The sequence below is a fragment of the Daphnia pulicaria genome, chromosome 4 (assembly GCF_021234035.1).
Source record: "Daphnia pulicaria isolate SC F1-1A chromosome 4, SC_F0-13Bv2, whole genome shotgun sequence".
Lineage (NCBI taxonomy): Eukaryota > Metazoa > Arthropoda > Branchiopoda > Diplostraca > Daphniidae > Daphnia > Daphnia pulicaria.
Genome location: NC_060916.1, coordinates 5,951,621 through 6,087,765, shown reverse-complemented (window position 1 = coordinate 6,087,765; position 136,145 = coordinate 5,951,621). Strand labels below are relative to the sequence as shown.

Sequence of the window (136,145 nt, the reverse complement as noted above, 5' to 3'; positions counted from 1 at the left end):
AGTACTCTTTACTCTTAACAGCAAGCATTGGAAAAATCAATCCATGTCGTAGCGTATTCCTATATTCAGGGGACGAAATAATATTTTCATGTTATTTTATTTCATAATTGGGAAAATTGAACTCATTTGTCATTAATATTTAATTGTTTATAAAACGTAAAAAAGTAAATGGGAATCGTAATGTACGTTTATGTGAAATGGAAACTAAAAATTTTAATGAGAAAATCAGAAAAAAAAACATTCTTCATCAAATTGGTTACATGGTTACTACAGAAACATTCACAAGTGTCATTTGAAAAAGTAAACGGCAGAATTTTCGTCATCTAAAAGAACTAAAAAATGGGATGTCAGAAACAACAATATGATACTATGCAATTGGAAACCAAAATGTCTTAGATGAAATGTTTGAGTTCCAGCGTCGTCAAATATTCATTGAATAATTTTCTTGACCGTAAACCTCTTTATTATACAATGCAAGTAATACAAATAACATTGGACAAGTAGTTGGCATTTGCAACACGTAAAACGTTTTTCGATCTCATTGGGGCTCCATAGTCGACGCAAGCTTCACAAAATTCCTTTTCCATGCTAACGTTTGCAGAAAATCTGAGATGTGCAGAATTTTGGCAAATAGCACCGTGCGGTTCACGAAAAATTACGATTTTGTCAACGACTCCGTTAACTGTGTTGTGATACCCACATTTTTACGGGCAAGGGACAGGTGATTTGGATAGTTAAAAATGAACACTACCAATAAAAAATTGCTTGTTATTGAAATTATAATTAATTTAAAATTAGTCTTACTCAAATTTTCAAAAATGACCAGCATTAACTTGAGGTCTGCAGTTAGTTTTTTAGTGCACATTGTAAAAAATCTGAAAATTTCCATGACAACAGATACGTTTCTTTCGAGCTTTTCGCATTAAAACTACCAACAGAGATTGCTTACGATCCGCTCCATTTTTATGTACATTCTTGAACTTTCAGACTTATACTGAAGGATACGATCGATCTGTCGTCAATAAGTCTAAATTTTCCCTAACCCCTTTTAGAACCCTTTTCAAATAAATTCGCATTTTTTCAAAGACGCTTCAATCCCTTACCCCACTACGGAGAAACAAAATTGTGTTACCCTATCCTAAACTTATTGGGTATTCTACGGGGTCTCTATTCTACGGCCAGGGAACATAATGTTATCATGACTACGTTTCCACCGAAATTTGAGACATTGACATTTCAGTATAGATTGTGTATGGCTAGGGATTTGACCCCTCCCCAACCCCCAAAAAACCATTCCACCTTGTAACCCAACATGTAATTTTCCATGTAATGCTATGTAATTACATATATTTAGTGTGTTTGTTTTTTACATATAAACAAAGTGTGTTTGTTTACTTGCGCCGTTACACTTGCAGTGCATCTTGAACTTGTTACCGATTTATCCACCCGCTCGTTTTTACTGGCATTCAGAAGATTTGCCGCGAGAAGAGGGCCAGTGTCGGCCATGTACTCAGATAATGCACAAACATTCCACTGTGTCGAGCGCCACTTAAACATCCTTTTGATTTATTCCGCAAGCTTAGCGCCATGGTGGGGAGGATTTTGGGAGCGGATGGTACGGAGTGTCAAATATTTACTACGACGCTCCAACGGCAGAGCCTGTTTAGCTTACGACGAACTCGAAGCAAGCCTTATCGAAATCGAAAGCGTAATTATCGCACGGCCTCTTAATTACATCAGTGACGGACCAGATGAACCACTCCCTATCACTCCCAACCAATTTCTCAACAATCGCTGATCGACTTGCGCTAACCCGAAGCCAGCAGTCAACTTGATGGCTGCAACCTCAACTAGTGCAACACTCATCGCGATGAGCCAGGAGAGAAGAGAGTATGTTAGCAACATCTGCGCCCGATTCATCGAGGACTATGTAATGCAGCTGGATAACTTCAAAACAAAGGGAAAATCCGGCCGGAAAATTCACCTTGGTGAAGTCGTACTCATTCACGACGAATACACCAAACGCCTTATGTGGTCAACCAATTGGTCACTGAGCTCACACCGAGTCGTGATGGACTCATTCGTTCAGTCGTTCTCCAGACTCCTAACGGTAATCTAATTAATCAAGCAATTCAATGTTTATACCCTTTAGAAGTGTACCAAGACCACGAAGACATATTTGCCAAAGATGCAGCAGGAACGGAGCTGGTCGATGATCCAGCTCCCCCTGACCCAGCACCGATGACACCCGATCCAGTTCCAAACGATCCAGATCTAGCAATTGGAGAAGTCGAGCCGGATGATACGGGCTCTGGTGGGGAGTATGTTGGGAATGTATTGACACCTCAACAGCCTATTTCAAGATCTGGCCGTCGGAGTCGCTTGCCGCGTCATCTTAACGATTATTAATTGAGATCGTAAACAGAAAATAGAAGACCTGAAGATTGAGTTTACTTTCACTCGGTATTAACGAAAAAAATTTAATTATCCAGGGAAGAGAGAAAATTGATTTTTAATTTCAGGGCTTCCAAAGAATTGCTAGACAAAGTAAAATCCAACTACGTAAAAAATCTACCTGAGGATGTGTCAGAAGAAATGTTGAGGGAGGTTTTTGAACAGTTTGGCCCTTTTTTCTACCTGAACAAATTCAAATCTAATGCTCTGGTTAAATTTTAAGATGCCGTGTGCGCTACTCACGGACGTTTAAGTCTTTGCGATAAATTTGAAATTTGTTCGGCTGCTGCAGTTGGTGATCGTTCAGAGGGAGGTGAAACTCATTAAGAAATTGTAAGTGTTAAGTAAAATAAACAGTTAAATTCGCTTTGACTTCCTCATTGTTACTATTTTTCCGATAGCCCACCCCCCCTCCTTCTGTTTCTAAGTATTTCCATGGCAGCCTAGCATTTTGTCAATAAAAGGGTCGTCTTCTGACACGAAAACCTATATTGACCCTATAATGTCTTTTCTAAACATTACCAGCCTTCTACGTAAAAAAATAATGAAGTAGAGTTGCTTTGTTGTAACCAAGTGAAATATTATTTTTAAAAAGGGCAATAGAGGTCCATTTCTATAGGTGATCTGATTCGTTGAAATATCTAGGTCAACTACAGTTAACACAATTCAGTCGAGCAAAACGCACGAAAATAGTTAACATTGGTAGCTATTAAAAAAAACTAGAGGAGGGGAAATGGAGACGGCCACCAACACAACCTCCCGTCATGGAGCGGCGAAAATGAAATGACTGGAGTTTTAACTGGTTGTCGTCTGCTTTGAATTGGGACTCATTGTTGCCAAGTGTACCAAAAATTCAATACAATTTGAATGTTTTGATTCTCAAGTGTGCTCTTTTCTCAAATACCTTGTTCCTTGCATAGAATTATAAAAAAATAATGAAAATAAATAGTAATCGAATAATCAAGAGCATAGTATGCTCTTGTCCTGGCCTAAAATCAATTCAAATTTTCTCGTCTGTTGAAATTTCTTAATTTCTTTAGTAAACCTGCTCGTTTTAAACCTTTTATATTTAAGTCTAATTGCATAATCCGGTATAATGTAATCTAATAAGCTTGATGAAAACCTCAACCCCCTCAAAAAAATAAATTCTCACTTGGCAACGTTGCCTATGCAGCGCGGGCTCCGCTCTTTAGCCGCGAGGATCTCCAGCACTAGCAGCACCAGGATCTCCGAGGCCCTCACCCCCGCGGGCTCAAGTCACGCTGGAGATATCCTCGCTGCATCCGCTACGCGGCCGCTTGCATCGGCAAGTTAGCGATGAAATAGTAAAATAATTCTGAGAATTTTACCAAGATATCGTTAACCACTTCACCAATAGCGCTTAACAACATGTAGCAAATAGCAATAGTGATTTGAGGTAACAACGGGGACGACACTCCCAGAAGGCCAGAATGTGTGACGTCATTTCCCTACACAGACACTTAATTATTCAATTAACAAGATTTTTTGTTTTTATTGCTTGATAATACAACACCGGATAAATGATTCACACAAAAACAAATTTTAGAATTTAAACGTGAAATACTTTTTAAATTGGTGATACTCGACAACAATGTGTAAAATTAAAATTCCATCAGACGAAAAGAAATTTCTCATCTCACTCAGATGCAGTGATGGTATCGTTCTTATGAAAATTTTACGTGTAAGAAATTTTGTTAGCCAAGTCTTACTGAACTTATTTCTAAAATCTGCATCTGTTTTAGGTCTTGAGATTTTTGGATCTTCACCCACTGGAATTCTGATTTTCTAATGAAAGTGTTAGCAAGATCATGCAAAGTTGTGTCGAAACCTGCTTTGAGATACATCCAAGTGGTTCGTAATCAGCTTCTTTAGCTGTTGTTTAGACTTTTGATTCATTTGTCTCTTATTTTAGAACTCGTGAGAAAATCTACTGAAAATTTTCTGAGTGAAATGGGCATGTCACTGAACTCACTTGGCCTGCAGTCTTACATTCCTCTCTTATGAACTGATTGGTGACATTTTAGTGCCTGCATCTTTTGAAATCACATAAGTTTTCCAGATCTTCGATCTTTCTGACCCAGGTCAGGAATCAGCTGTCATTGATTTTAAAGGTTTAGCTGATGCTGGAACACATGCAAGATCTGTTGGGGGCAGTCTAATGAAGTTGTTCGAATGAAAATTCTATTATTTTAGATCTCTTGAGAAAATCTGCTGAACATTCTCTGAGTGAATTTGTGCATCTGCTTTACGAACAAAGGCCGCAGTTTCCTCTACAAGAAACGAAAGGATCGTTAAATTGCAAGGTAATCATAGTTCCATTTTCCTCTCAGCTCTTTAATTTATCTAATTGCATCTTATTTTAGAAGTTCAAAATGAGAACGGCTGACTATGATCCTTCAAGGCTTATAAGAAGTCTAAATCTCCCAAGCCGAGACCGAAAACATTAGCTGTTAATTCCAATATTTTTGTCGAAGAGCGGAATAACGGTCGAGACGCCGTCTAGTCCTACGTCGATACGCCCACTATCTACGAGAGCACTGAATCAATACCCATACCGGATCCGGCGGATAAAATGCAACAGCCGGCACGGATTGCAATGCCGAAACGATTTGAACGACTTGCCAATCGATTGATCGTTTCTCCTGAGTGGAGGCGGAAGCGCCCGTCGTGACTATTTCAGCTGGACTAAAAAAACATCTTCTCCTCAAAGCATTGGCGCTGCTCCCCAAGACTACGTCAATTAACCGGATGTTGCCTTTATCTCAGCCAAATCAACTGACCAAGAGTTTTGGCCGCGCCCCTGTGCCCTACGAATTACCCTGCGTCGAGAGTTGCTGCGCTTTCTGTTGAGCCTCATCAATCTGTTGGAGCGAATGAATAACAAAGCAATGATTCATGTTGGTCTTAGACTGCCCGCCATAGCGGTGGAAACAGGAGCGGACGTGATTGACGCCGTACCATCGCTTCAAACCCCGATCCAATACGAAACGTGTCGGTCACTCTTTTTGCTTCTGAATTTCAAGTGACTATCCGTGGTAGCCGCCGCTTGTCGCGTATGTTTCTTGCTTTTTGAATCGGCACGGACGCAACTTAAATTCCAGCTGAAACTTATCTGCTGAAGCTTATGGAGATTGTGGCTCACGAGTCACCAAAGGTAGCCTACGAGCGGCTGTAAGTCGCTTCTCTGCCGAAGATCGCAATATTCTTTATGAGCATGCAGATCTTGAGCAAGAGTTGCAAGACACATTTTTTTCTTTGAGCAAAGCGACAATGGAGGCTGTCAACAACAAGTCAGGGTACTCTTTGCCTTCATCTCTCAGGTCTAAATCTGTAACATAACTTCTTCAATTGGCGATAAAAGATGGTAAAAAAGAAATGGGAGAAAGTTAATTTTTGCTTATTTTCATAGCTGTTGTATTAACGATATTTGTTTCCTTTTATAGAAAAATCTGGCACAGACTATCGATCACGCTAGTAAAATAGTCAACTCAGTAAGAAAAAGTGTCCTCGATACTAACATGAGTTTGAACTTAGCAAAACTCCTACTTCCGGCGAGGAATGCTACTAGGTGGAATTCCTAATTCTACTTGTAAGAGATCATAATTTGAGTCTTCGAAATGGCCCCTGAACTTAATGGAAAACTGAATGTCACTAAAAAACACGGAAAAATTGGAGCCATTCGAAATGAAAATAATAAAGGAATTGATTTTCATGCTTTGAATGTTCGAAGAGGCTAGTGACGACTTCCAAGACGACTTTGAAACTGTGGGGAAAGTGATCCCTGCCTATACTTAGACTTGGTAAATAAACTTTCCATAACTATGGAAAGAAACGGTTTGGAGGTGTTCAATCCTGAAAGTCCCTTGACTGGTAAAACCACAAATTGCAAGTCTGTTGCGAAAGGATTGCTCGCCTCTTTAACGTCAAGGTGCAATTCTTGACCCGCGTTTTAAAAAAACCCTGGATAAAATCATCTGTATTATCAGAATCTCAGGTGTTAGAAGCTGTCAGGGAGGAACTAGAAAGAAACTTAAGAGCCCTGCGTCAGAAAATTTTTGAATTTAAAAATAACACCAATTCTCATGTTCTTTTTCACAGGTGCTCGCAATCATTATAGTGCTACAAATAACTCTGAAGAATCTAATCAAGCAGAAAACAAATGTCTTCCCCCACCACCGAAGAAAAACCGAAAGATTCTGTACAGTACTGTTTTCAGCGAGCTCATCCATAAAAATTCTTCTTCCCCATCTATGGTTATGGATGAGTTTGAAGCGGTGGGTGGGAGTTTGGCTTTCGTCCAATTGATCAGGATTTGAGGGTGGTGTAGAAGGAGTTGAGAGTAGTCTCAGTAGTGCACAAAGTGTCAGGCATCCGCTTACCTCCAATAGGGTGGTGAAATTTGACTCGTCAAAATACACTCTCTGTTATAGTAATACAAGTACACGGCAGCACCAAGATGAATACAGGCAGTAAAAGGTCTCTCCTTTTTACAGTCTACCAACAATGACTGACTTAAATCAAATTGCTTAACTAAAGTGTTAAGTTTCATTAGGACCCCCAATTGCAGTGTACTTAATGCAATGCCTTGTATTTATTCCCACAGTACATACACGAATACAGTACACTAAAAGAGCAGTATAAAGAGGTCTTATTCTGGAGCTGGAGCTTGAAAGAGAGCTGAAAGAACTCTTAGCACTTTACGTGCCAAATCCACGAGTATTTATTCTCAAAAGAACACGTTCAGGCCCAATTAAAGTGGGCCTGAAAGACGCGGGCCTGAATGACTGGGCCTGAATGTCGTACACCCCACTGGGGTACGTACACAAACACCTAATTAAATAAGAGTGTGGACGCATCCAGATCATGCGTATGATGGAAGAGGAAAAGAGGACAGGTGAAAGAGCCCGAAACTTGTTGTTACTCTTACAGTCTATTTTGACTTATATCCGTCGAGGGTTAGTTGAGCTAACTGGCTCAATACATTCCTTCTCCCTTATTGAGGAAAAGAATTAATCCTCTTATTGTAAAATAATTGTTTGTATTGAGAAGGAATAAAATTGGTAATTGGAAGGATATAAGAACTCAAATGGGTATACATATTTCCATCACCGGGGTATAAATGAAACAATATAAGAACCATAAAATGTGCATGTTAGGAATGCGCATATTTTCTATCACCGGATAAGGAAACATGTAAATATCCTGATATACCTTAAGGCTAAATTGCCATCACCATGTGGAGTGTGTTTCCTTTCCCTTTACTGAGAAAAGAATTGGACCTTGAATAATGTAAAAATCAATCAAAATGGGTGGGTAAACATAGACATTCAAAAGATACAACAGTGAAAACAAAATAAGGCAACGAAACTAGAAAGGCAATAAAAAAAATGTAACTGGTGCTAACAGGTTCATATGGCTGATTCTTTTTTCGTAATCTGAAGAAAAGGGTGTTTTTTCAGTTCCTGTTCACCATTCTAGACCAATCTTCTGGTAGTTATGATCAAGCCATTGCAAAGTCCGGTTGTGTGGTAAATCTTTATTCTTAAAGTTTGATTCTAAGTAAGTGAGTAAGTAAGTCGAGTAAATTGCACGTTGTGAGATTCATTGAGGTTTTTAAGATCAAATTTATTTTTTTCCAGCTGGGCGTAGCAATGATGTGTCTGAAATTTGAAAATTTTTGAAGGGTTCTAGGTTGAGGTAGTCTTTTTCTGTTATTGGTGCATCGTCGATTGTAGGCAAAGTGTTTTCTACGTCAGCTTTGTTAATTGTGACAATTGTTTTTTTCTGGTTTCTCCACTGGTATAGGGCATAAAGATAACTTCTGCTATTGATATATCAAGAACAGAAGTACCGGATCTCTCATTTCTAAGGAGATGAGAACCCAGACTCTGATAAAATAAACAAAAAAGATAATGGGGTGATTGAAGTAACTCGCATGTTGGAAAAATAGAATCTCCCTTTAAAAAAAATTAAAAAACAGAGAAGAAATATACTGAAGAGGAGGAAATATTGGAAATATTTATCTATCTCTCAATGAAACAAAATAAGATTACCGGAAAAGAGTCTTACTTATTATTTCATTTGTAGGATGTAACGTATGTTATTCAGCAGTGTAAAGCCTCCACAACCCGACAAAAATAGGAAGGTAACAACGAGCGACTTTAGCAACGGAAATTGCGAAAGCCAGCACACTTAAAGATTTAGTGGGCGCTCAGCAAGATAGGTCTTTAGTTTTTCGTCGGCAGCAGTAGAACACCTTTCTCCAAATGCTTCCAAAAAGTAAACAACCATTCGTTGGTGAAAAAAATGTTTATATTCCTCTCATTTGAATATTCTAACAAATAAACATTTGTTAAAGGTGCAAATGGTTTTCGCGTTTCCTCTTGTTTTAAAAAACATTTATAATCGATCAAATTGACAACGATATTCTGTCTCGTTTTACTTCACCATTGAATAGCTCGTTGTGGTCTAAATCTTCCTCTTTTTGCTCTTCTTCTTCTATCTTGTATTTATCATCTTGATCAATGCCATCAACTTCAAGTATAAAATTATGTAAACAACATGAAGAAAAAATAACACTTGGAAAAAGATCCAGTCGAATCATGCATAAGAACTTCAGTCAACGAAAAGATTTTCCAATCGGACCAATACCCGTTTTATACTCGAAGGATCATCATTTAGAGTACCTTAAAAAGTCTACGGGACTGTGACTGAGTGGGTAGGTCTGTCTCCCATGATGTGAAAATTCATGTGTAACCATAAAAAATGACAATTTTTTCTGTAAATAACAATTTGTACGTATATAGTCCAAGAACAATTCACGATATTGGTCCATTTCTCTACTGACGTTGAGAGACTTGAAATCGACCTCAAATTTCATTAGCGTCAGGAATATTTTTAATTACCTGCTAGTATTTGGTGTTTTTGTCGACCGAAAATCACACTGTTTTCAAAAACTCGAGCATCATAGTTTGACCATGGCCATCCTGTTCTCACACTTCAAGCTTTTGTTGCAAGTAAATTGCAGAATCATATCACAATAACTGTTTCGGCATGTGTAAACCCTGAAATGCTCAAAGGATTGGCCAATTTGTTAATAGGTGCTGTCTACGATGCCTGAAAAGAAAGAATTTATTATTCATATTTTTTTACCTTCAAAATAAAACACAACAAGAAAAAGATATTGTAACAAATGATTAGCTTCCAAACTTATGGTCGTAACTAACGACTCTTTATTTATTTTATGTTCCGTCGAACACTGGCACTATTCATGATATTCCGCAGCTTTTTCCTCATCTTCAGTTAAAAGTTCTAATTCTAAACGTGTCCAATTTGCTGTTGTAGAAAAAAGACTGAGTAGAAACTGTGATCTTAAAAAATGACTATAGATTTGCAGCCTACTTCCTCCAACCATCCCGTCGTGTAAAAACATTGCATATTCTGAAAATATTGTGCATGATGCTTATCTTTTTTGTCTTGGATTAAATAAAATTGGAAGCTACTTTTCTGAAACAAATTTTGAAAATTTTGAAAATTGGGAAAATTTTGGAAAATTGGGATAATCGTCGGCAAAGTGATGCACATTCTTTTCTGTTACAGTAACAGCAAAACTTTTTAAAACCTGTAAGGAAAAAGGATTTTCGACGGTTAAGATGATGGATTCCGTCATGGTCTACATTGAGAAGAAATTTTTGTCTTTTGTGGCAGCTTCTCAGAAAGATTTTTTTATAACTGCTTTTTCATGACAAGCACCCACGAAAATGCCATCTGGAGTCGCAGCAAGATCAGTGCGTTAAAGAAACTTGCAATCCAGCATCACAAACCTCAACATGTTGTGAAGATTAGACTTTTTCATTAGTTTTTTAATTGAGAAGTTCTATTACTACCATGTTTTATTCCCTTACTGAAAATAGATGAGGGTAGAATATATATACAATTTCTTTATAACATGATATAAATATCATACTCAGTAGCTTCAGATCGGAACGTACAGCAATCAGTTGGGTAAACCTTGTTGGAACAAAGACTTTGAAGGATTGTCTAACGTGTTCTCGTTACTTCGAATACTAGCTGCTGTAAATCTAACCTTCTTGACTTTGTGCCACTGCTTACTATTTGATTATTTTGAATAAGCTATTGTATGAGTTTTTGTAGTTCATGGGTCCCTGAATAATATAAAAGAAGATTTTCGCATGTCGTCTGTATTTCATAAATTGGTATATGTGCAACACTTTTGTCATAAAGTGCAGTTCATTTTGCTGGGAGTTAAGTTTGTACTAGAAGAGGAACACACTTTTCTTTAAATGGTTCTATTAACCAATGCAAGCCAATGTTGTTTTATCCGTTTTTAAGTTTCTTTAACATAAGTGAATCATTGGATACAAGATCGAATTTTTAGTTTACAATTTTTCCTGCATATGAATGCAATTAGTCAAAAAATCTAAATCTAAATGTCGAGAAATAGCGACGCTGGTTTTTAATTTCAATCCGAATGTATAAAGTACAAGTTCAGTTTACAACACTTCGTTGTGAGAAGAGATAAGGGAAAATTGACGAGAGAAAGAACCCTGTGTTAGCGAGGTTCTGTGTTAAAGGGAGAAAGAGAGACCTATGGTAGCGAGGTCGAAATGTGTTCTGTGTGAGCAAGAAAAGAAATGCAACCTGCCGTGAAGCAGGTGAGACGACTTCTGTAAATGCGGGCAAAAGAGAGACAAAGATTGCGTTTTCTAGAAAAAAGTGGATGAAAGAGACTCTTCTGATAGGTTCCTGGTTCATTCCGGATGGCTCTGGATGTGAAGACTGGTTTGGTGTGTGGTTGATGACATCGTTGACATTAATAGCGGGACGGACATTCTTTCGGATTGTTGTGGTAAAAAAAAAGACAATTAAAACAGAGCTTTTTTATCTTGACGACTTTTACTCGATCTTCCGATCCTTTAAATTTGGTACATTGAGTTTGGGAATGGTCAAGCGTCACCTAAGCAAAATGGACATCTTCTTCCAGAGAATGGTGAAGAAGGTTGGGATGGCGTGAATTGGACTTGTTTTAAGGCAGGGCAAGAAGGTGTGACTTGATCGTAGTCATCACCCATGATTTCAATTTCACGTTCAATGGTAGTTGTTCGTAATTCGTTGAGAGTCCAATCAGTGGTGCATTGATGGCATGTGAGATTTCTGCGCACGTCGATGGCAAGCTTGTCGATAAGAAAACAAACTAGAAGATAGCCGTAGAAAGCGGGGGCAGTTCCAAGAGCTTCGCGTCCTCGAATATGAGATTCAAGTTGATCTGTAAACGAGCGTAAACTGGAACGAGTATAGCGTTTGTGACGAGTAGATTGATGAGTGCCTAGCTTGAAGTGAGCGATTACGACTTTCTTGGGTTGACTGTATTGTTCACGAAAAATATTTTTAGCTTTGATGTAGTTTTAGTTAGAAGATGTGTGACCTAGTAGAGCGGTTTTAGCTTTTCCCTTGAGCTAAAGATCAGAAAGTTGAATTTAGTAGCGCCACCGAACCTTTTAGCTTCCACTTCTGATTCGAAAACGTGCCAAAAACTGGACCAAAGAAGGATATTTCCTTTAAAGACTGGATTCGAACAATGAACCAGGATTCAAACACTCTTTGAATTTTTTCTCCACTGCTCGCTTATCACAACAATTTTTGTCCCACCCTCTCAAATTGCTCACATCAACGAAGTTTTTTCTCTCGATCTCGTCTCGTTATTGTACTGCTCTCATCGAAGCGGTTTTGTCTCAGTCGATTATCTCAGATTGCTCTCGTCGTAGCAATCTAACAGAATATTATTTTTATAATGTATTATTTATCAACATGAGTAGGCGTAAAGCTAGAGCTGACATACGGTTAGTAGTTAGTTGTTATTAAATGTTATTTGGTTTTGCCCAATAGTAGTTTTATGTTTAGTTTAGTAACGTCTATTTGGTATCTTGTACTAAAGTTAATAATGGCTAATCGTCTTTGTGGCTAGAAAACATTAACAGGGTGATTAACTTGACTATATTGCAGCTGCTCAAATTCAACTAGGCAGCTGGTAAATACCTGCACTATAATGTGTTGCATATTGCTATGCGTAAGTGTCCACAAAGACAGCAAATAAAACCTTTCCATTGCACTTGTATCAGTAATGTTCATGAGTTTATAAACAGATCAATTTCAGTTTAAAAGGTTCTTCGTCATCGTAGCTCATTTGGATGATCTTATTTGGTACTTCTACTCTTCCCAGGTAATTTTGGATAAGCATTTTTTTAATTCCATTTGTTCTGATATATCCGTGTTGCATAAAAAAAGAAGTAATTTTACACTTTCTGTACCATAACATAAATAAAAAAAGAGTTTTTATGAGCATTTCCTTATAGTTTTTTTCCATGTAGCAAGTATATTTCAACAATAAATTATTTATTTAAATCTTTTCTGGATAATATATTCGACATGACTAAACAATCTTTTTTTGTTCTAACTTCTAGTGAGCAACAGCTAGTTAATTGTGACTCTAACAATAGTGTTTGTCATGGTGGATGGTATTGCAAGGGCTTGGGAATATAAAAAAAAATTATTCAGAAAAACAATCGCTCTACCCTTACAATGCCACTGTAATTACAAATTCATTTTATTCGCGCGTTTAGTCTTCTTTTTCTTGGAAAATGTTTGAGTCAATTATAAGATTAAACTTTTTTCCAATTCAGAATAGCACCCATAAATTCACTACATCAATGATCGGATCGACGGTTGCTACATACATCAACATTGCATCTAATTCAACCTAGTACTAAAGAATACATTCCACCTAGTACTAACCAATACATTCCACCAAGTGCTAACCAATACAGTACACCTGTTGCTATCCAATAGATATCCTCTGCTACAAGCCAATCGATTCCCCCTGCTACTAACCAATCCATTTCACCTGATTCTAGCCAATTCATTTGAGATTTTACCTGATGCTACCCAACACATTCCAAATCCAGGTAGAAAAAATGTGCATCAAGCTTCACTGTTTTCTGGTTCTTCAGTTTCAACAATTGTGCCTAATAACATGTTATAATGAGCTGTTTATAATTTCAGATGTTTCTAATTCACCCCATGATCTTGGAGTCTCTTTCTACAGAGAAGCTGTCGACATATGTTGGGATTTGATGCAGCTCTTATATTCTCGAGAGTTTTTAAAGACGCACAAAATGACAAATCAAGTGGGAGGGCAGAATGGAAACACTGGAAAACTTGTCATTAACAAGCTGGAATTGGCCCAAATTATCAGTAAGATATTTTCATCTAATCATTTATAACGTGATCGTAAAAGTAATTGAAACTTGTTGTTTAGAAGCTGTTTAAGATAATTTCATACCAATGCCTAAGAAGTCCGACATCACTAGTCATCACGGTGAAATTCAACAGTACATCAAGGAAGAATAAATAAGAAAATTGAATTGTTGTCTTTGAATTGGTTTTTCATTAAGTTTTCCAAATAACTGTGTTAATTATGTCAAAAAATTCACAAAATAATTGTTTTCCAAATAACTGTGTTAATTATGTCAAAAATGTAACCAAGAATAAAGGCCTAGGTTCCAAACAAAATCATCATCTTACTTTATTTATTGAATAAATTTATTGAGAATATATTACACTAAAGTAAAGCATGGTATTTTATGAAAATATGACGTACTTGTGAGCACAGACCATCTTAAAGAAATGACCATAGTTAAGCATAGTTCGGCTGTAAGGAACTATACTCACAACTAAAGTAAACTGTCCGAATTCACTGTAGTTGATGATTAACTATGTTCATTTTAGCATTGTAAACTCTGTGTTAAACTAATTTTTTTTGTTTCTAAATCCTCCTACTGTTACAAGTAAGTATTCTTAATAACAATAATTAAATTCAAATTATGTGCTTATCTCATTTCGTAATTTTATAACATTACACTATGATCGAAATTTAGAAGAGGCGTTTACACTGCCGTAGCATGTGATAATTTGGGTGTGAATAACGTATGGTTGCTGTGGGATAGACTCTCCTTGGAGAAGATTACTGGATCGTTCGTAATTCATGGGGAACCTCATGGGAAATCTAAGGTTACGTTTAAATCCAGATTAACGTCAATCAGTGTTAGATAACGAAAGTTAATCTGTCGTTGTTACAATACATTTGTTGTCTGAAGAAGCGTTTTGATCCAATGTTAAAAAAAAATTATTTTGACATTCACTTATATGACTATAATTTTCGTAATACAATATCAGAAAAGTTTTATTATGCTTTATTGTGTATTTTTTAGTGAACTGATACTTGAATCTGATAAATTGTAATGGTGTCTCTCCAAAATCGAAAATTTTTATCGAGTAGTAACATTAGATTCAGAGAAGATGAGATCCCACCAAATCCACCCAAAATAGATTTTGAGCTAGTAAAAAAAAGTCAGGCCAAAGGAGTTACAGGTGCACGACATTAATCCTAAGAAACCAGGTCGCGATTTATTACTTTTCACTGAGCAGCAAATGGAGTTTTTTAAAAGAGCTAAACGGTGGTTTCTTGGCGGCACTTTTTGAATCATTAAAGCCCCCTTTATGCAGCCATGGTCCATACACGCCATGATTCGTGTATCGAATGAAATGGAGCAAGTCCCTTTAGTATTTGTTTTATATCCCGAAGAAAAAGGTGGGATTATGAGAAAGTTTTAAAATTATTCTACGAGGTTATTTAAAAAAAAAAACAAGCCAGAGTCGTTGAAGTAGTGTGTGATTTTGAAAAGCTGTGTGGCAAGCAGTGCGCCTAGTTCTTCCTTTTAACCAAGTAAAAGGTTATGGACTCCACTGGACTCAGTGTCTTTCCAGACAGTTAAAAAAGATTGTTTTCGTTTCAGCATACCGCAGTCATAAAAATGTGAAGGTTCTTTGCAAACAAGTCTTGTGCTTCCATCTACTCCCAGTTACTAAGATTGAAAATGCCTTTTACCACCTTCTGAACTCAGTGCCTTCAGTAACCAACGATCTTGGAAAACAAAAACCTTGGAATTACTCTTGATTCTGGCCTATCGTTCGAAAGGCATGTGAATGAAGTCTGCAGAAAGGCCTACTTTCAGATCAAAAATATTGCCAGAATCAGGAGATACCTGGACATCAACGCAACACGGACGCTGGTACATGCGCTGGTGATATCGACTATCGATTACTGCAATGCTCTACTAGTCGGCCTGCCAGAGAGTGTGATTCGAAAGCTGCAGAGAGTACAAAATTCAGCGGCTAGGCTAATTCTGCGCCTTGGAAGGCGAGAGCACATCACTCGTCATCTGAGAGACCTGCACTGGCTGCCGGTTAAGAGGAGAATTGAATTCAAGGTCCTGGTACTAGTCTACCGCTGTCTGCACGGATTGGCGCCGCAGTACCTTGCCGACTTGGTGAAGCTGCGCGACTCGACGGTACTGACCAGGTGCAAAACATCTGTTGGTGCCGAAAACAAGAACAGCGCACTATGGGGATCGTGCTTTCTGCAGAGTTGGGCCGGTCCTTTGGAACAGCCTGCCACCGAATATTAGAACCAAGGAGTCACTCTCAACTTTTAAATCCGCCCTAAAAACCCATCTGTTTAACTGTCCCCGCTGATGCAAAACTGTACTGTTTCCCTAGCCATGAAAATGTTAGCGCCTTTGATCAAGTCTTGTTAAAGGGCGCTATATAAATGTTAAATATAATAATAATAATAATAATAATCTTGATACCCCAAATCTAAAGAAAATGGTTTGGGTATGTGCAACAAACATGGATAACTAATACAAATTGGCCCATTTCTTCTTGGTGTCAACACTATAGAAAGATGCGAACAAACAATGACGTAGAAGCTTGGCATACGCGACTTAACGTGCACTGTGGTCCCTGACAACATGGTAAAGGGGTGCCTTTATACATGCTCATTGATGTATTAGCTAAGGAAGCTCAACTTGCGGAGCTATATGAAGAAATGTTACTCCAACATCACAGGTTAAGAGTAAAAATAATACTTACGCGCCCTTAAATTCTAAGTTGTTTTTGTTGTGGGATGACAAAATAATAGCTTGAACACCATTCTAATTTAAATTCTTTCAAATTTACTAAAAATGCTGATGATCACCGTGAAGTTGAATTGGAAGAGTAAATGTTAAGTATTTGTAATTGCTTTTTTTCTGAAAATAAAATGCATTTTTCATATCATACTGACTAATGCCGAATTTGTAATAATTCAGTGCCGAAACGGCAGTAGGCAGTGCCGAATGTGACTAACCTATTAGTCGGTGCCGAAACGTCTGTAATCATTGTAATTAGTAACCATAATCATAGTCTGCCTTCCTATATAAAGATAGTGACAGTCACATTTTAGCTGAACATTTTCTTTGCTACGGAAAAGCAAATAGACCAAATAAATCTAGATCCGTATTTGGTTCTCGCGCTGAATTTTTTTTTAGTGATGAGAATGCAAATGATTGTGGTGAAGTTTGACGCACGTTTCCTATATTTTTAAAAAGATAGTATCTTTCTTAAACGCCAAATTTCTTTAAAAGAGACGTTTTTTTAAAGAAAGATACTATCTTTCAAAAAAGATAGGAAACACTTCACGCACTGTGTGCAACCCTTAGTCTCCAGAACTGAATAACGCTCATGACCTGTGTTGCCAAATTTTTATCTATCTACGAATTTTTTCACCTTTGCCCAAACATCCCTAGTTTAATTTCGAACAAAAAACTAAATTGGGAACTTGAAAATTGGCCAAAATTTCAGATGCAGTAGAGAATGATAACTCTCGGGTGCACTAAAAGATTCTCTTTCAAACGAAACTGGAAAAAACTCAGAGGATTACAGTAAATTATTACAAGAGATCAAAACAGAATTTCTTTCGCCGACGAGCTTCACCGAAAGAAACTGATTACTTAGCCTCCGCTTCCTGGTCTAGATCAAGAGTAGCCGAAGAATTTCAATGTTCCTAGTTATTTTGCTGCACCAGTTCTTTTTCTGTAGTAGTAGTTGGTGAAGCTTATCGACTAGACGATATCCATTTCTATGCTTAAGTTTCTATTATTTTTTTCATTGAAGAAGAAACTGATCTTTTGATTTTTCGTGTCTATACCCCAACTGGAAGTGACCTAGTTAAGTTACCTCGTCGTAGAAGAGAAGCCGATGAGATGGCTTTGAGCGTTTCTGAAGTTATTTGTACGATTCCTCCACCTTCTCGACTTGTGAGAGGAAGCAAGTTTTATGAACTCCCGATCGAATGTTTCATGAAAATACTAGAAACCATCGAGAAATTAAATGAATTGTCAAATAATTCAATTTGAGACCATCTATAAATTCTTCTCGCAATATCTCACTAACCGATGTGAGTAATTCCACGAAAACTCATTCCCAAAGGCGTCTGTATCCTTTAGACAACCTGTGTGAATTTCATAATTTTACGAAAATTTATGTAAGCAAAAAGTTGCTTGTCCCCAGTAACCCGTGTCCCAGGTAGCCTTGTTTTCCCCATGCGACTCAATTACTTGGCACTTTCGAATGCTTTGAAGGTTATCTCCCTGTTTCCAACAGGTGATTTACGAAGTATTCCGTAAAGCTCCATCGACACTATTATTCAGTGTCAAGAATATATGTGTGTTTTAGGTATGAAGTGCATGAATGTATGAAGTGATATAGGGCGAGGAAACGGGAGAGCAATTAAATCTGTGCATTCGCTCGACCACGAGATAAGCTGAAGTGACGTCTCTCACATAACGGAAAGAAGGGTGCGATGTTGAGAAGTATAAACAGGGGAAGAGTGACGTTGCCAAGTCACATCAGATCATGTTCTCCCCGGGAAGCACCGCAGCCATGTAAAGGGAGAAACCCATAGGAACGGGGAATCGACGAAAGTGGACTGAGTTGGAAAAAACAAAGTAGAAAACATACATAGACACACAAACAAACAAAAAATAATAATTTTTCGTTGGCAGGCGTTAAGAGCGACGGAGAGGCGCCGAGGCCACATCCAGTGGAGAGGCAGCCGTTAGAACCGGCAAGCCGATGGGGTCAGAGGGGGTTCTCGACAGACGGCAGAGCCAAATTCTAAGTCACAACATCAGGAGAGCGGAGGTGTAGAAAACGGCAATTATTGCGGAATAGACGACCGGCCAGCTTCACCAGATAATCTCGGAACGCCCCAATTTCCACGAACTTACGGCCGACAACTCGGCACAATTTTTGTTTTGCAGTGAGACGAACTTCCTTGAAACAGCGAAGCCAATTCCTGATATTAACAGTAACCTGGTGGTGATAAAATAGCCCCTAAAAAGTAAAATTGTACTTTAACATTTCTGATTTTGATTTTTAAATTTACTGGCAAGTGGGAACTGTAAAAAAATGTATTAATTAAAAAATTGTGTCATTCCCTCCGTGCTTCTGTCGTAAGTCATTTTTTTCCAACTTCAACTCCGTTCGAAATGTTGACGGACGTTCTCTATTACCACCATGATCATCGTCGCCAGCATGATCGCCTTCGTCACCGCCAGCTTCAGTGTTTCCTAGCTCACTCTGGTTCCTGCTTTAACACCTTTGTAGTCTAATGCTCTAGTTTTGCATCAGTGCTGTTTTTAAATATTCTTATAATTCTTATTCCACCTAAATATGAAGATAAATGTGAATTAAGATTCGACTAAATATGTTAATTAATAGAGAGAAAGTAGACATACTTAACACAAGAAGTAAGCAGAGATAATGTGTTTGCAATTTCGCATGGGGGAAGATAGGTACGAAAGCCAGAATCAGTAGACGAAATAACAGAAGAAGTTAGGTGCAAAACTAACATTTCCAAAACCAGAATCAACGGCAACAGCCGGCTCAGATGATGAATTAACCATAGGTAATGAAGAATGAATTTTCTAACATCAGAATCAACAGACAGGAAAGCATTGGATTGTGGCAGCGATATAATGGCCTATTCAAAACCAAAATGCTTTGTGTTATTTGCACTGTAAAAAAATATTTCAATATAAAAAAAAATATGAGTCTCTATAAGCCAAATCACTTACTTTTGGAAGAAGCTGTCTACTAAGGTTGAAAAAACAACAGGAGTTTGTATTTTATTACTTGAACCTTGTTGACAGAAGTCTCCCTCTTTACTGCTTCCAATGATGTCAGGGCTGGGTGAATAAGTGTTCTTTGACGTTTGTGCCTTCTACCTTTTTCTAATTGTTCTTGCTCTGATTCACTGTTAAAATCGCCGTGTTCCTGAGCATGAATGATCCTTATCTTGTCATCCTAGTAAGATTCTAACAAAAAAATTTTCAAATTAGATTTTACCCATTACAATGCGAATATAAATAAGGACCAACCAAATTTAGCTCGTTTGAAGAAAGAGTAATGAAACCATTTCTCTTCACTCCGTGGCTTCCTTCCCTGTACGCTGTATCTCCCCTGGACTTTGGGTACACACAAAATGTACCAGTGCTAGTGTTAAGATTCACGATACAATTAATTCGTCCTTCTTGTAAAAAACAATTGTTCCAAACACGTGGTTAAAAATATGGTTATGGTTATAAATAATTTAATAGTTGAAAAACTTACAGGTGAAAAAAGCATTTTCTGGTTCAATTTTGAAAGAGTAATGAAGGTGAATTGTCTGAATTACAAAATACGTAAAAATACTTGAGATTGAAGAAAATAAGTAGTAAAATTGCTCGAGGAAAATTATAAATGACTGAAAAATTGACAACGACGCCAGACATACCAAACATTCCCCTATCCTAATCTGAAATCTTAGAACATCAACGGGGTATACCGACACCATCAAGCTAGTATTAAAGTTCTTTCTGCAATGAAGACTTTGATCGAAAACATTATAGATGTCAAAACTAAAAACGCTGTTCCACATTATTCTTCATTTTTTTCTCACTCATTTTCAAGCTAAAGTTTACATTAAACATTTCTGAGGTGACTGGTGAAACCAAAGATGTTTTGAACGACGCCTCCACAGTATTTGAAATTCAAATATATATCACAACAGTTTAAAACAGGAAAAACATTTTTTGATACGGAACGGTAAGAAATAAATATTTTAGCTTGAAATGAACCAAAAAGCCAATCTAATTTTTCTAGTAATGTATATTGTCAGCCAAATTATAATTCTTTTGTATAATCCTATTATTCTTCATAAAGATCTAATGAAAAAGAACTATTCCAAACTATGTGATAAATCACAAATATCGTTTGATGTCGACATGTGATATTTGGGTTACCAGTTTGGTACGCCAAGTGAGTCAGACAGCAAGTTAATTGTTAAATGTAGAAATATGGTCACCAAGCGTAAACAGTATATTGTTAAGATATCAGCAACTGGTTCTGATGTAGAAGTTTCAAACAAGAAACCATTTATTATCAGGATTTGGAACTTATTATACAGTCATGCGTGAAAGTTTCTTGAACAGGCAAATGGCTCTCTATGTTTTCAGTTTAATTTGACGGAAGGGATACTACGGTGCCTACCGTACCCCCAGTATTTTACGCCTTTTTCTCTTTTTCCTTCCATTCTTCTCTTCCTTTATCTAAGAAAGAAAAAGAGAAAAAGGCGCAAAATACTGGGGGTACGGTAGGCACCGTAGTATCCCTTCCGTCAAATTAAACTGAAAACATAGAGAGCCATTTGCCTGTTCAAGAAACTTTCACGCATGACTGTATGTGAGTATGTGTGATTTAATGTACACAATTTATTGTAATGTACAATTGTTCTTAAATTATAGGAAAGTCACGTACTATTCACCCAGCATATGTTGCAGGTGATAGTATTTACAAGATTCTCAAAAACTGTACAAAGAGGAAGCTAAAAAAGTTGAGGAAAGTGAAGACATGAATAAAAATTATGATAACGAGGATAGCTCAAGCCATTCAGACTCTGGCTAGGTTATACTTCGCTTCTCCAAAAACGAAAAAGAACGAGAAATAGATTTTCGAAAGTAGAAATTTTGTTTGATGTGACGAAAGCGACAGCTGAAAGGAGAAAGAAGGAAAAGTCAGAAAAAGAGATTCTGCAACAAAAACGGCATGAAGATCAAATGGCTCTTAAAAATCACCAAAATCGATGAAAAACTCAAAACCAAACAACTGGAAACGAATTCGGAGTGTTTCTCTTTTAGCATTACCAGCTCTATTATTATCAGCTTTGTAACGCAAAGAGGGGTTTACATTACGGTTGATTGGGGCATTTGCATGTAACTTGTGGTTCAGATTACCATTGTGAATACATAAATTGTGTATGGCGGCTCCAGTATAACTACAATATCATCTGCATTTCCTATAGTAGCGTCCACATCCAGGCACCTTCTAGTTATGTTTTTGACATTACCAAAAACATTTCTAGTAGTTCACCCCAAATGATTTTCACTATGATTTTGATGTAGCGCTGTTCGCTACTTCCGGCGATGATGGTTCCACGGCTGTCACGATCCATGGCGTAATTCCTGTAATCCAAACATGTTGGGTCCATTAAAAAAATTTTGAAATCCAATCAAGATCAGACGAAAAAATACTTGTGAAAACTGTTGTGATAAATGTTGTGTTACTGTGCCCTTCCTTCCGTGACCGCCAGATGGCGCGCGGTTCACAAGGCCATTGGAAGCAGCGGGCCGAAATAAGGGCAGTCTCGTTTCGGCTTAGCTGGCAGTTTGGCGAGCGGCAGGTTTTCATACATTAACAAATTGTAAACATTTGCTTGTAGAGACATGAAATATGTACACATACACATACACTGAAAATTGAATATACATTTTTAGAAATATCCAAACACACATACACTCAAATGGAATGTACAATAGGGCATATGATATTTTTTTTTTCGAAATAAGTAATCCAGTCCAATTACTTCATTTCCTGACATTGTGTAACACAGATTCTTTTGGGTCCGTTTTTAATTTTTAGCACTTCCAGTGCATCTATTGTTGGCATGAATTACAATGGACTAATGGTTCATTGTTAGAAGCGTCGTCAATTATCTTGTCACATTTTTGGCATTTATAATCCAGCTGGTTCTTGGTCTATCAAAAAGATAGCTTTAATAAGGAAGTTAAAGTGAATTTAACTTAGCATTTTATACTGAACACTTACAATTTCTTAATCTTTTTCATCATCTTCTAACTGATTGTCAACTTCAGCAGCAGGACAAATTTCCAATTTTTCGCAAAGACTGTAATTCTCTTGGGAAGAGCTGGCGGCATCTCGCACTTCGTCTTCCAATACTTTTTTTTCCTCAAGAGACCTGGAAAATCAATGTTCACACTTGACTGGATTTTTTTTTTCATTTATTGTTCTTACCGAGCCAACACAGCCTCAGATTTTATATTCCTTGTTCAAGTTTCTCTTTTTTTTCTTTATGGTTTTTAAGAGCTAGAGCAAGAATTTAAATTAAAAGTCATCTACGACATGGTCATTTAAAAAACAATGTTTCCGTTGCAACACATTTCTTCTTATTCTTTCGAGTATCGCCAGTTGACTTGACTTTAACACATTCAAGATGCTTAATGAGTTTATGACGCAATTCTTTCAGTCGGTTCATGCTTTTGAGCGGAAATATTTTGAGCGATAAAAAAATGAAATAGATCAATCAATTAGCAATAGTTTAAAAATAGGAAAACAATAAATGGCTTACAAGGGCTTGTTCGGCGAATTCATTTTCTTTTTCCAGCAAAATATTGTTGTCTTCTCTAAGGTTAGACTCACTTTCTACGCATTTCACCAATTCAGCATTCACCATCTCGATGAAATGATCCATTAAATTTTCTATAGTAGATTTATTCTCAGCCATCTTAAAATTGAAACGCGCGAGAAAAAATCGGGATTAAATATAGAATATATTTAGAATAGTTAGGCAACTCTCCTTCTACTTTGTCAACCACGAAGAGCAGATGCGAACAGAGAAGTCTGTAGGATGAGGTAAACCAACATGTACAACTTGAGAAGTTAGATGGAATTGTGTACTCTCCCGAAATCGAAGACACCACATATGACGTAGGGCCCTGCGTCTAAGAAATAGTTAACCTTTAGCAACATATTATTTATCTTTACATATTGTGAAATATTTAATACTGTTATGGCGTAGGTTATTGTGAGTTTTTTCTGATTGTTTCTGTACTAGGTTCCATCCATAAATTGTTAAATGTTCTCTTAGCGCGGTCAATCTCAGTGGTAAAATAGAAATTGGGAACCTAATGTCAGATTCCAGAGACTTGACATCGCGATCAAGGAATCTAGTTGCGGCAATGTCCAGCAACGCTTCTATGACAGAATTCAGCTAGCGGCCTGAAGGTGCAATAGCGCAAAACCTTATCCGAGCAACGTCAGGCCGATGGTACGAATAGACCTGACGGAAGCATTCAATAGTTGCGATGGATGGATTCACCAAATGGTAGCAGTATTTTGTTCGATCAAATTTGGGAGAAAGTTCTTGCTTACAGGGCAAGAGAATCAATTGGAAACTTAAAATGAGATTTTTTTTTGTTGATGGGCAAACTTCCACTCCACCCTTTTCCATGCATCCATCAATTCTTTTTTACTCTTTCCTTTCGGTCTCTGGTTCCCTTGGGTGAAAGTCAGTGTTGTTGTCCCACTCCTGGAAAAATCGTCTTCCCACTGCCAAATGTTTTTTTTTTCTTTCTTTTCATTTCCTTACCCTTTTATTTGTTTAAATTCTCTTTTTTCCTCTTCTTTCTCCTTCCGAAGAAAATGGTGCTCAAGCGGTTGTTGAATTCCCAATAGGAATCGAACAAAGTAAAATGCCATCATAAATGCTACAGATCAAATCGAAGAAGAAGATCTGCCCATCAAATCTACCCATAAAGTATATTATTCTCGTAAAAAAAACGCTATGAAATGTGTTATTCAACGCCATTTGTTTACTAGTTTGAAAGAAAGCGGAGAAACTGCTTTTACAATAAAAGTCATTCGATTGATTCAGATCGAATTTTGGGGAAAGTAGAGTATCACAAGACATTGGCGGGACTTGGAATACGTTGGAATGAACCCGGAAAAGGCCAAGGTCTTTGGTAGTGGAAATAGGATTCAACAAAGACCCGTTTTGCCCTCACATTTGGTTCAATATAATTTGAATTTCATCTGCCCAGCAGGTAATTAATGAAACAATTTGTTGTGTCCATACTGATTATAAAGGATAACGTAGACTTTATTGATTCGGTTGTTGAATTATTTCACCGTCACTTCCGCGAAGGCATTATAAGCTCCAAACATTCTAGGTTCACTAGGTTGGTTTTCAGTACAATTTGGAAGGATGCCAAATAAAATATTTTAATAACTCTACCTTCCGAGTCAATCACGAAACAATCCAATGCTAACTGTGTAAACACAGATGTACCAAAATGGTACCAACATTGGAAGGATACGTAGCTAGACGACTAGCCAAGATTTTCCCGGATTTTCTGAACAATTTAAACAGTTCATCTTTGTAGACATTGTGGGGAATATTGCAACACAAGATCTAAAAAAAGAAAATGTTATAAAATTTTTATCATTTCAATTATGTTGGGCAAATTTACATCACAACGGTTGCGACTGTTGTTTGTCAAGTTAAGTTGTGGTCCTTCTGCAGAGGAGTCAAGTTTAACCATGCTGACCAATTTCATTGTCTGGATGTTGCTCGTGTCTTGTGATTGAACATTAATTGAGGTGAATGAATCGACTTCGACTTTTACGTTTTCCGACCCAATTTCAGTGATGTCAGTTCCGGTCGTATACTCAGCCAATACTTCACTGGCTTCTTGGTATTCCTCGAAGGTGGTAGAAATGGCCGATTTCTGTTCGGGTTGAAGAATTCAGTATTCGTTACATAAGTGAAAACACCCAATTCTTATTTCTTAAAATGGTAATGGTGACAAATCTGATCCATTTTGTGATACAGACTTAAAGAGAATGGTGATGCCTTCTTGAGTGGATATTTGGGTAAATATGATGGTGGGTTGTTAGAAGAGGAAGAATCTAAAAATTACTGGACTTTTCCTCGAATCTTCCCTCAACATGCAAGATGCATAGAGGGGTTAGGAGATAACCGGGTATACAGATTTAACCAGAGACATAGGGGAGACTGGGGTTAAATGTGTAAGGTGGGTTATATGGTTCGGCGATACATTCACAAACTTCCTTTTTTAAAATATTATTCTGAAATTGGAACTTTGAAGACGAACACTTCATCTTTAAAATTTGGAACTAAGAATCGTGTTTTAAACAAGGAAAGCTAAACAAATTCATGATGCCGTTTTGACGTGTGAATTGTAGGGGGTCAGCCAACTGCGTTTCATATCCAACCATCATTTCCCACAGGCAGCACATATCCCAACAGTAACAACCCCACAAAGAAATTGTGGGTGACTTGGAACAAATCGGATATTCATCGGATGAATCTTGCTTTCTTTAGACTCTTTTACATATCTTTCCAGAGGGAAATGGCGTCTTTTTATGTCTTTAACATTTTCTCCCCGTTATAACTTTTTCCGGGTTTTTTTTAAATTCCCAACTCGATTGGCCTTTGGGGTAGAGCAAAATATATACCGGAAGTGGGAGAATCACCTGTCGGAAAGTAAAGAGACAAGTGAAAGGCGCGATGATGTTTCTCTTTGATATATTTTTTCACTTTCAATTCCATTATGAAAAGTCTTTTTGTATTGGATTCAAACTTTGATCACGATTTTTCCCGTTCTCAAACGTAGCCATCCTTCAAAAGTTGTCGGCGTCGAGCTAGACTTGAAAATTTTTCTTGACGACAATCTATCCAGTAGACCTGTTCCCTTTTTTTCAAAATTAATCAACCAAACAACGATGAGTCACAAGTTCTTTTACTGATTATCTGACTTTTCCAAAGAAACAAAACTCTACTGGGCACAATTGAAGGAGAAAAGGTGGATGCACCCGAAAAATTTGTTCGGCTTGCAAGGATAATTTCAAGTACGTTAAAGCGCCGCGACTCGATCCGATTGCCACAGACGTTTTTATGGACGCCGGTCTGGTGTTATTTTATTTCTTGGGTATTTGCCAAAATGAAAAGAGCTAGAAGCAACAACACACCACACACTCCCATCGCTCATGGTGATTTTTTCTTAAATAAAAAAGAGGAGAGTGCATTCCCTTGTATATATTTGTGTATGTATATAGAGGCCACGGACGGGCTAAAGAGACCAGCTGTTCAATTGCCATCGTAAAATTATTTGGGCATATAGAAAAGGGAAGAAGTAGAAAAAGAGCCCTCGAGTTTTTTTTCTTCTTTTGGGATCACTTTCTTTTCTTCGTGTGTGTTTGTGTACACCTCGTGATTTATTATTCAAATAACTAAGATTCACTGGGTCCAACCACACCCGGACTTTCTGATTGTGCCTCATCTTGTATGAAAACATGCATCCAGAAGCACTCGTTGAAACTGGTGCAATATATTAAAGGAGAGAGAGATTTTTGTTGTACGTCTCGTTTGACACTGCTAGCCGGGCTTTCTCGTTCGTAGCCAATCCCCGATTTTCGTCCCTTTGGGTAAAACAATATGTTGGTGATTGATACTGGGAGGGGGGGGGGGTCAACTCGAGGAAAAACAAGACGGTCGCAACTGTTGCGGAAACCTCGTGAAAACTGGGCAAGTAGAGTGAGCCTCACACACTCACACACACGCTCAACCTCACACACTAAAACACAACCAAACGAAAGTGAAACGCATGAGCTGGAATGAAGGAGATGGGCAAAGCAGAAGACTCTTTCTGACTTTGCCTTCTTTCACCTTTCAGCTGTCGCTTTCATCACATCAAACAAAATTTCTGCTTTCGAGAATCTACTTCCCATTCTTTTTCTTTTTTTGAGAGGTGAAGTAACCTTGCCTGAGACTGAATCGCTTTACCTATCCTCGATGGGGTTTTTGTTGTTGTTTTAGTCTTTAGAATTCTGTCTCATGTTTTCACTTTCCTCAACTTTTTTAGCTGCCTCTTTGTCCAGTTTTTGAGAATCTTGTCAATGCTATCACCAAAATGTGCTGGGTGAATAATACGTGGCTTTCCTATAATAAAAACTATTGTACATTACAATAAATTGTGTACATTGAATCACACACACTCACCGATATAAGTTCCAATTCCATTTGAAACTTCTACATCGAACCAGTTGCTGATATCTTAACAGCATACCGATTACACTTGGTGACCATTTTTCTCCATTTAACAAGTAACTTGCTGGCTGACTCACTTGGCGTACGCATCTACTAGTGACAAATCTTCCATGTCTTTAGCAATGTTTGCGAAGACATTAAACGATCTTTTTGTTTCATCACATAATTTTTAATAGTTCTTTTTCACTAGTACTTTATGAAGAATAATAAAATTATACAAGTGAATTATCATTTGTCCGAAAATATATATTACATAGAAAAATTAGATTGGCATTGTTATCCAGTTAAGCTGCAATGTATCTTTCTTACCATTCGAAAAAAAATTTGCTTGTTTTTTTTATCGGTTGGGATATCTATTTCAATTTCAAATACTGTGGAGGCTTCGTTCAAAACACCACTAGTTCCACCAGTCACCTCAGACATGTTTAATGTTGACTCGTAAAAAATACTTAGATAAAAATAAACTAAATTGAATTGGGGCTAAAAAAAGTAAAGTAATAGCGAAATGAACTAAGCATCTAATGTTAAGAAGGAAAAGGGTAAACTAATCTTTTAGATAAGAAAACACATAAATAATTTGCAGAAGTTGGTTTCTCCATAAGACACTGTCACGTTTGTCCGACAAGGCTAAAAATGAGTCATGTGTGACAATCATACCGCAATCCGTTTGCTGCACAAACCTATCCATGATCTACGCATCAGACACGTCGACATTCTTTAGAATTTAATCCTATAGTAGAAGACATTGATGAAATTGGTATGTATACCACCGCTCACCAACTTTCCGATATTTTTACTATACTATTGCCAGATGATAAATACATTTTTCCAGGCCCACAAATTGGAATTTCTGATTCGCTGACCAAAGAGTAGAATCTTATATTATTTAAAATCTTATATTATCTTATCTTTTTTTTCGTTTGGCGGGGGAGGGGCGTCCATTTTTTGCAAACGAACGATCAAACTTCAACTCAGATACGAAGTCCAACTTAGTTTGTCTCTCTGTCAAGACTATTTTACTATATTGTTTTCTTAAAAGGAAACGTTCACTGTTCGAATTGCTTCTCTTTTCTTTGTCTTTTCTCACTTGCTGTCCTGCTTTGTGTTAAAGTTGATTCGCGTGTGTCACTCTACATCCCAATAAACGATGTATAATTAATAAACTAGGTTCTTTTCGTTACATGAACGAATCGAGCGTCACATACGACCACCTTCTTGATGAGTAAAGAGTGTTAGACATATTTGCCTAAAAAAGTTATAAAAAACGTGGAAAAAGCGATAATTTTTTTCTATTCACTATAGGTTGCCAGATTCATGATGGCCACAAAAGTTTATGCACTGAAAATCTTTAGCATCTAAATGATAAAAAATCAATAAAATTTTTTATCGAAAGACAATCCAATGATTAATTTAGACATAACTGTCAATGTAGTAGTAGCAGTTTTAGTGAAAATACTCTACACGGGAAAGACCGGACAGTCTTTAACGAGGTGATTTCTGACACAAGTTCAATAGGGCTGGAGAAGCGGCGAAAGCTAACAGCGCACAGGGGACTACTTGTTTGCGGTTAACTCTTATATTTTTTAAGTCGGTGTAACTAGATTTGTATCAATGGGTTGTATAAGACACATTTTTCAAGTCATTCATATTTTGTCAGCCACACTGTGAAGTTATTTCTAGTTAATTAGCCATGCCACGAAGTAACAAGAAAAACAAATAGATTCTCCTCTAGCAGAGGAAATTTTAAGTTCTGCTATTACTGAAGTTCTTGAAAAACAAATCTCGGTGTTCGGAACCACCTGTTGATGTATTAGCCACGGGCTCAGCACCACTCAGGTTCGAGAACTTGCTTATAAGTTTGCTGTCTTCAACCAAGTAAAGAAAATTCCAAAGACTTGGATCGAAAAAAAGAGCATTAAAAGATTGGGTCACCACGTTCCAAAAACGAAATCCAGCTCTTTCCATCCGTAGTAGAACCAACAAATTAGTGTCGTTCAAGTTGTTTCAATCTTGAAGTCGTCCAAACATTTTTTGACCTTCTGATGTTCTTGATGGTAAAATACAACTTCCTGCCATCCAGAATATGGAACACGGACAAAACAAGCATTCTTACAATGCTCGCGCCACCAAAAGTAGTTGCTGTTCGAGGACTGAAACAAGTGCAGAAAATTGTGCCACAAGAGAGAGGAGTTAACACTACGATAATAGCTTTTTTATCAGCAAGCGGAGCAAACATCCCCCTGGTTTCCTTGGGTTGTCCCATCCGTCTTGGTGGGTTAACAAAGACACTTCTTAAGATCGCTAAACATTTCGTTGAATGTAAAATGTGTTCTACGCCAAACCCCCATTTGCTTCTTATCGAAAATCACAGCAGTAACTTGGATCAGGAAGTGATCAGAAATGCAAAATAGAATGGCATTATAAAGCTATCGAACCCACCACATTCTTCGCATAAGTTGCAGCCACTAGACATCTCCGTGTATGGCCCATTCAAAGCTTCCTTGAAAACTGCTTTTGATGACTGCCTCAAGCTTCATTATGGATCCCAGATTTCGAACCACGAAATCACGAAGCTGAGCAGACAGCCTTAAAAAACAAAAATTTAATTTAGCCAACATTGTCGGAGGATTTTTAAAATCTGGCATCCATCCATTCAATCGGCTTGTTTTTAACGACAAAGATTTTTGGTCATCTACAGTCACGAAACACACATACGGTTCATGTTAAACTTGAAAAAACGTCATTGTAAATAAAATTTAACTCGAAACGTCGATTGCCTTATCAACGTCATCAGTGATTCCCGATTCTGCTGTAAAAACTGCATAAAATCCGCTTTCCAAGACCTGTAACCTTTCCAAGACCAAATGATCAGACGGAAAATTTGAGGATTCTTCCTAAAGATATACGACCGTTATCAAATGTCGGTCAGGAAACAAATTTTAACTTCAACACCAGAAAATAGTGGCCCCATAATAGAGAGAGAAGGTCCATTATCACCTTTAAATGCCAAAGATAAAGCTTGCAATGTAAGAAAAGGCGAACCAGAAAAATGAAAAAAAAATTCGCATCAAGAATTATTCCCAACATGGTGGCCAGCTGCTCGTCTTGCCAAAAAAACCGTCGTAAAATCCAGTATTGCCTCTTTTTACCACCCGCCTCTCGGTTCATCCTTTTCAGATGGTTTCTAACGACATTTCCAATTTGGTGTTGTTCATTACCTGCCCTTGGTGGATGAGTAGAGTAAGTGGCCATGTGTGGCGAGACTCCGTACGCTTACGCCAGCCTCCAATATTGAGGCTCTGGATGGATTTTTCGCCGATTTCTCGACCCCGGAGGAGATTTTGTCTGATAATGGAAAACAGTTTAACTGTGTTGAATTCAATCGTATTTGTGCATCCCATCAAGTTCGTCATACTACTTTAAGTTCTGAGTTTCCGCAGTCTAATGGCCTGGCGTAGTGGCACATACAGACGGTATTGATGTCTATGCTGCAAATAATCCAGTATGACAAGACATTGTTGGAAATTTTTGCAGCGATCCGTTCCACCACAGTGTCGAATCAGTTGCCGTCTTCGTCTGTCCTCCTGCAAGGCCGCCACCTTCGTAGTTCCCTTCCGTTCCTGTCATCTGCTCTTCCTCCAAAAGGTGATACTACCTTCGTCATTTTTTCGGCAGTAGTTGCCCCGACGCCAAAGAGAGGCTCACCTTCAGAATGTGCGCTACACCGATGTTCTTTCTTCTTCCCTGGTGGTAGGTCAGCTTATGAGGACTCGTGTAAATTCTTGGTGGCAAAAGGGAGTAGTCAAAAGGTTGTGTGTGGAGCCGATTTCATACTTGGACCGGTTATCGGATGGCCGAATATTTCGTCGAACGCGCTGGGCCATCTAAATCAATTAATCTTCGTCATCTTCTCTGGCCGCGTCTCATCAGCTTTTACCGTCGCATCTTCCGGATCGGGTAGCGTGGTAGATCAAGTAGCTTTTTTTCCTCGGATCGTCTCTTCCTCTTCGGAGTTCGTACAGTCTACCCCAGTGGCTGTGCAACTCCAGTAGCTTTCCTGGCTCCACCTGCTGTCTCTTTGGATTGCTGTCATACCTCTTTGAGAAGTGCTGCATATACCAAAGATTTCCAACCTGTCCTTTCTAGTCCAGTACCTGGTTTCAATCGTTCCGGCCGGCATTTTCACGTTCCGTTGATACCCCGTATAGGCCCCATTGATACCCCATATAGGCCGTTGATGGCTTGAGTGCTGCAGTGTTGGCTTACTGTTGTCGTTTGCATTATTTTCCTATCTATTTCTTTTTTTTCGCTCTCTTAGTCAATGTTTACTTTCATTTCCATTTAGTCATCGTTCGCAATCATCATTTTGTTCCTTGTGTTCGTCCTTTCATTTTTCGTATTTATTTCTTGTCGTTTTTGTCTATTTATTTTTCATAGTTCACAGTCATGTTTTCATTCATATTTCTTTCTTGCACTTTTCTTTTCCTCTCTTCTCATATGCTTTACATTGGTGTGTTCTTCTTTCTCTTGGTTTTGCGTTTGCGTGTCAGTCACTAGGATGCTTGGTGGTCGTCTCATCCCGCCCTCTACTTTCCGAAGTGCTAGTGTGAAGCCTCAATACATCAGTTGTAACCAGACACTAAAGACCACAACACATATTTACCACAATGCATGATGACTTTCAGGATTAATCTTCCAATGTTACGAAGTGGGAAATCAAGTCATTTTTTAACATGTCCTGTAGTGCAGTGTGAATCCTACCTGTGGTACTACGTTTCAATTTCTTGCGAAGAAATGATTCTCTCATATTGAATCGGTATGCAGTGGAATCAAACTCATATCGTTAGTGTGTCAGGTCAGCCCTATATCTTTTTTTTTATAGTATCGCACAAACATTAAAGTTACTTCACAGACTCAGGGTTACAAGAGTACAAACCAATTGTCCTTTAACCAATTTTGCCATACTGCAGTGACTAAATCTGCAACACATGATGGCAGTAGATCAGCCAAGTATTTCATGTATACTTGATTTTGGAGTTGCTGGCTTGTCCAATTTACATATCTTTGGTTTTCCACAACCCTTCTAGTGGATTAGAGAAAGTAACGATCATGGCTGCAAAACAATGTTTAGTATTAAAAGAGAAGCATATTCGGAAAACATAATTTGTAGAGAAAATGTTTGAAACTTTTGTTTTGATGTGGCTGCGATTACCATAAGGGAAGAATAATTTAGCAGTCTTAAGAAAATGCTGAAAACAGTAATCCAAACTTTTTGGTTGTAAAAGTTTCTAAACTAGGGGGAAGGGCATTTTATCTTTATCCACTCATGGTTGAAACCGTTCTTAAGGTTAAGACAAACATTTAAGAAAATTAAACAAACAGGCAGTTCTTAAGACAACACACGTGGGAGAAAAACATCCACACAATCAAAAGCATCGGGAACACGACCAAATCTTTTCTGGATGACAAGAATCTGGTCAATGTTTAAAAAAAAACATTTTCCTTTTTGCGAATTTCGTCATGGTGAAATCAGATTTTAGTTCGATGATTATAACCGCTTGGTCTACAAGTCGTATATAAGTTACCGGTAGGCGGTAACTTGCAACGCAGTTGTAAAACTGGCCAATTATCGCCAATTATCATTACTTCGGGAGGATTTTCATATTCCAGCGGCAGATTCGAGTCAATGATTGAAAGCCTTTTCCGGTTCTGGTGTTGTTGATCCTGTCACCGCACGAGGTTCGTGCAACGAAGGTGTGGGGGGTGGTATAAAATTTGTGGGTATTTCTCCAGTTTTGGTTGTGACTTCTTTGTTGGCTGTTATTCCAGTAATTCATTGTCACGTCATTCTAGTAACGTGGAAGTTAAGTTTCATTTTCACTTGTCTGCCAAAAGCTATCTACTGCTAACCGCACCAAAAAAGCAACAACGAAGCTCTTTAGGTAGCCACAAATAAATTCTTTGTCAAAATTAGAAAGGTTATCTGAAATTACAAAGTATTTAATTGCCATGGTGAAGTCTATACCAACTTCCAATTCGCCCAGTGCAAGAACTGTCAGCGCAACCTCCACCTTCCACTTCCAAAATTAGAGGTTGTGCGGCTGCTGGAGCGTCAGAGTCATCTGCATACGAGCCAAGACTTTGAAGCATGAAGAGTCAGAGAAGACTTTCTCTAACTCCTAAATGTCTTCGTCTTCTTCTTCTTCTTGTTCCCCCATATCTTTGCTGCCTTCTTTTTATTCTTCAGCATTCTTTAACTCTTTTTCTCTTTTCTTCTTCTATCCATTAGTTCAAGATTTAAATAACATCTTTAATCTCGTTTTTCTTCTTCTGATCTATTTTTTACTCAGTTTCATTTTCTGAATTGATCGAATTTTTTTCAGGAATTTTTGACATTTTTTTCAATTTTTTAGATTTGGAGTGAGCCATGACCTGGAATTTTAAAAATTATAATAAGTAATAGGTATCAACACAACCACGCCAAAGATTAAACTGTGAAGAAAAGGTAAAAGATGGTCAGATGAGGTTAGAAGTAATAAGAAAATTAGCTTACGTTTTAAACTTTAAGAATAAAACTGGGAGGCTGAGCTTCAGCACGGAGTATCAGAATCATCATCGTCTGAAGGATTGAAATCATTATCATGCAATCACTACTAAAACCACAACCACAACCACCACTACAACCACCTTCACAACCAATCTACGATTTCCTTTGGATTTTGTAGACTGCATTATGTTACCTTTGGTTGCGTGTAGTAGTCTAAAATAGTACCGCAATGTTTCTATAAAGATGCCTACCTTAGCTTCTCCCGTACACTGATCATGGGCTCCATCGGTCCTTACTTTGGATCCGCCTCCATATTTTTTTTTTAATCTTATTCATTGTTGAGAAGCATAGACGGTGATCTAGTCTTTACTAGTTACAGATTTTATAATGGCGAATTCAAAAGAAGAAGCTACGGATTTTTTTTCTCTATATAAGGACGACCTATGGGATTCATCGGTCAGAAAACGTCACAACAAGAGCAACAACAACAACAAATCAACGGATTGGGTCTAGACGGTTCTATGACGACACCTGTTCAAAAACAAATCTTAGCCTTCGAAGAAGCACTTGCCAACTTGTTACTAGATTTTATTTCTGGCAATTTTACTACGTGATATACATGGTGATTTTTCTCACGTGAGTGGTTACCCCCGAGGTAGCAGAAGTAGACATCCAAAAACGTTTGATGGCCACATGTAGTAAACCAGGTGCTAGTGTCAGCTTCGGTGTGGAGCCTGCTGGACCGCTTGAAGTTATAACCTCTTCAAAAAAATTTGGAATGAACCTTTTAACAGAAATCATGTATAAATATTATGACAAACAACAATTTGAAACAAATCCCCTCCACAAAAAAAATTGCTTACCATCATGAGTACGCTTCACAACACTATCCACTGCCTGTTCAAATTTTGATTGGCAAACAGGAAAGGTTTGATCCATTGTCACCCTTACTGGTATATATTTTCCCCTACCGGTAAATTAACTGATAAGTCGAGCAGTGGCAGATAAAAATAATGTATTCAATTACAACAGGAACCCCCACAGCTAGGGAAAACAATTTTAAAGGAAATTGATTCTCATAATCTCTTCAAATGATCCTTCCCCCCCCCCCAAAAAAGAGGAAAAACTATAGGAGAAAATATGTAACTTATGAGATATATAAATATATATATCCTATGCCTCTGAAAAAAAGAAAGGTAGTTCTTGGGAAGGGGTGAAAGAAAAGCAAAAAAGAAACTTACCCAAATTTTTGCCCTTAGCGGAAAACCGGAGGTGGGAACAAAACCTTTTTGAACGCGCACCCAAAGCTCCTCTACTTGTACCAGTGGCGAGCACTGTTTGTGAATAAATCAGGATAAGAAATTTGAGAATCAAACAATTAATTTACAATTTAACCCGTCTCAGAGAGGGCAACAACTAATTATGCACATTGTCTTCTTCTACGCCCCCCCCTAAACTTAGAGAAAAATTTAAAGAAATATAACTTATGAGATGGCGCACCTTAAGAGAGAGACAAACGACAAAGAATTAGGTAGAAAAAGAACATCTTTTGCAAAAAAATTACATTACCATTACTGGTCGAATAGAGGTTAGGACTCGTGACTTAAGCTGCTGCCAGTCCTAGCACACCTACAATGAACAAATCTTGGCATCCTCAGAAATATAGAAAGGGAGGGAGGCAACAGTCAATTACACGTTTGAAAAAAATTATCTTCTGATTACCGTTTGGAAAAACCAACGGGCTGGGGCCAGTTCGAGACAAAACACGTTTGACGCTCACGCAGCGAAATAATTTTTAAAGGGCACTAGATGCAACTCACGGGAAATATATAGATAAGCAACACACACATACAGCCCCACACTGACACAGACAGAGTGACACAAAAGAGATAAAAGAGAAGTTCTCAAATTACAAACGAAATGCATTAAGTTGAACAAGAACAATTATGTTGGTTTAGCCTATCAAGTTACAATTCAGAATAAAATAACAAAAGGGGTATGCTATCTCCCGAAAATAAATTTTGATTTATAATTTCTCTCTTTTAACAATATTTATCCAAAACTTCCTGAAAATCACCCCGCTTTCAAAATATATCACTCAATTAAGTGCCATCAATGCCATCCACTGACTGCGAAAAGTGGAAATTATGGAAAAATTCGTGGAAAATAGGAATTTGAATTCTTGTGTGATTTATTTCGGCCTATTTATGGAATTTATTGCAACTTGAAAGGAGTGAATTCGCTTCAAGGTTTCTTTTTCTGATGCTACACCAATCTAGCAATAAAAAAATAATAATTAAAGCTCAAACTGATTTCATACATCCATTCATACGTGCTTATTGATACGTTTCTTATTGATCGTGCGACTTAAAAATTTGATATACTAAGGGATTACACTTACAAAGCCATGGTGGAAGGAAACGGAAAAAGGTGGAAATTGTATACAATGAACGCATATTTTAACGAGAGCGACAGATGGTTGGTAATTAAGATAAAGTATACAGCGTGATGCGATACATCAGACTGATCTCGGATCCCGGTTTGGATGTTCTTTTATGTCCCATTTGACGGAAATATCTGACACTTCCTGTTCGGGTCTGTTCTGCATGCTTCCGTCACGTGCTATGTTATTCGACTAAAGGCTATTGATCTAGCCGTTACATCCCCCTTTTTTACTTTCTTAGCCTGCTAATCAGTCAAAATAATTTTACTATACTTGAGGCTACTTATTAAGCTACCTAATGGTGGTACTTTACAGCTCATTGTTTACAGTTATACATCATACAATACACATTACTGTTGAAGTCTCCTTTTTATGCTGTCTACTTTAGGTGATGGGGACAAAGTGCTCCACTTTCCAGCCTCGCTGAGAGCATCAACGATACATTTGCACTATAACAGGAATCACGTAAGTAATAAGTTTTTTTTCTTTTTTCTTTGTCCACTGTTCCACTCCTTCGGAAGGTCTGCGTTTTTTCTTCTTGTATCCTTCTTCTGTCTCGTCCTTTTTGTTTTTTTTTCTGCCTTCTTCGTCGGCATCTCTCTTCTACTCCTGCTTCCGCTTCTTTTTCCTCGTCTTATCGCGTACTGCCGAATCTTTTTTTGGCTTTATTCTCTGCTTTCTGCCTCGTCCTTTTTCTTTCTCTTCCATCTTCCTCGATTTTCTCAGTAGGTTTTTGTCTTCTCGTTCTTCTCATTAGCGGTTTTTTCCTCGTTTGCCTTAAGTTCTGGTCATCCAATAGATTTTCTGGTTCTTCTTTCACTCGTTTTTCTGCTCTTGCTTCCTCAGCTTTTTCTTCATCTTCTCGTTGTCTGCTGCTTTTCTCTTGACGCCTCCCTCGTCTTTTTTCTCGCTCTTGTCATTTCCGCGTCCTCGTATTCTTCTTTTTTCCTCCACTGTATCTTTTTTCAGTAGGTGTTCTTCGTCTTCTTCTTCTTCTTCTTCGCCTTCTTCTTCTGATTCTTCTTCCTCATGTTCTTTCACGCCCTCGTCCTGTTCGGGTACTTGTCTTCTTCTTCTTTCTTCCGCTTTACCTGTACTGTAACTGTACCTGTCTTCAGTAGGCGTTCTTCTTGGTCTTCTTTTTCTTTACTCTGCTGTCCCTGTATTCGGTATGCATTATTCTTATTCGTCTTTTACTTTTCTGCTCTTGCTTACACGGCTTCTTCCTGTTTCTTCCAGTACACCTGTCTTTCTTAGGCGTTTTTTTTTTTTGGCTTCTTCTGCTTTTCTCTCTTCTTCTCGTGTTTTGCTTTTGCTTCGTCGGCTTTTTCCACGTCTTCTCACGTTCTCCTGCTTCTTCCTTGGCATCTTCCGCGTCTTCTCTTTTGGCCTCACCCTTTTTGCTTCTTCGTCTTCTTCTTTTCTCCAAATATAGCAATCATTATGGCGTCTTCCTCGTGTTATATCTCGTCCTTGTCCCTTTCGGGTCATTGTCTTCTTCTTCTTTCTTCCACTTTACCTGTCTTCAGTAGACGTTTTTCTTCTTTGTCTTCTTCTTTTCTGATCCTGCTTTCTCGGCTTTTTCTCAGCTTCTTCGGCTTTTTTCTTCTTCTTCTCGTGATCTGCTCCTGCTTCGTCGGCTTTTTCCACGTCTTCTCACGTTCTCTTGCTTCCTTGGCGTTTTCCGCGTCTTCTCTCTTGTCCTTGTCCTTTTTGCGTTTTTGTCTTCTTCTTTTTTCCAATTATGGCAATGGTTATTGCGTCTTCCTTATGTTCTCTCTCGTCCTCGTCCTTGTCCTAATTATCCTGTTGTCAGTAGGCCTTCAACGTCTTCGTCTTCTCGGTGATGTACCATCTAGTAGCTCCGCCTTTTTCGTGAAACCAACAATATACGGTCGTCTTTTTTTGTCTTCACTATTCAGTGATCTCGCCCATGGTCCCTGGTTCGTTCTCCTTTCTTGTCATCCGACAAAATGGGGTCGTCTTTTTCGTCCTTGCCTTTCCGCAACCGGGACCTCTGTCCCTTCGCCCCGTTACCATGTAACGAATAGGTTCTCCTTTCTCGTCAACCGAAGATATAGGGTCGTATTTTTTCGTCCCCGCCTTTCGGCGATCTAGTCGTCTTTTCGTCCCGTGCTTTCTCTTAGTTAGCCGCGGATAGAACTTTCTTTCTCGTCCCACTGACGATGTAGGGTCGTCTTTTTGTCCACGCATTCCGGCAATCTGATCTGGTCTGATCCTCTTTTCATCCTCGTGTTTTCGGCAATCTGGCCGCTGGTAGGTCCTCCTCTTTCGTCACCGACGATCTAGGGTCGCATTTTTTTCCCTCGCCTTTCGGTGATCTGGTCTCTGGTCTGATCTGGTCATCGTTTCGTCCTAGTGTTTTTGGCAATCTGGCCGCTGGTAGACCCTCATTTCTCGTCAACCGACGATATAGGGTCGTCTTTTTTTTTTTGCCCCCGCCTTTCGGCGATCTGGTCGTCTTTTCGTCCCCGTGCTTTCGCTTAGTTAGCCCCGGGTAGGCCTTCCTTTCTGCTCCCAATGACAATGTAGGGTCGTCTTTTCGTCCTCGCCTTCCGGTAATCTGGTCTCTGGTCTGGTCTGGTTTGGTCCTCTTTTCATCCTCGTGTTTTCGGCAATCTGGCCGCTGTTAGGTCCTCTTCTTTCGTCAACCTGGCTGCTTGGCTGCTGTGGTTGAAAGGTTCAGCCATTTCTTCGTTTCAAAGATCGCTGCAATCAAGGCGACCCTTGATGCAGTCATCAGCAGCTGGACGCCGGAGGCCCCAAGACCTGTTGCTGCCATCTCATCTTTCTCAGCAGTAAACGTTCATGATATTTCGTCTCTTATTTTGTCCTTGCCCGTCCAAGTCCTCCCCTATTGATCCAATACCAACTTTTGTTCTAAAGAAATGTTTGCCTGTTTTGGCTCCTCCTGTAACGAACATTATTAATTTGTCTCTCTCTTCTGTAATTTTCCCTCATGAAATGAAACTCGCTCTTATCACTCCATTATTGAAAAAAACAAGGCCTTGACCCTAATGTGCTCTCAAATTATAGACCTGCGTCCATTCTCTCTTTTCCCTCCAAACTTCTTGAACGTGTCGTTGCTAAACAGCTAATCTCCTACCTAGAATCCCAGTCTCTGTTGCTCTCCGTCCAATCTGCTTACAGAGCTGCTCATTCCACTAAAACTGTCCTTCTAAAAGTCTTGAACGATCTCCTATCGTCTGTTGAAAATGGCAATGCCTTCATTCTCACTCTTCTGGATCAAAGCGCTGCTTTCGACACCATTGACCATGGCATTCTACTGGATCGCCTGTCTGCTCATTTTGGTGTCTTTGGCCTTGTTCTTGCATGGTTCACCTCGTATCTGGACGAAAGACGGCAGTCAGTCAGTGTTGGTGGCGTCAGTTCAACTCCAACCCCCTAATCTATGGTGTTCCCCAAGGTTCCAGGCTAGGTCCTATTTTTTACATTCCATACAATTCTCCCATGCACGAGATCTCAGAATCACCGGGCATCTCCGATCATTACTTCGCTGACGATTCTCAGGAATACGAGTCTTTCATCCTATCACCATCTGCAGCCGACCAGCAACGGGCTTACAGCAACCTAACGGCGTGCCTCGCCGACCAGGGAAAGTGGCTTGCTGCCATTAGCCTAAAAATGAACGAGGACAGGACTGATGTTCTCCTCGTATCTACCAAAGATAGCGTTAAGAAGCAACTGAGCATTCCGCTAGTGGTTGGTAGTGCCAACATTTTTCCCTCCCCAGTGGTTCGAAATCTCGTTGTGCTGCTCGACTCTCACCTTTCGATGGAAGCGCAGATCAAATCCTCCTGCAAAAAAGCCTACTACCATCTCAGGCGAATTGCTAGGAAGAAGAGGTTCCTTTCCCAATCCGCTGTTGTTCAGCTGGTCCGGGCCTTTGTGCTGTCGCAACTCTATGGCAATGCCTTACTCCTCGGTCTACCCGCCGTGCGCATTGCCAAACTTCAGCGAGTACAGAATTCTGCAACTCGACTAATTTGTAGCGTTCGTCGTTGTTAATCCATCACCCCGGTTCTTCTCTCCCTCCACTGGCTTCCTGTTATCAAGCGAATAGTGTTTAAGATAGCATGGCTTGTGTTCCGCTGCTTGGTCGGCATGGTTCCCCTGTATCTGTGTGACCTAATCAAACTACGTGAATCTGGTCGTGACACTCGCTCCTCATCCCAGCTTATTTTTTTCTCCCCCCGTAGCCGTACGAAGAGTTTTGGCGACCGTGCCTTTTCTGTTGCTGCTCATCGGATATGGAATTCCCTCCCTATTGAGCTGCGCCTGCTGGCTCTTTATCCCCACACTTCTCAATTTTCCCTTTCACAGTTCAGATCAAAACTTAAAACCTTCTTATTCAATGCGACCTATTTAAACTGATATATCCATGTTTTTCTTGTCAGAGCTAGTAGCGCCTTTAATCACTCATATGGAAAAGGCGCTACCAAATATAAAATGAAATACATTATTATTATTATTATTATTAACCGACGATATAGGGTCGTATATTTTTCAAAATCGCCTTTCGGCGATCTCGTTTCTCTGGTCTGATCTGGCCATCTTTTCTTCCTAGGGTTTTTGGAAATCTGGCCGGTGGTAGACCCTCCTTTCTCGTCAACAAACGGTGTAGGGTCGTCTTTTTCGTCTTCACCTTTCGGAAATCTAGCTTCTTCCGGTGATATGGCCTCTAGTATGCCCTCTTTTCTTGTCAAACAGACGATCCAGGGCTTTTTTCTTCCTCTCCCTCTCTCGATCTTTTCCTCGTCCGACAATCTTTCCAACCCACGATCTGGCCTCCACACAGACGTCTTCTCCTTTGTCGAACCGCCGAGCCAGCCTCTAATAGGCCTTCTTCTTTATCCGTCTCTTCACTCGATCTCTTCCTCCTCCTCGTCGAACCGACGATTCCGCCTCCTTTAGGTCTCTTTTTCCCTCGTCAAACGGTCTTCTTGACCGGCGATCCCATTCCACAAGGTCACCTTCTACCTCGTCGACCCGTCTTCCATTGGGCCTTCTGCTTCCTCCTCTTCCTCTCTCGATCTCTTCCTCGTCTGTCGATCTTTCCAACCGACGAACCGATTTTAGCGAGGTTGTCTTCCGCCTCGTCAAACCCACGAGCCAGCTTTAAAACGTCTTTCCGTCTTTGTCTGACAGCCAATCCGGCTTCCTGTAGACCTTTTCTTCTCTGATCTACTCATTCTTGCCCCTCTTTATTCGTCATATGTCTTTCTTTTTCTCCTCTGGTTAGGGACTGTTCTACTTTGTCGGAAAGTCGTGTCCGTGACCTTATGTCTCAGGAGTTAAAGGTGCTAGACCGGCTGAGTCTTTCGCAAAGGTCTCTAGACATGACGCGCCTTTTTCTGACTCAATAGACTAACACATAATACTTGACTTTACGTTTGTGTTTGGGCTTACCTTTAACATCCCCACCATGTTACGAGAGTGAAAGATGGTTGGACCGTTTATTAAGATGAAGTATACAGCGTGATACGATACAACAGAATTATCCCGGATGCCCGACTTGGATGTTCTTTTATGTCCTATCTGACAGAACTATCTGACACTTCCTGTTCGGGTCGGTTCTTCATGCTTCCTTCATGTGCTGTGTTATTCGACTAAAGGCTATTGATCTGGCCGTTACAATATAGACCATTCAGGGTACACCACCTACATGGAAGCGCCAACCATTAGTAGAAAGCAAACTCAGAATTTCTTATTTTCATAACTATGACGGATCAGCAGTAAAATCAGTAAGACGGGGTCTTATCGCCATTAGATGCAATGTTGAAAGGGTAAAAAAAAGTGAACAATTGTAGAATATTTCGAATTGGAACTGTAAAATTCGCCATCTCCCAGAAAATGAATTTTATTTATTTTAATTTTCAGATCCAAGAAGACAGACGAGCCATTTTGAGAATAGGTAAATAAAAACGGAGAATTAATTCAACAATAAAGAATCGTATCTAGAGAAAGAAGATAAACATAAAGCAAATAAGGCTAACAATTAGCTGTTTAGAAGAGAGGAGAAGAAAGAATTTGGGTTGTTGTGAGAAGAAAGAATATAGATGTTGAGGAGAAAGAAGAAAAAAGAGGTTTTGGTAAATAATTGAATAATGAACTTACTATTTCCAATCTTGGACGTGTCCCAAAATACCCCACCATACCCTGTCTTTACAGATATTTGGGTTTCGACCTCGGCCTGTGCGACAGATGAGATTCCTCTGGTTTCTGTTTATAGTTACTTATTTGCTTATTTCTGGTTCGTATCGCAGTGTCAGCAAGGACTGGGTAATCGACCGCACAATGTGTGACGGATGAGATTATTACCAGTTTTGGCTGTCGTGAGGCCAATTTAAAATATTTCATTTGTTACAGATGGTGTGATCTAGTAGTTAGGGAGAACTAGACTGCGGGAATAGTGTGGACGGAACTTTGGCCAGTAAATTCCTTTGATTTTTCGTGGTGTTTAAAAAAAATTCCATTCCGCAATAATCTAGGATAGCGGCTGGTTCAAAGAAGTAATCAGTTTCTGCTTAAAATTTTTCTGCTAGACATTGAACTTTGACCAATCCCATCAGTTTTCTTTTATTGGGAAACAATTGTGCCGTCTCCGATGAGGTGTAACAACTTCCGATTCTTGTTGGAGTTAACCAGTCCAACCGATGATTTTGGGAAAGAAGATTTGACCAAGATTTATGGTTCTGGAGAGCACCTCGCCTTTAAGTTGTTCACTTTTTTGTAAAAAGTGAACTGGCTGGATGCTTAATTTTTTTAGTTGACCAAATATTTGACCATTTGCCGAATCCCACAATGTTGAATCTATTTCCCTAATGGACGGCGAAAATTTTGATTTCTAGATGGAACAAGTTTGGTACAGATTCAAGCCGGGCAAGTTTCGAGCGACTTTTTCCTCCAGCTTCCCAAACCTAGAGCCTTTTTTCTGATTATCTTTGCCTTTGGCGAATAAATGAATTTTTTAAGTACCTTTCCTACATTGGGGATGTCAGTGTCTGATGATGCGAAAATGGTGAAATCACCAACAATGATTCTGACAGTAAAATCGATGCTCAATAAATTGAAACCACTAAGAGTGAAAGTCGAGTAAGCAAGTTTACTGTAGTGGAAGAGACGAGACGGTATTGAGGAAATTGTAAATTATGTGACCAAGAGCGTCTTACGTCACGATAGATGTTGTCATCTTTAAAATAGATGGCTACTGTTTACCACTGGGCCCAGGTTCCGACAAAAGTGAGAATCGTGCGTGGAAGACAGAGTGGTCTGAAACATAAGTATAATCGAGTTGGAAATCGGAGATATGACGGCTTATCAAGCTAGAACAATAGATTCTATCATTGTTCCTCGATATTTCCTGGTGTACAAGGTGTGACATAGTTTCCAGGGACGCAATCATAGCCTTCAAACACCGTCAAGTTTCAAGTTGGAATCAAGTTCCAAGCAGCTATATAGTTATTGGCTACCGTTATATAGGCTACCGCCTTTCCTTATATTTATTTCATATATATTATATTATATTGTTGTATTTTTCTAGATATTTTACTAATATATAAAAATGTGATGCCAAAAAACTGTAATTAAACGGGAATTTGGTGCAATATCCTTTGCCTTTGGTGGAAAGACAAAGAGAGTGCAAAAAGAGGGACCGGCCCCTTTCTTCCCCACTCTATTCTTCCCTTCCTTGACAGTCATTCCATTCGTATCCTTTTCTTATGGAAAATGTCAATGCTTTTGGGTTGGGGTTGCTCTAAATGTGGGACTTATAACTATCCAAGATGGCAACCTCAAACAACTCTATAAAATACAATCCTACAATGTGTTTGTGTGGTAAAATAATAAATAAAAATGAATAATATCTGTGATAATTTAGACAATTACTTTTTTATTGTAAATTGGCAATGACAAAAAAAATCAAAAAAACAATTTTCTCGGTGAAACTTAAAATAAAATAAACTTTACCTGCGTTTCTTGTCTTCGTGTGGTACTATCTGAAAATTAATTATAAGTCAATAAAGTTTTTATATTAATAACAGTTTTTTTGGTACGATTAGATGCAGTAGATAATAATCCATCAATTTTAGATTCTGGTGATTCTGGGATCCTGTATTCGTTTCAATTTGACATTCACTTCTCCTCTATCTAGCATTTTCTTACCGGAAAAAAATTGTAAAATTTTCTGGTATGCCAAAAAAGAAATCTTCAGTTTCAAGAGTAACTTCAATTCCCTACGGCATATAAGATCCGGAATCTGGATCAATTCCAGCGATTTCAAAATTCTTTGGATTTGAAACCTAAAGCAGAATTACATATGAAAAATATAACTAAAATATTTCGTTTAAAACATAAAATAAATAAAAAATTATTACGTAATTTGAGATTTTTCCATTGTAGTCACCACAAGGACAGTTCTTCATGTACCCCACTTTCCAACAAAAAGTTACTTGAAAAGTGGGGCAACATAACACAATTGCAAATGTAAATCTTCTTCATCAGCAACTGAACGATCATGATGTAGCAAGAATTCTTTTGTGCCAAGAATTGATCCATTAGCAGCCGATTCTTGAATAATATGATAAGTAATCAAGATTGCTATGGTGACACAGAAACTGTTTGATTTTCCAAAACATTGGGATAGGCCTAGAAGAGAAATCTCAGCCATATCCAGTGTTTCCTATGAGAATGAAGAACCTTACACAGGTACTCAAAATCTCTCTTTAAATAATAGAGCCGTTAGATTTGGAAATAATTCAACAGATAAGCGCAATCGATCTACTCATAAAACACCTCGACCAAGTGGACAAGTTTTGTCTTATACAAACAGAACTCCTAGTCCATGTACCAGAACTGTATCATTCAATGGACCTACTAGTCCTTTTCAAATTAATCGATCACCAAGTCCTTTCCAAAGAGAAAGATCAGTTAGTAGAGACCGTGCCTACAATAGAACGTGATCCATCAGTTACGATCGATCCTTTCAAAATAACTATAGACCAACAACCCCTATAAGAAATATTCCTCCCCCACAACATTTTTTAGAAACGTTCTGAGACCTTCATATAATACCTCAGCAAGATATATTCAACCAAATTATTTTAGAAGTAGAAACCTTTCACAGATTCCTCGTTGTCGTAATTGTAGACGTGTTAGTCACATTCAACCAAAATGCCAAATTTCATCCTCCTCAGGCAGGAACCGCATCAATTAAGAAATAATCAATCCATTATTTTCTTAGATGATAGTCACAATTTCTATTCGATTAAGCTTTACATTTTAATAGGAAACACTTGAATTATTAGATACAAGCGCTGAATTTAGTACCGTTAGTACTATGTCTGATGCAATTTGTGCCACTTGTTATTGTTTCCGCCATGGACTACTTAAGGTAGAGGACGGGATACTTCGACGATTCCTATGTCGGCTATCAATTTTTTTTTATTCCTTTCATCAACAGAACTTTAAAAATGAACTAAAGCCTAATAAATTGTTCCTATGTGGAAAATGTTTAATTTTGGAGATATTTTCTTCCAAAATTGGAGGGGTCGGGATAGGTGGTCGTTGGTTGTCTCCATATAGCGCTCAATATGGAAACTTAGTTTCCTTTCTTTCCAAAAAGAACCATATAGTTTTTCTTTCATCTTCATCAAAATAAAGCCATGGATCAAGAAGAAAATTAGTCGAGCTGTGAGGAAATAGCTAGAAACATTTATAGAAGGAAAAGGCAAAACACAATTGTTTGCCAGAAAAGTGAGAAAAAACAGGGTTTTGTTAGTCTGCAGAAAAAGTCGAGTTCAGTGAACGTTGTCAGACTTCTTATTTTGAATTTTGGTTTTCATGCTTTCATTGTAATTGTTTTCGTTGTTTTTACCCCTGTAACTAGACAACAGTTTAAATTGTTCAGCACCAGGTAGAGACAACCAACGGCCACCTCTCCCGTCCCCTCAAAATTAAAACGCAAATATCTTTTAATTTCATATCTTCACTAGAAAGGTGCATTGGAGAGTCCATGTCTCCACCAAGTTTACCTCTCGTCGATGCTTATAGACTTGCACTTGATTCCCCTTGCGGCTTATGTCGGCCCTACTTCTATAATATATAAACTTTCCATATAAAACTCAATAACCAAACCAAACCAATATAAAACTTTAAAAAAAACCTTTCCAACAAAAACTTCAATAATGAACAACAACATTAACATTTTACCCTGGAATATCACACCAGGCAATTTGTGTTGTTTTTTATAGCTCGAATTACAAAACTTGAGATAACGACTGGTATAATATTTAACTATCCCAACTTCTTCAACGTTGATGCATCGTTTAATTTCAATGTCCACAACCCCGTACACAGTTTCAGTAGCAGACCATCCCCATTTTAGTCTCACTCCTTTATGCATCGTAGGACATTTTTGCATTGTTCTCTTTTTAACAGATATCGCTCATGGAATAGAACATCCATTTTATATCGTCTCCAACTTACGTAGGTAAATTGCATCGTAAAATGTAATTAAAACGCATATTTTAAACGCATACGTCGTAAAATTTGGATTTTCACGTCCGTATAAACATCGTCCTATCGAATCGTGTTTTAAACTACAATACATCTTTTAATCAACGTGACAATATACGAAAGAAACGCTGGTTTCATGCCACGCGTGCGTAAACAAAAATTTAAGAATCCAAGTTCGATTTCACGAAGTCAATGAGTAACGAAAAATAACGTGAGAGTAAGGAGATTTCCCGTACAAGAGGTCATTTGATTACGAAGGCGTGTCGAATACAAGATATAGATGGCCGGATATTTGACTAAAAATTAGTTGATTTGTCGTTGGCTCTTCTCTTCGTTACTGATTCCTCTACTCGTCCTTTTCTTGACTCCAATTTGATCCTTTAAATTAACGTATTCTTCAAAACGTACCTTCATGGCGAGCACAAACTCTGTAGCATCGCCAACCCTGCGTTTAGCTTGGCCAACCGCAACTCCCCGGATACGTCCGGATTCCGACATAACTTAAAGCCTAGTAGAGAGAAGTAATAAAATGAAAAGTGAATGAATGAATGAAAGGCAATCGCGTTTGGTTTCGTAAGTAAGGATCATAGCAGAACGTACGACTCCGTAGGCACATCAGATTCGCGATGCTATAAGGAATAAGTGATTTGGCGTCAGACATTCCGGGTCAGATTGATCTTCGCTTTTTGGCGTTAGTTTTCGACTGTCAATTTTTAACAAACATGAGCGTGTTGACTAGGATATTTTTATTTGCTTTTAGTTGCCCTGAACGGTAAAATATGCGAACAAGGCGTTCGTTCCAAACCATGCACACTCATGCACCTCCTCAATTTGTATTGACGGTGTAAGAGGTGTAGACTAATTTATTTGGCTGTCGACCGAGCTGTTCAAGTATGCATGTAGTTTTTGTTTTGAAAAAATTTAGCAAAACTCACGTTGAACCCCATTAAAATGTGTAGTTATTTTGAAAACGGCCCAAGAGGGAGATAAATCTGGTATCCAGATATTACGCCATCTCTATAGGTATCCACAGCAAAAAGTGAGGCAACTGAAGAGACAACATCAACGTTAAATGGTCTGCCTGAAAATTGTGGCCTTGATTGGGCTGAATTTATCCACACCCGTGTGGATGAACGCCAGATAACCAATTTTCAGTAAGGATTCTGGTAATTATGCTATCATCGGACGTCATAGCCCTTAACTTATTGCGATAGCATAAGGTGTACAGTGTATCCTGCGTATAAATTGGGACAATGATTTTTTCGGTAAATCCATATAGCGGTGCGTTGAATAAAGAAACATGACAACGACAGTTGGAAGTGCGATGCTGACGGTTTTTCAACAGCTGACCTAAAGAATTCTTGTTGGACGCCTTTTTCTTATTTTGTATCTTAGAATTTACTATTTTTGCTAAACACTTTTAATGCTAAATATGTAAAGGTAATTCGATACACTTATGCATGATTTTTAATTGATAGTTAACATTATGTTTGATAAGCCTAAACAAGTAGTCTGACAGAAAGTTGAGAAGGCTAATCGTTATGCAATGTCAGCTGTCAGCAGAGGTAAATGTAGTCTAATAATTTGCAATACTTATTCACAATGTTAAAATAATAGTTTTTATGCAATAGTTTAGGGCAAAACCAGACACTACTCTACCCACTCCACTGCAAAGTGGATAGAGCCAGCAAAATCAACCTTGTTAAATTTTATCCATGCGTCAAGCAAGAAGAACAGGAAAAACCAAAAGGTTTCCCAGTCTTCATGGTAAACAATGATAAAAATGTGAAACCTTCAGAACAGGAGGAAAAGACTATTTGTTTTAATCTATTTCAAAATTGCTGTTTTTTTCAACATAATTTTATTATGTTTAGATGCCGAATTGTATTCTGGCATGAGAAAGAAAAGACGAGACGGGCACTGGGCATTCTCCGGCAACGACCCAGCAACGGAAAACAACTGCAGCAACAAAAGTGACGGGATCCTTCCTCCCCGTCTCTCATCCACCAGGCAATGGCCTGGCCTTCTAATTACGTTGCCAGTCCGGCAATGAGTTGGTCGCCAAAACGCTTTAAGCCAATGAGGATTGTGTCACTCAAGTGAAACCAAATGCGGAGGAGGCCGTTCACGACGTGAGGCGGGCCGTAATTGCCGAACTGCACAGTGCCCTGCCGGAGGAGTTATTAGTGGCGTAAGCGCGTCGCCAGGGATAGGAAAAATCTCTTACACTCGGCCAACACACCCATGATGGGTCAAATTCACCATCCAACATCGCAAGCCAATAAGGAAGTGTGCCGGAATTGTTATAGAAGGGACAACGAGACCTGCAGCGGCTACAACGTGGCCCGTTATTGCTCCATGTTTTGCTAGCACAACTTTTGGGAGATCCACTATAAAATGTTCAGAAGGGTTTTTCCAGGTAATGCTGGTGTCTGCAGCTCCCTTTTCAGCATCGTCGACGGATAAGCAAAGTGAATCTGGCGGTGAAGGCTGTCTGTTCTCTTCGTCGCAGCAGCCCAGCAGTGGCCAGTGCAACAGTTCCAAAACACAGAGCTCAGTCAAGTAGATAAATGGATGGGGTTTTGCTTGACACGTTCACTGATTGATAGTTTCATAATTGTTCGACACTTATGATTTCAGTCTTAATTATAGATCCCATGTAATCATCGTTAAAAAAATGTAAATGCTAGTCACCTCTTGATCATGTATGTTAATGTGCTGCCTACAACCACACAGGATCGTATGATTGATACAATGATTGTATTGACCCAATAAAACATATAATATGAAGATGAATTAAAAATTATATTTTATTACTTTTACAAGCTGTGTCCCTCAGCAATATTGTTGAGATCAATCCACAAATGCCCAGCTGTAACTGCGTCCACTTCGTTGTCTTTTCGAATTAAATCATACCAACATTGATGGATTTCCGCCCACAGTTTCTTTACATAAGGGTGCAATTAAAAAAGAAAATACTTCCAGAAGATGGTAAGCGGAAAATGTCTTGACTTCCGGTTGGCCACGATAAACAGTTGAGATGGCCCGAAAATAAATGAGAATTATAAAAATAATTTACCCAAACCGATGTTCATCAATGAAGATGGTGTTTCTCCAAAATGAAAATGAATGATTTTGGGACTCCGTCACAAACGTGACTTTATCCATGTTGAACTCGTGTTTTAAATGAAAATCTGTTGGTCACGAAATGTTTCCCTTGTATAGTTTTTCCTTGGTTTTGGTTAACGATGCGCAAACAAAACTTACCTTGGTGGAAGTGGAAAAGTTATTTGGATAGGAAAGGTGAAAAATCCGTGACTCATATGTCGAAGCCAAGGATAGAGAAAATGACAAAAAAAAACTCCCCCTTCCCTAAGAGCACCCCGATATTCTACTATATTTCTTTAGGGGATTTTTTTTTAGTTTCTACTATTAACTCATCATTTCAGTATACTATCTGTTCAGTTCATAGTATAACTGCTTCCTGGGCATAGCGACACTATGTTTCGTCCAGATCGTGGTCGTAAGCACCTTTGTCTTTCAAAGCGTGCCGGAATTATTTCGATTTCCTCAGCGGGGAAATCTTTGAAACACATTGCCGACGAGTTAGAAGTATCAAAATCTGCCGTTGCGTATTGGCAACAAAGATTCCGTGACACCGGCAAAATAAAAAGAAAATCGGATAGCAATGGGAAACCAAAACCTAATCGTGAAGACATCGAAAATATCCGAAGCACTGTCCTGGCAAAGCCAATAACAACTGCTTCCAGACCAACCCAAACCCCCACCCCAGACCAACTCCTCTTATCCATGAGTGATGTGTCGGTGAACTGTGTGACGATACATCTATTTCTTAAGCTCATATTAAATCGATTATATATCACTTTTAATCTATATATATTACATAATGCAGCGCACTAGGTTCTTTTATTCTCAATATATGCTGCCAAATGGCTTTCTGGCATGATGCCGGAAATTGGGCTGATGAGCATGTTCCGGTTCTTATGTAGTATACCCCAGCAGATTTTGTCCTTCTTTTCCCAATTTCCGTTTCTGCTTATATATCCGTTCTTGCGGGATTGCTGGCCTTGGTTGCCCTTATATGCCACACGGTGTGGCGCTTCTATTGTAAGCGGAGGGCGGATCGTTGATCGTCGCCCCTAACAGGGAAGAAGAAAACCAAAAGTATTCAGTAGCACTGCCAGGCGTATACACAAGACATCATCAAAATATCAAAGCAGTGCTGTGTACTATCGCTTAGATTACACAAGTCCCTGATGAACCCGACATCTATATATCAATGCAAAATGTATAGATAAAAATTACCCTTTTGTGTAGATTTAGATTATAATTGCCATTTTGGCAACCAAGAGCACGTTCATGAATACATTGGCTCAAACAAACTTTGTTTTGTGTCTTACAATTTCCGTAACTCGCGTGGTCAAGTCATGCTTGCAATGACTCTAGCTATTTTCTTTCTTGTTGATCGTTGGAGTTCTAGTGGACGTAATTCAGGCACGTTTTGTTGTAATCTTGTGGTTTCAACCTCTGTTGGAGTGGTAAGCAATTTCGTATAGAAGTAGGTTGATGCTGGATCCCAATCCGCAGTTTAATTCAGGCTTGGAAGCTTGATCCTGGTGTCAGCTGAGTGTTCAGTTGATTGTAGTTCTGTATGAGGAGATGAGAGACTTGTATCTTGCAAAAAAATACTGGGTTCTGGCTGTTCTTTGCACTCAGATTCAGTCTCAGTTTTCTGTTGAGTTTCTAATGCTAACATAGTTTTAATGAAAAATTGGAAATTCTCAGTGTTTTTTTGGTGGTGCTGATCATCTTCCAGTGATGAAAACTCGTCGATGAAGACATCGAGGCGGAATTGCAATTTTGTTTTGTTCTGGATCCCAAATTCGGTATGCTTTCGCCGTGTCACATATGCCAAAATAGATTCCAATCTTATTTTCAGCGCCCAATTTTCAGTTTTGATTCACTCGGGACTGAGCAAAAAATCAATAAGTTTTGAAGATCGGGTTTGAATCCATGGAACGCATCGAACGGCGTGATTGAGCCTCCTTTTGACAACGTTATTTTCAGGAGGTTAATGGTGTGATGGACAGCTTCAACCCATGAAAGGGGAAGTGCTCTGGCATAGAGCATTGTCCGTGCTGCTTCCATTATGGTGTGGTTATAACTTTCTGCAACGCCGTTCTCTTGTTGGGTTTATGGCGCAGTAGACTGACGAGTTATTCCTTCATTTTCAATCCATTTGATGAATTCTTTATGCGACCTTTATCCCCCTCTATCAACGCGAAGGATCTCTATTCCGCGATTAAATTTGGTGCAAAACAGTGTATTGAGCGATAAAAATTAATACGCAGACTCGCTTTTTGATTGTAGAAAGAACGGTTGCCACCCGTTTCGGCACTTTTCTCGGCACTTTGAATTTTGGCGGTTTCGGCACCAATTTTTTCCGTTTCGGCACTGTGATTGTATTTTTCGGTACCGCCACCAGAGGGTGTCCTAAGTATTGGTATTTCGATGCATGTTTTCTTAGCCACTTTTGTCCGTTTCGGCACTATTATTGTCTGTTTCGGCACCGCCCCCAAAATTCGTAAACAATAAATTCCACTAGGTTCCATTCGGCAGTCCTCGAGCGATTCTGTCCAACCGACTTCTATCAATCCATCTCTAACACCTGATGATGATATTGGTTCTACGCATAACTCTTTTATCGACGAAATAAATTCAAGGCAAGGACAAGGGAACAGCAGTAGTGCCAATGCCTTAATCGTCTTGGCAGACTATAAAAGAGCACCTCTTCAACATTGGAATGAGGACCCTTTTAAGTTCTGGAGTATGAAACAAGGGAAGGGGTTCTTCTTCCTCTTTTTCCAATCGCAATTAAATATTTGTGCGTACCAGCCACATCTGTTCCTTCTGAGGAACTTTTTTCGTGTGCTGGAGATCTCATTAGGGAAGCACGGAACAGGCTATTTCCTGACAATGTGGATATGTTATTGTTTCTTTATAAAAATGCTTGATGTTGTAGAATAAAATAAAATGACAGGAGATGGCAGGCGATAGGGTTCTTCAACATGTACTCATTTTTGTTATTGCTCCTTTTTCCAACCTTCGTCGTTCACTGTAGGAGAAACTACTTGAGAAACTAGATCTGGAACAGCATTAGCGCCAGAGCTCCCGAGCGATCCTGCGAGGTAACTTAAATATGTTTGAGTCGCGGGAATTTTCTTATATAGCGCTTGCAACAAATTTGGAGAAATCAGATGTAAAAATTCTCTCAGCCACGTTTGACAGTTCTTTTTAAAAACGTTGTAGCATGGGGATTGCTTGGTTGTTGAAACTTGTTTGGCTTTCGTCAACAGTTCACTGGGACAAGTCTCGATCGTGCTGAAATACTTGGCTTTCTCGAAGATTTCATAGTCGACACCCTCTGCACGGCTGGCTTGAAGAAGGCCATTTTCACCCTTGCCAGCTTCAAAAAGATACGTTTTCTTGCCTCTGGGAAAGTGAACGACAAGGGCCCAATACTCGATGTTCTTAGGATCCGTGTCAGTGTTTTCTTCACCTGCGGGAGAAAAAGAAGAAAGAAGCAGCCCAACTGCCTAAATCGTTGGAATCGAAATGCAAATTTGGCCTCTCTGATCTTTTCGTCACATTCTTCTTCACATTCTTGTAATTTAACAAGGTGAGTGTTCACAGATGGGCCGCCACTTGAACTTTCATTTTGTAACAACAAAGAAGAAGAAGAAATGAGATGAGTTGTTTTTATGTATGCCGATGAAATATGCCGCTCAGCCCGGACACGAAGAGATAAATTGTCAATATGCAGAACCAAGAATATTCAGTACGACCTCTTGGAAAACACATCGGTGGTATATAGCAATGAATCAGTTTTGGAGATTACATGAAGATGGCAATCAATTAGTTTGTCCAAGGAAGCCTCTTTAAATAGGCTTTTCTAAAGAGCGAAATTTCAAAACACGGTGCGATTTTTTTTTATCGGAATCAAATCCAATGGAATTAAACCACCCCTCGGGCACAAAATTTACCTGTTCTGACATGGAGCTGCGGTAAAAACCACTTTAAATAAAACCCAAAAAATATGATATCCAAGAAATTTTTGCCTATTATAAAAAAAAAATAACAAATAAACACAAGACAAATTCAATACAATTCTACAGATATCTTCAAATAGTATTGTTTTGTCTTCCTTTTTGACGTTGTGAGAGGTTTGATAGGCAGTTAATTCGACTAAAAAAAACCTACTCCGTCTTCTGTTTTTTTTCCACGAAATTAAGATGGTGTCGGCATTTGTCTGCACCGGTATCGGTATGGCCAGCTCCACATAACCCTGGGGAGTTTTGTCAATGGAATTCCGGGTGGATGCTAAACCATTTTTCATTGCCACAATCTTAGGGTGGCAAGATGGCATTCCGGCAGCGATTTTCTTAGAAAATACTCCTTCGATGTTGGAGGCAATTTTCGGCCAAGAATAGGTGATTCTGGCAGTAAAAGTTCCTGGTCCACTGCCCACAAGTGAAAATTCCGTGACAGTCACGCCTCCAAGTAACGAAGCGAAAATGATAAGCATCTCATTGCAAGTATCCGGATCTCTATAAACCTCCATCAAAACTGGTTGGTTGTGATGGGTTGTGGTTGTGAATTTTCCTACTTTAAGTTTATGGTTCAGTGATTTGCTTACTTACTAAAGTGGTTTTTATCGCAGCTCCCAGGAAATTGGAGTGAAAAAAGCGCCCAAGTCAACATCATGTTAGAAAATGAAAAATATTAGTTAAATTGATAACAAAACACGAAACAAATACGACTAAGTATACCTTGATACGTTTTCAATGTCGTCGAGAATTAAACTTAAAAGTGATGTGTAATATGTATTTTTACCTGTTCATCTACCGCTTCAAGGAAACAACCACAACGATTCCCTTCTGCCAATAATGAAACCAATTACAGGAGAAGGATAAACCCGGTCGGGAATTACGGCAATAGATACGCATTAAATCTGTATCCTGTGATGGTAATATATTCGTGAATATAACCAAATTAAATACAAAAACGACTCGAGTATACCTGGAATCGTTTACGTTGGAGAAGTGCTCGGGCAATGGCTGGTTCTTACTCCTGAAGAGCAGATGACCACTTTTTCCGATAGCCATGGATTTTAGAGATTTTCTTCGTCTGATTCAAATTAGTTTTTCCTGTAAGATTTTTAAGTGTTGCTGATCTCCTTGTTGAACTGGGATATTGATTTTGTTCCTCAAGGAATTCCACGGCCAATGAAGCGGTCTCCTTTGTTGAGTTCAAGTAAAATTGTCTTCTCCCAGTTTCTTCGATCTTGACTGCTTTCAGAGGCTGTCAAGGATGACAGTTTCTTGCCATGGTGCTGCTTGCTGATTTATGTGGAGATTCTTTAATTCCTCTAATTTGATCTTCTAATTTGTTTCCGTTATCATGAAGACCCAAAGGTCTGACCTCTGACCAAACGATTAGTAGCCAGCCACCACAAAAGGGTGAAATCCTTATTCATAAGATGAAAAGTCAATATTATTTTAGGGTCCATGTTTGAAATTATTTCTCTACAAACCTAGTATATTTTGGAGAAAAGAAGAAAATCATACATAAGAATCTTTTTCCTAAGCCCGTACACGAAGAGGGTCATTGTCCATCTGCAGGGCCATGAATATGCACGAAGACATGATGGACAACGCATCCGTCTTATATAGCAGTGCATCAGTCTTGGAAATTATCTGAAGATGGCACTACACTAATTTATCCAAAGAAGTCTTTTTAAATTCAGCTTTTCTAAGAAGTGGAATTTCAAAACAAGAAGCAATGCTTGTGGTCGGAATCATACATCCAATATATGGAACTAAGCCTTAATTTAGTCTTCCGTCGTTAAAAAACCAACTGAGGAAGAATTCATCGGTTCTTGCAGAAACGCCCGAGTCATCATTCCGTTAAAAAATTTAATTATTAGTTAGCATGATCAAGCAAACAAATACAAAATACCTGGATATGTTTTCCATGTGGATTAGAATGAAAGGATAAAACCGCCGTTTTAAGTACTTCACTTTTTATTCAGCAGCTACCGCTTTAAAGAAAGTGGCATTCGCAACGCTAAGAACAATAATTGTCTCCTCGGTTTCAGCTGGCTTAATTTTTAATTTTCTCTCTTCTGACAATGAAAAATCCACAGGAAATAGATCAAATTCGTTTCTCACGTTGGAAAAGTGACGCGCCAATCTCTGGTTCTTCTTCCCCCTGAAGAGCAGCTGTCTACTTGTTCTGATAGATGGACAACCTTTTCTTATCGCTTATCGCTTATCGTGTTTTTTAATGTAGTTTTCAGTGTTTTCGTTTTGCTCAAATAATTTGTTCTTGGAAGATTTTAAAGTCTTGCTGATCTCCTTGTTGAATTGGGACGTTGATCTGGTTCCTGGAGAAATTTCACATCCAATATCTCCTTTTGTTAGATTCAAGGAACTTTTCTTCTTCACAGTATCTTCTGACTTTTTTCAGAGGGAATATATCAAGGATGACAGTTCCTTGCCATCGTGCCCTGCTTGCTAAGTTTCCTGTTGGAGATTCTTTAGTTTTTCTGATTTGATTTTCTTATTTATTTTCTTTGTGCCCGTTATCATGAACACCTAGTCTGGCCTTAAGGAGGTTTTCCATCTCACTTTACTTGGACTAGAAAAAAACGTGGAGTAGCCAGCACAAAACTACCCGCACAAGTTTGGTGGATTCGATGGAGGGCTCCAGCGGCGCCATTCCCGATATTTAGTGGTCGTCCGTGGCTGCAACTTGCTCCGTTTACCCAGTGATGGCTTTTTTCTGTCAAGCAATCATTGGTGGGTTCCCCAATGCAAATTGTAATCTCCCCCCTGGAGCTCTGTCCATTCTGGCAAGTGCAAAGCCAACTATCCCTCGACGATGCAGAAGGTCTCATCATGGTTGGCCCCACGAATGATCATTCCGACTTCCTTGCGTTAGGAGGTCATCTTCTTCAAATAAACCTGAACCAGCGCGATCTAACCAAGCAACGTTAACTTGTGATTAACTTGCGCCCAAAGCGCTAAATTTAGCGCAATTAATTTCATTGAATAATTTTTAAAACGCGCAAAACTTGAAAAATAAATATTTAGCGCGAAAAATAATATTTCGCGCTAGATCTAGTGCTATATAAACGCGTATGGCACTAATGATTTGCATGTGGCGGTGCGCTATTTTTAATCCAATTAATATCATCATATGATTTACGAAACGAGCAAGCGTTAATTAATGCTCATTGCGCTGAATTGAATAAAAGGGACGCACTTCTCGCAACTTTTCTTCCGCAATAAATTGCGCCAGTATTTCGCCCGATTTCGCCGTTAAATTATGGGTTGGCTGGACTGTCCCTTGTTGACGGCACCCGCACACAGTATAGTCCAAAGGATCTGTCGTCGGTTGATCTGGTCCGGCTGATCAATGGCCCGCATTGACGGCCTTTCTATATTTACGGCCGCATCCCTTCGCTGCTCAACAAATTGAAGATGGTCCACCTTCAACACTGACCGGGGGCCTAGCTGGAGTAGCCGCTGCTGGCCACCGCTGCCGAGGCAAAACATTTGAAAAACTTAGCTACCACCACTCGCAACCCTTCGCCGGTGATGAGCCAAGAATTTACAGTTTTGTCTGGCGAATTGGCAGCTGCCAAACGTGCCCACCCGATTTTCAAATCAATCTCCATGAGCACACTGCCGGTCAGATGCTGGATAGCATTACTCACTTCACTCTGGTGTTGAAGTTGTATCATCTTCAAGTTGTTGAGCAGTAAGGGCATGCGGACATAAAGGAGCTGATCAGCCGGGACAGATTGACCATCGACAAGGTGCAGTCTGGAATTTAAAGGCAGAATATTTGTGCAATTAATTTGCGAGAATGCGCCTTTTAATTGAATTTATAAAGAAGCGCTTTATAAGTATTAGCGCCAAATATTTATTTCAGCGCATACGTGTTTAGAAAATAGTATGATGATGAATTCATCGCGCGCAAGTTGATAGTAAATATAGTGCCATGCACGCTTCGATAGCGCTATAGATCTTGCCCAAAATTTTTATTCGATTGTTTTTCTTGCAGAGCGAACCGGCTAAAACCGCGAACGGGCCGCACGCTTAGCGCTGAAATAGCTGACGGACGCACGATAAGCGCCAAATAATGGAAGGGTGAGCGCTACTCGTCAAACCAGTCGCCGCAATAATTTTTTCTTGTTGCACCTATTAATTTAATTTAGTACGATGCGCGTTAAGTAGCCATAATATTATTTTAGCGCTTGCGCTTGTCGTAAATAACACGATGAAATGAAATGAATTGCGCCAAATTTTGCACATCAGGCCTACGTGCCAGTATCCCCGTTCGTAGTACATTTCGTTACATTTGCTAGAATAGGGGCCGGCGAGAACGTCTCCACTTCTTGCAAGATGTAATAGCGCTGCACTTCCGTTCCCTGGCTATAAAGGGGGCGAGGAATGAAACATTTATCAACCGCTAGGTGGGTAAATTTTATACAATTTAATTATAAATGGAATCGGTAGAATTATTTTTAATATACACATAAACACGTTAATGGTTTTTTCCTTGTTTATTTTTTATTAAATTCATAAATTGGTTTGATTCTTGTTTGATATGAATTTTATCGATTTATTAATGTTTGATTCATGTTTGATAAGTATTTCATCTATTTATTAAGGTTTAATCAATTAATATAAATATCGTCGTTGATTTCTTGATAAAAACGTATTAATTGTTAGGTTTAATATTGGAAATCATTTAAGTTATAGATTTGCCGTATAAAAGCAAAGATGGCACCCCATCCAGTCTCCCCTATCTCCAATGTGGTGGTTTAAATTTTATAAAAAAAACAATGAAATTTGTCTAAACAATAACAAAATTATCGGTTGTAATCAATGGTTGCTAACTTTTGGACTTAAATCGATTGTTAGCTTCTACAAGGAGACGGAGAAACAAAATATTTCAAATTATTCTCTAGAAGGCGGAGATGACAGCACTTTATTTTGAGCACTTATTTTTACAAAGATTATTAATTACGATTTTATAGAATCAGAATTTATTAGGAGCACTTAATTTTTTGGTCAATTGGGCGTTCCATTCCATATTGTCTTAGTGAAATAAATTGGCAATTACAATTAGTTCTAGCTGCTTGCTGCCCATCATTTTTATCCTCTTTTTCAGCAATTACAATGAATGTTGTTTACCATTTCTTGTTGCTGTATTTAAGTTGGCCAATGGGGAAAATTTTACCGTCAAAAGTTTATTTTTTCCCCAAACATGTCACGATTTACATAGAAGATCCAAACATATGATACCCTCGGTAAAGTAAACATCAAACTAAAACACTCCTTGAGAAACAATGGTGCGGCGAAACTATGAATAATAACGTGCAGGCCAGTGCAGGGCTCTTTATATTAGCCGGTCTTTGCGCAATCCAAAAAGAATCTATAAATAAGTATGACTTGATTTTTATTCTCATACCAAAACGACGAGTAGACGAACATATCATTATTGCTAAGAGAAAAGTTAGATCATACAGAAACGTTGACAAAATCCAATTAAAAGTAATTAAAGGGAAAGAAAAACATTATGGGATCTATTTTTGTGTGGTAATCACAGTGATGGCAAATAAAAACGCATCAATAGGCAGATCCCGAGACGGATGGATAATAGTACGTGACTGCCGTGGCAGGTAGTTGCCATTTAGCCGCTCTCAGTTCCACCAACTGCAGCAAAGTGCGTTGAGCTGCTCCAGGCAATGCGTTCATCTCGAGGAACGCATCACGAATGGCGTTCCATATGGCAAACATCTTGGTAGGAAGCTCCGTTTCGACGTCACGACCGATGCCAGTCAGAACGAAAAACAAACATTCCAGCTACATCAAGAGACAGCTGAGATTAATCAAAGAACTTTGGCCATTGCGATGGCGTGTTTCCTGGCATGCGTGTAATCTAATATACAGTACCTCTTGAAGAGATTGCGATGATGGCTGTCTGAGTGTAGCACAGCAGCTCTCGGCCAATAGAGAGAGTAGAATCAAATCTGGAGACGGTCTCGTTGAACTAGTTTTTATTTTAGAGTTGAAATTGCGTCGCTTCAGCTGTAAAACGTTATTGACATTGGATTAGTTTTTTACGTGACGTTAACAAAAAATTACTTTCAGAAAAAGAATCGTTATTATTTACCTGTAAATACATTTCGTTCAAGAAATTAATGAAGGCCACCCAACGTTGGGATGATTCCCCTGCCGATCTCAAGATTCGGTCACGTTCCTGGAACGATTCTTGACACGTATTGAGCAAGCTCTCGCGGAAAGTTTCTTTAGTTTCTTTCTGCACGTTTACGATTTCACAAGGTTTTATTGAAAATCTTAACACAATCTACCCATTTATTATATACCTCTATGACGTATGAGCAGTAACGAGCTATCGAAGACGCATAACGAGATGATTCAATCACTCGATTGAATAAGGTCTTGACAGCCTCCATCACAGAGCGGCTATTGGCTCCGTCTGGATCTGTAGAAATTAGAAAATTCTTAACTTGTTCATATTGATAATTTTATTTTGTTTCAATTGCTTACCGACAGCGATTTTCCTGAGTAGAATTTGAGCTGCCTCAGGAAATGAGCTGACATCAGGTAATTCCGAATTGCCGACTTTGGGCGTTGCATTAGTTGACGCTGGAGTCGGTACGGGCACTTTTTGCTGTTGCAGAGTAAGATGGGATCCACTACTTTTGGATCTTTGGAGGACGAACTGACCCGCCGGTGATGCGGTCGCCTCGTTAACCGGTTGCTTTTGTATCGTGATTGAAGTAACGGTAGCAGCTGGAGCGCCCTGCTGTGCTACTTTATTATTAGCTGCCCTGGTGCTATTATTATTGAGTTCCAGTGAAGTTCGACTTTTGGTAAGACGTGGGGGCTGATGATCGGTAGAGTTCTGAGGGAATTGCCCCCGTCCACCAGCTGGAACTTCACCACTCCGCATACCTTTCAACAATAAAAAATAATAGTAATAATAAAAAACAACGACTTTAGAAAATATCGATGTTAAATCAAACCAAAGACATGCCGAAGCGTTCATTGCTGAGATAAAAACAACGTAAGGGTTAGCTCAGCAAATCATGTTTGGCTACATCCCGCATCCGGCCAATCAAAAGAACATTTCATTCAATAATAACACGTTGTTAAATCTAACTCTGTACCCGCATTTCGTTTTCCTATTTACATTAAAAATTCATTTTGCATCCGGGCAAGATTTCCCATTTTTGAAAGTTCTCAAAATCTATAAAGATGACATAGATATTTGACTGAATTCCAAGACGACGTGAAATCATTTTGACTTCTGCCTTCATTTTTCATTGTATAATATTCTACGTTATTCGCCGACTGCATTCTTACTGTTATTGTTTAGATATTGTTGCTAATAAAAAAAAGCAGTTTTTCCAGAGTCACAATGTCTATCAATGCGGTTTCAGAGAGAATTTTCCTCGAGCATCTTTCAGCTCAATTCCCCAGGAAATGGCCGACTTTCCAAGAATAAATGGTACGCTTGGTTTTTGGACAATCCAAACCAGCCGAAACCAGCAGTTAAACAATTAACAGCCTTTCATTTAGTCCACGATTGGAAAGCGAAAAAGTTGCTTAATTTTAGAAACTGGTCAAACAAAATTTGTGCATTAAAAAAAAAAGTTATAGAGACATACTTGGAGGCCGATAGATTTCCATATTCGGTTTGCTGCCCCTCCCGGCGGCTGCAGATGCCGGTGCTGCTGGCCCATTGTTCCCATTATGATAAGAGCCACCGCGTGTTTTACCACTGTTGCTTCCCACGGAATTCGGGAAAGCATTTGATGAGCTGCCGCCACCTGAGCGATTTCCATCACGAATGAAACTCCGCTCTCGTTGCTGAAAATGATTTCCCGTTGGCACATTCTGTCATTAGTAATAAAATCAAGTTATATCGCAATTAAAACTTGAAAACAACGATTTGCAATACACTGATATGTTAGTCATTCAGCAGCTGTTTTGCACACAAAATGAACACAAAAAGAAAATTGAATTGTCGGAAATGCCAACCTGAGAAGGTCGTTGGAGGACAAAGCTGCGTTCTCGCCTAAAGAACTGTCACATTTGACAGAAATGAACAACACAAAAAAATAATAATAATAATTTACAAATGATATTAATGAAATGAAGCCAAACGGAACCACTATAGATAGAGATAGTCGTCCTCCTTTAGCGTGATGGACCATCAAATAAAAATATCACAATAATAAAAAAGCAACGAAATCGTGCAAAGGCAATAAGAACCAAGCTGCTTGTTCGTTTAGCCATGCGCAGTATTTGGCTGCACGCAGTTTCACGAGATCTTGGTTGTAGTGTTTACACGGGCAGATTGTTTACCTGTTGGTTGCCGGCGGGAGTTGGGGCAAATCGGGTATCTTTTTTACTGACAGCAGCAGCAGCAGTCGAAGTCATTTTGAGGAAAGAGTCGCAGCAAAAATGTCTCGATGACACAAGAGGGGCGAGTGTATCGTTTTCGCGTCGTTGTCGTCGATTCGCAGAGCTTCAACTGTACGGAAAAAGCTGAGCAGGTCGTCGTGATTTCGTTTCGCGTGTCGGCACCGCAAAGACCCCTCGAGTGTGTAGTCAGGCTCACCTACATTCACGCCCCCCGCCAAACCGCCCCAAAAAATAAGAGAACGATGTCAACAAACAAGTCAATGCCATACAGAAACTTATTGTCGCTAGAAAGGAATGCAAACTGTTATTTAGTGACGATAAATGTTGAAGGAATGTCGGTCGAAACATTAAGGTCGAAAGGAATGGAGATCCGCTCGATTCGGCTGGAGAAAACAAAAATGTTACATGGCCGGGTGCCAAGCCAACGCAAAGGGCGGCCTCCAAAGGGATGTGGGTGAGGGGGGGGGGGGGAGGGAAGATCACTTCTATTTTCGGGAGTTTGCTGGGGAAGCGCTAATGTTTCCGTCTAGTGCCTCGTTGTCCATATCCGCTGTGCGGGAGATATATACTGACGACAACTTATCCCTTTGTTGGGCGAAGGTCACAAGTTCACTACCGTTTACATTTCATGCAATGACTTCATCAGTCGAAATTCCAGTAATTTCTGCAGTCGATCGCAGTTTCCTCGTAGAATTTTGAACGGGCCCTCTATTCAATATTCAGCTCACGTTTTGGGTCGGCTGAAAACCAAAATATTGCTCACAATTTCGACCAACGCCCATTGTTGTCGGCAAAAATTTTCTTAGGCGGTAGTCACAACAAATATTTTGAGTCGACAAACGAAACGGAATGGAAAGAGAAAGACAAAAAAATGATGGCACTAGGGCAACCGAGTCTTACCTTTTAGTGACGGGAGCACGTTTCGTTCCGAACTCGACACGGGACACGGCACAGACTGCACTGAGTCTTTCTCCACCCAGATCGCTAACCTCCGCCAAATTCAATGTCCTTCCCCTTGTATGTAGCAGCAGCTGTCCACCATCCTTCGTGCCACATTTTTTGGCAATCGCTAGGGCAATCGCTAGGGCAGAGTCGTCTAGATTTATCACATTACTTGCGTTTTGTCTGTTTGTTGTTTTGTTTTTTTTTATTTTTCCTTATTCAAGTGTTCGGTACTTACACTTGTGGGTGATGGCAACGTTGTAAAATATGTCATTTTCTGTCAAATTTATTTCCAGTATTTTATCAGGAATTTCAATTGAATTGGCCAACAAAGAAATTGCCATTACCTGTTTTTTTAACATGAATAAATCCAATAAAAATTTTAAAACAAAAATGTGGAAGCACGTACTGATTCTGAAGCACTGAAGGAAACAGACGCGACCCGACACGACCACAGACTTAGCAGAATATGCCGTTAACTCTTGAAATGTACCAGTTCCCACTATTTAAAAATAAAACTTTTTTTTCTAATAAATATCCCCAAAAAATTAATGGTGGTCAAATTTGTCATAATAATGCGACATACGAATACACTCGACCTAGTAAAATTGTTTTTCACGAGCTGACAACAGTGTAGCATCCTTGAAGAGTCAGCCATTTTGACAAAGCTTTCTTAAAAAAAGTTTTACGCGCGTGCTTGCAACTGTCGTTTTACTTGAGTCGCGCACGCTCTATCACAGCCTACACGTCGATTTCCAGTCGTTTATTAAGTCACAATCCAAAATGAGTGGTCGCGGCCCTCCTCGTATCGAAGGTATGACCTCTTTGAAAGTTGACAACCTCACTTATCGTACTACATGCGAAGATTTGCGTCGAGTATTCGAAAAATATGGAGATGTAGGAGATGTTTACATCCCCAAGGATCGCTTTTCTAGAGAAAGTCGTGGTTTCGCTTTTGTCAGGTATGGCGTCCTTCCTGTTTTCATTGTTTGGTCATGTATTCTAAACATTTGTGTCATTTAGGTTTTATGACAGACGTGATGGAGAAGATGCCATGCATGCTATGGATGGTAGGATGATGGATGGACGGGAACTAAGAGTTCAGTTGGCTCGTTATGGACGTCCTGATGACCCACCTAGACGCAGTGGACGTAGTTCAAGAAGGAGAAGGTGAGCTCATTCATTCTACATTGTTGTTACATTCTGTCGTTCTGAGTGGTGTAGACTATTTGGTAGTACCTATTGATTGCCAAGGTGTAGAATACTTGATGTAACTAGCTTTAGAACATTTTGTCAGTGAAGTGTTTATTTTATTGGCTGTTTTACAAAATGATGCCACTGTACGCTGGAGGAAGTGACTATGCTTTGTGTAACCTTAACCAACCAGGTCTCGTTCTCGTAGTCGTTCACGTGACCGCCGATCCAGATCTCGATCTCGTTCACGCAGTCGCAGCCGAGACCGTGATGACAAACGAGGTAGTCGCCGTGACGATGATCGTCGAAGCAAGAAGAAGAGCAAATCCAGGTACCATCCTTTTGTTACCTCATAGCTATTATTAGTTCAACTGATTAATGTTTCTTCATCCTTTTTGCTATTAGGTCTCGCAGTCGCAGCGACAGTCGCGAGCGAAGCCGTGATCGGAGTCGTGATCGAAGCCGCTCTCGCAGCAAGAGCCCAAGAGAGGAAGGTGGAAACAGATCTCCGGTCGTGAAAGAAGAGCCCGCAGCTGAGGTAGACCGAAGAAATCACGATGAAGAAGACAACGGACATGATGATCGTCGTAGTCGCGATCGTGAGCACGACGACGATAACGACCACAGACGCTCTGCATCACGCTCGCGATCTCGCTCGCGTTCACGATCTGGTTCAAAGTAGGATGTTCCTGTAAGATTGATGTTGGTAATTGACCTTCTAACACGAAGCTATTGTTTGTACAGGGATTGAAGTTTTTAAAAGGAATCGTGCGCCGTGTATGGGACTTGAAAAGGGGGGCTGTGGTGATTTTTTTTTTCTTTTTGTTTTTCTGGTGGAGGCTGCACACACGAAGCGACACGAAATTGGCGCGGTTTCGTCCGTTAATCGAGAGGTATAAGCCCCCTCATTCAAGGCGTGACGTTTTTAATCACTATTCAATCAGATTTTCACTGACAACCCTTAACAATACAAGCGAACTTCGGTTAAACAAACAAAATAAGAGATGAAACATTAAAGAAATTCCATTGCTTTTCGTCTAGTGTGTAGTAGTATTTTGCCTTCTCATTTAGATTGATATCCTTTTTTTTTTTTATATAAGTTCTTTCTTGATTGATAACATGGTTTGGTTTTTTCTTGTGTCCAAATGATAGAAGTCAAAGCAATTCAGTAATACTTTGGAAAAAAGCGAAAGGCGGCCAATAATTCGAAACAGGAATCTGGTTCTCTCCAGCCAATACACACAGATTTCATCCACTTCATGCGATAACGGACCTAATGTTTCTTGTACCTCCCACTCTCTGACTGTGTGTGTCGTAACGTGGTATCTATATTGTATGTGCTAACATTTAAAGAAAATCAAGTTAATTTAAGTCCATGCCAAAGAAACGACGTCTTTGTGTGTTGTGTGACCCAATGTGAACCATCTGTTTCACTGCCACAGGCGAGCTGCCCGGGGGTGGTTTCCTGAGCTTGCTGTGTTAGCTGTGCTGATGATTGCCGTTGTGGCCGAGATGTGAAGCCGGTGGCAGAGCCGAGTTCAGCTGCAGCCGCGTGTCCTGACTTGTTTTCCCGCCAGCTGAAAGCTGTCCGTAAAGACGCCCGAATTCTCTTTCCTTTAGCCTTTGTGCGAGACATTCAACTCGATTTGAGCAGTTTGGCGTCTCCTACCTGTTGGCTGAAGCTGCTGGCCGTGCTCCCGCCATTTCAGGGACAGGGTGTTTTCTTCCTTCGGAGATGAGGAGCGGGACTGGTGGTGGTGCGAGGAAGCGGATCCGGGGCAGGAGGACATCTCTTCCCCGTTGCGGCGGCTATTTTTTTTTTCTTTCTCTTCTTTTATTATACAAAACAAAGCAACCAACAACAAAAGAATTCATTTTCAGGTGTTTCTTATTGCCGAGAAAGTGCCTTGCAGATTCGTGCGGTGCCGCCAGTTTTTACTCCCTTCATTTTTCGCGGCGCTGAATGGAACGAAAACAGAACCCCAAAAATGGGCCCCGGCTGTCCTCATTAACCGGATGGGTAGCCGCCGCGTGAACACTGAATCTCATTGGTCGACCCTGGTGGTGGTGTGTAGCTTCGCTAGGGGGAGGTGGGAATTCCCTGGCACACAAGAAATTTGCAGCAACAACCGAACGACATAAAATGCCTGGAAAAGGAAAAGAAAAAAAAGTTTGTTGGTGTCTACCGAGGAGGGTTCTCACGCGATGTAGATATTGCATGATGCTTATTGCGATGATACAACCGAGCGACTTGTTCTCCGGTAAGTAGCTAGACTGCACGTCGATAACGACTGTAGGGTTCTTCCATTTTCTTTTAGCTCCCAACCTAAATTATAAACCAACGGCGTAGTAAAGCGGCGACTAGTGTGGCGTAGCATTTCCAGGCGCTGTCTAGGGAGTGGCGGCATCCATCCCCCTTAAAGGGTGCATTGTCTCGGTCACTGGACTCGACTAGAATTTGCCCGTTAGGTTAATACCTACTTTGGACGAGTCAACGTGTGATAAGGACTCCAACCGCAGATCGCCCAAAGGTTCGCCTCTTGCCAACAAAAACCAGTCACTCACGTTTCCAATGAGCATTCGACAGAAGGTAATGTGCGCACATTTTCGTCAACGTACATTTTGCAAAAATTATTTTTCTCTTTTTAGTTTTATGTGGAACTTTTTTTTTCGTTTGGTAATAAACAGATTGTTGATGGCATTTATTCTTTTCTTTCATGGTAATAAATAAATAAAAAATTAACAAGGTAACAACAAAAAATAAATAATTCATGAAAGAACAATTTGAAAGGGGGAATGAACAACAGACTAAGTTTTTATAAATAAAGAGGTTATGAGCGTGACGAATGTGTGTTGTTCTGTGTGACCTGGAGATATGTGGTACGTCCACACACGTGTTCTTATGTGCATGGCGCCATCAAGGCCTTGAACTCGTGTGATAGTCGATCGGCTTCCTGTTAGTTGGTGAGTTTTGTCGACGACCAGAGAACCCGACTCAAACTCGTGAATTCTACTTTTGACTATTTCTTAGCCAGTGTTATTTATCAACCCGGATGGATTGAACGATAAAAGCACGAACTATCAAGACTCGACTTTTGTGTGTGGCGATCGACCGTTTTTTAAATTTTTTTTATTCCTTTTCTATTTTATTAAATTCTAAATGATGGATGAGAATCTGCTTACTTCGTTTTGTTTCAACAATATGGTCGTCGTAGGTGTGGCACTTGGCAACCTGAGCATTTCACTATTAAAAGTCAAAACTACCGTATTCTTCTTGGCTAGATGGGGAAACCGTGTCACATTTCGTATTTGAGCATGCCGTTTTCAATGGCGTAGATGACGCTTTGTGAAATTTGATCGACATAATTCCAGTCGACCACATCGGTTTTGTCCTCTCCAACATCTTCTCTGCGACCAATGGCAAGCGCAGCGGTGCCTAATGGAACGGCCACTCCGACGACAATTCCGATTATTCCAAGGACTAAACCGATGATGGTAACTACCCTGACGACTCGGATCAACGTCCGGATGGTATCTGCATTGTTCACTTCGAATCGGGACAGTTTCTGGAAGATTCCGTGCACTATTAAATCCCATTGATTGGGGTAGGCGTGAAGCGGATCCGACGGATTGTAGAGTTTGCTGGCCGTTCCCAATCGCTTCCGGAGCGCACTAATCGGGTTGGTCTTCTTTAGAGCTCGGTTGAAGAACGTTAAACTATCATTCTTCACCGACGATTTGAATGAAGACAAACTCTTTTTCAGATTGCAGTTGGTCTTCTTGATACTCCATCTGCCTGACGATGTCGAATTTTTCGGAGATTTGAGGGAAGCGACGACTATGACGCACACCAATATGACGAGGCACGTACGGAAACTGCATTTTGAAAAAAAAAAAACGTTACATAACTCAACTGTCTCGTTTCATGTCAAGATTTGTGAATTAATTTGTCTACCTGAGTAATGAGTGCGTCATGACTATGGAGATCTTTAAATTCAGACCAGGTCCACGTGTCAGGAAATAGAAATGACGTAGTATATCCAATGGTAAATAACGACACACGAGTTTTTCGTTTGATTCACTTTTAACAACCAAAGTAAGGAGCCACTTTAAGACATGTCGCCAAATCCTTTTGTGCAACAAAATCGTGTGCAACGGCACTTGGTTTAACTATTAATGAAGAATGCGGGGTTACTTATTTTCTTCTTCCAAACCCCACCCAAGCGGCACACACGTCCCAACTCTGTGATTCTCTGGATCGAAATGATTTTCCTCTTCGTCTGAATCACGCTTTTTAAATTTTCGCTTTTCCCAATCTACACAGCCATGGATACGACGACGCTGACCTGCTTTTCTAGTCCAAATGCGCCTCCAAAATGGGCGGTCCTTTGAAAAGACGGAAAGGGAGACTATAGCATTACAACTAAAACCGGCTCTGTCTATTGGGGAAAAGAAATACAAATAGAAATACAACAAGAAAAAAAAACCTTAAAAGGCTTGACCGTTTCAATGCGGAAGTTTGAGACGGGCTTGAATGCATTCTTGTCTCTTCTTGCTCTTTTGACTGAAAGATAGCTTAGATTTTGGGCGTGATCTCTCGGGTTTAGATGACGGGACACGTCTATACACCGTAGCACATTCCCAAAAGGCAATATAAGCTAGTGTAGAGAGGCGGGCCAGGTATGTCTCGCAGGCATCACTTGATGGATGAATTAAATCAAGTTGGCGAGTTTGCGTGTTTTATATTATACCTGCTCCTCTATACGAATTGTTTCCTTTTGGACATCTTGGTTTCCTAAAATACAACTCAAGCCTTTCTTGGCCCAAATTATTGCTCTTTATTATTCAGTTTAGTGATGGCTACGCCAACTAGGGTAGTATACTATAGTTGGCGTATTATCGAATAAGGTGGTACGGTCGGAACGGTATCGTTATACTTCATAAACTCATTCAAGATGTCAACTAGCCCTTTCATAGCAGCGAAACAGGTACCGGTATATATTCTAAAAACAGAACTTGGGATATTAGACTTGTAGATGGCTATTACACAGTAGGAGGTAACCTATATTTATTGGGCTTGAGTTGAAGCACGTACGCACACAAAACTTGTATAACGTCCCTGTGTGTCCATGTGGCGTTCGACAAAAAACTTGAGATTCGAAAAGTCGATTTCAGCACACACAAAAAAACACTCGTGAAACATCTGGTTTCGTCGACGAGGAAACTGAACCTTTTTTCTGATGCAATTTCTTTTTCAACGTGTGAAAAACCTTGCCCAACTTACACGCTTCGCTGAAAACATTTTTTTTTTAAATATTTTTTAGTTAAGAAAAATTATTCATTTAATAATAATTCAGTGTGAAAATTAAATAGGGCCTAATACGGATGGTTTCCCTTTGTTTTATACTATTATCCAATTCAAGTCACTTACGTAGTTAGTTAAGAAATTTCAATGGAAACGGCTGCGTCATGGTCCATGGCCTAAGGGCTAGTTCTTGAAAATAAAAAAATGCCGAGTCACGATGAAATTTGTATTTCATTTCCGATCAGTGACAGCTGTTTTTATCAGAGTTTCGCTCTATTTTATCATCCTACCTGTTTAAACTGCTTTCTTGGTTTAGAAAAATCTTTGTGACGTGACGCGATCAGATTTATTGAAAGTTATGTAATATTTTTCCAAAGAAAACGTTCAGAGGTAAATCTGCAAGATAAAGAATTCTTTCCCTACGAAAAATGACTGGCTAATCGCTCGAAGATTGAAAACAAATATTTTAAAACCCAGAACTGACCCAGTTACTTAAAGGGTAAATTTGTATACCATTCAGGTCGGAATACTAGATAGTGAAGAATCCAATCATGGGAAAACGGAACAAGGAAAAGAGAAATCCACTCCGGATGTAAACAGACCAAAAGGAGTATTTTGGACAGCAGTGTGGGGTGCTAACGGTAAAAGAAAGCAAGTTTTACCAGAAACACTCCTTAAACTGGTCAGACACACGCCGTTTCCCGGTACCTTGATATTTTCTGTACATTTTGATATCCTTAACATGGCTTTATTTTCAATCCTTGCTTGACTACAAATGCACTCTGGCAATCTGAATACTTGCAAAATAAAACAACACTGTGATTACATGCAAAAAATGTTAAAATTCTCGATCGCTTCGTAGCTTTGTATTATTTACAGGGGTAACATATTGTATGCGGATGTGGCCGAGTGGTTAAGGCGACTGACTCGAAATCAGTTTCCATCTTGGAGCACAGGTTCGAATCCTGTCATCCGCGATCAAAATTTTTTCAACTTTTTCTTGATTTTAAAAGATTTGTAAGAATTTATAAAAGTGCAGATTTTCGCAAGGTGTTAGCAGAAGTTTTTCTAGTAAAATTATGTAAACTTTGACCGAAAAAAAAATTACAACAGTACATATCTGCCATATAACCCTTTTTTACACAGTTGATTGATTGTGATGGCTGAAGGGGATTTTGTGCACGATATACATTAATTTCAAATTTAAAGCGCTCTTGTAATTAGAGTTTTCAAATGTAGGCTATTGAATAAGACAAGCGCAAAAAACATAACATTGTACTGCTTCCCCGTTTTCTACTCCTCCCCTTCCAGCAGTGAGTTTTTGTTCAAGTGTCGAATTATTTTTCGATTAGAGTGTTTCCATGATCTCATAATACCGGTTTTCTTCAAAGCGATCATTATATTTGCGCAGATTAAATCAAGATCAATTCTTCATTAATTAGAAGTGCTAAAGCCATTGGCAATGGCACAGTTTTTGATTAGACGCGAAAAAAAACAAAGTACTATCAATATTTGAAGGAAAAAGAAATTGTAATATTAAAATTATTTTCATTAAGTTACAAAATGACTCGGCATAGCAAGGAATTATTATTGATTTTTAGCACGATACGATTCGATAGCCTTGTATACTTGATTAGCCACCATGTTGAGCTTTTGACTGTCCATTTTAAAGCCCATTTCATCGGCGCGCCCCTTGACAGAATGGAATCCAGTAAGGATGGTTTTGAAGAATCCCAGTCCGGAAAACAGCGAGACGATCCAAATGGCCACGGCCAGTCCTAGAATTCCAGCAATGCCCCAGAATACGACTCCGGTGTCGACAATAGCGAAATTTCCCGACGTTTTGAGTTGGTAATCGTTGCCGGGGTGGAAGACAGCTGGGAAGCCGGGTTGTGTACGGAAAATGGGCTCGTTATTACTTTCGAGAACGTTTGCTGTCATAAGTGGCTCCTCTTGTTGTTGCTGTCTGCCGGTTCTGCTATTCGTTACTCCGGCAGTTGTCGTAATCACATTCCGACCAGATGAGGCGGCGACTGCGGTAGGAGAGCCTATGACTGCAATTGCCGCTCCATGCGTCATTGAAATTGCCAAAACCAAGCTGAGAACAGTGGTCAAAATAAATTCCATTCTATTATTAAATGAAAAACAGAGAAAATTAGCCGTCGTTATAATTCATGTCTTTATATTGACTATATAATTTTTACTGGTAATAATATGCATACGATCTAGAATTTGAAATGCAGCAACTCAAAGTCTTATTCTTTTAGAAATTAAATTACAATTCAATTAGACCTTACTTTGAATGTTGGAGAGTTTGAGAGATCGGAAAGTAGTAGTAGGAAGCTGTTGAAGCTGGATGTGATAGATGAGTTTGTGATGTAGAATGAAGCAGTGTCACTGCCTTTTATTTGAAACTGAACTCGTATCGACCTTAGGTCAATTCTACAACCAATAGGGATCCAAGACAGTTTTTTTTTTTTTTTTTTTAATATGAGAATCGCCTCATTAGCCCACTCTTATCCGCTTTTCTCTTTCTGTTGCCATTTTTGTGTGTCGTCTGTGCGATTTATCCGAATCACATGGGATGCAAAATAAAATCAAGATTAGTTCATTGGGTCGACTGGACGTTTAGTCTCGAGATTTGACCCTACTGACCCACTTCGTTAACAATGAGACCTCGAATCTAGTTCTACTGTATAAAATTGGGAAATATGAAACTCTTTGAATCCATTGGGACGTGTCCTAAGTCGTCTTGCTCCAGACGACTCCAGACTACTGCGCTAATTCTTTGGGCAACATTATACTAAACTGTACGACGCCATTAAAATTAGTGAATTTAAACTTGAGTTAAAATGACTAAAATAATAGTAACAAATGCTCTCTAAATAGAAAGTAGATTCAATTTTATCGTTCATTTTGAACAGCTGCTGGTTCTTCCGCGCTGAAAGATTTCGACGTCGTGTGCAGATGTTCGGGTATTTTTTTAAGCCTTTGCTGTATCCTATAAACAAAAAATGATGGGTGTTTAATGTTTCCAGATCCAGGTTTAGAAAGCAACTCTCACAAAAGAAAAAAAACTATGCAAGCTCACCGAGTCATTGTGAATCTAATGCTGTTGAGGAAACTTTTTCCCACACTTGGATTTTATATTGTCACCGTTATGTACTTGTGAAAAGCGACTCATACCGAGCGACTAGCTGTCACATGGTGACCGCGTTTCTTTTGTAATGTGCTGGACGACTACGATGGCCATAGATTCTGCACGAATCGCCTACTAACAATAGTAATGGAATAAAAGGATTCAACCTTATTTCCCTCGCACGGTCTATTTTTATTTTCTCGAAAAGCGCAATATTCCACAGCCGGAGAGTGGCACTTGTCTATCAAAAAAGCTACTCGGGTTATATCCTGTTGTAGAATCCGCCAAGAATTTTTTTTTTTTCACAAGGAAAGACAAAAAAGACATTTTTATTTTGTTACCGCAAGCATATAGCTAGTTTGTCTAACAGACTAATTACTAAAGTATCAACTGGGCGATTACCAGTATATTTCGGTGAGTTAAACTGTCTGTCATTTAATGCTAGAGTGGCCTTTATAGTTGTCAAATGAGTAGAGACGACAGAGCAATTTTCGTCAGCAACGTGGTTGTTTAATACCGCTGATCTTATTACTCAAATTAGTTAGTAAATAATTCATACGTTTTAGGTATAAACTTTAGCTTGGCGTCGTCAGTTGTTGTAATGAAGATGGGACATTCTCCCATTCGCTACATCATCTATGATGAACTATGTGGTTAATGCAATACTTTGCATTGTAATCACCCACAAGGAATTTTAGCGAGTTCTGCCAATGTCGGCAAGTTAATAACCAACGGAGTCCGACATGGTTTACTTGAACCGGTTTAGAGGCTTCCAGCATATATTTTTAAATATATATATTTCTTGGCTATTTCTTATGCATTTTTTTTTTTTATTTTCATTTATGGCTGGATTTTGTTGTCTTTTTTTTAATTTTGCAGATATTACTATAGAAGGGTCGTCGTAGCAACGTATTCTAGTAGAACAAGTTTCAATGCAGTACTACCAAATAATAAGATAAACATTCTTTTTTCTTTCATAAGCTGCCACTATAGATTTTTTCAAAATGACTCAACTAGAGGGAAAAGTCTGATAGCAGCGTTGAAAAACAGTCAATTCACGAAGAAAGAGCTGCTAGTCATTTCAAAACCTGTTCAATATTTACCAATATCTCAGCTGTGCCAGAAATAACAAAAAGTCAAGATAAAAATATCCATAAGAAGAATCAGGACTGATGGCCGACGGAACGCTGCCCTACGGGGTAAATACAAACGGCATGTTACAGAAATCTAAGATTAATAATAATCATATAGATTGCTTCGGTTCTATGATCAGAATACCGGAATCTGGGTTAACTCAAAATCGCATTACATATTTCAGTAAAACCTTGTAAAATTGTTGCCTTAAAGCTTACGTATATCTAGTCGAGCAATGTAACCATAATGATGTTGAATAAGTGTACAAGAACCGTTGATCGGCCGGTGGAAAATGCGGCGGAAGTAAGAATTGCTAACTGCGATTTTCACACGGTGCAATTTTTGAAATTACCGAAAGGAGAGCGCCGTAATAAGTATAGCATTCCAGATTTGAACGTGAACAAATTCAAAAACGCTGTTCGACAAAGGAGTTATTTTTGAAGCAAAAGAATGAGATGAATATGCATCATATTCAGGTCCTATAAGATTCTTGTGAAAAAAACCGAATCAGTTCAAAAAATCAAAATGTTACAAACAAATTTTTCTGTACTTCAGTCTAATCAATTCGATGGCGACGCATATGGAAATTTAAAGAAAAAAAAAAGGGTTAAAGACAACGTGACATACAAATTTCTATTTTTCATTCGGTTCTTGTCACCTACCTAAAAAACCTCGTTCAATTTTTCTATTTCTCCAGACGAACTACCGATAAACCTGAAAGCGTTCGACGCTGTTTGATCAGTACAACATTCTCTTGAACTATTCAAACCGGTTTGCCAAGAAAACTCTTGACCCAAGTTGACCTACTTTCTTCGTACAACATATCAAAAGACGCAGCAAAAAAAAGGGGGGAGGGGAAGTATCCAGCAGTCTGTAAAGTCGTCGTTCAAGCGTAAATAAGGAAACAAGAACCTGTTCAATATTTGTTTCATCGCTTTCGGGAGATCTTGTCGTGTGGTATGTACATCTAGCACAGACTTGGCATCTTATATTTCCTTCTACTTTTTTTGTCTTATTTTTTCAAAAGAAAATGTACACTCACGAAAAATTCTTATTCGAAATCATATTTTTAAAAAATGCAATATCAATTATCCATAACACAGGGATTTTTTTTTTCTTACACGCACCAGCGGAAGACTAATTCGAGGTATATTATATGCAGTAATTTTTTTTTTGTAATCTCCGGAGAGAATGAGGTGAATGAACGACCTTTCCTTCACCTTGATATACGTTATACCGCCGTTTATGCACCCGTAACTACTGTTATGCATGAAGGTTACAAGTAGCGCCAATAGTGTTGATCCGTTATCCAATTTTCTATTGAATATTCGCGAGCTAAACACTTCTCTTTTATCAAAATTATAAATAATTGGCGCAGCGAATATTATTCGACGTACAGGCCTTACCTAATTAAGTAATTATGGGCCTAGTTGCCAAGTTTCGCCTGCTATAAATATAAAGTCACCGATGGGCATAGAGCTGAAGGCCAACATCTCACATTCTCATCATTCACACGATGCGTTCCAGTCATTTAGTGTCAAGTCAACTTTGTTTGGTGCTGGTGCTTTTTACGGCCGTTGCATCATCTAAACGTGAACTAGTAGAAAATGTAATCTCCAGTCAGCCGGAAGTGGCCGGGAGACTTTCTCCTGCTGTCCAAATCGGCACGTCACTGTGGTCCAGTCGTCAGCAGCCGACGCGTCTAGTCGGTGTCGTTGAACCGGGACGATTGCTCAACATTTTCTTGGGTATCATCTTGATAATGGGATTCGCCGTTTTGAATTCATTTTTGTACATCGCCATCGGAATTACCGGCTCTTTGCCACCAAGGTTCGCAAGACCTAAACGGGGTCGACCACCTCGGGACGTCAATGATGAGCCGCAATTTTCTCAACACATTTTTCACGCCCTTCACGCCAACCAACAGCGGTACGGCATGGTACCACCATAATGGTACACTCCTATCCAGTAATGCACCGTGTGTACATGTACATCATTACGTGTAGTACCATTAAAAATGTTTTCTGCATAATTAACTTTTAACGACAACTCGTATTCAAATAAGGGAACAAAATACAGCTTTTTATTTTTCTGTTGATGGAAATGGTCGATCAACGACCTTCCGACAAATAAAACAAGGCATCCGTTAATAATAAAATTATGGTCATTAAATTAGGAGGGTTAAAAAAAATTGTAATTTCTGGAAACGACTCGCGTCCCGCTGTGTCTCTCTATTCCTGCTGGGGGTTGGAACAGGGGAATTGTTTCTTGCAGTCATCCTTGTAGGTGGCTGCCTCCTTAAAGGCGCGCAAAGTACCTTGCCAGCTATTGGGAACCCAACGGTCCAGAACCCTGTAGGGCATTAACAATGGACAAAAAAAGAAAGAAAGAAAAAAAAAGATTTAAGTACACAATTCTTTTGAAGGTATACACGTGGATGACCCTAATTTTCATTGTTCCGGATCTTTAAAAAAAGCATTTTAGTCTAAAAATAGACTACAACCTTTTTTAAAAAATACAAATATAATGAAAGTATTGTTTAAAAAAAAATTAATGTCTTACATCAAAACAATCTCCTTGCCGGTAACATCGGCTACGTAGTTTCCGGCTTTGCAGGCCGAATAGCGGAGACAGTCTTGGTCGCCCAAGGCAGCTCCGACTACAGTCGACATAACCTCGGGAGTGACATAATCGTAGACGGAAGTAGTTTTGTTAACCATCTTCTCAGGCTCTGTAGGCATGCCGGAATCTTCACCTGTTTGTAGAAACACACCAGAATGAAAAAGAAAAACAAAACCGGTAATAAAATATGTGCCATAAATGCGCCTGTTCGAAATGCTTTAACATCCAACAAGATAATTATTCAAATAATGATGGGCACGAATTCGACGTAAGATTGATTCACCTGAATGAATTCAAATGCGTTTTATATCGTACCTGTTTTGCCAGCTAACGGTACAGCCTCGACTGACAGGAGAAGGACCAAGAGAATCCAAACGCAGGAGATGATAGCCAACAGTCCGAAACCTCTCATCTAAATATTGAAAAGGTATTTAAAACAAAAAAAATAATGAATAAATTTCGACTCTTTTCTTGGGAAAGAGCGTATAAGAAAAAATAACTAACGATTGCGGGTTTGCTGTCTGATTGCTGTTGAAAAAAAGTTGAATTGACGAACGAAATCCAGTGGCGTGTGTGCGACCGGCAGACGAGTTTGGAGACGACTGACGCACTTAGCTCGCTTCCAAATCGCCAAATGCTGGAGCTCTTTCTTTTTAAAAGGTAGGCGGCCAACCGCAGAGCGCCTGGCGCAGCCCAAGTCGCTTTCACCTCGATGCGCTGCTGACCTGATTTCCCTTCCTGTTGTCGGCCAACACATTTATTCTGCCTCTTCTTCAAGTCGGACATTTTACCCTCGTATCCAATGGGGAAACACGGTTTTTTCATTCCAGAAGAATCGTGGGGCCATCACAAATTCATTTCGTCATATCCGTATACGCCCGCCTGACTGACTGCCTGCCTGCCTCCTCTCCTTTTCTCTACACGTACATCAGACGAAAGAGAAAATAAAAACACACAAAATGGAAAGTATAGAGTGAAAATAGAGTAAGGCCTACTATGTGTGCTAGCTGCTGCACACACCAGGACCAGGATGTGTAGCTTGGAAATCTTGCGAGTTTTCTAAACGCGTGGGTTATCATCCAACTGGTCACTGGGTAATTTTTTGTTTCGGTTTTCTTTTCTTTCTAGGTCAACTCTATTGCAGCAGCGGGGTTGCTCTTTGTTGTAGTATTCCACCATCACATGTTAAACTAGTAGCTAAATCGACTTTTTGTTTTTTTAAAAAACATCAATCGAGCTTGTGTGTATAGGAATCTATCATAAATTTCGCTCGTGTACCGGTTCACGAGGCAACGTTAACAGATAAATAACCTAACGGATTTCAATATCAAATGGGCTTTCAGAGCATGACGACCATCATCTGCGCATATCAAAACCACCAGGAAACGAACGATAGAAAAAGTGTTTATTTTTTGTTTCCCCTTGTGAAATCCGGAAGACTTTTCAAAAGTCACCGTCGGAATATTGAAGATAGCCTATATGCACTCACAATGCTGTGACCTGCATAAATTGAATGTGTGATGAAATCTTTTCTGTCCAAAAGAGATCACAAAATGTAATCAATTTTCATGTTTTATATAATCTATTTCAAAGATATTTCATCGAATTTGACTGTCATGATATGAACGTTGTTCTACGTGTCTTCCATTGTCTTTTTCTTTATCAAGCTATAGCTTTTCTTTTCTTTTGTTTATCGTTATTTCCTTTATGTGTGCCGATGGGAAATAGCGGTTAGGAAAAACGTGCGTGTTTGCATATTTTCAAGGTTATTGACTCCAATTCTCTCGTTGTGCAATTTCTTTTTTTCTTTCTCCTTTCTTTGTGCCGTTTTTATAGGGCAACGGGTCGGCTAGTTCTCTTAGCGGGGTGCGACGGTACCTGCGTGTTCCGGGGGAAAAAACCTCCGACTGGTTTTCCGATGACTCAATTCATGGCCAGCATATAGCTCACGGACATAACCATCCATCAGCATAATTTATTTATTTTTTGCGAAAATGCCGTTTCCGTCTAACTGTTGTCGTTCAAAACTAATAATTTTATGCGGGACGAATAAAAATATAGTAGGTTTATCAAACGGTGCCAAATACGCAACAGCTGCGTACGTAATCTGAATTAAAACTGATGAAGCGTGTAGCCTTATTCTTGATTTTTGACAGGAAGACTATACAACATGTTGAGACACTTTTGAGTAGCACGACACAATTCATTTTTGGGAAATTCGGTAGTTATCAGAAGAATTCTTTCCCGTTAGAAATACCCACCTGGCAAATAGAATCAGGTTGCGGGGAAAATCATCAGTTAACAGTGAGATAAAACATGACCAAATTAGTCATAAACGCGTTAGCACCGACTCGGCAAAACTAATGTTTTTTAAAAATCATGTTGGACTTATTAGGCAAGTATGATGGTTGAAAGATAAGAAGAGCTCGGTATAACCGGACTCTGCTTGAATAACTGTTGCCAAATTTCATGCACAAAAACGGAGAGCAACACCGGCAGCATTTTAAAACACGAATTTATTTAAGAATTGCCCCTATGGACGACCATTGTAAAATGGTTCATTGCGTCTATTTCACATTTGAATTTGAAACAAGTCTTGATTATCAAATCGTGTCGCGTGCTGTTTTATTTCTTACAATGTATATAGCAAAGTAGTACCTGTTGGCAAATCCGCTCAGAATAAAAAAAACTTCCACCTCTTCCAGCTAGATATTATGTAATCCATCATTATGCGATTGCCAACCAAATCTAAACACGTTCTATGAATTTATTCATCAACTTCCTCTAAGCCCAGATTAAATTTTTTTTTTTGGGGGGGGGGGGGCTTTTATTATTAACCTACATTCCTCAATTAATTTTGCAGACTTGCAGTCTGCAAACACAGTAAAGCAAAGGAGAATAAGATCGTCCGGTTTAACAGAATTTCTAGCCTTCAGTCTCGTGTTATCAAAGTCTTGATCAAACTTGCGGTTTTGATTTCTAATTATTGCTTTTGTTTTTACTTGAAAATAACTCACGCACAAGACAATTCTGAATAATAATAGAAATTGTGAAGCAGTCTAGTCTAGGAACATGTGGTCAAAAAACGATTTAAAATTGAAATAGGCAGAAACAGTGAGGGGGAGTAAAAATAAGAAATAACGGGAAATTTGTGATTACCTTTTTACCCTTAAACATTCAGACAAGATGAGAAAACGGGGTCAAAACTATCGCCTTTAGCTTTTTTAAAAAAAACCTTGTTGACTTGTCTCTTCTTCCAAAACAAAAAAAATTCTACAAGATTTTTGAAAAACTTTGGACTTTTTCTTTGTCGATGACTAATAATCGCTCCCCTCTTCTTCACCCTCTGAATCCTCGAAGCACCTGTCCCAAACCTGCCCCCTACCCACACGAAAACAAGACAGCCCTTTACAGGCAATGTTAACAGGGAAAAACATCTTAATGGTTTCCAGGGTCATTTTGCAAGTGAATGAACCCCAATGTTTATGACAAAAGTTAAGAACGCCTATCCATAGAATCGACAATTTCCTTTTCATCACCGTCAAGCTTTGTGTTCCCTTTTCGTGGAAAACTGATCTCAGAAAGAAATCAATCTTTTCAAATCTCTCCAGCTTTTGTTATAACATGTCTTTCGAAGACAAAATTAATTGCATTCCCTATTTGCAAAAAAAAAAAAAGAAGAAGAAAGGCAACTGCAATGAAATGGAAAATTCTATATGGTCTCAAATAACTTGGAATATATTATCGATATCTGCAACGGGATCACTAAACCTTATAAGCAGATTATCTTTTCCCAGTTAGTGTTGGCGCGGGGATTTCCTACTTTTGCAGGTGGGAATAATGCCATTTGTCCACTACAAAAAATAAAATGTTATTTCCACATGCTTAGAAAACAATTACGCCAATTGAGTATACCTTCGTTTTCGATAATGGGTCCATCTGACAGTTCCGGACACTTCTTAACAATTTCCTGTGCTTCGGAAATAGAAACTTTGCATGGAGCACCCTCGGCACTTACGCAGGTACTGCAAAAATTTAAAAAAAATCATTGGCAAAAGAAAATCAATTGATTTTTCAATTAAGCGTTATTACCTATTAACCCCATGGCAGTCAACTTGACCGGCAACCATCTTCTTCCAATGTTCGTGAGTCTCTTCAATCACTTCTAAAGCAAATTCACGCGGCTTAGCCTCTCCATTGAACGCAAACTCGTTAGGGGGTTTTCCGTCAGGGATCTTGTAAATACGGAACCACTCTAAATAATAATAGCGATCAGCACATAGTTGGAAATCGTAGGAAAATTATTCAATAGTACCAACAGTGGCGTTCATAAAACCAGGCATATGTTTCTCAACGTCTTCGATGTCTACAAAAACATACATTTAAAAATTGAATCATTAAGTGTGTCAAATAATTTTTTCGGCTTACTGTTCAGCTGAGAAGCCAAAGGATCATTAACGTCAATTGCCATGACCTTCCAATCCGTTTCACCTGTACCCGTTAAAAGAATAAAATTAAATAAGCTGACAATAACGTAAAAGTCGCGTACCTTCATCAATCAATGCAATAGTTCCCAAAACTTTGACTTGAATGACGTCTCCTCGTTTAGCAACCCTGTGTCCAATTTCGCAGACGTCAATAGGATCATTGTCTCCCTTGCATCCAGTTCTTTCATCCACAATATTTGGATTTTCCCAAGTCTAAACACAATTCTCATTATTTTCTAGCCTTAATTACAGTATTACAGATGTGGCATACCTGAGGGAGTGCTCCATAGTTCCAGATGTAGCCATGATGGGGGAAACAGTTGGCAACAAACCTTAATTTTCCTTTCTTTACATCTTGCTTAATTGGATTAAGAGGCTCTTCCTTACATATCTGATATGGATGCAACAAATTGATAAGGTAAGCTATTTGAAATATGACAGGGGAAAACCAAGTTTACCTCCATTTTAGCATTTGTCCAGCGTGGTACTTCCACTACCATGTTGAAAACCTTCTGTTCATGATTGGCAAATAGAGGAATGTCATGGAAAGGGGAGATGGGTCCAAATTCATTTCCTAATAAGCAATAGGATGTTGTATACACTTTCAATTATACCTGACATGCAATCTAGCTCTTAGGACTGTTGTCATGACTACCCAACCTCTTGGATTTCAAACACAAACAAGGGTATTTGGGTTACAGGCCAAGATATGGTCAATGTGAACCATGTGAACCCAAGTACACATCAACATTATTTTAAATAAATTAAAAATCTAATAAATGAATATTCATGTAAACATTTATCAAACAAGCTTTGAACAAATTCTCACATTAATATAATTCTAAAATGTAATGTGTAGATCATTTATGAAAAATTCTAGAAAGTTCCAATCACTTAAATAGGCTATCTTGACCGAGATACACGAGAAAGTAATGTTAGATAATAATATATATGCAAACTCACGGAAATACACTCGGTGTTCCAAGGTGTTGGGAGCTCCTCTTTCTTCGATACGATACATATTTCGACGATGATTTGAAGTTAGATTTTGTGTAGCAAATGACGATTGGCACCTACGTGTGCTAATTAAAGCTGCTGGTGAACGACTCAGTCCGTTCGGACTCAGATGACGTGCAACAAGAGTAAGCCGGTTGAACGTTGATAACATTCTTTTTTCGTCAGCCATGCAAAATGCAGCGTTGCTTCTTGTTTCTTATCATCGTCTTGTTTATCTAATTTATATTGAGGCTCAAATCTACTTAAAAAAGTAACGAACAAATATTTTAGTTGTTTTGTGATAAAGAATAACTGTCAACGTTAAAAATAAAAATAATAAAACCTTATTTAAATTTAAATTCAAGTTTTTACTAACATCTGCTACCTACTCGGTCGCTAGAGGGATCTCATCTCAAATAAAATAATAACATGTGAGATGTGACGACGTAACGCAAGGCTAGTCTGCTTCCCCGGCTCATATAAATCTCGAGTCACAACACGAATTCATTCTTTTTAAGCCCGGAGATCGTCGCGAATAGCAGTCTTCATTCAAATTCTTAAAACACCTTTTCTAATATTCAAATATTGCGACTGAATCGCTTCTTTCCTCTCTATCGTAAATATTATTATGTTTACTATCTGTATAAAATCCTTTAATAACTAGATTATTTTGTATTACAGGCATTCAGGAAACCTTAGTTGAAAAAAACCAAAATGAGCCAAAGTGTGAACAAAGAAGAAATGGTCAAGAAGTTAAATGAGACTCTGGATGTTGCTGATCCAGAAATCTTTGAATTAATTACTAAAGAAAAAAATCGCCAGAGCAAAGGCCTTGAAATGATTGCCTCAGAAAATTTTACGTCCAAAGCAGTCTTGCAAGCACTTAGTAGCTGTTTACATAACAAATATTCTGAGGGATTGCCAGGAACAAGGTGATTTTTCATCCCTAAATTTTTAACTTATTTGTTTTCATTTTTTGAACCTCTACAGATATTATGGTGGCAATGAATTCATTGACCAGATTGAAATTATGTGCCAAAAAAGGTGCTTGGAAGCCTATGGCCTGGATGCAGCTCAGTGGGGTGTCAATGTTCAGCCTTATTCTGGATCACCTGCCAATTTTGCTGTCTACACTGGAATTGTAGAGCCTCATGGTCGCATTATGGGTACATCAAATATCAAACTTTAGTAATGGTGTGATTTGAAAAGTAATTTTTTTTATTAGGTTTGGATCTACCTGATGGTGGGCATCTCACACATGGTTTTTTTACTGCAACCAAAAAGATATCTGCCACCTCAATCTTTTTTGAATCAATGCCTTATAAATCTGACCCTAAAACTGGCTTAATAGACTATGAGCAGCTAGCTGTCACTGCTAGGTTATTTAAGCCTAAACTGATCATTGCTGGTAATTAATTATTACTTTTCCTATTCCAGTACGCAATTTGAAAATGTTTCGTATTTTAGGAATCAGTTGTTACTCGCGTAATTTGGATTACGCCAAATTTCGTGCAATTGCTGATGACGTCGGTGCCTATTTGATGGCTGACATGGCTCATGTAAGTGGTCTGGTGGCTGCAGGTGTAGCCCCTTCGCCATTCCCGTATTGTGATATTGTAACCACGACAACTCACAAAACGCTCCGTGGACCAAGAGCTGGAGTAATATTTTTCCGACGAGGTCCAACCAGTGCTCCTGGCGTTTCTTACGATTTTGAAAATCGTATCAATCAAGCTGTATTCCCTGGTCTACAAGGTGGGCCGCATAATCATGCGATTGCTGCCATTGCCATTGCTATGAAGCATGCTAAAACGGAAGAGTTTAAATCCTATCAAGAACAGGTATTTTCATTTTTGAAAATTAAAAAAAAAAATCCCTCTTTCATAGTTATTCGAAACATTCTTTTTGTGTTCTGTAGGTAGTAAAAAATGCGCAAGAACTTTGCCGGGGACTGCAGGAGCATGGCTACAAGATTGTTACTGACGGTACAGACAACCATTTGATTTTGGTTGATTTGCGTAGTGTCGGACTGACTGGTTCTAAGGGTGAAAAAATTTTGGAGGAAATTGGAATTGCTTGCAACAAAAATACGGGTAAGTTCTTTGTGCCGTGTACATAGTGAATTTGTTATTAGGACTTTTCGAACAATCGATGTTAAGAATTATATTTTTCCCTAACAGTTCCTGGCGATAAAAGTGCTTTAAACCCGAGTGGAATTCGCCTGGGAACACCTGCACTTACAACTCGTGGGCTTCTTGAAGCCGATATCAAGCGGGTTGTTGAATTTATCAATAAGGGGTTACAATTAGCTTTGGAAGTATCCGCAATTTCTGGTCCTAAACTTGTTGATTTTAAGCGTGTTTTGGTTGAAGATTCAAATGTGAGTACCAAGGTCGTGCAACTGAGAACTGAAGTTGAATCTTTTGCGCTTAATTTCCCTATGCCTGGTTATGAATTTTAATTAAGCTTTGCAAAGCATATTTACTTCACTTTTTGTTCTATCTCTTTGTTGGGCATCAGAAATAAATAAACATTACATATTCTGTAATTATTATCCCTCAAATATCCAACAACACTTGACATTGTAATAACAACATAGAACCTCAATCCAGGTCTGAAGCATGAAGATTTGACCTTGCAGTATTATCTTCAGAATCAGAGTCATCCAAACTTCCTATCAGTGACTGAATAAGATTTCCTAATAATAAGAAAATATAATTTGTTAAATGAAATGAATGAGACATATAAATTGCCTTATTACCAAACATCCCTTGGTTGGGCATCCCTCTGGGAGGAGGCAACCCAAAATAAATCTACATTGTGATGCACCACATTAGAAAATAAAATATTATTGGCGATATTCAAACTTATATTACCTGTCCGATTCTGTCGAGATAATCTTTGTAGGAAGGATCGCGTTTAAGGCTCGGTTGGTAATACTCACAAAGTATTGCATAGGATGATATCTTAGTACTATATCAACATAAACAAGAGGTAAATAAATCACCAAAATAGTCATCCTAAAAGTTAAAACCATACCTTTGGATAGTAAGCAACAACATCCATGTGAAGTTAAGCAAGGGATACTTGAAAGGTGGCTCATTTTCCAGTAGAGGGTGACACTCCAAGTAATTATCAAAAAGAGAATTTGCAAAAGAAAGGTTCCTATATAAATAAATAATGGTTATAATTTAAAATGTTAGTAAAAAAAATGAATTCAATGATTATACCTTATACAAAGAATTTGCAGAACTGCCTGTGTTACAAATAGATCAATTTCAGATGGATAACCAACATCAACTTGGATTTCAACTAACATGGACCCCAAATTTTGCATATCATCTGATCTGATGAAGTGATATCTAGCCATATGATAGTTGGTTTCTGCAATGTAATGATGATAAAAGGCTACTTTTCTATCTTTTCAGTTAACTATAATTTACCTCTCCAATAAATATTTGCAACCATTTGATGAAGCTGGGGATGTCCTTCAAATTTCTTGGATTCTGGATTTTCACTCTGGGACCAGCTTAGTGCTGACATAAGAAAAGCTTGTCTTTCTGGTGCAGCTGCAGGTATTTTTGACATCATGTCAGCCAAGTTATTGATGATATCCTTTCTGACATTCATTTTTGCTTTTTGCAACACTTCCACATAGAGCTTAGCCAAATCTGCTCCACTTGAATGTTGTTGATGTTGAAACAATAACACTGAGCCGTCATACAAGAGTTTGAGTAGACTTTCGTATTTTTCTTGGCCCATGTACCTATATGCGACAGTAATGAGATAAGAGCATTCAAAATATTTGTCTTCACAAATTTTCAATTAATTGAAATTCAACCTGAAATACAGCGTCCGATACATTTGATGGGCCTCATAGTAATTTCCATCTTCGATTGATTTTCTTAATTTTTGTAATACTCTTTCGGCGCCAGGCCCGGCACGCACGATGCCTGCCATCTTTGTTTTATTATTTTTCGTTTATTCGTTTAGGAGCCAGAAATATACTAGATAGGAAACTACATACTGACAACAGACGCCACCTGAGGTGTAATCTTTAATTTAGAAACTTCGTTTACATGGTTTCTGAGGTTTCTGTTACAAAGTAACGACTAAAATCAACATTATGACATCATTGAACATGAACTTCACTTTTTCGATACTTAAAATTTCACATTTCAATATCAAACGTATGTATCTGTAGGTTTTCAAAGCACTTTGTATAAAACCATACTAGGCACCATCAGATGGCGTTGAACTTCAAGGTGTCGACACAGTTGAGACTTGTAGTTCAAGTGGTTTGAAACCAGTCTATATTTGTCTATATAAGCAGCATAGCCATATTCGTAAGAAATATTTAAAAAAACTAAATTACAACAAATTAAAGTTTTAAAACAACAGCAAAGGCTTTTTTTAATAATTGAATTTTTATTTCGTCACCACGCTTCATTTATCAAGATATGAAAAAAGCTTTTTTTTAAATTTAGCATCTCATCATGTCCATTAGAATAGCTGCTTCAAAGAAGAAGAAATCGCGTGTTTTCTAAGTGTGATTGGGGAAAAAAACCTAATTCAAACACTTATTTTGTTTTATAGTTTCTGTCTACTGGTTGTAGAAAAATCAATAAATAAAAAAATTGTGTTAGCGGACCACTTTCATCTCCATGATTCAATTTGGTACGTGCTAATTTATTTCCATATTCTTCATCTAATGGCGGCCATATAATTTTCATTTCATTGTCGTATTTATAGTTGTTAAGTAGGATTTTTTGTGCCAAGGATGAGAGTGAAAGAAAAACCATACCCTCTAAATCATGGAGTTGAAGTTGCTTCAGTAGTGTCACCCAATAAAAGGCAGATTCAGCCCAAGGTCACAACAGGAATTGAAGTAGAACCACACAACCAAGTATTAGATCTTTCTAAACCAAGTGAAAAGGTAAATGGATTCACTGGAACAACAGAAACTGATGCCATTCATAGAAGACTTGGTAGTCTAGACGGGTATAACACAAGTTGCATGCACATTATTTTGGTCTGTATTGCATATTAATGTTTGCTTTGTTCTTTCATTTAGAGATGTTCAAAATTTAGCCAAATCTGTTGTGGATTTAATGGAGAATTCTTCTGCTGGAGGAAAAAGGAAGCGAAGTCCTGCTAAAGTTTCTCCACTAAAAAATGTGAAAGAACCTACATTTGCAGAACCTTGTCAACCAGTTGGTCAACCAAGTGATGTTGATGAATCTTTTGTGAAAAAGGAGTTATTTCAGGATGTTTCCCCTATTGACCAAGAAGTGAAGAAAGAGACTCAAACTCAAATGGTTGTCAATGCTGAGCCTAAAGGGAAGAAGAAAAATGCTACCCAGCAAGGGAAAAAATCTTTGAAGAAAAGAAAAAATGTAAAAAAAAAATCTTTTGCCAAAGATGATGATGATTTCCAAATAGATCCCCGGCTTGGAGGGACAAAAATCAAACAATCTCTTAGCAACAAAGGAAAAGATAAAAAACTCAAATCTACTGACCAAGAACTTAAAAAAAATAAAACCGTTGAACAACGTTGCCCTTATATACATGTTGAAGGATCTTGGAATGTTCCTAATGTTGTAAAAATCGTGAATGGCCATGTTAAAGTAAGGCCATATCTATATAAATATTTAAATTTTCGTTCTTCATTCATATACTAATTTTATCAATCGGCCATAGGAGGACGAAAACGACGGTAAAGCATCAACCAAACTGACCAAAGCAGCTCAATACATTAACGAAGAACATCGCAATAAAGTTGCGAAAGTTGGGTTTACAAGTACGTTATCAGATAGATACGACACACACAATCGCGATGCGACATGGGTTTGTGTGTTTTGTCAACTGTTCACCCACACACAATGCTTAGGCGATCTCTATGGCCCTTACTACATTAGTCAGGCAAGATTTTTAAAAGGTTTCAATTATCTACTGTCATCATATAATAATTTGAAATTATAGGTCCCTGCTGAACCAATTTGGTTTTCTAAACGGAATCCTGATTCTCTTAGCCATTGTGACTCTGGAACTGTTGCTGAGCCCGATTCTTCCGTTCGTACAAATTCGAAGAAAACAAAGAAATCGCCCAAAAAGAAAAGCCTCGTAAAAGATGAAATAACAGTCCAAACGATGCCATCAGGTGATGAATCATCTGCAAGGGTTACATCTGAAATCCCTGTTGGGATTTTCCCTCTTGATCCAACCGATGAGAAAGTAGAAGTATGGTTCCACGAAAGCTGTCTTATTTGGGCTCCTGGCGTTTGTTTGGTACCTCCTCGACTCGTCGGTCTTGATGAAGCTGTTTCAGACTCGCAACAAGTGGTAATAATTAGCAAATTTAAATTTATGAAGTTCATATTAATAACCCCCTTTTTTTTATTAAAAGATTTGTGAATATTGCAAAAAGAGAGGTGGACACATTTTCTGTCGCAGTAGAGGGTGTGGGCTGAGGACGCATTTCCCTTGCGCCGTTACTCATGGGTGGCTACTGCAAGAAGAAACGTTCATGGCGCTGTGTCCAACTCATCTTGACCAAGTCGCTGTTACTTAGTTTAATAAGAAAAGTATGTTTTTATGAACAAGCTTTTTTTTCATTACTTCCCAAATTACAGGAATGGAGAAATGTACACAGAGACAAGAAACATTTTCAAAAATATTGTCACTGTCAATTTCACCTCTCAATATTGTACAGTTTCAATAAACATGTCGTAATTTTGTCTAAAATTTATTTCTGACTTCTTCAATATCTGCAGCTGTAATAATGGAAATTTTTTGCACATCCACAACCTTTTTCTCTGCACTTTCCTAAAATTGGGTGGTAAAAAATATTCCTGGTTAAACAAATGGATTGCTATTTTTATATTACTGAAAGCTTTACTGAAGCTTCAATTATTACCAGTTTGTCCAGAAATTGATGTACACTTGAAACCACTTTATCAGTAGAGATCATTGAGTAATCTTCATATTTGTTACCTACTTCACCTAAACACTGGACCATGTCTATGAAATTCCTTTATGCATCCAGTCAGTAAAAAATATTAGTTCTTCTGCTAAAATTATGTTATTTCAAAAAGCTGCATACTTATGTTGATTATAATGTAGAGGTAAGACATTTGCAGTGAGAGGTACTTTGAAGCAGTGTCTCAAATCTTCTTTGTTTTGAACCACTGTTTCTAATGCACTTGCTGCCATCTCAACAAACTGCAGCCCAGCATCAATTAGACCATTTGATTCATTAAGTACTTCCTCATCAGGCAAACATTGTGACCGACAATCAAGCCATTCACGAAGGGATGAAAACAATGGGTCAGAATTTGTAAGAGTTACATGGCTGATTTTTGACCCACTAGTTGATGACTGGTCAGCAGCAGAGAACATTGTTGTTGTTGCTTCATATCCTGAATGATCATAGTTTATTGAAGCTCCAGCCAAAAAATTCTCTACTTTATCTGAATAAAAAGTCATTATTTTATCCTCGCCAGCGAATTTTAGAATGTTGATTTAAGCACAAGTTGGATGTGTGATCTACACCACAGCCTACTTCAATATTTCAACACATAAATTAAACTAGCGCTTCGAAATAACAGCCTGTAGGCTTAAATTTAGGATGAAAAGTTACACCACGGTTACACTTTTAGCTTTGACATTTAAATGACAGCTCACTACTGTTCCTAAGTTTGAGTTCGCTACACCATTGCCATTCTGTGTTTGTAATTTTACTTTTCAGAATTTAAACAGATTAAATCATTTTAAACGGTTCTCAAAATATGATTAGTTAACACTTAGTAGATTTTTTACAACAAAGAATTATTTTTTGGTTAATTAACGATTAAATTGAAAATTAGAATTCAGGTTACTAATTTTTGAAAACGCGAAAATAAATACGTTGAAATGGCAACTACATTGGTTATTCTTTTCAGAAGTTGTAAACATCAAGTAAACACTAAGTTGAGTAATTTAGATTGAACTAAATGATTATGATTTAGTTAATTGATTCCATAATAAGACATAGCAATGGATAATGAAAAGAAACCGTCAGCCGCAATTCCTAGAGTAGCTGGAGATGGTTTGCGTTCTGTGAAAACTACAGGTTGTAACGACATTCAATTTGAAGCGATTACTTATTATTACAGCCAACCTAACGCGTCATCTTTTCTTATTCAGGAGTATTTAGAGCGCTCAATTTTGAACTCTATGTGAAACCAGTAAGTGCAAACAACTGGTTTGGATTTAACATTTATTAATAATGAATTCTATCTAAAGAACAAAGTCATCATGGCGCTAGGTCTATTAGCTATAGCTGGTTGCACTGGATATTTGACATATATGAAGACAAAATATGAAAACATGGGTTACTATGTTGCTGTCCGAGAAGATGGATCCAAACAGCTGCATACAAAAAAGTCAAGATGGGACTAGATGAAATTTCTGTACTGTGTAGCAGACGAAATAAGCTAAGTTGATAATTTAAGTAATAAATAAATTTGATAATTCCTCAGAGATTCCACATTATCCAGTGATTAACATATGCTATTTTGACTAGATTAACTGTTGTACCACACACAAAAAACTTTAAGGTAAACAGTTAAACTATTTGTTGATTGTCCCACAGTTGTATGGGGGAGGCTCACGCCGACCTAAAGTAGAAGATCTTTCGGAGAGTAGAGTTGTTGAACGTGGTGTTGGGAAGGTGGGGCGTGAGAGCGTTGAAACGGGAGTTGGCATAGCCGATGAATTCGAAGACATCAGAAAAGGACTAGAGCCACGGGTAGCTGATTCACCTATTACAGAATCATAGAGTGGGTTTCGTTTGACTCGGCCCAGCGAAGGGGTTCTTGAATCGCGTATTAGTTTCGTAGAAATTTCGTTGCTGATTTGTCCCGTAGGTTTTAGCGTCCCGGTTTCTTGTTTAGATTTAAGAAATGGTAACTCCTCAAACGCGGCTTCGTAGAGCTGCATTAAAACAACAATACAGTATAAAGATTTTTATCGATTGAGCAGTAATTTAAAGGAACAAAATACCTGGCCTTCTTCAGTCTCTGCTCCTTCTGGGTGAACACCTAGAATGGCAGTCAGGAGGGCAGCCAATATTAGTAGTAACACCAGCGGAATGAACACAGCAACAACACCTTCCTCGGTGTAGCTACGTACGGGAATCTCCCATCTAATTCATAAATTCAACGAATTACAACTTTACGCCACCAAAATTAATAGCAATTTCACAAAATATACTTGGCAGGTGCGCTCCAGATGTCAGATGGAGGTATTTCTTCATAGAGTATTTGACTTGACTTATGGATGATACGTTCAGTTTTGGTATCGACGGTGGGTGGAGCAACGGAACTGAGCATCAGTAGCGAATTATTTTGGGGAACCTATTAAAAACTTATTACTTATTGGCTTTCCAGTGGCAAACGCTAAAATCGTACCAATTTAAAAGAGCACCAATCCACCAAGAATCCTTTGGATCGAAAGTAACGTTCTGATGAAGTCTTTTTAAAGTCACGAGGACATTGGCGAAGTGGCCATAAAGGACTGACTTCACGTTCTAATTCACGGAGTACTTCGGAAAATTCGGCGTTACTTCCCAAGGTCAAGAACACTCTGTAACATAAACACTTTTGAAGAAAATTGTTACATTTGTTGATTGCTATTAAATACCCTTCTCCATCTTGCTGGCGCGCAGGTCGTCTCCCGCCAACAGCTAAAGCTGAGTAAAGTTCCACAAAATGAAGATCTAACGAACTTGCTGGCCATAGTATTTTCCGAAAAATATCCAATAGTTTCATTTGCTTTTGCTCATCCATCAGATCATCAAGGTTTAGATTGTGAATTTTTAGTTTTATCTGACGAGTGGCAGGTTCTGTAACACATGATTTTTGAATGGTGAATTTGTTTCCTCAAAAGGATTCTATATGAGAACACCACAAACCTTCTTTAGGAAATATTTCAATAACAATTTCTTTTGCCGATGTTTCAAAAGTTAACAGATTGAATGCAACAACATCTAACTGTGAATGAAATTTGAAAAATTTTAAGTATTTGGTAAGTGAAAGCATTAAAAAACACAATGTGTATCATCAATTCAAATGAGTCATAAATATGTAAAGTTAAGTCTTAAGTGTATCCGTTATAGTGTATGGTAAAAATTAAAATAATTACCTTTAGAGATGCTAAATTATTTGGTGGTGTCCCATATAGAAAACCAAGTTTTAAATTTTGATTAAATACAAGGTTTATCCATTTTGGTAGGTCAGGCAAACCGTGCAGAGAAGCTGAATAGGAGAAGTATTCATCTGTAAAAAATGAAAAAAAGTTATGAAATTGTTCAAAAGGAAATATCTTATTTTCTAGTGTATTATATTTAACTTCAATTCTACAGAACATTTGCTACCTGAAGACTCCCCGTCTGATAAATTGAATAACGAAGGTGACAACTGAATCACAAATACCTCGTCCGTTTGAACTTGGTATTGAGCATAGCAATATTTCGAAAAGAAAACTAAAAACAGGGAGGTGGAGAGTGCAATGTGCATTTTCCTACACTGAAAAACAATGGATAAAAATATTCCTTTGATTTTTGTCAACTAAGAAAATTCACTTCTCATTTACAGTGTTTTGTTGTTGTTGTTTTACACTAAAAGGCCAATGCTAAATATGGCGGTGCTGATCTAAACACTTAATCAGGCTTGAAAGGCGATTTTGCCGAACAGGAACAAATAAGAAATATGCCGTTCCCCCGTTCCCGTTCGTGACTCCGAGCAGCCATAGACCCATATGTAGTCGACGGATAAATTTTCCTGTCATGATTTAATAATATTTAGAATCTATAATAAAGTGAAGTTAACGATTTTACTGAAATTTATGTACGTGTAATATTGCGTTTTAAAATATGGGTGAGGATTGAAGAAATAAATGATTTATGAAAGCTAATTTCTTTATAAATTTTATTTCATAGCTATACAGAATGATATAATTTATCCAATCAAATTGGAAAAAATCATAGTTTTCAAATACGACGTTAACGTGTAATATAGGGTAGCACGACACAATTGTCTAATTTTTTGAATAGTAATAAAAAAGGAGACCATTTCCATGGTTACCAGGTCATAGGATTCATAACATTCATTTATGTGAGAAGTACAAATGTCGGCTTAAAAAACTGTTGTAGAACTATTTGGCTTTTTCAATGGTAAGTATTTTTCCCTCTGGATAAACATTCAACTTCTTATTTAGAACTGTCATAAATTTGAGTTGCTGACTTGCTGTTGATTCCCTCAAAAGCTTTTGCAAGAAGTCAGTGATAGAAAAACAATTTAATGAATTGTTATGGATGCCTGACCTGCCTTGAAACTTGCTCTTCACATAGCACAGGAATTTTTCTTCTTATACTGTAATTATTTAATTATTGTCATCCAAAGGGTTTGTTGGCTTTGCTGCGAAAGTTGCGCGCTTCTTCCGAACAAGAACTACGAATATTGCTGCTAGGACTTGATAATGCTGGTAAAACAACCCTTTTGAAGCATCTGGCCAACGAGGACGTAACCCACATTACGCCTACTCAAGGATTTAACATAAAATCCGTCCAATCATCGGGGTTTAAGCTCAACGTTTGGGATATTGGTGGACAAAGAAAAATTAGGCCATATTGGCGAAATTACTTTGAAAATACTGACGTGCTGGTAGGCCTATTGCATTTATGTCGTTCGAAAAATCATTTTAAATTCGAAAATTAAAAAGGATGTTTAACTATTATAAAGTTTGAGCTATGTTATTCAATTTATGTTGTCTTTACACAGATCTATGTGATAGACAGTTCCGATAGAAAGCGCTTCGATGAAACTGCCGAGGAATTGTCTGAACTTCTTAATGAAGAAAAACTAGAAGGAGGTAAAAATTAAAATTCGTAGTAAGGCTAGATTCATTAGTTAGTTGATTAATCTAGTTGTAGGCCTACAATATCAAACTTTCAGCTTTGAATGTATAAATTTAATATGTGTTTATGTTTCAGCTGTTTCAGCTTTTTTTTTTAATCACGATGTAATCTCAATTGTTTTTAGTCCCCTTGTTAGTGTTCGCTAACAAACAAGATTTATTGGGTGCCGCGACGCCTTCAGAATTAGCTTTGGGCTTGGCTCTCCAGACAATTAAGGACAGAGGATGGCAGATCCAGGTAATATAACAAATCAGAAAGGCTTAAAGGTCATTCTTGTAATGAAAATCAGCAGAAATTTAATTTATTTTTCGTTGTACTTACATACAGGCCTGCTGCGCTTGTTCTGGTGAAGGCGTTCAGGTAGGTAGGAATTTGCTAAAGACACATACATATTTCCAAATCGTTAACTTTTTCACTCACGCACTATCCGTACGCGGAATGCACTATCTAGTTATGCGTTCGGTTTGTTATTTAGTAGATTAGATAAAAGTAGCAACATCATATTTGATCTTTTTTTTCCTTCGTAATTCGTAATAGTTTGAAAATAAAATAAAAATAGCACGCGTCCTCGTGATAATTTTCTTTATCTTATTTATCCAAAATTCTTTTAATACAGGATGGAATGAACTGGATATGCCAAACGATTAAGAAAAAATGATTGCATTGTCTTTTCGTTAGAGATTGATGAATTTTCCAATCAGTTATGTTAATGAATGTTATTATTTGCCCTTCAATGTTCACCTTCCAACGATAATCGAAATTTGAACCCCGCCCGTCTCAATGTTTACTTTCGTAAAAATTGTTCTGCCACTGTCTGTCCGCAGTCCGCTTTATGAGCGAATCTTTTTAAAAATAAACTTTGAAAGAAAGACCTATTTCATTTACTCATATAAAAATCTGGAATTTTTTTATGCCTGCTTTTTTTCATTGCAAAAATAAAAAATTCTGGATTTGCATGATTCTTTGTTCTAAATTCAAGCAAGTTTGCAACATAGGAATAATCGCTCAATATTGATGGTAAACAGAAAAAAGTGTTGTCTTGACGACGTTTAAATAACAAGAAATAACGTTCGCAGGAAATCATCTCGACGTTTATACTCGGGTAAAAAATAATTTGCAGTGGTTTGCACTTCGCTTTGGCCTAACTATTTTTCTATAATGGTACTGTTGTCAAGATTTGTTTCTATTGCATCAAAAATGACGACTTGGAGCAATAAAATACACTCTAAATGTAGAGGTGAAATATACCCTCGTTCAGATCAAAAGGTGAAACAAATTATTTTTTAAAAAATTATTGTCTGAAGTTATTCTTCTATATTCTTCCAATTAGCGACTCATCGTTCCTATTGATAAAGTCAAATGGTCTGTTTCATGGCCAGATTACGATCCACCTGCATATACATCAAAATCATTAAATGGACAACCTTGGGCTGATTTAGAAATAAGGTCTTTAACTGTGGGCTTTACAATTCTTTTGTACTGATCATAACTGTTCCTACAAATTAATGCAGTGAACAATTTTCTCCTAAATTTAATGAGGTAGAACATGATGAATATGTAGTTAGAAATAGAGTCAGCTACATGGGAGACTACCAGATCGCAAATGGATATCCACTGTAACATATTTAAATTTCTTTAGTTCATTATAAAATTATTAATTATAATATATTTTAAATTATATGTTACAACAGTAATCCAGTTGGCAGAACTGGACTGAAAGGAAGAGGTGTTTTGGGTCGCTGGTACGTATTTTCATTATATTCCATTTTTTTCTCGTTTTTCGTGCTGATTACGTCATCATTCACGTTTTTTTTGTATTCAGGGGTCCAAATCATGCTGCTGATTTTATTCTAACGCGCTGGTTGAGAGACCAAGCAAATGGCCAAAAGATTTTGAATGAAGATACCAAAAAACCTATCCTTCAGTTTGTCGGTATCCAACGGCGTAAGGGGGATGAATGGGCTATTCCAGGCGTGAGTCTTTTTTTTAATAATAGAGCATAACATTTTTTTGTTTCACTGACTGAATTGTAAAATAGGGCATGGTTGATGCTGGAGAAGATCCTGCTCATGCTGCTCAGAGAGAATTTTTAGAAGAAGCTATGGATAGTGAAAATTTAGAACAAAACGAACTAGAAGATATCATGAAACTAGTCAAGGAAATGTTTGATCAAGGGCTATTGGTAAAAAAAAACTTAACTAACAAGTTAAAATCAGTGTTTAATATCATAATATGATTTTTAAGATTTATCAAGGTTACGTTGATGACTCCAGAAATACAGACAATGCATGGATCGAGACTTCGGCAATAAATTGCCATGCTGAATTTCAAGAGGTCGATCATTGGCATTTGAAAGCTGGAAGTGATGCGAAAAATGTAGCGTGGATAGAGATAACATCATCATTGAATCTTTTCGCTAGTCACATTGATTTGATAGAAGCTGTTGCTAATCGTCATCAAGCCCACTGGTGATGTGTAATGGTGTATAATATTCAATAGTTGTTTTTCCTATTGAATAACCTGCACTTGCGATAATAAAAATTGGGAACTTCATAAGAAATTGTTGGTCAACGCGAAGTTTATTTTCAAAAAAGTGTATTCTGCCCCCAAGTCGAAGTAAGAACGGATTGCTTTACGGAGGAAACATAACCAAAAAGTAGAGGTGACAGCAGCATTAGTTTTCATCGAACCGAGCGAACAACTTTGTTTCCAATAGAAACAAAGGAGTGAAAGTACGGTAGGGTAATAATAGAAGTGATCAAGACCACAAGAGGAATTCGAGAGAATTGATGGTGACAATTGGTTCTAACCGAATTTTCCGACGTGAACCCAAAAGAATGATTATCGAAACAGAAGTGCAAACGTTACCAAAAGAAATGAATCACTTTTTCTTAAGGATGAAAAATAATAATAAAGAGGTATCGATAAACACTACATTGGTTTCCGCCAACACCTATGTAAAATTGAACAGTTTGTGTTGCTGGTAGATGGATGTTGATGATATAGCGAGTTTAACAAAATAAAAAAAAAAAAATCTAGCAGTTAAAAAAAAAATGAATTACAGGAAACAGGGAATTCACTCGAGGACAATTACAAGAAAAAGATACAATCGCTGCTTGAAAACCACAAGGTTTGTTTTGGTTTCTTTTACTGAAATCTTAAACCTAATGTAAATCGCGACACAAAAAAAAATATGTTTTAAGGTGGTTTTGTTATGTGTTTCTTTTGTGGTGGTTGTTGCAAATTCACTCGAACAAATCAACAGACAATGTGAACGCTATCATTTCCCTCTGCGGGAGGCCGAGCGCAGTACGCGCTTGTCGGTGGGGGTGTTGGTCATCACTGGCGGACGGGTGTCGGCAGGCGATTCTCCCGGATCGTTGTCGCAAGCCTCCTGAGTTCTGGCGGCTTTGGGCGCCTTGGGTTCCGCCTCCCTATCGACCGTACCCCGCCCCCCGCTGCCAGCCAGTCACTTGCGAGCGGCAACCTCTCGCTCACGTACCTCACGCAGTTCGCGATCGTCTGCTGGAGCTGGAAGGGGTTGCATTGCCTGCATCGACGAATTACAAAGTTGCATTCAAGCGAATCGACTAAGCCGAAATCTGATTTCTAATACCTGTGATGAGCTGCCTCCTATGACTGCAGCCGAAGCCGCTGCCTTTTGTTTAAGCATGGTCCAATCAAAGGTGTAGTCGTACTGATGATTTAGCGTGCGGAATAAAATTCGGAACAACTGCCTCAAATACATATAATCGGGTTGCTCTTCGAAGCGCAAGCCACGACAATAATTCAAGTACATGGCGAATTCCGCTGGGAAACCCTATACGACAATAAATCAAAAAATTTTATATTGACATCAATTAATTCAATGTAGCAAATGCGATTAAAAAAATTACCTTGCAAAGGACTTCAACTGGAGTTGACATTTTCTTCTCGCTAATTTTCTCATATTTTTGTTTCTTGGTGGCCGCCTTACCCACATGGAAATTAAAACGAACAATTGTAAGGTCAGTGAGAATCACTCAATAAGGTTCATTCAGTTCAAGCCAACTAATTACTTCAGAGTGATAAACATAATGAAATTTTTTTAGGATTGCTATACATTTCAATAGCAACATTCAAGTTATAACTCATTTTGATTAACGGACCATGCCAGTCCGACAACAACTAAGCAATTAAATCGGATACCTTGAGCCCCTGCCAGGGTAGACTACCACGATTGAAGTACATTAAGACATAGCCCATGGACTCCATATCATCACGCCGGCTGAAATAATAGATAAATGAAAGCGCATAGGTCAGAGTATTGTTCCGCAATCACAATTTGCATTCTCTAATTACACACAGTCAACAATGGAGAAACAATAGTCCAAGATAAGAACTCCGCCGTTAACACTGAATATTGGTCTCTTGATAAAATGTATGAGGCGCAAAAATATGATACCTTTGTTCGATGCCTAAATGGGCATTTATGGAAGCATAGCGAGCAGTTCCGGTCAGGTTTTTGTCCTCTCGGTACGAGATGTGGAGGCGAGTACGTGAGTCACGATACTTCTTGGCCAGACCGTAATCTATCAGGAATAACTGCAAAAGAAATCGAAGATAACAAATAGGTAACGTTTTAATTCACATGAGGAACATACCTTGTTACAATGACGACCAATGCCCATAAGGAAGTTATCGGGTTTGATATCGCGATGAATGAAATTTTTCGAGTGGACATATTCGATCCGACCAATCATCTGATCTGCCAGCATCAACACCGTTTTCATGGTGAAACGGCGTGAGCAGAAATTAAACAAATCCTCTAAAGATGGACCGAGAAGATCCATCACCAAAACATTGTAATCTCGCTCTTGGCCGTACCATCTGAAAGAGCACAAAATTATTAATATGAAAGGAAAATCCGTTGCAAATTGGAGTAACATCACGCAATCCTAAACACCCTGTATTTCCAACATTGATACCCAACAAAGGATTTCTTTTAAAACCACATTATTAAACATGGCGGGAGACTGATGGGCTTTCACGGTAAAGTTAAATCCCTGATCCAAGCAAACCTCACACTTAGTTAATAATATGTTACGGTATGGAACTAGAAGAAAATCCGGGAGAGAGCGGTAGGGCACGATACTATCGAACGAAATGGCTGTCACGAACATAGGGAAAGTTACGGAAGAAGGTAAGAGTCTACACAATTCCACGTTTCGAATCTCGAAAGCATATTTTAGTCTGTTTATCCAAATGGCTGGCTGTCGCTTCTTTCGCTCCTCCCCTCCTTTCTTGCTCTCACCAAAAACTTTCGAAAGTGACTACGACTCTAACACCAGCCGAAGTAAATAATAATTGCTGAAAAGAGACGGATGAAACCACGACTGATCATACAATAGCCCCGAGGGGCTAGAGAAACCTACAATCGACGTAAACCGTCTATGGCTTGACTATGTTCAAGCTACAATGACAAAGGAAGGTGGGGATAGACGACTGACACACAAACTTCACAATACTTCACCAACTAAAATTGAGGGAGAATAGAAACTTGCATTGGTTAAATCTACACTAAACCAAAGAAACAATGATGAAGGTTAATTAATTGAGTTTGGGATTTGAAACTAGGGCGCAAACTATTGAGGTCAAAACCATATATGGTTGTGTGGGCATTGTGTGGCACACTTGCTCAACCACAGGCTTGACATTGCCAGAAAGAAAGCACATGCTAACAAGGATTTCACTTTCAGGAGAAAACCATAGATTGGAACTGTAGATTTAAAGAATAAAAACACTTGATGCATGAAAGTCTTGCACATAGATGCTCCGCCTAAACTAAAATACATAATAATAGTTATTACCTGATGTGTGGAATCCCGAGGCCACCTTGCAAAACTTTATACAGTTTACTCTCATACAACAGCTGAGGATGTCTGGCTTTCATGGGTTCCAACTTCACTGCAACCTCCTGTAAATTAGAGAAGAAAATAAGGAATTTAAAAAAAAATAAGTTATGAGATGCCACAAAGAAAATAAATTTTTACCTCCCCAGTTGCAATATTGATTGCAAGATAAATGTCACCAAAAGAACCGCTGCCAATTTTTCTGACAAGACGGTATTTCTGTGCAATCACGAATTCGGGAGGCCTCACTAGGCTCGACATTTTATAACCAGAGTTATCGCAACAATGCAAGCGACAGATACAAATTTATATAGAACTCCAATCAGCAAATCAAAAACTCAAAACTTGGGTCAAAAAAAGAAAAGAATGAGAAAAGGTGGAGACGAAGGCAAGAGAACCAAGTTAATCGTTCACAAAAAGGTGGAAATTTCGCCTCACACCCGATACGGTGGATCAGAGCACAAATCTAACAATGTGAATCAGCAGCCATTTTGTTGTGTCGTCGAGCCGCGGCTCCACCGAGAATGGGGGGAAGGGAACAGAACTGGCTGGAAAACCAGCTGTGGGCGCTGCAGTGCAACAACGACCTGGCCTCCTTTTCTTTTACTTATGATTTACACCAGGAATTGCGCACTTGTTATTAAGTTGATAGATTCTAACTGAAGAACACTAACTGCAGCTACTCGTACACAAGCTTCTCTTAAAACTATCACAGTTTTCAAGTTAACTTCTCCGAGCGAAACCACGCACAAAAAGAGAGGCACCAGACCAGAGTTACCAGCACCTCCGCTCTCTCGCACCAGTCCCATTCTAAAGCACCGTTGTCTTTTGGCGCTGCACACCACGCACTAGTGGCGCACTCTTTTAGAAATTAAAATTTCTCGATCGTTTTTCTTTTTTTTTTTTTTAATTGGACGTGAAATCACATGATCACATTTTGAAATGATTTTATTTTGAGACGACGTTAAAAATTGATTTCCCTGGTTTTGCTATGAATTTTAAAAAAACAACAACAGTGAAGCGTAAAGAAGGATTCAAATTTCGATGGGTTTTAAATTTTAATGCAAACAAATTCAAAATTGGGAAGCAAAGATTTAAAATGTTCAGGATCAAAAAATCCTATTTTCGCCATGTTCATAGATATTTAGGAAGCTTAAATGCACCTTTTACACTCATGGTTGTAGAACAGTTAAAACATGTGATCAAAACATTTCCAGTTTTTAGACAGAAGACACTGGATTTCATACTATTAGGATACAATTCTTGATGGCAGTGAACACAGAAATCAGTAGGCTGAATAACATGAACAATTTCAGGTTTTTTTCTACTCCTAGTGTTTCTGTAATTATTGAAAGTTAATATCATGGATTTGTCTTTACATTTACTAGATCTCTTCCCCACTTTTGACTGGATTTTTTCTGGTTCTAACAGGTTTTTAGGAACTGATGGGTCAGGGATATTATTTACAATTTTCATTTTTAGCTTTCCAGTCTTAACAATTGATGCTGAATTTGTTTTTGCTTCTTGGCAACAAGAAATGAGACATGCAGCATTATGCTGGCTCTGTCTATAAGAATGAGAAGATGTGATGCTATATGTATGGTCACAGTGTTCATCTGGCAATTGATTACAAGAATAATAATTAGTGGTGAAGATCAAAACAGATTAATATAACACATATTACATAGCAATTTTTAGGTTTACCTGGGTGATGCAAATCTATGCTTGGTAACAAGCAGTCAAATGTGGGCAAACCTCCATTAAGATTACTTTTGATTTCAATTTCAGATTTCATACAATCATGTTGTAGAGAAGGTATGTTCAAAGAGAAACTTTCCAGCAGTTTTATTTCATACCCATCAGATATTGAATCTATTTGTTTGTAGAATTTATAACTGGGGATATTGTAATAAATGTATAATACTTCAGTTATCTTAAATACCTTTACCTTTGTCTAATTCTAACATTTTCTAGTTGTTGAATATCCACATTTTACAATTTCCTAATTAATAATACATCAAATTATGGATGGGCTAAAAATTACACTGGATTAATGCTTTGATAAACAAGATCACAACCTTTTAATGTAAAGAAAGATTTGATCTGAAAGATATTCATGAATTACCCATAAATATGTCATCTTGTTTTCTAAGATCCCGTCCATCGTCCGTTTTTTTAAGCATGTGAATTGCTCAATATTCCTGCTAATTCCCTTTAGAAAATAAATTCCGAACTATCTACTACTGACCTTTAATTTAATCATAATCTTATCATAATAGCTGAATACTAAAACCAAATATTGATCTCAAGAGTTTATGCTCAAACGATCTTTCCAAACAAAACTTCACATACTTTATATGAGCTGAGCATGGACTCTCAATCAGCCAACTGCCCCACATTTTCTCCTGCCATCTATTGTAGAAAATCTAGTAAATAGAAAGTACTACTGAGCCCCTAGCGCGCGCCTGTCCTCGTGCATTGGCGGACGCGGACTGTAAAAACGGGATCGTTTTATGGAATTCTTTGAATGATCGAAAGTAATATGGGAATGATTTTTATATAGGTTGCCACAACAAATAACGGAAAAATGATTAAATCCATTAAGAAATCCGAAAACTTAACTCAATAAATGTTCCATTTGTTGTTTGTAAACAATAGTTGTAATCCGGGTTATGAAAGATAAGTATGCAATAAATACAAAAAAATATTTTTTACTACGAATTAGATTTTAAAAAAAAGGGAAACCTAACTTTTTGGGATTTTGCTTCATGTATACTTAGTGATTAGTGAATCGGTGCCAACTTCACGAAGAATGATGAAACATGTTCGTTTTTTTACGTTTTGGCTTCTTAGCGTTGAGTGCCAAATGCGATGATGATTCTTTCATAAAAAAAACGCTGTGTCCATGATAAGGAGAGCTGGTGAACACCGCCTCCGACCGTTCCGGTCCACTGATAGCAGATCAGGTGTCAAGTAGGCGTACGTCTTGGCGATCGCGATGACGCGATGGCAGAGTAAGTGGCCTTGGCTGGAAGAAATAAAAACAACTTAGAAAAGCTTATAAGAAATTATTCAAAATTATAAACATTTAAAAATTGCCCAGAGTTCGAGTGCAGCCTCGGACAGCAGTTTAGCAATCCTCAATATCAGCCATCTGCAAAAGTTTCTTGGGAACAGGAGCTGAGACAGTGCCTGTTCCTCGAGGATCAACCTCGTCCTCCATATATCCACGATGACCAAAACCTCCGCGACCACGGGCCGGAACTGCATCCGCCATTTCTAAAAATTATTTTGAAATCGTTATTAACACACCGCTGTGCTAGCGCCTCGAGATTTTCGAAATAATGAAATCTTCAATAATTTCATTAAACTCAATATACCTGCTGTTCTTATACTGTCCTCTTCTCCCTACTCGTTTCTCCTCCTCACTACTTCGCTCGTATACCCAAGATGAATGAGCACGGATAAAAAAAATTTTAATATGAAAAGTTTTTTTTTTAAATTTTATAATTATAATTATTTTTGGTGAGTTATTTAACTCTCCAGAGGATTGTACTAAAGTTAACCGAATGGCCCACCATCTACAGACGAAAAATTGTTGTTTATACTTGCACTAGACTCAACAAGGCCTGACGAAACAGCAAAAAAAAAAAATGAGAACTAGAATAATCGTTTCCCATACATGAACTAGTGGCTCCAAACCCGAAAGAGCTTTCTTTAACCACTGCAATATATTTGAACTGCAATCTCGGCCACTTAAAAGTTTGATTTTATGACTACGAATGATCCACCGAAGTGGGTTATCTTAGAAATGCCGGTTATTTATTCCAATCTAAAATGGAACGGAATCTTGAAATGATGGTAGATAAAACAAACAAATCAATTTTTGTATTATCAAAAGTATAAAATTGGCTTTACGGTACTTCTGGAAATTTTGTACAACAAAATGGCTTAGACAGTAATGCACAAACAAAAACTTTACCAACTTTAGATATTAAAACGTTGAAGAGAAGAGAGGGGGGGGGGGGGGTGAACAATAAGGGGCACTTTCCGTTCATCACAACTTTTTGAAAACATTGGCCATGACTATATGAACATCGCATCCAAGACAAGTTACTGAGGCGTTTCCGGTTTTTAAATCGATCTTCAACCCAAGAATGTCAAGGAGAGTCTGGCAACTGGGACATGAATCAACCACTTCTTCAGTAGTGACCGACTGTTCAGCTGGCTTAGGTGAAGAAGTTGAAGAATTTCCCGGGGAATCAACGTTGGCAACTTCTTCCTTGACGGATTCGCCCAATATCTGCAATGAACATGACTCGACACTTTGTACAACATTTTCAGCGGTAAGAGATAAAGTTACATATTGTGATTTATCTTCCACAATTACGGGTGATTGAGGTACATCTACGTTTTCAGCATTATTAGAAGTAAGTACTTCAGATGAAGCAGACTGAATCGGTTTGGACAATAACAACTCTGAGGCGTCGAGCATTGAATTCAGTGATCCCAATGCTTCCAGTATGTCCGCTTCTACTTGACGGTCTATTACTGGGCGAGGAATGAGAGGGGGTATTACATTAGTCCGTAAACTAGGAATCTCGGCTTCAGTGCTTTTATGAGAGCTGGTTCCGTGATCACATTTAGGCGAAGAAGGCGAACACGATGTAGAATCAGCGTTCCAAGGCTCTTTATCCATCAGCTCTCCAGTTCTATTTGTCGCTGATTTTCCATCAAGGTCCACTACTGACTTGGTAACAGTATGATTCTCTTGAACTCCTCTGGCTCCGTCTGGGCAAGGTACTGGTGACTGTATAGACGCTCGATCATCCGGTGAACTGGCCGGATGTGGAGCGGCGCACGTGGAGATCACGTCCCGACTGAAGCGCCTCATAAGGTTTCCTTCAAAAGAGACAGGGGAATGGGAAACATTGGCTTCCGTCCTTGAATAGGGTATAAATGTCGCACCAGTATTTTCCTTCAATTGTGCAGCCAGCTGATCAATCGATACATCTTCAGTAGGACTAGGAATTCTGGGGTTTGACGCTCTGCTATCAGAGAGTTGATTACCAGGGTAATTTGATGGTACAAGGTCTATTGGAATCAGCTTCCAGGGAATCCGCTTTTCGACCAGGTTGGGTTTCGGGCGATCGCAGTAGATGGGTGCCCATTTCGTGTTTAGGTTCCTTGATTCTTTCTTGTCCGACTCTAGCCTGGCGGATGGGATTTTTCTACGGGGATCGGTTGCTGGAACGGAGGTTTCCATAGGAATAACAGCCATTCCTTTTTGAATCTCGGACGTAGAAGGCGATTCATTTGATATTTTCGACGAAACAAGAATTGAGCTATCCGGACTTGTAATAATTGACTGATCATGATCTGTTCCCAAATTAGAAGAAATCATTGGCATTTTTACTTTACCTATATGTATAATACATACATTTAAAAATATGTATATATTAAATTATTGAAATCTACTTAAAAAATATTAATAATAATTTTAAAAAATATTACTCGATCCGGAATTATCACCACCCAACGCACTTATGTCTTTTTCTAGTACGGGAACAGGAGCGGGATCATCCAAAACCACAGAACACCCATATGATCGTGCCCTGGACCCTGGACTGGGATCTTTTCCTCTGGATTCTGCATAAGAAATAAGTATAATTGTGGTAAAATTACACATCATTATTGGTTAGATTAAACCTTCTGCAGCAACAAGATCTGGATTTTGGCAAGCAAATGATCTATCTGATCTTGTATCAGTAGAAGATGAATGTCGTCGACGATCAGAATACTCATGTTCATCTAAACAAACAAACACCATTCAGTTTTGACAACCATTTAAGTAATTAGAATTTTTGTCCAAGTATTACATGCAGTTTTGTCATGGGATGACATGTGTTTAACTCGTTTTGCTGACCAATGATGACCAGATTCTGTAAGGTGCTTTTTTAGTTCATTGTGAGTATCAAACTCATGGAAACAGACTTTGCAAAAAATGCCATGATGTTTTCGTTTCCTGTTTGGAAATGTTTCTTCATCTTCAGGTACGTTTAATCTCGAAAGGGGTCTTAAATGCTGCGCAGCGTGCAAATGAGCATATAACTCTCTATTGCTTTGATAAGTATTCAAACACACTCTGCATTCAAAAGTTGATTGAGCAGATGTCCTATGAGAATTTGGTGATTCTGAGTTTGACTTAGAAGATCTTGCATAGTTGCCATCAAATGATTCCCTAGGGGAAGATTCATCACAATAGTTTGGCTGGTATTTACTATAGTGGTTACTAGGTCCTCTATTTCTTCTCTTGTATGAATCCATTGAAAAATACCTGCAAAACCCACCTTGATCTTTTCATCTAAAAAAATTTAGGTAATTTATATCTTTGACCTAGGTTATTGAAAGCCTTTAAATTAGTGTGCCATGTTCTTTGGTTACCTTGTTGTTAGTTTAGAAAGGCATGCACATTGTTGATACCGAGACCGCGCTTTTCAGTTAAAAAAAAAGGCGTCAGTTGACGTGAAAATGAAATATTTAGCAACTAACCAAAGATGTGTCTGTTTTATTAAGAATTATAAGGTAACCTTCTTTTTAGTAACTGAGTACTGACGAAGAGAACGAGAAAAACTAATTATGCTGACTCGAAAAACAATTACATGTAATGTCTGTTTGCAGCGCTGCCATATTGTAATCTTTGTAGGGTCGGTGAAGCCGTCAGGGCAGGGAGGCAGAGTTGCAGAGAGTCCAGACTCCAGACTCCAGAGACTTTTTAAAAATAAATCCTACAAAGTTCTGAAACCACGCGACTATCAAGTATGTTCAAAAGTGGGGAAAATCTTAAATATGTATTAAACCATAAAGTTCTACTAGGTTATGCAGGTTATGCCAGAGCCACAGAAATGGATTGAATAGAATGCCAAGTATTTTTAGCTTTTTTAATATTTTCGTTATCAGCAGGCCGTAGCGAACACACGTAAGGACCATAGTCTGGAACGATAAAAAGTTAAAAACAAAGGAAAGAAGGGGAGAGTAGTGGAAATTGAAATCCTTGAAATCCAAAAGTAAAAGGGCAAATAGAAGTAGAAAAAAAACATAAAATTTCGCGCCCTACCCATTATTAGTTCTCCCGTATCTTTTTACTTGTTCCTTGAATAGAAAAAGATATTAGTCAAATCATACTTTCTGAGTGTTCATTATTTTTCAGTTTTTCACGTAATACTAAAACCAAATAAAATTTTAGTGAGTCGAAACTACTTTTTGAAAAAACATGTTTTTACTGGCGCGTAATACGAATCCTCGGTTTATGAGATGAGCGGAGGCAGGGTCGGGCTATGCTTTAATGTTAGTCATAAATTGAAATTCGATAAGATTTTTTTATTATGCGTCTAGAGTTTCGCACAACTTATTCGGACTTCCACTTGAAAAGATCGCCCGTAACCAAAACCGAAACATACTTATTTGGTTATTTAAAAAGCATGGGAAAAGAGAGCTTGAAAAAACATATTTATAGCAAAAATCCCACACGTCTACAGATTTTTTAAACAAACTCTTGTAATCTTTTTAAAGAGATACAGGAAAATCCCTCTCCTTGCTTGCTTAACCTTGCTTACCTTAAAGCTTAAAGGGAGGAGAATGAATACGATAAAAATCGCCTTACTAACCTTGAGAAAAACAAGTTTTATTTTTTAAAATTTTTTTTGTGATTTTGTTTTCGTTGTGTGATGGGGGGTGAGGACATCAAAAATATTCGGGTGCGAGATCCGCCTTCAGTTTGTTATTCGTTATTCCTTGTTCCAATCATCGTTCATCATCACTTCATCATAATCATTCAGTTTTCGTTGTTGTTGTTGTGTGATAGTGTGAATTGATAATAATTTGTTAGTGATGTCATGACTGAGTTCACTTAAATAATTGGAAAGTATCAGATACAGATTCCTTTCACACGCATTTGAATTTTATTTGTAAGATAATGCAGCTGCGGTTATTTTGTGTGTAAGGAATGCACTTGTGATAGTACACCCGACTCCATTAATATAGCACTTTGTTAATTATCTTAGCTCTTGAAAAAACAACGATAACGTATAGAGGGATGGGGTAGAAAAATTTTAATCTTGTTTTTTTACCATCGCTTCAAGGGACAAGTTACATTTCAAATAACTGTTTACTTCGTTTTTTTACAACATGTTTCAAAGTCCGACATGTATGGAGTCGGGTACCGGTTGGCTATGTATTGTCATACTAAGGGCTCCACAATATAATAATGATATATTCACGCTTTGATAAATAACAACGTGTAATATGAAGATCGAAATTTAGTGTTTTACTGCTTTGTAGGATTTTTGCGCTGATTTTTTGTGGATCAGGTGGTTTGATTTATTTTGTCAAAGTTAATTTATTGAGTTTTCTTACTGAGTTTCATATAGGGGGTATAGCTCAGTGGTAGAGCATTCGACTGCAGATCGAGAGGTCCCCGGTTCAAACCCGGGTGCCCCCTCTACTTTTTTATAATGTTATAAAAATAATTGTTTTTTTTTATTGATTTCAGTGATTCTTAACAATAAAGTATGAATAAATTTAGTTACAGTTTCAATTTCATTTTGATTGTTAGGTATGATTTGTAGTCAGATAACGACTGTCGAGCTGGTGTCCTTAGTGCTTGTATGGCAGTCTGCTGTGTGTAAAGCTGAATGTAAGATTAATCTTATACTTACACTTACAACGGGATTCGGGATAATTGGGTTATGGAAATGCCATCCCCAAAGGATATGACCGATAATTGGACAACATGCAATAGAAATGTGATAATTAATGGGTGATTATTGGGGTGAGTTTTGTGGACTGAGTCTTGAAAGCGTCAGAGCGTCAATCCTGCCTCGGCTTTAAGGAATGCGCGGGAATGCGTAAACGGATCGATAGATGCGGATGCGATAGGCCTATATTTAACATACGTTAGATTTATATCTACATCTATAATTGTATACATAATTTTTCGATTCGAGGAAATAAATTGAAAATATATATTTGTCTGCCAAATTAAATTTTGTATTTCAAGAAAACTGTGGAAACTGTTGTCTAAATATAGTTTAGGCCACGTTCTGTTCCCACTATATATTTTCCCAAACACCTTAAACATTTCAAGGTAATGAAACCAAAAATACAGTTAGCTACACTGTGTTGCTTTTAATCCAGTTCATGAAAGAGGTGGTTCTCATGTATATTCCTGGGTAATTGAAATCCATACAGCCTTTCCCCCAGCTCATAATACCTACTTGACGGCCCTCGACAATGACTGGTCCTCCGTTGCTGTCGTCCTATAATGAAAAATAATGTTGTTTTTGTTAATTTTTTCAAATCAACAATCCCTCTCCCAAACCCCTCAGCATGTCCGGCCTTCCGGCCACTTTAAAAAGTAATTAGTGTAAAGTATTGAAACAAAACTTACGTGACAAGTAATTCCCTCTTGAGAACCGGCAGAGGCGCACAAAGAATTGTCGTAAATCTTAAACTGGTACTTTGAACTGCACTCTGAATTGGAGATGATGGATACTGGGGCTTGCAGTAGAATTTTGTGAGTTGTACTGGCTTCAAAGGGAAATTGTAACATTAGAAATTCGAAAAGACAAGAAAACATTTAGAAGAAAAACAACCTGATTTGGCTGCTCCCCAACGAAGGATTGTACCATGTTTCCCAACGTAATCATCCGTTGTGCCATCCGCAGGAAGACTCAATGGATACAGCGTCGTGACATTCGTTTCCAAAGTCAACACAGCAATATTGTTGGCCTATTTTGGTGGGGACGGACATGACAAATTAACTTTGTTGAACCGCACACAAATTTTAATTAACAGATAATTTTAAAATGTTGCTCACTTTCGTCTTTCTGTCGTAGAGTTCGTGAAATTTAATGTGGCGTACATTGCTGATGATTGCGCCAGGGTTGTATGTTTTCAAGGCAACCGTGTTCAAATAAACCCTAAGCTTTGCTAGATCGTTGGATTTCTCCGCTCCATGCAAACTGTGCAACATCAAATTATTCCAGTTATTAACGGCGTTAACTAACCACTGTGTCTAGTCATGTTTAACAGACTATAGTAATTAACATTATTTTATATCGCTGAACAAAAAGAAATATTAGCCTACTATAGTAAAAACTGAATATTATTATTTTATGTGAAAATTTTCTCTTTTAGTGGATCAACAGGCTAGATATTTTGTGTTTATTTCAACTTGACCCCCAAAATACTTACAAAGACACACAATCGGCTCCAGTCAATACGTGGTTGGTGCTGATAAGAGTAGCACCGCAAATGTGGCGTCCATCGAACAAAATGGCACCCTAAATAAACAGCTTCTTCATTAACTTCAATACATACTACTTTTTTTTTAAAGTACGCACCGGAAGGCGGTCTTTATTAATGTAAAATTAAAAAAAAAGAAATAAAATGAAAAAATACTTGCCACATTTGGGAAGGCACCACGACGAGCAGGTGTCCCAACCAATGATTCGTTCGTATCGTCGTCATCAGCTGAACGCTTTTTCGCTGTTCAAAATAAAATACGCAATCCATTTTACGCTTCTGTGCGATTTTTACATAATTGCACGTATTCATTAAAACTATTAGAATTGCATCTAGTTCAAGGGATCCGATTAGCAATTGAGTGCGCATTTCGTCACTCGGCTGTGTGTCCCCAACCCAATAAAAAAAAAAATCAACAATACGGGTTTTAAAAATTCCGGCTTACAAAGTAAACTCGGAGAATGTTTAACCCAGCACTGGCATATATTTGCATATTATACAGTACCTTCCGCAGATGGCCATGAATTGGCAACGACGGCAAGCAACCCAATCACCTGTTTATTTTGAAATGCTGTTAGTATTAGAGCTTTCTTTTATTCAATTGAAAGAATGTATCAATTACTATGGGATTAATTAACTTACGAAGATATTAGTTTGCATTCTGTGACTATATGCAACGGACTAGATCTAAGAACGTCTAACTAGCAGAGCACTTTTCAGTATATTGGTTTAACAGTGGCGATACGAGAAAGATGCGTTCGTCCCTCGGTCTGACGTGTTCACAGAAGCGGCTAATGTCCACACAGATTTTTTGGGGCGAAATAAGGGCACTTGGGATTGCCCAGAATTCGATTATGGGCCATCGATATACGCAGTTCTGCAAATCCAGGTGGTAATGAATCAACAACGGACAGGATCTGGTCATGCAGACATACTTGCAACCGATCACATATTCCCATTAGTGGTTTTTCCGTGGATCTGTGTTTAATCAATATGTGCGGCAGTGGCGCAAGAACGATGGGTATTTGGATTAATCGAAAATCAATATCAATATCGAACAGGACCATTTAGCCTACTTAAATTACCCAACACATTTGCGCCTAAAATAAAAGTATTAGAGTTTAAAAAAATCCGTTTGAGAAAAAAATTGTTTAACTATAAAATTTAAGTTACTGTATGTTACCTTTTAAATTCCAAAAAATGTACGAAGAAAGATGCTGCAATTTCGGTTTATTTTAACTGATTTTAACCACAGTAGCAGCATAGTCATATTCAAAACCTTGTCCGAAATTCGCATTTTCGCATTTCTATAGTGAGCTATTTCTTGTAGGAATGAATATCAGCTTTCTCCTTGTTACATGGACCCTTTTGTAAAAAAAACAAAAAAACAAAAAACATTTAATTATACATGCACTTCTTTTTTTGCGATTGCAACTGATTCGCCGCTTGCTTGTGGGGCGCAGCCTGCCCGGATCTATTATCTGCCACAAGGAAAATCTTGCGTTTTCTGAACACATTCATCATTATAATTTTTTTATAGGAAAATGAAAGTTAATTGTGTGTGTATACGTGGTGGATCCCCGTGGCAAAAAAAAAAAAAAAAGAAAAACCTTGTCCGATACTTTCTCACAGGCTCATACGCGAATCGAACAATACCGGTTGTACACGGGCTTTGTTTCTTTGTAAACAGTTACGTATATATCAGCCAACAACAGCACATTCGGTTTCTCCTGCATTAATTTGCTATTTTTTTAAGGACTTAAGAGTCACCCATCCAGCAATCCTCCCTTTTCCTTATTATGTTGATGTTCTGTTACCGGTTTGAAAAGAAAGTGTTGAGGCGGGTGAGAGTGAAACATCTCAAAATCCTGTTCAACCGGTGAAAATATTTTCTGTCCCAATTGCTCGCAATGGATTTCCATTTTGGCTTAATAATTTCCATATACAATTACAGAAAATCCGAGAAAATCGAGCCAAATATGAAAAGATAAAAAGGAAAGACTCATTTCATGAAAGTATAAAAAAATGTACGTACTTTCTTTTCATCCAAAACGCTTAACAATACTTTCATTTGTCCGTTCGGTCAAACTCAAATAGAGAGATCCACCACAAAAACCTTGTGCGAAACAAAATGGTCGTCCTTGAAACGGACGATATATACGCGCAAATGTGGTGTGTACATTGTAAATTCTTTGGCTGATTTGAGTTGAGAGTGTCGAACAAGCATTAAAATAAACAAGCCCGAAAAGGGAAGATTCCGAACTTGGCCTTCACAACTCGGCTGGCTCGGCTCTCAATATTACGTACTATATTTGCAGAGTCATCGTAAGGTGACTAAAAAAACCTAATTTTGGTTCTTTGTTTTGTTTGTTTCTCTCGTATCATCGTGGTGAAGGTTAAAATGTAGGACAAAAGTACGTAACTTGCTCGTGTTGCAATCCGCATCACCTTGAATCCACCCGCCCAGTCGAAATGACAATCTATAGCTTCTGGTATATGGGAACCGAGAATGCTTGTACAAATAGTTATAAAATGTTCTAAAATAAACTATAAAAACCTGCCCCCCTCAACCTAAATTTCATCACCAACAATCAAAACAAATCAATTCGTTGTCAAAAATAGCTGGAAAAAAACTGGAATAAGAGAAAATCGCGCGTTCGCGAAATCAGTTGCTTTTACAAGACCTTGTCCTGCTTCCATTATTCTATTCTTGCTGTTACATGCGGGATAAGAATGCAATGTTACTATTTTAGCGAAATGATTTAAAACCAAAATTATTTTGGGTATGTGAACTTTTGAGTGTGGTTAAATCCGAATTTATGAGATAATTAAGTCCGATAAAGTCGAATGGCAAATAATCGCATCTGACCATGCAGAAGGCATCACCTACTTTTACAAGATTGCCAACTGGGGCGCACGTCGTTTGAATGAGCCAATTCAAATACTCGGTCAAAAACAACAGGCTATCGAGTGTGTCTTCTTATATAATGTGCGGCGAAGGATGTCTGAAATGGTTTTGATAGATTGTATTCAGTCCTGCAATTTAAAGTGAGATTGTTTGAACTACACTATAAACCCTAATAGCCCAAACAAAGGTAAATAATCTAAATATACCACATGAAAGAGGTGCTTCCTCGCTATATAGTCTTCCACCACAATCAGCGTGAGAGTATTGATTGGGGGTACTACTACTCCGGCTGTTTCCATCAATGCATTTATACAATCGCCAAAGCACGTTTTACTATTATTACTGTGAATGTAGTATGTAGTTTCGGTCGATTTTACTGTGGGCAGTCCTACTTAAAAAATGCAGTTGTAATCTGATGGGTTACATTCGAGACATGCATTGGGAAATGACACTGCGATAAGATACGTCTTGTTTAACATTGCCAGTTAACGGTAGATAGCGTAGTAATTGCCATTGCTCCCGATTACTCCCGAAGGCGAATATAGAGAATCAAATGGGACAAATGAGCGCTGCGTGTCGTAATATTTGCGGTGGAAAGGGAAGTAAAGACCAAAGAGTGGGAAAAAGAACTATGAGGAGAAAAGCTATAAGAAAGATGGAGCGATATTTGAGTTTTCCCCGTCTTTTGTCCTGCTAGGTGAGTGTCGTATGTGCCTTTTTTGATTGTTTGTTGTCGTTTCCGTTTCACAAGGCGCATGGGTTCTTAACTAGCAGACAGAGAGAGAGCTAAGGATCTCGTGACAACTGGTTTTGGTCGAGCATTCTCCCTCAAGGTTGCCCCATGCCCATTTCAGCTTAAGGACGCTATCTTCAATTCATACTAATAAGTTGTAAGTCTTTTGCCATGCAGTCGACAGCGGTGCCAGGCGCGGGAAGAAACTTGGATATTTGAATTCACATCAAGGTCGATCGTCGACGCCAGCTATTCTGCGCTGTTCTACTAGGCTACTAGGCTCTTCTGTTTTGAAATTTTGTAGTGCGTGACAAAATTAAGGTCAGCGAAAGGGCTAAAACTGCTGAGCGCAAAAATGCGTTCGTCGGCCAAGATTTTTGACGGAAGGTGGCGTGTAACAATTTCTTTGAGAAATTTGGCAGTCAGTGCATTCACACCGGGACGACAAGCTGACTTGGGACTCTGCGCTCCTGGTCCGTCAATTCAGACGTATCACGTTGTTAGCTCTGCAACATCGTGGTGTTGAATCGCGCTCACGTTTAGCACTGCGTTCAGCAGGGTGTATAATAGTGCTGCGGTCAAGTGTACTGCTATTATCACGCTGTCTATCATCCCGATCGATATTGGTGATTTTTTTAATCAGTTTGTACTTTGCGCATTTTTTTTATTTTTTTTGTTTGTTTCGGTAATGGAAGACGCAGACAGAGTTTTTTTTATCGGCCTGGGACGATAAAACTTGCGTAACCACTTTGGACAAAACTGAACGAATTTTTCTTTCTCATTTTTTTTTTAAATAAAAATTGAAGATTCACGTTCGTGTGCGCAGTGCCTGAGTTTCATCAGTTTATCGTTGATCGCCAATCTGTCCGGCTGCACCATGGACAAAGGGCAGCAACCATCGTTGTGGGCATGGGCGAGACATTCAGCTCTGCTAGTTGCCACCATCGTCGTGATTTTCGCAGCGTTTAGCAACAGTCTAACTTGGTAAAACAATATTTGACAACCGTGAAAGTCGTCGTGCAGCATAGCTGTCTATCTAATCGTCCAGTATTCGACCTCCACCAGAAGATTTTTAACGACTTTTTTTTTCCTCATTTCTTGGCAGGTATTTGCAGCAACTTTGGGGAGCTTCGGGAGACTTTTGGCAATCGCTATGGAATCGATTCCTCGATCGATTCGGAGACGACGAATTCGGCCTTTTTGTTTACGGTTTGTTATATTCATTCTTTAAAGCCTCAGCACGGAATATTTGTTTTTCCTTTTTAGTTCAATGTCACTACACAAGGAAGTGTCAGTGTACGAACCTGAACTGATACGGTCACGTAAGCCATGGCTTTACTGATGAAACGCTGATTTTTCTTTGTCCTTTTTTGTCAAGAACAGGAACGACTATTCTAACCATGGGCCTTTATTGGGGTGTTGGCTCTATCTACGTCATGATGGATTATTTTAATTTACCCAAATGGATTCGTAAATACAAAGTCCAGCTTGGTACCAACGAACCCGTCGACCGAAAGCGGCTCATCACGGTAAGACCTTGCTTTTATCTGCGTCTGGCCTACGAGTTGCGTGTTGCTGTGCGTTATCCTAATAAAGAAAAAAAGGAACTATCCTACCTGTCGGTTTGACCTTGGCTTTGACCAAGTGATGATTCATTCCAAGATCGATGTCTCGGTATATAATGAATACAAGGAATTGCTATATCATCCTTCACGCGCTTAGGCGTGGATAACAACACTATTCATGTATACTGCTTGGTAACAACTTGTACTTTTTCTTATTACGCAGGCTGTTGGTCATGTGTTGTTTAATCAAATATTTGTCGGCATTCCGTTCGCCGCCTTTGGATATTGGATGATGAAAAAACCTTTAGCGCCATTCCGTGAGCTGCCAAATTTCAGCCGTGTGCTACTAGGTAAATTATCGTTCTAAAAATGTGACAGACGAATAAATTTACAGTTTAGTTAAATCTAAACCTAAATCCAATCAAATAATTTGAAACGGCCTAATTAAATAACTTATTATATTTTGCGTAATAGAGTTGGCCGTTTTTATCGTCGTTGAAGAAATTGTCTTTTATTATTCACACAGGTAAGTTATTCAAGCATTTGTATTTAACCTTTATGTTTCTTACTATTTATAGTTAAAGTCATTAAATAACGTGTTTCTATTGGGTGCAACAATAATTTTGGAAATAGGTTTTTACATCACAGACGGCTGTACAAATACATCCACAAGAAGCATCACGAGTGGACTGCACCCATCGCTGTAACTGCTATTTACTGCCATCCACTTGAGCACCTCTTGTCTAACATTGTGCCTCCAGCTCTGGTGAGTTGTTTGAAATCATATTCCGGGAAATACCCTGAAAAAACAAAAAATCTTTTTCTTCGTCATAGTTTAGTATCCGTGTTGCATATTTTTTATAATCTCCAGGGCACAATCATCATGAGCTCGCACATTTCCACATGTTGGCTTTGGTATTCTATGGCCATCCTTAGGACGTTGAATGATCACTCGGGCTATCATTTGCCCTTTTTCCCGTCGCCAGAGGCACACGATTTTCATCATCTGAAGTTCAATGAATGTTACGGCTTTCTCGGTATTCTTGACTACCTTCACGGAACCGACACATTATTTCGTTCCTCGCCTCCTTTCAAGCGTCATATTGTGTCCTTAGCCATAAAACCGCTTCGTATACAGTTCCCCGATGAGCCCAAAAGTAAAAAAAACCTGAATGACAAGTACAGCGAATAACGAGATCATTTGGGCTATATAGCGAGCTCGTTCGATCCCGTCAAACACTACAGCTGTTTCGTTTTTTTCGTATACATTTTAAATATATCTGAATGAGTTTAGTTGTGAACTTGTTGGGAATTACGGGAATAGTCTGTGATTTATTGATATCTTTCATAATTTATGCTTTAAAAAAATTCAAAGGATATTACGCCATAAAAATATGTCAACTCGATTATACCAGATGATAACGTCAGGTAAGAATTGTCAAAGAATTGTCGTCAACGGTAAGTAAGCAAGTCTCGCGATGCTTCAAATGCTTTAGCTTCATCACCTAACAAAAGTCCATCTGTTCGGAAATTATTCAAACTTATACTGTAAGTGTAATTGTTTTATACTGACACTGAATAAGTTTGCAATTTCCTTTCTATATAAATAGAATTAAATATATATACATAACAAAAAAAAATAAAAAATAAAAAACCATCAAAATTTGCACAATCAAATGCATAATCGTGACTTTTATTGGAACTAGACAACTAGTTAAGCTGGATGCTGCTGGAACGTACAGTGTTTGAGGAATCACCATTTACATTGATTTATGAATAAAAATCAAAAATCATTTTTAGAAACTTTAGATGAATCAAATAAAAAATCAAATTAAAATTTTTTATTTAATTCATAAATCAAAATCAAAAATCAAATTTGTGCAATTTTTTTACATTTATCTTGGAAAAAAAAAATTAGTTGCTGACAGTAGAACTCAAAGGACAGAAGAACTCCTGATTTAGATATTTATAAAAATTATCCGACAATAGAATTCCATTTCCCGACAGTAGAACTCCAATACGCTACAATAGAACTCCAATAATTTTTTAAAAGGGGTCATTCCACGCCAAAACATCCAGTGGCCGTTGCGACCTGGCTGGGATTTCAACTATTTTTTGAAAGTGGATTCTTTTTATAAAGAAAATAAGATGTTCAAAAGGATTTTGCTACCGAAAGTATCCGTACGGCTGAGAGGATCAGTAGGGAAAAAGCCTTTTTTAAAACTCTCCCATTAATAGAATTCTCGGTGCTGGAATTCAATGAAATTTTTTCCTAAGGGTAATATTAGGGTGGGGTTTTATGTGACCTTTTTTTGGATTTTTTCAACAACGCGATATGCTGTTTTTATCACGTTGCGTAAGTATCCGTACGGCCGAGAGGCTTAGTAGTTAGTAGGGATTGGGCTTACTTGTTTTTCAAAAAATCATAACTCAAATCTAGTTTTAGATTGCAGTGAAAATTACAAGTTGTGACACATAGTTGTTCACTATGTCTTCTAAAACATACCAAAAATTGAAAAGTGTTATATTTTGTTTGGGAGATAATTTTTTTTACTGGAAGATATAAAACAAAACGAAAATAGCTAAAGAAAGGTAGGGAACAGGCGGGGTTGGGTAAATAAAGCTTAGGTTTTATGCAGAAATGTATTTTACGGTTCAGGGATATCCCAGTCAAGACTTCGATAAAAAATTTCAATGGGAAAACTAAAAAAAATTTTGTCAGTGCGAAAAAGGGTGGGAAGGATAGAAAAATTTTAGTTTTCATTCATGAGCTTTTTGTATGTTCTTGAAACTTATAAGAACATGGATTTTTATCCAAATATCTATTGAAAATTTTTGAAATTATATTAAAATAACGGGTTCAGTTTCAGTACCCCCTGTTCCCGTGTTTAACAAGGCGCTTATGGACGATCCCTTTCTAAAAATGGGATTTGCTGAAGTACCTGATGAAGTACCTTATCAAACATAGTGAATTAGTATTCCTACAGGTAACACTGTTATAAAATAATGCACATTAATAAAAATATCTATATTTCATTCAGATTAGCGGTAATAATTGTTTCATCATAATTACATTTTGAGAAAGGGATCTTCCATAAGCGCCTCGTTAAACACGGGATCAGGGGGGCACTTAACCCGTTTATTCATAATTTTGATTTTGTAAAATATATTTTTTCTGGGTCAAGTTATACACAAACGAGGGGTGAGTTTGGAAAATGGGTAGGGGAGGGGTAAAGTCAGAGCAAGAATCAAGACGAAGGTTCAAAATCGATTTAAAATAAAATAAAATTGAAGATCGATATAAGTTTAACTCCCCTTTTTCTTTTGCATCCACTATGACAAACTTATTGCATAACAAAATATTTTATTTATCAATATTTTTTTAAAGAATTTATGTTGTAATTGTTCATTACTTAAATAACTATAACCTATTTTTTTTTTAAATTTTAAAATGGACCCTTATTCGCCATTTTCCGACGTCTAGCGCCCTATTGTTGTTGCCGGTTTTCCAAATACCTAGATTTAAAAAAAGGTCGAAGCTTTTTTCTTCCCCTGCCCCAAACATTTAAAATCTCGGCATTAGAACAAATTGGCATCTACGAAAGGGGGAACAAAGAGGGAATATCTTAGAAATACAAATTGCAATTTTAAAATAAAAATTAAAGTGATTTTTCATATGGCATGGTGGCCAAAATTATGCATGAGATTATAGAACCAACGATGCTTTTTTAAGCCCTAATGAGTCTTATTTTCTGTAGCGTAAAAGAAAGCCAAAGTAGTCCCATTTACTACTGGCCCTCTTGAATATGCGAAACTTTTGATTCCAATTTTAAAGGGCCCTTCCCGTTAAAAAATCCCTCCCAAAATACATTATATTAAACTTAGGTCTAAGAACCCCCAGTCTAAAAATTGTTTTCGTCGAACGAAAACTTGATTTTTGGCGATTTTTTTTAAGTTAAAGGGGATAGAAAAGATAACTTGTTTCTTTCAGTTGAAGAGCTTATAAGCTGATTAGCTGAAGATTTGTTGTCCAAAAAGAAATTACTGATAAATTGTGTTTGGAAATCAACGGAGATGTCAAGTAATACAAAAGTAAATATGCTACTGGAGGAAGACACAGCAATAATGCAAGTTGTATGTTGATATCAACAACAGTATTACAAACTTCAAGAAGATTTAACAGCAAAACGTCCCGTAAAAAATATCCCAAACAGAAAAAAGCTTTTGGTTAACTGAAACTGAATAACAATTAAAGAAAGTGAATTTTTAACTTTCAGATTTCATTTTAATTTATTTCACTTCTATATCACAGAGTCGTTGAACAACCTTTAGCCAGTGAAGATTTAGAAGTTAATATATATTGTGGTGTGTGACAACATGATTTGGTGACATGGAATCAAAATCTAGTATTTATGACGAAGAAAACATTATGCTATCAATGGGGGTTGAAGAACTGGTGGATAAGTATTTTTATTAATGTTTCATGTTTATAAAAAGTGTCCACACCGTGTACTCATTTCAATCACGGCCTCGTAATAGCCCCGTATCGTTATTTTCGTCACTACTCTTTTCTTTACTTATTTCCCCCCTAAAAACTCTACTTTATTTTATTAAAAATTATTCTAAAATGTAGTCGACGAGAGACGAGACCAATGTGCCCAAATGGAAGACACAGTATTAACGATAAAACCATTCTTATTTATTAAATATCGATTGTTAGATTTAAACCATTGATCACATTTATCGTAATCCAGTGCTATTCCAAAGAGCTCCTCACCGCTGTTCCACTTAAGAAATAAATATAAAAAACAAATTTCACAGTCATGTATCCATCCAGAAAAAAAATTGGCAATTATGGCAACACTGTTTTAATAATATTGCCAGTAAGCCAGTCTGCTATACGGTAGAGAACATAAATGTTATGTAAACCAACTAATCTTAATTAAGTAAAAGTTAATCAAAAGTTAAGTGATAGTAAAATTAGTTATCACTTAATTAAGTTAGAGTTAAGCAATTCATTAAGTAAATTTAGTCAGCTAAAATAGACTTTAACCAAAATCAGTAATTTTATTGTTCAAATCGAGCTGAGGGATGAACAAGAAAGATGGAGAACAAGAAACGATTCAAATGCAAATACCAGGGGAGGGGAAAGGTACTATCGGACTTTATACACCATTTCGCCATCCTTTCTGCCAGAGTTAATTTTACCCGACTCATGTTATACTTGTCCGAAAGGCTGAAAAAAGCAATAGCAGCACACGCGGCATCATAAATTGCAAAACGGCCGTTGTTTTAAATCTTTTAAGGTGGAAAATTATTCCGTATTTACTGAACTCCTCTTTTTAGCATACCCTCCGTCATTACATTCTCGTTCAAGTTTCTAATATAAATGCAATTCACCTTTACTGCCAGTACCTTCTTTTCCTTGAAAGCCCTGCAATATAAATCATAATTCGATCTTTCATTGTTTTTTTTCCCACGTTATTACATGGAAAGTTCTTACCGAGTGAATATCAATTCAACCTCAAAATATTCATTTTATTCTTAAGTTTTTTACCAACACTTCGTTTTCTTTTTCAGCTAGAGGTAAAACAATAAGTCAACTATAACAGTTTTTGCAAACACAAAGTTTAACGTTAAGTTTAGCGTTTGTTGATTAGATTGTTGAAGTATAAAATATGAGAAGCTAGGAATCACGCATTTTTTAAAGACCATTCGCGCTTATTCTTTCAGCAGATTCGTTTTGGTCTATATGTACAAGTTAAATTGATAAAACAGTAAATCATAGTTTATGAAAATAAAAATGGCTTACCAGGGCTTTTTTTGCTTTTTTGACTTCCTGTGCCTGAGTCAACTTTTCCAATAAAACAGAAAAATTCTTCCCAATAAGGAGGTTTCAATTTCAATAAATTTACTGAAATCCACATTAACCACATAAAAAATGATCCATTAGCTTGCTAATCGTTGATTTTGAATCCGCTGTTTCAACCATCGCAGAAGATCGTCAACATTTCGAGAAACACTCTGGCCACGCGACTGTAACGATGAAAACTACGCAAAAGCTAGGTAGCAAAATAAACCCGCTAGGAGGGGGAGGGACGTGAAAGTGCGTGAAGTTCAGAGAGTTTCACTGAGTCACGAGTTCTACAAGCAGCCGCAAATATCGTTCATTCCCACTTCGCTATTTTTCATCGACTGGTCGGCTCTTTACAAAACTCAGGTCGAATCCAAAATTCCTTGATTCAAAAAGATAATTAATTTACGTAGAATCCTCGTTTCAATTAGCAACAATCTTTAAGCCGAACGCTGCCAGCCAACGTAAACTTGCTCACTCTGGAAACCTTAAATCAAGGGAAATATTTGATGAGGTTGGAGCACATTTACGATGTCGGTGAAGACAGCATTTTATCACAGCCGGCTACAGTGTCGATCGAGGTAAATTGGCCAGTTTAATTAGATATTATCATATCTAAAAGTAATTCATTAATTTCTATTTTATTAGGGTTTATTTCCTGGATTCACCGTTACTTCGGCGGAGGAAACTATGTTGGGCGGTAATCAGTTCAAGAAAGACTCGAACATGTTAGTTTGGAACGTTGCGTCCACTTCCAACAGAAATGAGGACGGACAGCAGATTTGGGACGAACGCGCTATTCCGGCAGTGCAATTAAAACCAATGGAAATCCGCACATTTATCATTACTTTAGTTCGCATTTAGTCTATTCAGTGTGGGTGTGATGTTATTCATTATAACCAAAAGGCATATTACGTACATGGAAATTTTGACAGTTTTAATGGGGAATACAATAGTGAAGGCCGTTGCAGGCTATTTTGCGCGCAAGTAATAAATGTTTTCGTTAGTTTTAGTCATAATATTCAGATGTATCGATAAACAGGATAATGCGGACTGAAATTTGGCCAGTTTATCTGCTTACAGATAATCCCAAGAAGAAAGCGAAACGTGTTAAGTCTAAAGAAAACAAAGTTTGCGCTCCAAAGAGTAACCTTCCTATCGCAAATTGCAAAAAAAAATAGAACAATGAAATACCGCGAAATTCGAATGTTTGAGGTAGGACTCATGGTCGTTCTTCAATTATACGACTAGTTTATTGACTATTATTTAGTTTCTCCAATGTCACCTAGAAAATACCTTTTGCCAGATAACCTACCAATTTATCAAAGGTTTTTTCGAGTCTTGCCATCAAGGATAACGGGATAAATCTAATCAATGATACAAGAGCATTGGTCAGGAAATCAAAATTACTATTTAGTTCCCCCAAGGAAAACCCTTCCAATCTATGGAGATACGCACTTTCATTTTGAATCTCGTTCGGAATCAACTCGATAAATAGTTTGCTTTTTATTCCCCTGTGGAAATGCATATTTTAACCCTAAGTTGTTTTTACTTCGATAAAAAATAAATCGAAAATCGGTACCACAAGTCGTTTTTATGTTAATCACGAAATGATATAACGTGCTGGTTCGTTTTTTTAAAAATAATTGATCAACATAAAACGCGTGTGCTTTTTATTAGTTTTATTGAAATTTGATCTGCCGACACCATGTCATTAATGTGGGAAAGTAGGAAAACTGAATGAGAATGAAAGAAACAGAAGGCAAAGCAGTGTACCTTGTGGTGTTATTACGGATACAAAATTTTGTCGTTGTTCACCAGCATCATGTACGCTTGGTGACAGTTGGTTCGCTTTCCGTAAATCGTCATGCCGGGGATGTTCGGGTTCGTTCGGTCAATTTCGACACCGCACTGAATAGTGGCATTTTTCAACGCGTGACCATACTTTTAAGGTTGGGGCAATCGACTACCACCGGCAGATTCTCGATGATGTCGTCGGAGGCCGCACGACGAAGGTCCGCATCTCCTTCTGATATCACGAGCTTTAAATTTTCCAATTTGTTTTGGCGATAAAAAAAATTGATTTTCACGCCGTATTCCCGTTCCAGACGCTGCGCATTTTGACCCCCTAGCCCAATGACACGGCTGCGGAACCGATCCTAAATGTTCGTCAGAAGGAGCCTGCTATTACCCACATCCTCTCGCTCAATTTCCTCGGAAGTAATTATGAAATCCTCGGCCGGAATATCTTCGGGTTGGCGCGGTGAAAACTTGATGATGGTGTCGAGTTGCATTGGAATCGGTTCAGAGAGTTCAACTTCACTCACTTTTCGCTTTGTCTAAGCTATAACCATGGGCATGGTCAGTAGTGTTTTGCGGATTGTTCGTGTAACAAAAAACTCACCTCAACTGCAGAAGACACGTCGTTCTCAACATTTCGAACTATTTCAGTGAGAAACGTTCTTAAGTTGTTTGAGAATTAGAAATTGTAATATTTTATCAATTACCTGGACTTAAACGTTAAAACGTTTGGCAATCTCCTCTACGTATGTTGAATGGTCACAATCACAAGTCGGGATAGTTTTGCGGTGCGTCACCCAGTCTTCAGTTGGTTGCTTCCACGATGTTGCTGCCAGCATTTATTACGAAATGGAATCCTACCGGAAGTGTAATGACGTAGTCTTCTGGTAGTGGTTTCAGGGTCCAGAATGGAATGTTGGCCAGCAACAGTTCTTGTGGTAGCAAAACCATATTCTTGTGTCTCTAACGATGATGGGTATTTTTAGAGAAGAGTTAAATATAATTTTTTAAAAATAGAATTATTACTTACAAATCTGCGGATTGGCAATTTTTGTAAAGTTCTGGATATTTTAGTTTGAAAATGGCTCTTAGCTGTTTTTGGTATGTGTAAGATACTCTGCAAGATAAAAATGTTCTTAAGTAATCATGGAACTTGTGTGTTATTTGTAGTGTTATATTCTACTTACGCGACCCAAAATTTAGGTTTGCCAGATTGTAAATAATTGACACTACCAAAATTTAAATCCTCGGCGTGCCATCCTGATAGGCCACCAGCCTCACCGATAAACAGTTCAACGGTGTCTATCCGAGGCATGTTCAGTTTTTTTGGGGGGTACAACAAGTGCTTAGAAAACGAATTTGCCAAAGATTTCAAGCACATGTGAATTATTATTTATATGATCAAGGCTGTTAATAATGCTTTAAAGGGAAGTTAATTATATTAATGTAAAACAATATTACCACTCGTTATTGTTTTCCTTCAGGAAAATTAATATCCCTTGTCCATGACGTATTTAGGATAAGTTTTGGACTCGGTAACATTTGTAAGGAAGGATAGAATTGATGGCCAAAAAGAATATCGTCCTCCGAGGTCGTATCCTGGTGATCTTTTGAAATCTGCGTCGAGGGCCGCTTTCTGAATGTGTTATATGTCGTCCAGCCTTTATGTTTCTCAGGTTGCTGATAAAACGTGAAGCAGCCTTCAGAATTCTTTGTTAAGACTTCCACGTAACATGTTCCCGGCTTATGGATGTAATGTCCAGAATGCATTTCGCAGTGCACGGACGGACGAGAAAGGCAACATGCTCAGATCCGTGCTCTGCATATGTTCGGTGTACTTCGCCGTAGAAGTTTTCCGTATCTATGTCGATTACCAGAGTCAGACAGTTATGCTCATTGATTTCTGAAATATTGAAAAATTTATTAAAAATTGATGTTAATTGAAAGTGAAGGCGAAATATGTTTTTTACCTAGAAGGGTAAGACTCTCTAGTTCTGACATATTTTGGGAATTCAGAATCTAGTCATTGAGTTTTGAGCATTTGTGAAATTTGTGATCGAAATCGCCGCAATAGTTGCTTTTTACTCTGTCTGGACACTGGCGATGATAGTGGCCGGTTATATTGCAGGTGTAGAAAATCTTGTATATCCACTATCTCTGTTGAACCACTGCAGCATATAACGTGGGGAACTAATCGGCGATCTTTCTCTCCCGTTGAATCTAGGATGTTGACGCTGCGCACGGATACGAAAATTACGCTCACGGACTCTGTCTCAATCAGAGTCCTGTTCGAAGCCCTCAGCATGTGGATCAAAAGCCCAATAATTGAAAACCACTTGGTGGTGGTTGGTTTCTACGGGTCCTTGACATTATGTTATAGCGTTGTTACTTGCTCAGAAGAAGGCAAGGTGACTTTCAAAATCTTAAAAGACTAAAAAAAATGAGTCTACGCCCTTAAGGTTTCTCTCTAATTCTTCCTCATACGGATAAACCAAAGATTGGATACATTGCTACTATGATTATCAAATATCATTTGAAACAAATGAATATAAAACATAATTTAATTTATAACAATAAAATAATAAATAAAAATGGTATATAAAGAACAATCAAGCACAATAATTAGACCAGAATTTAAAAAGTTCATAATCGTTAACACTTATGAAAAACCCAAAATGAGACAGGAGCCAACCGACACTTATTCCTCTTCCACACTCTACTAAAATAAAAATAACGAGAAAAACACAATAATACTAGGTGATTTTAATTGTGTAGTTGAGCCTAAAGACAGAGCCCAAGGAGAAAAGAAAAAAGGAAATCTAACAAATTTAAGAAATTAATGGAGAGACTAAAATATATTTATTGTTTTTAGATCTCTGCACCATATTTAATTCATAGCCTACATAACACCAAAAGGAAAATCCAGTATAGATAGAATTTATGTATTCACACAGCACAAAGAAAACTCAAAATTGAATAATTATTTTATGACGGTGACCACTCATCAGCAGTTTTGATGCAGTTTAAGGGAAACACACATGCAACTGAATCAGAATTATCTATGGGAACTTAGTACCAGTATTTTTCATAACTTAGATTAAAAGATGGAAAAAATTTATCAAAAAACGAAAAACAAAAAAATTACCATTATAAATCCATGGTGGAATGGTGAGAGACGGAAAAAAAACCTTGAAAATCGGTGTTCGACGTATTAAACCTCAAAATCAATAGAGAAATTTCATGAGAAGATATTTCACTAAATGCCTAGATAAAGTAAAAGCCAAAATTGACAAATATTATTGTTTTAAAAACAAATTTATTAAAAGAAATTTACAAACATATTTAGGAAGAAAAGGAAATTAGAGGAAAATCAACCCACTCAGTGGACTATGAAATCAGTACAGTTGCATGTACTATAAGAGAATTTTTTTGTTGAAGCAAGAACAACTAATTGGTTGGAAGATAATGGAATCAATCCCAGATCCTAAAATACAAAGTACAAAGTAAAAAACACATTTTACAAAGATACATACACTCTCAAACACATGATCACGCGAAAAGAGAGGAGGTTTTAAAAAACATAAATAAAACAGAGGAAGAAGCTTGGAGCGCAATAAAAACACTACTTGAAGGAAATTCCGTGGAATAGATGGGTTACCAATAGCATTTTACAGACATGACCATTTTAAAAACTGAAATGACCAATATGTACAATTATATTTCTAATTCAAATATCCTCAGAAAAACTCAGAAAAATGGAATAAAATAATTCTAATATAAAGGGGTTATACGGAAAACACCACGAAATCAAAGACAAATAAGTCAAGTGTCAAGTGTTCCGTTTACAAATTTTGGCAAAAATTTTGATTAAAAGACATAAACCAAAAATATTTTACCTCACAAAGTAGTTGAAGAAAAAACCGATGGAATAAAAAACAGAGAAACAACCCAGAATCTTATCACCATCAACCCAGAAACGTCATTGAACACTTTTCATCAACAATCGAATATGAAAATAACATATTGGACCAGCTGAAGTTATACCTAGATCGGCCCATAAAAAGGGGGATGGGGTGAAAAATTGTTAGTTTAGATTTTGAAAAACCATGTGCCATGGTAGAAAGAAAATTTTTATATGATGCACAAAGAAAATATGGAAAAGAGGAAAATTTTATAAAAAAACATCAAAACAGTTTTTATCAATAAAAAATAGAGGAAAGTATTGAACAGGGGAGTTAGGCAAGGTTGGCCATTATCAATGTATTATCTAAATAATTTTTATCGAACCCTTTTTAAACCTCATAACAAACCAAATAAATCATTCCAAAATAAAAAAATGTAGTGTAGTCAGTGCATTTGTTGACGAAATTTCCATTAAAAAAAAAGAAATATGGTATCCCAAAACTAGAACGGTCGAAACTTTTAGCTGTCAACCAATTCCAAAATGAACAGATTCTAACCCTATCCTTTCAAACAAGGGAGGTTGGCCACAGAAATCCTGTGGCCAGTTACTTATTGGATAAAGGCACAAGAATCCATTACAATGTTAGGAATCCACTGGCATCAAGATATTTTAACCACAATGAAAACAAACTGACATATACTAGTTGACAATTCTAATAAAAAAAGATGAACAATTTTAACAGACTTTTAACCATTCACCAAATAATCTTCTGTGACACTTTTTTAAACCAAAAATTCACACTAGTAAAAAATTTTACCTATTTCAAAGAAGAACATAGACAAAATTCAACAACTTTAGGACACAACTTTTTGGGCAGCACAACAGAAAGTCTTACCTTATATGGACTTAATCACCCAACTGAGGGAGGTTTAAATTGATCAAATTCCAAATTTAAATATCAATCCTTATTTTTTAAAGAATTTTTAATAGTTTCAACGAAAAACACAACAGTGAAAACAGTAACAAATTATGTTTTATTGGACAGGACTAAAACTTCAAATTATATTCCATCCAGTAAAAAAGTGAAAATTGTGAAAAAACACAATTTATTTTTAAAGTTAGGATTCTTTGTCCCTTTTTTTTATCAGTGTCCCAACTAGGGAAAATGCGTTCGACCTTCCGCACCATTTAGCAAAAGCCAAAAGAGTGTTCCAAATTAGAAACAATATCATAGCTTTACGTAGGGAAAAAAATTAATGCGGGAAATATGAATATTTTCAACAATAGATAAGTAGTGAAAAGAAGTAATTGTTTTGCATCCAGGTGTTGTTGGAATGGCGCAATACATCGACTGTTACCTTTTTTACAATAATAATCGTTACTATTTACATTTCATAGGTTGCATAAGTGTTGCATAAAAGCTTATCAAATGCTGTCAAAATATGTAATCTAAACATTTTTGAATCTTGAGGTTGAACACAACTAAGATTTTTGCATTATTCCATTCAAAATTTAATTGAAATGTCTTTTTAGACAGAACACGCAATGCGCAAAAAAGAAGGGAATAATTCAGAAAGATATTAACGATTTAGCAATTTTATACTGAACGAAATGCGAAAAAGCTCAAAAAATTTTACAAATTGCAGTTATGTTAAACATGTAGACAGGGGGAGTAACATTCAGATTTCATTAGACTTGCATTTCAACAAATTTTAGTCACGATGACACCAGGCAATTTAGTTTTTATTCGACTGATGAACTTGAAGTGGGTGTTCTTCTGGTGATTCTAACTTTTTCAGTTTGAATGAAAAGACTTACAAATAATTTTTTAAAATGTATTAAATAGGTATCTAGCATAGTAGAAAAAAATTCACCTTATTCAATGAGTCTTATTCAATAGAAAACTGATGCAAATGCATCAAAGAGGGGGGGGGGGGGTGGTTTATCAGAAAGATATAGTAAAAGTTTGGCAATTGTATGGATTTTATACTGAACTAAATATATAACGAAACACTTGAACAATTTCTTTAACACTTTTGGCAAGTTTTTTGAGCAAGTTTTTCCATGGATGATGTATGCAATAATAGTCCAGCAGCTTACGGACTATCAGGTGCGTTGAACTGTCTGGTTGAATGATCAAGCAAACCATCATGTGTTGAAATTGAAAACGAACATAGGTTGAACTACACCAGCCCCCCCCCTCTGGTGTAGTTCCAGTCTGACCCATTTTGAAGACACTAGAGAATATATAAAAACTAATGCGAACGTGATTTGCGTTGCATTTTTCATGTGATTTGTCATTATTCTAAACTGATTTGACGAGCTGCTTTTCCAGCGATTTAAATAGAAGCGGCGGTGATTTGATACTATACTGATGATTTGATTTGATACGATATTGCTGTTTAAAAACGCAATTACCCATGGGAAGAGAGAGCCCATTGAGAAGACTCCAACCACCCACAATAGCTTACATTGGCATATTTTCATACGAGTCGTTAATCAAATATGTCTAAAGAATGTGTTTGTTTGGAAATCTCTTTAAGTTATAGCAGTACGTAGGAAAATATAAATAAATGTATAGAAAATATAAAAATTCATGCCAATAGATTCATGCAGTGAAAAGAATGGCACAATTTATGTGAAAATCACGTCGAATACCCGTCCCAAATTGTAGTTGGTCAACCGATTCACTTCCTCGTACCTATAACCACCATCAAACATTTCCGGCGTATAGTATTCGATTTAAATACTTCAAATTTTTTTAAAACTTTAACTTAACCACTTTTAGGGTTTGCTTGTTGCTTCGGGACTGGAGCGGGATCATCGTTACTCACAAATAGCAAAAGTCAGGCCCATACTTGGCTTAAATTCGGAATAGAGTGGTAAGTTGGATTTTGCTTTCGTGTTGTAAAAACATCAATTTTCTTCAATTTGTACTTTGATCCTACTCAATTCGATTCTGTCCGCCCTTCTTTTCTGGAATTCCCTTTCGTGCTCTTTCTTTCGTCTTTCTGTGTGCTGTCTGATTATCCTCTTTCGCTGCCGTACATAGTTAATTGATTCGGAGATGTTTTGTTATTTTTCATTCTCTGTTTTATCAGGTGTTTGGCATACACGCCTTTATCCGACAAGTAAAGCTGGATAAAAATACCTGACAGGCATTTAAAAAAATATTGTCACCATTCTAACAATCATGTCCGCCAAGGGCAAAAGGGATAACGTGGCAGTTTTTTCCTCAATCCAACCTCATCAACCCATCATCCAAACTCATCAATCACCATACTGTAACGATGAGTAATGCTGCTGTAACAATATTGATAAATACAGAGTCCACCCTTATATAGAATGTAATAAATCAAAAGGGGAAGACATGGTAAGCATCTTCTTCAACTTTAACGATAAACCTCACACTGAATCCAATTTTCTGATGTAGGAAGGGGACACAAGAAAACCGCATAAAGAATGAAGCCAACCTGCATTGGAAGCAGCAAATAAAAACAGACAGATGAAGAAGACATCTATATATGTCTTCAACCGCTTTCAATATCATTGTTTGAAACACTTACATTCTAGTGGTTATCGAGGTGAAAAAAGACAACCCACATGAAATCAATCCAAAAGTAAAAAATGATATAACTGTTTCTGGAAAAGTTTTGAAAAATTTTAATGTGAAATTGACTTCCAGAAATCCAATGAGGACACTCAGTTTAAAGATGACTAGTACTACAGTAAAATTCATAAAGACACAGTCCCAGCTCGATATGAATTTACGGTTTTAAAAAAATTAATTTTTATTTGACCTTAGCTTTGACCAAGTGATGAAATATGCTCCCCCATTTTAAAAAGGATCAACGCCATGTTTTTTCGGTGGTCCTTAATTTCCGATGAACTTGCTGAAGACCTTTATCCAGATCAACCTTTTGGTGATGCCTACATCATCCCTCTTTTGCCCATAGGGCTTAAAATCCTTATTTTGCTTTAGGTTTTCAAAAATTATGCGTTACTTCATTATATATTTTTTTGCATAGGATCGTTTATTTATACTTTTTTCTTTAAAAAAATTGGATGTCAGAAAAAATCCTTACAGCCACAATGAAAAAAGACCCGTTAAACTTGGATAGATCTGATGGATCTGATCAAGGTATAGAAAAACGTAAGCCTCGTGTTGACTCAGGCTTACTTAGGATCACGCAACCGTATCCTATTCTTTACACAAATAGCATAACCTCGTAAAAAAATTTATAGCTGACGATGACAATTTGAGTCCCATCAACAATCAGCGGTACAGCGGAGTCACCCGTCATTAAAATTAGAAGATAATAACTAATTAGAGATATGCAAAGTAGTTAAACTTGTTACGCAAAGTTCTGATATTGATCATCTTTTTCTTTTATAGGTAAGGGAGACTGAAGTAAGCCGGGACGGTTTTCGTTTTCCCCCTATTTCTTCCAAACTAATCATTAAATTTATTTATAATTTAGTTTTTATGTTTTCCATACCGTAATGTACCCCCCATATGTTTTGTATAATTTAACAATCAACCATTTTCCCATATAAGACATTTAAAGTTTTCTCAGATTTGTGGGAGGTACCTATTTTGAGGGGTATGTGAGGACACTGGGGTGGGTGGTGAGAGACGTCCTCCAATTTCGCCTTAAAATTCATTAAAAAATTTGTAAAAATTTAAATAGCGTCCCACTGCATAGACTCTATAAGTTAATAAATGTTTCAATTTGATTATTGTGTTATTAAAATTGTTTTCTTAGATGATAAAAAATCGTAATGGAGCAGTAGGACATACTGCGTTGTGAGGTCTGAAAATTGATTTTGTGTACAGCCTCTTTAAAACGATGTACGCTGATTAGCCCTAACTGTCCCAAATAAGTCAAAACAGCTGTCCCGATTTCCTGATAAAGACAATTTTTTTAAACGTTAATATTATCTAAAGTAATTGATGGAAAATTATAATTTTTGTTTTAAACGATAAAAAAATGATTGAGCTTCATTTCTAAATTTAATTAAAATGCCATTTGCTCTTTGTTTCTTCTAAAAACCTTATCTGGTGGAGAGAAAATTAACTAAAAAAATCCGTTTTTTTGTTTTGTTTAAAACTGATACAGTTTTTGACAAAACTCAACCAAATTTCATGCCAAATTAGATGGCATGTATCTAAATGACATACTAAAAAAGTTTTTAATTGGATTAAAATTTACTATTTTCCCCCCTACTGTCCCTCTTGACCCGGTGTCCCGGGATACTCCAGTCTCCCCTAAACAAGTATGTTCCAAGTATTGGATCATAAAGCCTAAGCGCATACCATTGAGGCGCTGATTTTAGTTTCTTTACTTTCGGAATACATCGTAGAACAGTGGGAATTACTAATGCCTTGCAAGGGATATTCCATAAGCGTATTAGATCTTTTCCTGGTCGACGCCATGGTTTTTAGTGTACGTCCAAATCCTATTACTATGGCTCACCGGAATAACTAAGTTCTTGGACAATCAGCTTTGTGACACAGTAAGCACAAATAATTTCAATGTCAGAGAATGGAGAGTCTAACGTGATATCATTAACCTGCGTAGTTATTTTAAAAATAGCAATTTATGAAAATTCAACAATGATTTTAAAAAGTCAAATGTCTCACTAATTGACACAATAAGCAGCAATCAGAATGTGATTTGCCCTTTTTCAAGAGATCCGCCACAGAAAGATTCCCTATCACGTAACAAAGTGGCTGTAATCACAAAATCCAGGATTAACTGAGGTCAGCCCCAATTTCCTTAAAATAGGCTATTATTAACAATCGCATCAGTTATTAATTTGGTGTGATAAGAAATTTAATTAACAAAACAGCAATTTCAAATTCCAGTCTTAATTAGGCATAGCATTCACGATGCCTTTTGAAAGCGTTGCAATAAGGAATCCTTTGTTAAACTCCTGCACTATTATGAATGATTGGCGTGTTCCAAAGAAACACGTAAAGCAGTGTTAAAAAATATAGAAAACATTCTATTTACATATGCTGGAATAGTAGTTTGAAATTTTTTGAGTAAACACCGGTCATTTGTCACTGGTATGTCTGGTGAGACTTACTTTTTATAGTTTTCTATTAACAACTTCTACAGCATGACCAAGAAAAAGCTGTCCCTTCTGATACTGTGCTGTCAAGTCTGAAAGTACTGAAACCAAATTTGACTAACTGAAAAATTATTTTACTGAATTTTTATGATTTGGATTATTTTTTGAAAAGTATCAAATAAAGTTGTTATACAAGCAGAGAAGATCCCTGAAAGAATTTATAGAAAAGCCAATTTTGTCTTAAGTAGCCAATAATGAAACACTAGAGAACTCCAAAATATTTTTTTTTAACATTTCAAAATTTCATAATCATTTAAAGAAGACAATCAAAGCAATACATCGGGGAACTGCTTGAGAATAATCATACATCAGAAGAAATACTGCCAAAACTGTTCGAGTAGAGACAAGATGACCAAATTAGAAACGAAAATATTATGATTGAGAAAACTGATTAAGAAAAGATTGAAACTACAATTGTGAATGCCGTACGAGAAGAATGCATTTATTGAAAAAAAAGAAACAGTTAAAACCGCCAAAATTGTTCGAGTAGAGACAAGACGAACCAAATTAGAAAAGAAAATATTATGATTGAGAAAACTAATTAAGAAAAGATTAAAACTACAATTGTGAATGCCGTAAGAGAAGAACGCATTTATGAAAAAAAACAGTTAAAACAACCAAAATTGTTCGAGTAGAGACAAGACGAACCAAATTAGAAAAGAAAATATTACGATTGAGAAAACTGATTAAGAAAAGATTGAAACTAAAATTTTGAATGTCATAAGAGAAGAATGCATTTATTGAGAAAAAAGAAACAGTTAAAGTTTTTTATGCCAAATTAGCAGCGTTAAACGAGAACCTCCGTAACAACAAGTACCTTTATTTGTAAATATATTACACAAGGAACACAGTTCATAAGTAACTTTAACTTAACTTTTTAAATAAGTACTTCCGTCATTAACAAATTTTTTGTCACAGATCTCAGAAATAAAAAAAAACACCTCCGGCTGCGTACACGAATGGCGGGAAAATTTGTAATACCGCAGCTATTATTCTTAACCAAAATATCATGCAACGGCATCTCAAAATTCTTTTCGGGGTATTCTTTGACTATTTTTTTTAAATAGCAGGCGTGATTGGGGTTGGGGTAGAAAACCAGGGAAAAACAAGAAGAAATGTGGTTGTTAGAAAATACAAGGAATATTTATTTCTGTATTACACAAATCTGTCTAAACATAAAATTTCTGTTTTCTTTCTCTATTAATATCCTGTCCACCTACCTCCCGCATCGATAACCTTCTGAAGACGTTAGCGCATATTTTCTAACAAACTTTGATGGTAAACCTCGGTATTGATCAGTTTTCCCCATTCATTCCTTACTAATTCAAACAAGAAATTGGCGTTGTTAGCGCTCGTGACGCGGCATTCGTTTGTCGGTTCTAGCTTTCGTTTTGCTTTCTTGTCGTCTTTATTTTGCATTCAACATATCCCAAATATTCTCTGTTGGGTTCATGTCTGCACCTTTTGTTGGCCAATCCAATGCAAAAAGCTGTGGATGGAGGGCAAACCATTCTCGTGTGTCGCGCTTTATGAATAGCAAAACCAAATTATTAAAAATATAATTAATGAATTAATCGACACCAAATAACACATTGTCTTGGAAAAAGTCATGGGGTAAAAAAACTGGAAATTCAACAGTAACATATGGTAGCAAAGTTCTTTCTAAAACAACCAATCCTAACCAACAATCTAAAACCACGTTACCAACGGAATAAATATTTTCTCGGCTGAATCTTTGTTATGTTGGTCGCCGAACTCTGAGTTATTGCCCGTTCGCTGAGGATGACCATGAATTTTCGTCTGTGAAGATCACCCATCATAGACGTGTTGCATGGTGTTCTTCAGTTAAAATATCTTTAACAGCAGAAACACGAGTATTAATTCCCGATTTCGTTAGACGCCTTGAAATAGAGTTTTGGAATAATTGGGCAAGTCCAACATTTCCCGCAAAGTCAAAGGACTTTTTTAAAGTTGTTATCCACGATTGGAAAAATTTAAATAAATATTGAACATCGATTATAAACTTTATAAATCAAAATAAAACCTGAACAATTTAATAAGAAATCTTCGTTTTCAATTGTGAGTCTATGTCGACCATTATAATTAACTTTATTTTTAGATTGCAATTTTTTTCTTGTTCATACCAATTAATCCACAGATTAACGGACCTCATGGATATGTTTAATGTTTTGCAATTCTATGGGTAGTTCCAAATTGGAAAGAAATGAGGAACTTCAAATTCATTTCTATGCCTTGCTTTTTCAATTTAAATTGCTTCAAACAACCAGCAAGTTTTACGGTGGAATTCGGAAGGATAGATTTTGAAACGTCTCCAGGAAGAAGAAGGTAGTGATGTAGTTCTTTCTTAAGTCCACTCTTGAGTCCGTGAAAAAGAGGGTAGAAGAAAATTAAGATGACAGTGAACTCGATTTTGACGAACAATCTCCGTCAGAGGACGACGACGAAGTAAGTGTTTCAATGGAAGGTAGTAGACTTATAAGATTGAAGAGGTGTTGAGTGTCGCCCCCTTTAACAAATGCCACCCCCCCCCCCCC

At 37.9% G+C, this 136,145-nt stretch overlaps 18 protein-coding genes, 2 long non-coding RNA genes and 2 other non-coding genes across 37 annotated transcripts; 11 read left to right on the top strand and 11 right to left on the bottom strand.

Moving 5' to 3' along the window:
- Positions 1-59,701: 59,701 nt before the first annotated feature.
- LOC124337579 (polyadenylate-binding protein-interacting protein 1-like) lies at positions 59,702-63,751 on the bottom strand. 3 transcript variants are annotated; one of them, XM_046791620.1, is made up of 10 exons: positions 63,618-63,701; positions 63,020-63,457; positions 62,658-62,913; positions 62,331-62,375; positions 61,958-62,186; positions 60,834-61,241; positions 60,650-60,768; positions 60,436-60,582; positions 60,216-60,350; positions 59,702-60,125 (listed from the first exon to the last, which is right to left on the bottom strand). In XM_046791620.1, the coding sequence occupies exons 3-10, from the start codon at positions 62,730-62,732 to the stop codon at positions 59,889-59,891; spliced, it is 1,395 nt and encodes a 464-aa protein (XP_046647576.1). In that variant the 5' UTR covers positions 62,733-62,913; positions 63,020-63,457; positions 63,618-63,701; the 3' UTR covers positions 59,702-59,888. The 3 variants fall into 3 exon arrangements, with proteins under 3 accessions (XP_046647576.1, XP_046647575.1, XP_046647577.1); XM_046791619.1 differs by lacking the exon at positions 63,020-63,457 and having other exon boundaries at positions 63,618-63,751; XM_046791621.1 differs by lacking the exons at positions 62,331-62,375; positions 63,020-63,457 and having other exon boundaries at positions 63,618-63,751.
- A 550-nt stretch (positions 63,752-64,301) lies between these two features.
- Positions 64,302-67,554, top strand: LOC124337580 (serine/arginine-rich splicing factor 2-like). 5 transcript variants are annotated; one of them, XR_006917430.1, is made up of 6 exons: positions 64,303-64,621; positions 64,683-64,829; positions 65,047-65,184; positions 65,259-65,531; positions 65,598-65,746; positions 66,296-67,554. XR_006917430.1 is itself a non-coding variant. In XM_046791623.1 (5 exons), the coding sequence occupies exons 1-4, from the start codon at positions 64,443-64,445 to the stop codon at positions 65,533-65,535; spliced, it is 741 nt and encodes a 246-aa protein (XP_046647579.1). In that variant the 5' UTR covers positions 64,302-64,442; the 3' UTR covers positions 65,536-65,559; positions 66,296-67,554. The 5 variants fall into 5 exon arrangements, 3 of the variants coding, with proteins under 3 accessions (XP_046647579.1, XP_046647580.1, XP_046647578.1); XR_006917431.1 differs by lacking the exon at positions 66,296-67,554 and adding an exon at positions 66,006-66,111; XM_046791623.1 differs by lacking the exon at positions 65,598-65,746 and having other exon boundaries at positions 64,302-64,621; positions 65,259-65,559.
- Positions 67,555-67,975: 421 nt separating this feature from the next.
- On the bottom strand, positions 67,976-69,161 carry LOC124337582. Its single transcript, XM_046791625.1, has 2 exons — positions 68,809-69,161; positions 67,976-68,729 (listed from the first exon to the last, which is right to left on the bottom strand). The coding sequence occupies exons 1-2, from the start codon at positions 68,826-68,828 to the stop codon at positions 68,150-68,152; spliced, it is 600 nt and encodes a 199-aa protein (XP_046647581.1). The 5' UTR covers positions 68,829-69,161; the 3' UTR covers positions 67,976-68,149.
- Positions 69,162-71,053: 1,892 nt separating this feature from the next.
- On the top strand, positions 71,054-71,135 carry Trnas-cga. Its single transcript has one exon. It is a non-coding gene; the product is annotated as a tRNA-Ser (tRNA).
- A 530-nt stretch (positions 71,136-71,665) lies between these two features.
- LOC124335768 lies at positions 71,666-72,794 on the bottom strand. Its single transcript, XM_046789215.1, has 2 exons — positions 72,456-72,794; positions 71,666-72,286 (listed from the first exon to the last, which is right to left on the bottom strand). Exon 2 carries the CDS (start codon positions 72,283-72,285, stop codon positions 71,746-71,748), a length of 540 nt encoding a protein of 179 aa, XP_046645171.1. The 5' UTR covers position 72,286; positions 72,456-72,794; the 3' UTR covers positions 71,666-71,745.
- Positions 72,795-76,492: 3,698 nt separating this feature from the next.
- On the bottom strand, positions 76,493-82,712 carry LOC124338049 (inorganic pyrophosphatase-like). The gene is made up of 12 exons (XM_046792091.1): positions 82,504-82,712; positions 81,999-82,114; positions 81,812-81,931; positions 81,603-81,753; positions 81,482-81,544; positions 81,369-81,419; positions 81,146-81,308; positions 80,969-81,078; positions 77,558-80,907; positions 77,369-77,465; positions 76,994-77,186; positions 76,493-76,783 (listed from the first exon to the last, which is right to left on the bottom strand). The coding sequence occupies exons 1-9, from the start codon at positions 82,706-82,708 to the stop codon at positions 80,873-80,875; spliced, it is 1,014 nt and encodes a 337-aa protein (XP_046648047.1). The 5' UTR covers positions 82,709-82,712; the 3' UTR covers positions 76,493-76,783; positions 76,994-77,186; positions 77,369-77,465; positions 77,558-80,872.
- A 271-nt stretch (positions 82,713-82,983) lies between these two features.
- LOC124338048 (serine hydroxymethyltransferase-like) lies at positions 82,984-85,084 on the top strand. The gene is made up of 7 exons (XM_046792090.1): positions 82,984-83,152; positions 83,218-83,468; positions 83,527-83,702; positions 83,762-83,944; positions 84,004-84,377; positions 84,455-84,629; positions 84,717-85,084. The coding sequence occupies exons 2-7, from the start codon at positions 83,251-83,253 to the stop codon at positions 84,995-84,997; spliced, it is 1,407 nt and encodes a 468-aa protein (XP_046648046.1). The 5' UTR covers positions 82,984-83,152; positions 83,218-83,250; the 3' UTR covers positions 84,998-85,084.
- Positions 85,064-86,534, bottom strand: LOC124338052 (Golgi to ER traffic protein 4 homolog). Its single transcript, XM_046792092.1, has 7 exons — positions 86,378-86,534; positions 85,980-86,302; positions 85,767-85,920; positions 85,576-85,701; positions 85,413-85,509; positions 85,298-85,349; positions 85,064-85,234 (listed from the first exon to the last, which is right to left on the bottom strand). The coding sequence occupies exons 1-7, from the start codon at positions 86,494-86,496 to the stop codon at positions 85,140-85,142; spliced, it is 966 nt and encodes a 321-aa protein (XP_046648048.1). The 5' UTR covers positions 86,497-86,534; the 3' UTR covers positions 85,064-85,139.
- Positions 86,535-86,853: 319 nt separating this feature from the next.
- On the top strand, positions 86,854-89,284 carry LOC124337472 (uncharacterized protein CG5098-like). Its single transcript, XM_046791472.1, has 6 exons — positions 86,854-87,213; positions 87,289-87,537; positions 87,611-88,163; positions 88,237-88,458; positions 88,519-88,878; positions 88,943-89,284. The coding sequence occupies exons 2-6, from the start codon at positions 87,317-87,319 to the stop codon at positions 89,105-89,107; spliced, it is 1,521 nt and encodes a 506-aa protein (XP_046647428.1). The 5' UTR covers positions 86,854-87,213; positions 87,289-87,316; the 3' UTR covers positions 89,108-89,284.
- On the bottom strand, positions 89,132-90,227 carry LOC124337477. Its single transcript, XM_046791479.1, has 3 exons — positions 89,639-90,227; positions 89,453-89,567; positions 89,132-89,361 (listed from the first exon to the last, which is right to left on the bottom strand). The coding sequence occupies exons 1-3, from the start codon at positions 90,019-90,021 to the stop codon at positions 89,275-89,277; spliced, it is 585 nt and encodes a 194-aa protein (XP_046647435.1). The 5' UTR covers positions 90,022-90,227; the 3' UTR covers positions 89,132-89,274.
- Positions 90,228-90,460: 233 nt separating this feature from the next.
- LOC124337478 (small integral membrane protein 8-like) lies at positions 90,461-91,056 on the top strand. The gene is made up of 3 exons (XM_046791480.1): positions 90,461-90,646; positions 90,721-90,761; positions 90,820-91,056. The coding sequence occupies exons 1-3, from the start codon at positions 90,571-90,573 to the stop codon at positions 90,973-90,975; spliced, it is 273 nt and encodes a 90-aa protein (XP_046647436.1). The 5' UTR covers positions 90,461-90,570; the 3' UTR covers positions 90,976-91,056.
- LOC124337473 (epsilon-sarcoglycan-like) lies at positions 90,830-93,329 on the bottom strand. The gene is made up of 9 exons (XM_046791473.1): positions 93,169-93,329; positions 92,951-93,101; positions 92,719-92,852; positions 92,489-92,567; positions 92,218-92,419; positions 91,986-92,160; positions 91,789-91,931; positions 91,579-91,720; positions 90,830-91,509 (listed from the first exon to the last, which is right to left on the bottom strand). Exons 2-9 carry the CDS (start codon positions 93,090-93,092, stop codon positions 91,147-91,149), a joined length of 1,380 nt encoding a protein of 459 aa, XP_046647429.1. The 5' UTR covers positions 93,093-93,101; positions 93,169-93,329; the 3' UTR covers positions 90,830-91,146.
- A 339-nt stretch (positions 93,330-93,668) lies between these two features.
- Positions 93,669-95,355, top strand: LOC124337476 (ADP-ribosylation factor-like protein 3). Of its 2 annotated transcripts, XM_046791478.1 has the most exons (6): positions 93,669-93,748; positions 93,978-94,238; positions 94,356-94,446; positions 94,617-94,729; positions 94,820-94,852; positions 95,109-95,355. In XM_046791478.1, exons 1-6 carry the CDS (start codon positions 93,746-93,748, stop codon positions 95,148-95,150), a joined length of 543 nt encoding a protein of 180 aa, XP_046647434.1. In that variant the 5' UTR covers positions 93,669-93,745; the 3' UTR covers positions 95,151-95,355. The 2 variants fall into 2 exon arrangements, with proteins under 2 accessions (XP_046647434.1, XP_046647433.1); XM_046791477.1 differs by lacking the exon at positions 95,109-95,355 and having other exon boundaries at positions 94,820-95,085.
- Positions 95,356-95,493: 138 nt separating this feature from the next.
- LOC124337475 (ADP-ribose pyrophosphatase, mitochondrial-like) lies at positions 95,494-97,546 on the top strand. Its single transcript, XM_046791476.1, has 8 exons — positions 95,494-95,594; positions 95,668-95,758; positions 95,823-95,938; positions 96,004-96,108; positions 96,184-96,234; positions 96,315-96,465; positions 96,531-96,674; positions 96,737-97,546. The coding sequence occupies exons 2-8, from the start codon at positions 95,690-95,692 to the stop codon at positions 96,962-96,964; spliced, it is 864 nt and encodes a 287-aa protein (XP_046647432.1). The 5' UTR covers positions 95,494-95,594; positions 95,668-95,689; the 3' UTR covers positions 96,965-97,546.
- On the bottom strand, positions 97,071-101,203 carry LOC124337474 (casein kinase I). Of its 2 annotated transcripts, none has more exons than XM_046791474.1 (8): positions 100,525-101,203; positions 100,342-100,448; positions 99,136-99,361; positions 98,937-99,076; positions 98,681-98,759; positions 98,389-98,472; positions 98,109-98,312; positions 97,071-98,042 (listed from the first exon to the last, which is right to left on the bottom strand). In XM_046791474.1, the coding sequence occupies exons 1-8, from the start codon at positions 100,642-100,644 to the stop codon at positions 97,962-97,964; spliced, it is 1,041 nt and encodes a 346-aa protein (XP_046647430.1). In that variant the 5' UTR covers positions 100,645-101,203; the 3' UTR covers positions 97,071-97,961. The 2 variants fall into 2 exon arrangements, with proteins under 2 accessions (XP_046647430.1, XP_046647431.1); XM_046791475.1 differs by having other exon boundaries at positions 98,389-98,463.
- Positions 101,204-101,416: 213 nt separating this feature from the next.
- LOC124338062 lies at positions 101,417-102,749 on the bottom strand. 3 transcript variants are annotated; one of them, XM_046792112.1, is made up of 4 exons: positions 102,462-102,749; positions 102,332-102,385; positions 102,088-102,255; positions 101,417-101,999 (listed from the first exon to the last, which is right to left on the bottom strand). In XM_046792112.1, exons 2-4 carry the CDS (start codon positions 102,348-102,350, stop codon positions 101,518-101,520), a joined length of 669 nt encoding a protein of 222 aa, XP_046648068.1. In that variant the 5' UTR covers positions 102,351-102,385; positions 102,462-102,749; the 3' UTR covers positions 101,417-101,517. The 3 variants fall into 3 exon arrangements, with proteins under 3 accessions (XP_046648068.1, XP_046648069.1, XP_046648067.1); XM_046792113.1 differs by having other exon boundaries at positions 102,332-102,416; positions 102,509-102,749; XM_046792111.1 differs by having other exon boundaries at positions 102,509-102,748.
- Positions 102,750-104,256: 1,507 nt separating this feature from the next.
- On the bottom strand, positions 104,257-107,116 carry LOC124335730. Of its 4 annotated transcripts, none has more exons than XM_046789162.1 (6): positions 106,828-107,116; positions 106,263-106,747; positions 106,093-106,194; positions 105,898-106,032; positions 105,352-105,804; positions 104,257-105,285 (listed from the first exon to the last, which is right to left on the bottom strand). In XM_046789162.1, exons 2-6 carry the CDS (start codon positions 106,708-106,710, stop codon positions 104,441-104,443), a joined length of 1,983 nt encoding a protein of 660 aa, XP_046645118.1. In that variant the 5' UTR covers positions 106,711-106,747; positions 106,828-107,116; the 3' UTR covers positions 104,257-104,440. The 4 variants fall into 4 exon arrangements, with proteins under 4 accessions (XP_046645118.1, XP_046645119.1, XP_046645115.1 ...); XM_046789163.1 differs by having other exon boundaries at positions 105,454-105,804; positions 106,828-107,115; XM_046789159.1 differs by having other exon boundaries at positions 104,257-105,804; positions 106,828-107,110.
- A 1,695-nt stretch (positions 107,117-108,811) lies between these two features.
- Positions 108,812-108,883, top strand: Trnac-gca. Its single transcript has one exon. It is a non-coding gene; the product is annotated as a tRNA-Cys (tRNA).
- Positions 108,884-109,409: 526 nt separating this feature from the next.
- LOC124338646 (trypsin alpha-3-like) lies at positions 109,410-111,441 on the bottom strand. Its single transcript, XM_046792792.1, has 8 exons — positions 111,331-111,441; positions 111,194-111,242; positions 110,849-110,931; positions 110,638-110,726; positions 110,261-110,405; positions 110,037-110,172; positions 109,832-109,971; positions 109,410-109,700 (listed from the first exon to the last, which is right to left on the bottom strand). Exons 1-8 carry the CDS (start codon positions 111,346-111,348, stop codon positions 109,554-109,556), a joined length of 807 nt encoding a protein of 268 aa, XP_046648748.1. The 5' UTR covers positions 111,349-111,441; the 3' UTR covers positions 109,410-109,553.
- Positions 111,442-114,739: 3,298 nt separating this feature from the next.
- On the top strand, positions 114,740-117,187 carry LOC124338645 (fatty acid hydroxylase domain-containing protein 2-like). 2 transcript variants are annotated; one of them, XM_046792791.1, is made up of 8 exons: positions 114,740-114,955; positions 115,156-115,313; positions 115,435-115,538; positions 115,713-115,858; positions 116,118-116,244; positions 116,369-116,420; positions 116,528-116,660; positions 116,766-117,187. In XM_046792791.1, exons 2-8 carry the CDS (start codon positions 115,207-115,209, stop codon positions 117,084-117,086), a joined length of 990 nt encoding a protein of 329 aa, XP_046648747.1. In that variant the 5' UTR covers positions 114,740-114,955; positions 115,156-115,206; the 3' UTR covers positions 117,087-117,187. The 2 variants fall into 2 exon arrangements, with proteins under 2 accessions (XP_046648747.1, XP_046648746.1); XM_046792790.1 differs by having other exon boundaries at positions 114,742-114,955; positions 115,136-115,313.
- Positions 117,188-120,744: 3,557 nt separating this feature from the next.
- Positions 120,745-122,664, top strand: LOC124338582. Its single transcript, XR_006917889.1, has 3 exons — positions 120,745-122,114; positions 122,180-122,329; positions 122,397-122,664. It is a non-coding gene; the product is annotated as an uncharacterized LOC124338582 (long non-coding RNA).
- Positions 122,665-129,714: 7,050 nt separating this feature from the next.
- Positions 129,715-132,169, top strand: LOC124335871. 2 transcript variants are annotated; one of them, XR_006916931.1, is made up of 5 exons: positions 129,715-130,180; positions 130,241-130,334; positions 130,554-130,825; positions 130,886-131,072; positions 131,138-132,169. It is a non-coding gene; the product is annotated as an uncharacterized LOC124335871 (long non-coding RNA). The 2 variants fall into 2 exon arrangements; XR_006916930.1 differs by having other exon boundaries at positions 130,886-132,169.
- Positions 132,170-136,145: the final 3,976 nt, after the last annotated feature.

Excerpts from the sequence above, each read along its gene's own strand:
- LOC124337579 (XM_046791619.1), bottom strand. The coding sequence starts at position 62,732 with ATGACTTCGACTGCTGCTGCTGCTGTCAGTAAAAAAGATACCCGATTT. Across the intron at positions 62,376-62,657 it reads CTCCCGCCGGCAACCAACAG|TTCTTTAGGCGAGAACGCAG; the intron begins GTAAACAATCTG and ends CAAATGTGACAG. Across the intron at positions 60,769-60,833 it reads ACTCAGGAAAATCGCTGTCG|ATCCAGACGGAGCCAATAGC; the intron begins GTAAGCAATTGA and ends TAATTTCTACAG.
- LOC124337580 (XM_046791622.1), top strand. The coding sequence starts at position 64,443 with ATGAGTGGTCGCGGCCCTCCTCGTATCGAAGGTATGACCTCTTTGAAA. Across the intron at positions 64,622-64,682 it reads CGTGGTTTCGCTTTTGTCAG|GTTTTATGACAGACGTGATG; the intron begins GTATGGCGTCCT and ends TGTGTCATTTAG. Across the intron at positions 65,185-65,258 it reads AAGAAGAAGAGCAAATCCAG|GTCTCGCAGTCGCAGCGACA; the intron begins GTACCATCCTTT and ends TTTTGCTATTAG.
- LOC124337582 (XM_046791625.1), bottom strand. The coding sequence starts at position 68,828 with ATGACGCACTCATTACTCAG. Across the intron at positions 68,730-68,808 it reads ATGACGCACTCATTACTCAG|TTTCCGTACGTGCCTCGTCA; the intron begins GTAGACAAATTA and ends TTCAAAATGCAG.
- LOC124335768 (XM_046789215.1), bottom strand. The coding sequence starts at position 72,285 with ATGGAATTTATTTTGACCACTGTTCTCAGCTTGGTTTTGGCAATTTCA.
- LOC124338049 (XM_046792091.1), bottom strand. The coding sequence starts at position 82,708 with ATGTTATCAACGTTCAACCGGCTTACTCTTGTTGCACGTCATCTGAGT. Across the intron at positions 81,932-81,998 it reads GGACAAATGCTAAAATGGAG|ATATGTAAGGAAGAGCCTCT; the intron begins GTAAACTTGGTT and ends CATCCATATCAG. Across the intron at positions 81,754-81,811 it reads ACTATGGAGCACTCCCTCAG|ACTTGGGAAAATCCAAATAT; the intron begins GTATGCCACATC and ends AATTGTGTTTAG.
- LOC124338048 (XM_046792090.1), top strand. The coding sequence starts at position 83,251 with ATGAGCCAAAGTGTGAACAAAGAAGAAATGGTCAAGAAGTTAAATGAG. Across the intron at positions 83,945-84,003 it reads GCCTAAACTGATCATTGCTG|GAATCAGTTGTTACTCGCGT; the intron begins GTAATTAATTAT and ends TTCGTATTTTAG. Across the intron at positions 84,378-84,454 it reads TTAAATCCTATCAAGAACAG|GTAGTAAAAAATGCGCAAGA; the intron begins GTATTTTCATTT and ends TGTGTTCTGTAG.
- LOC124338052 (XM_046792092.1), bottom strand. The coding sequence starts at position 86,496 with ATGGCAGGCATCGTGCGTGCCGGGCCTGGCGCCGAAAGAGTATTACAA. Across the intron at positions 85,350-85,412 it reads ATCTCGACAGAATCGGACAG|ATTTATTTTGGGTTGCCTCC; the intron begins GTAATATAAGTT and ends ATCACAATGTAG. Across the intron at positions 85,235-85,297 it reads GCCCAACCAAGGGATGTTTG|GAAATCTTATTCAGTCACTG; the intron begins GTAATAAGGCAA and ends TCTTATTATTAG.
- LOC124337472 (XM_046791472.1), top strand. The coding sequence starts at position 87,317 with ATGAGAGTGAAAGAAAAACCATACCCTCTAAATCATGGAGTTGAAGTT. Across the intron at positions 87,538-87,610 it reads AGACTTGGTAGTCTAGACGG|AGATGTTCAAAATTTAGCCA; the intron begins GTATAACACAAG and ends TCTTTCATTTAG. Across the intron at positions 88,459-88,518 it reads GCCCTTACTACATTAGTCAG|GTCCCTGCTGAACCAATTTG; the intron begins GCAAGATTTTTA and ends TTGAAATTATAG.
- LOC124337477 (XM_046791479.1), bottom strand. The coding sequence starts at position 90,021 with ATGACTTTTTATTCAGATAAAGTAGAGAATTTTTTGGCTGGAGCTTCA. Across the intron at positions 89,568-89,638 it reads CTACATTATAATCAACATAA|GAATTTCATAGACATGGTCC; the intron begins GTATGCAGCTTT and ends GGATGCATAAAG. Across the intron at positions 89,362-89,452 it reads ATCAATTTCTGGACAAACTG|GAAAGTGCAGAGAAAAAGGT; the intron begins GTAATAATTGAA and ends ACCCAATTTTAG.
- LOC124337478 (XM_046791480.1), top strand. The coding sequence starts at position 90,571 with ATGGATAATGAAAAGAAACCGTCAGCCGCAATTCCTAGAGTAGCTGGA. Across the intron at positions 90,647-90,720 it reads GCGTTCTGTGAAAACTACAG|GAGTATTTAGAGCGCTCAAT; the intron begins GTTGTAACGACA and ends TTTCTTATTCAG. Across the intron at positions 90,762-90,819 it reads TTGAACTCTATGTGAAACCA|AACAAAGTCATCATGGCGCT; the intron begins GTAAGTGCAAAC and ends TTCTATCTAAAG.
- LOC124337473 (XM_046791473.1), bottom strand. The coding sequence starts at position 93,092 with ATGCACATTGCACTCTCCACCTCCCTGTTTTTAGTTTTCTTTTCGAAA. Across the intron at positions 92,853-92,950 it reads ATCAGACGGGGAGTCTTCAG|ATGAATACTTCTCCTATTCA; the intron begins GTAGCAAATGTT and ends CATTTTTTACAG. Across the intron at positions 92,161-92,217 it reads CGCCAGCAAGATGGAGAAGG|AGTGTTCTTGACCTTGGGAA; the intron begins GTATTTAATAGC and ends TTTATGTTACAG.
- LOC124337476 (XM_046791477.1), top strand. Across the intron at positions 94,239-94,355 it reads TTGAAAATACTGACGTGCTG|ATCTATGTGATAGACAGTTC; the intron begins GTAGGCCTATTG and ends GTCTTTACACAG. Across the intron at positions 94,730-94,819 it reads ACAGAGGATGGCAGATCCAG|GCCTGCTGCGCTTGTTCTGG; the intron begins GTAATATAACAA and ends ACTTACATACAG.
- LOC124337475 (XM_046791476.1), top strand. The coding sequence starts at position 95,690 with ATGACGACTTGGAGCAATAAAATACACTCTAAATGTAGAGGTGAAATA. Across the intron at positions 95,939-96,003 it reads TGGGCTGATTTAGAAATAAG|TGAACAATTTTCTCCTAAAT; the intron begins GTCTTTAACTGT and ends AAATTAATGCAG. Across the intron at positions 96,109-96,183 it reads ATCGCAAATGGATATCCACT|TAATCCAGTTGGCAGAACTG; the intron begins GTAACATATTTA and ends ATGTTACAACAG.
- LOC124337474 (XM_046791474.1), bottom strand. The coding sequence starts at position 100,644 with ATGTCGAGCCTAGTGAGGCCTCCCGAATTCGTGATTGCACAGAAATAC. Across the intron at positions 98,760-98,936 it reads CATTTAGGCATCGAACAAAG|CCGGCGTGATGATATGGAGT; the intron begins GTATCATATTTT and ends CTATTATTTCAG. Across the intron at positions 98,473-98,680 it reads TACCCTGGCAGGGGCTCAAG|GTGGGTAAGGCGGCCACCAA; the intron begins GTATCCGATTTA and ends TTTAATTTCCAT.
- LOC124338062 (XM_046792112.1), bottom strand. Across the intron at positions 102,000-102,087 it reads CATAGATTTGCATCACCCAG|ATGAACACTGTGACCATACA; the intron begins GTAAACCTAAAA and ends ATCAATTGCCAG.
- LOC124335730 (XM_046789159.1), bottom strand. The coding sequence starts at position 106,710 with ATGGATTCATACAAGAGAAGAAATAGAGGACCTAGTAACCACTATAGT. Across the intron at positions 106,033-106,092 it reads AGATCTTGTTGCTGCAGAAG|AATCCAGAGGAAAAGATCCC; the intron begins GTTTAATCTAAC and ends TTTCTTATGCAG. Across the intron at positions 105,805-105,897 it reads TGGTGATAATTCCGGATCGA|GTAAAGTAAAAATGCCAATG; the intron begins GTAATATTTTTT and ends TTATACATATAG.
- LOC124338646 (XM_046792792.1), bottom strand. Across the intron at positions 110,406-110,637 it reads GGAGCCGATTGTGTGTCTTT|TTTGCATGGAGCGGAGAAAT; the intron begins GTAAGTATTTTG and ends GATGTTGCACAG. Across the intron at positions 109,701-109,831 it reads AAGAGGGAATTACTTGTCAC|GACGACAGCAACGGAGGACC; the intron begins GTAAGTTTTGTT and ends TTTTCATTATAG.
- LOC124338645 (XM_046792791.1), top strand. The coding sequence starts at position 115,207 with ATGGACAAAGGGCAGCAACCATCGTTGTGGGCATGGGCGAGACATTCA. Across the intron at positions 115,314-115,434 it reads TTTAGCAACAGTCTAACTTG|GTATTTGCAGCAACTTTGGG; the intron begins GTAAAACAATAT and ends ATTTCTTGGCAG. Across the intron at positions 116,245-116,368 it reads TTTCAGCCGTGTGCTACTAG|AGTTGGCCGTTTTTATCGTC; the intron begins GTAAATTATCGT and ends TTTGCGTAATAG.